This window comes from Salmo salar, chromosome 11 (assembly GCF_965601325.2).
Source record: "Salmo salar chromosome 11, fSalSal1, whole genome shotgun sequence".
NCBI classification, from domain to species: Eukaryota; Metazoa; Chordata; class Actinopteri; order Salmoniformes; family Salmonidae; genus Salmo; species Salmo salar.
In genome coordinates, this window is record NC_138301.1 from 105,093,992 (window position 1) to 105,218,814 (window position 124,823).

The following is a 124,823-nucleotide window of genomic DNA, read 5'->3' on the forward strand; positions in this document are numbered from 1 at the left end:
TGTGGTGTGTGATCCATTGAGATGCCAAACAACAAGCATCATGAAAACCTCCTGAAGCATATGTCCCAGGTTGATCAGAGCAGATGGAGGACGAGGAAATGAGGGCACAGAGACTACGCTTAATGATTATGTAATGTAAGAAAAGTTATTTAAGGAGACTTTTACACTGAACAAAAAGTAAACAGTGAGAGAGTAATGAATGTGCAGCGATGGGTCAGTTGTGGCAGTAACTGGATTACTGAATCACAGTAACCAGGATCTGTCAAGCACATTGTTTTACACTGACAAATGCAGTTCAGATTCAATAAAACAATGTTTACCCGTGTGAATCAATAAGAAACAGCATACTGATACAAACATGCTTTCTCGCTGCATGGGAAGAATTACATTTTTTATATATCCTGTCAAATCAGCCACCAGTTATGATTAAAAAGGGCTCCAAGTCCTGACTAAGGAATAAAAAAACTATATTTTGAACAATAATAAATGAACAACTTTTATTTCCACTGATCATACATTAAGCGTGCATATAAATCCAAATAAAAGCAGCAATGATCATGTAATTATAAATACATCTAGAAATAATAGGAATGGATCTGAGGATCCTACATTTCAAAAACAAAGTCTACACACTGTCCTTATGCAAATTATAGTAAGGTTTGGTAATCATTTGCTTTTGGTCTTTTTTTCATTACAGTACAGTATCGTCATAGTTTTGTTTATTTGTTGCCATTTCAAAAACTGTACACCGTACGTGCTATGTTTAGGAAATAAACTAACCATTAGGTTTTAAAACCTTTTTTCTCCTCTATGCAGTGCTTTGACATAGTCATCTAGGTGAAATATGTTAAAAGCCTGAATGTGACAGAGGATAATGCAAAAAGATTTGTGAGGACTCAGAAGTGTAGACATTTCATCATTAAAATCCATACCCCCATGTTGAGTAAACATTTAGGATGGAATAAAGCCATGCCTTTCATCAAACTCTGAGGACAAGGAGTACATATACAGTGAAGGAAAAAAGTATTTGATCCCCTGCTGATTTTGTACGTTTGCCCACTGACAAAGAAATGATCAGTCTATAATTTTAATGGTAGGTTTATTTGAACAGTGAGAGACAGAATAACAACCAAAAAATCCTGAAAAACGCATGTCAAAAATTTTATAAAATGATTTGCATTTTAATGAGGGAAATAAGTATTTGACCCCTCTGCAAAACATGACTTAGTACTTGGTGGCAAAACCCTTGTTGGCAATCACAGAGGTCAGACGTTTCTTGTAATTGGCCACCAGGTTTGCACACATCTCAGGAGGGATTTTGTCCCACTCCTCTTTGCAGATCTTCTCCAAGTCATTAAGGTTTCGAGGCAGACATTTGGCAACTCAAACCTTCAGCTCCCTCCACAGATTTTCTATGGGATTAAGGTCTGGAGACTGGCTAGGCCACTCCAGGACCTTAATGTGCTTCTTCTTGAGCCACTCCTTTGTTGCCTTGGCCGTGTGTTTTGGGTCATTGTCATGCTGGCATACCCATCCACGACCCATTTTCAATGCCCTGGCTGAGGGAAGGAGGTTCTCACCCAAGATTTGACGGTGCATGGCCCCATCCATTGTCCCTTTGATGCGGTGAAGTTGTCCTGTCCCCTTAGCAGAAAAACACCCCCAAAGCATAATGTTTCCACCTCCATGTTTGACGGTGGGGATGTTGTTCTTGGGGTCATAGGCAGCATTCCTCCTCCTCCAAACACGGCGAGTTGAGTTGATGCCAAAGAGCTCCATTTTGGTCTCATCTGACCCCAACACTTTCACCCAGTTGTCCTCTGAATCATTCAGATGTTCATTGGCAAACTTCAGACGGGCATGTATATGTGCTTTCTTGAGCAGGGGGACCTTGCGGGCGCTGCAGGATTTCAGTCCTTCACGGCGTAGTGTGTTTCCAATTGTTTTCTTGGTGACTATGGTCCCAGCTACCTTGAGATCATTGACAAGATCCTCCCGTGTAGTTCTGGGCTGATTCTTCACCGTTCTCATGATCATTGCAACTCCACAAGGTGAGATCTTGCATGGAGCCCCAGGCCAAGGGAGATTGACAGTTCTTTTGTGTTTCTTCCATTTGCGAATAATCGCACCAACTGTTGTCACCTTCTCACCAAGCTGCTTGGCGATGGTCTTGTAGCCCATTCCAGCCTTGTGTAGGTCTACAATCTTGTCCCTGACATCCTTGAAGAGCTCTTTGGTCTTGGCCATGGTGGAGAGTTTGGAATCTGATTGATTGATTGCTTCTGTGGACAGGTGTCTTTTATACAGGTAACAAGCTGAGATTAGGAGCACTCCCTTTAAGAGTGTGGTCCTAATCTCAGCTCGTTACCTGTATAAAAGACACATGGGAGCCAGAAATCTTTCTGATTGAGAGGGGGTCAAATACTTTTTTCCCTCATTAAAATGCAAATTAATTTATAACATTTTTGACATGCATTTTTTTGTTGTTATTCTGTCTCTCACTGTTCAAATAAACCTACCATTAAAATTATAGACTGATCATTTCTTTGTCAGTGGGCAAACGTACAAAATCAGCAGGGGATCAAATACTTTTTTCCCTCACTGTACCTTGAATTATGATTCACATCCACACACTCACACACTCATACGAAACCCTTGGAAAAAATGTGTTTCTACAGTACATCATCTCAAATTAAAATTGTAAAGCTGGAATTCTCTGGCAGAGATTGTCTCACATAGATTAGTGTCCTGTATAAAAAGTATCTTGGAAGAAGTCCTTATGAGTCTGAGGTTGTCCTCAGACAGAGTGTGGATCAGGGAACCAGGCAGTGATATATTCACATGTTACTGTGTTCAGCTTGGATTCACATCTAGACTTTCACTCATGAGGATAGCCGTATTAAAATGTTACATACAATACTTCAAAATGTTTCTATCATACAATTCTTCACTCAATACAACAAAACACACTCACGCTCCCACATGTACACACCTAGTAGTAATATTATTCTTTGACATGATATACAACAAATTGTTTGAGATAAATATTAATATTAATCTTATTAACAAACACCAACAGCTTTTTCAACTGATCACCATTTCCTGAATAACATGTGACATTATGTTTTGGCCTCAGTGGCTACTAATTCTAATGCAGTACCATGCCAACTCTAGTTATCCCATTAACTCCTATCACAAGTTCTTTTTAGACCCTGTTCAAAGAGAATATGGCACTGTTTTATCTACAAACACTTACATTGTTCAAACATCTTGACTATCTTGACTTTTCAAAAACGAAAATCCTTTTCTAAAATGTCCACAACACAAGCGCACAACGTTGTTGAAAAAGAAGAGGGTTAGGATGGGCTGAGGGTAGTAGTCAATGTTCAGGGCAGAGGCTGAGAACCTTCATGGGAATGACTGTGCTTGGTGGGCATCAGGGGTTACATAGTTGGTCAACCAGGAACCATGTTCAGACATGGGGAGAAGGAGGATCTGAGTCAGCTCTTCTGAGTCAATGTGCATCATCTCCAAGAAATTGACTGATTGATTAGGGTCATCCTCTATCTGAACAGAGAGATGCAGGAGACGATCAGTGGGGCTAAAAGAGCTAAGTGTTCAGGATAGACTATAAACAAAATAGGAGCATTCTCAGAGTCAAAGGTTATTTAATTTCCCTCGTTTTGTGCAGACAGCCTATTTAGATAAAGCTATGCCTCAAGGCATAAGTCCTCTGAAAACATACACCAAGTCATTAGCTGGTACCAGTACGCTTCCAACAGAATGGCTAAGGCTGCCATCCATGTCATTGTAAATGGGGTAAAATTCTTCAGAGTCAAGCATCCACGGTAGCAATAATAATAAACAATATAAATACTTTAAAAGACTCAGAAAAGTACACAAAAAGGAGAGGGATAGACATGTAAACAATAGGAGACAAGCTTTCTCCTCTCTCTCTCTTGCTCTCTCGCTTTCTCTCGCTCTCTCGCTCTCAGAAGCCTGGCACGTGGCAGTAGGCCTCTAGGGAGGCCAGCATGATGTAGAGGAACCAGAGGGAGAAAAAGAAGAGAGAGGTGAGGAGTTTCGTGTTCCGCGGGCCCCCCAGTTCTCCCCCTGCCACGCCGGCCCGGCGGCGGTACATCAGCACCAGGACACACACAAACGCCATGATGGTGAAGAGGGTGACGGAGAATGCCAGCGAACCAGGCTCTACAAGAAACTTCTTGCCCTTGGTTTTCCAGTAGACGGCCGCAATGGTCCATGCCACGCCGATGCCCAGGAACACGTTCACTGCATTACTGCCCGTCACGTTGCCGATGGAGGCGTCAGCGTACTGGTCCTGGATGGCCGCCACTTTACTGGCAAAGGTGTCTTTGTGAACATAAAGTAAGCAGAAATAGATGGTTAGAAATAGGTAACTGATTCTGACACAGACAAGAGACGGATACAGCCCAGAGAAAGAGTGACAGACAGAGAGAGTAGGCTACATACAGACAGGCACCCACCTGGAACGGAAGTCCCCAGGGCCACAAATACTACAGCAGTGACAGAGTCCTTAAGCCCCACTGTGCAGCCGAAATGAGAGGCCAGGTCCCCGGTCACAGCCGTCAGAACACCAATCAGGGAGATGGACACAAAGAAGCAGGCCCAGCCATTCCAGTACTCTGTGGGCGGGACAAAGGCGAACAGAACCTTCCAGAACACTGTGAGGAAGTGCATGATGTAGTCAAAACAGGATGGGAGGCGCTCCTCCCCACTCTCCTCCTCATCATCATCCCCTGGGGGAGAGAACGAGAGGTGTTTACACATATAGTACAAATCATTCTGATGAGATGCAGCGTTTTATTCAACTTTTACGTGGTACAAAATTACAGTTACATTTTACATTTGAGTAATTTAGCAAGCAGACGCTCTTATCCAGAGCGACTTACAGTTAGTGCATTTATCTTAAGATAGCTAGGTGAGACAACCACAAATCACATATTGAGGACATTTTTCCTCAATAAGGTACAGCAGTTGTCAACAAAGTCAGCGCAAGTAGGGAAATAAAAGTGTGACTGTTAATTGTGAATGTTGGTGCAATGATATAGTTTCAAAATTCATTACACCTTTATTGCTTTGCTTGGGATAAAGTTGAACTTGACACTGCTTCTTGCATCTATACATTTTCAAACAGCAACTTTGCGTGTCTGTGATTTCATTACTGCTACCTCCCAAAGTAGAGAGTGTGATTTCTCTGCCCTGAACACCACTCCTCTGACTCTCCGTTAATGCAAGAGCATGCAGTGTTAGTGAGTCTGTCCCAGAGATTTAGGAGTGAAGGAGAAAGAGGCACTCACCTGCACTGACAGTGACAGCATTGACAAACTGCTCTCTCCAGCTACTGCTGCCCACCACCAGAGCAAGGTTCGTCTTCTTAATCAGCTTATCTACTGTGTTCTGAACAAACAAACAAAAATAACACAATCAGATTTCAGCCTAGACTAGAGTTATCAATACATAGAATGGATAGAAGTGTCATATTTTGAGTGGAAGGGGTAAGGGTTGGTCTGATGTTTCCAATTTGTGTGGTAAACAATGTAATCTCGCCCAGTTTGTTCTTCATTTGTTAGAGGGTAATGACCCATCCATCTTTTTCAGTTGCTCCACTGAGCGGGTGACCTGGCTGGCCTCTCTGTCCAGACAGTCTCCTCACAGGAAGAGGGAGGGCAGATATCGACAGGAGTAACAAGACAGTGACCTCTATCACTGGCGAAAGACATGCTTTTAATAAATGTGACCCATTTCAGGAACTAGGCATATGTTAAGATGGCGCCGACAGATATGGAAGCTCTGCTTCTAGCTCCTAAGCAACTTTGCAGTATTTAATTTTTTGGTGTCTTATATTATTAGCCCAGAAAGTTTTTTGCGTTATTACATACAGCCGGAAATAACTTTTGGATATCAGAGCGGCGGTAACTCACCAGCATTACGACCAGGAATATGACTTTCCCAAATTGGATCCTTTGTTCTTACCCAAAGGGCAATTGAACTTATCCCAGAGGCTGCTCCAAGATACCGCCGGCGGAGAAAAGGTTTACGGAGTGGACTTCTAGTCCGACTCAGGAGGCATGCACACCATTCACCGCTTCCGAGTATATTACTTGCTAATGTTCAGTCTCTGGACAATAAAGTAGATGAGCTCAGGGCGAGGATCTCCTTCCAGAGAGACATCAGGGACTGTAACATATTGTTTCATGGAAACATGGCTCTCTCCAGATATACTGTCCCTGTTCATACAGCCAGCTGGGTTCTCAGTACATCACACAGACAGGAATAAAGAACTCTCTGGGAAGAAGAAAGGCGGTGGAGTATGTTTCATGATTAACTACTCATGGTGTGACTGTGATAATGTACAGAAACGAATTGGTTTAGCTACGGAAACGACAGGAACCTTCCCGCTAGCCATTGACTGAGATAATGGATGGACTGGACATGCCAAGAGATACGTTTGGATTGATCTGCCATGTAGCATGTGAATAATCCTTGATACTCAGCTTTTTCGAAAGATATAATGTGAGCCATGGAGAACTGCAAAAGTGTTGCTACTGCTCTCAACAACATTGCTGCCCTGAATTTAGCAGACACTATCGACAAAGATCAGAGGGAAAAAGTTGTTTTCTGAACACGGTCAATACAAACCGGAGTGACTTGACACAATGTGGGGCAAACAAGCTTTACAAACAAAACAGAGTTAAAGGGGTTCCAGTCTGCTGTGAAGCGTTCGTCCATGTATATGGGTAAGAGTCTAGCTACATTTTCAGATATTATATGTTTATAATTTAGTCAGAAAGTCATTTTCATTCAAAATTAAATTACCTTCTGTATCCTGTGCATGTGACAAATACATTATTTAATTTGATATATTGTTTGTTCACAGTAATGTGAAGAACAACAGGACCTGCACCAAAGTCAGATTAGGATATAAACCAAGGACTATATAACGTGTATTTATATCTGGAGATTTTCCTTATTATAGGCTACTACTTTCACCACTTTTGTCTTATTCTTTGGTTGTTTACAACACTACCTTACTCACTCTGTTTACCACATGGCCTCACATGTGAATCCTTAAAGAGATGGGTGAGGTTAAGGCTAAAGAGGGTGTGGAGAAAAAAAAAACTATTTCAAATTTTGCAACATAAGACCAAATCTAGGTGGTCGGTCACAAATATGATGCTGCAGGGACAGAGGGAGACAGAGGAGACAGTGGGGGACAGAGAAGAGAGGGGCACATATGAGAGAGGGGTGTGTCTGTGGGGGTGTGTCTGTGTGTTTGTTTGTTTTTGTGGGTTACCTTAAACTCGTAGGATTCCTCTATCACCACCTCTAGCTTGGTGTGTTCTCCCAGGCTGGGACAGCCCATCTTGGACACCTCCTCCTCATCGTTGGCTGGCTTGTTCTCATTGGAGTCTCCTGTGAAGCAGAGAACATTTCAATGTCAAATATCATACCCCCCCAAAAAATGCTAATCTCCCCTGTTATTGTAATCTTGAGAGGTTAGCATGTCTTGGGGGTATGATATTTGTGCATCTGTATTTACGATTCATTCAGGATTATCCGTAATCATGGTAGCATCCACATTAATGTAGAAGTGTTTCTTATTTACAATAAAAGTGACTCCAAAATTACACAATACATTATCTACCACTCATTTCTATTGGGCACAAAATAATCTGAAACACAACCAAAGCAAACAGCAAATGCATCCAACGAATTTGTAGAGTCACAAGCTTGATGTAGTCTTTGCTTGCTATAAATATGAGACCAAATACTAAACTTTCTACTACTTTAATAGACATATAAGTGAATTTGTCCCAATACTTTTGGTCCCCTAAAATGGAGGGACTATGTACAAAAAGTGCTGTAATTTCTAAACAGTTAACCCGATATAGATGAAAATACCCTCAAATTAAAGCTGACAGTCTGCACTTGAACCTCATAGTTATTGTGTCATTTTAAATCCAACATGCTGGATTACAGAGCCAAAACAACCAAAAATGTATCACTGTCCCAATACTTTTGGAGCTCACTGTATACAAAAACGCAATGTCATTTATTTATCAAATTAATTATCTGTGAATAAACTGTATACCAATGTATCAATATACAGAGTTTTGTGAGGAGGTAAATTCAAATATTTTTCTCATGCGTATCAGCAATGCAGGAAAAATGTAAATGCACCAAAAACATTACATTAGTGTAAAATACCATAATGAATGTGCAGTGAGAAGAATAGCCTGGAGAAACAGCTCTAACATGGACCAACTACTCTCAGTCTTGATGAAATCCCCCGCAAGTCACTAATGCCGATTAATGTGCAACTACAGTATAACCATTGGTACACTCAGGGACATATCCTGGCCATAAAATACATTTTGGTGATGTGTTTGTTTTTCAATATATATTTCTTATTGTTACCAATCCCCACTAATGGGTTTATGAAAGCAACATAACACCTATATTTGGAATAAAATAAATTACAGGTTAAGGATATAATGTGTTGTAATTCTATGTGCCGCAACCTCATCACTTACAACATGGATCTGCCAGGGGCAACAACAAAAAAACTACAGCACTTCCAGAATTACCATTCCATCCTTCATATACAGCTGTTGTGTTTTTCCGATAACTGATCGTGTGAAATACAACATTTAAGACTGTTAAATATGACAGCGATAACATGAGGCTGCTACAGTAAATGGCAGCTTTGCACCCGCAGGGCTCTGCACTGACCATGTTTCCGTCCAATCTCCAGCAGCACAGGCTCCCCCAGCTGGATGATGAAGGTCTTGTTCTTCTCATACTCCTCATCATCAATGACCTTCACCTCCAACAGCTTCCTGCAGATGGGGAAAAACATACATGTTGGGTCAGAGACAGAACCAGATAGCTCTTTAGAAGGATACAGAGATGGAGACAAAGAGAGAAGCTCTTCAAAAGGAGAGCGAGATGGGGACAGAGAAGAGAGAAGCTCTTCAGAAGAAGAGAGATGGGACAGAGAAGAGAGAAGGTCTTCAGAAGAAGAGCGAGATGGGGACAGAGAAGAGAGAAGCTCTTCAGAAGGAGAGAGCGATGGAGACAGAGAAGAGAGAAGCTCTTCAGAAGGATAGAGCGATGGGGACAGAGAAGAGAGAAGCTCTTCAGAGGAAGAGAGATGGGACAGAGAAGAGAGAAGCTCTTCAGAAGAAGAGAGAGATGGAGACAGAGAAGAGAGAAGCTCTTCAGAAGGAGAGAGAGATGGAGACAGAGAAGAGAGAAGCTCTTTAGAAGGAGAGAGCGATGGAGACAGAGAAGAGAGAAGCTCTTCAGAAGGAGAGAGCGATGGAGACAGAGAAGAGAGAAGCTCTTCAGAAGAAGAGAGAGATTGGGATAGAGAAGAGAGAAGCTCTTCAGAAGAAGAGAGAGATGGAGACAGAGAAGAGAGAAGCTCTTCAGAAGGAGAGAGCGATGGAGACAGAGAAGAGAGAAGCTCTTCAGAAGAAGAGAGAGATTGGGATAGAGAAGAGAGAAGCTCTTCAGAAGAAGAGAGAGATGGAGACAGAGAAGAGAGAAGCTCTTCAGAAGGAGAGAGCGATGAGGACAGAGAAGGGTGAAGAGACAGAGGTGAGGATAAGGGGTGATGAATATCAGCATGGAAAGATGGAGAGAAAACAGCTTGCTATCTCTTTTTACTTTCTTCCATTGGCTGGATGAGACAGTGAGAGTGATAGAAAGAGGAAGGCAGGGTGGGAGGCACAGATCGCAGGTAATTAGGGTTCATGAATAATGAAGAAAGGCACTAAGGCAGGCAGGGACAGAGACGCTTCTGGGAACAAACAATTAAGCGGTTAAGCCATACACATTACGGCCACGATACACAAACACACGCACACGCACACACACGCACACACACACACAGCTCCTCATTTTCCTCCAACCTCATCTCTAGATTCCTTTTTAATTCATGTGTCGTGTCTATGAGTTATAACTTAAATGTAATTCACTATCTTATGGTCCTTTCCATCTTGCCCTGCAACCCAAATGTGCTGCTTAAGCCCTCACAGAGTTAGGAAATCTTCTGTATTGGATGGCACAGTGTTAATCACATGATTTCTCCCTATGCCACACCACATCTCTCTGTCCTCTTGACTAGATTCCAGTGACCCAGAAAGCCTGTCCAAGTGGTGCCGCATATCAGTGTAAATGTGACTAAAGCAGCGTTGTCGTTCGATGGACTATTCCCATGGGTGGCTGAACTCTAAGCTCCACAGCAGCCAAACACTTCCGAGCCAAACAGGCCTATCTGATAGCTGTCCACAGCTGTCTATCAGCATATGTTAAGGCTGCAGGGCTGGCTCCAGCAGATGGGCCAAGCCAGACAGTGTACAGATAAGAATAGTCCCGGATCCATCGTGCTCCTATGCCCAGCAAACCTCTGCCTCACAAAAACAGACACCCTCTGGCAGACAGGCTTTGGTACACACAGATGAGTGGAGAGGTCCCAGGTGTCAACTCCCTGTCTACACATTCCCCACGCAGACTGACAGGCCATCCCGGAAGACAGGAAGAGGTGCACACGGCCTGATGGAGACGGATGATGACAACAGGAGGAAGGAGGAGGAAAACCGAGCAAGCAGGAAAACTGCATTTGTGCACTTATCTCTTTAAGCACGAGGCCTTAATTCCACACTGTGGCCTTCAGGTATTGAATGGCACTTTTACTCACTGGAGCAAAACCTCAAAACAAACACACATCACACACACATCACACACACATCACACACACACACACACACACACACACACACACACACACACACACACACACACACACACACACACACACACACACACACACACACACACACACACACACACACAGTAAGTAGGTCTAAAATAACCACTCCACACAGATAAAAATTGACTTACTCCCCTGGGTACACCCCAACAGCACGCTTGCGTCGAGCAGTGCAGTGAATGAATGAGACTTTGCATAGTGTTTAACGAACCTACTCACATCTGGCATGTTTTGAATGTTGACAGCTACATAATATTATTCCATTAACTGGGAGTGTGAAATATATGTTGATTTGAATTTTCATGTGCATGCAGATAATATCCCAGGTTAGACTGTGTGAAAAAGTGCAGCTACAGATTGAATTATGTTCTATTTCTTCAGCAGAGACGCTATTTGTTTTTATAAAACTAAAAGTACATTTATGTTGATTTAGAGTCTGGCCTCTTCCCGGATCTGTATGCCTGCGATAAATCAACCAATTAGAGAACAAACTCTCCCACTGCATTTGATTGCAGCAGTCATGATTAAGGTACAGTACCAGTCAAAGGTTTGGACACACCTACTCATTCAAGGATTTGTCTTTATTTTTTACTATTTTCTACATTGTAGAATAACAGTGAAGATATCAAAATTATGAAATAACACATATTGTATGGAATCATGTAGTAACCAAAAAAGTGTTAAACAAATATATATTTTATATTTGAGATTCTTTAAAGTAGCCACCCTTTGCCTTGAGGACAATTTTGCACACTCTTAGCATTTTCTCAACCAGATTCATGAGGTAGTCACTTGGAATACTTTTCCAACAGTCTTGAAGGAGTTCCCACATATGCTGAGCACTTGTTGGCTGCTTTTCCTTCACTCTGCGGTCCAACTCATCCCAAACCATCTCAATTGGGTTGAGGTCGGGTGATTGTGGAGGCCAGGTCATCTAATGCAGCACTCCATCACTCTCCTTCTTGGTCAAATAGCCCTTACACAGCCTGGAGGTGTGTTTTGGGTCATTGTCCTGTTGAAAAACAAATCATAGTCCCACTAAGCCCAAACCAGATCGGATGGCGTATCGCTGCAGAAATCTGTGGTAGCCATGCTGGTTAAGTGTGCCTTGAATTGTAAATAAATTACTGACAGTGTCACCAGCAAAGCACCCCCACACCATCACACCTCCTCCTCCATGTTTCACGGTGGGAACCACACATGTGGAGATCATCCATTCACCTACTCTGCGTCTCACAAAGAAATGTCGGATGGAATCAAAAATCTCAAATTTGGACTCACCAGACTAAAGGACAGATTTCCACCAGTCTAATGTCCATTGGTCATGTTTCTTGGCCCAAGCAAGTCTCTTCTTCTTATTGGCGTCGTTTAGTAGTGGTTTCTTTGCATCAATTCGACCATGAAGGCCTGATTCACACAGTCTCCTCTGAACAGTTGATGTTGAGATGTGTCTGTTCCTTTAACTCTGTGAAGCATTTATTTGGGCTGCAATCTGAGGTGCAATTAAATGCTGATTTCTGAGGCTGGTAACTCTAATGAACTTATCCTGGGAAACTCTGGGTCTTCCAATCCTGTGGCGGTCCTCATGACAGTCAGTTTCATCATAGCGCTTGATAGTTTTTGTGACTGCTCTTGAAGAAACTTTAAATGTTCTTGAAATTTTCCGGATTGACTGACCTTCATGCCTTAAAGTACTGATGGACTGTTGTTTCTCTATGCTTATTTGAGCTGTTCTTGCCATAATATGGACTTGTTCTTTTACCAAATAGGGCTATCTTCTGTATACCACCCCTACCTTTTCACAACATAAGTGATTGGTTCAAGAAGGAAAGAAATTCCAGAAATGTAGTTTTAACAAGGCACACCTGTTCATTGAAATGCATTCCAGGTGACTACCTCATGAAGCTGGTTGAGAGAATGCCAAGAGTGTGTCATCAAGGCAAAGGGTGGCTACTTTGAAGAATCTCAAATATGAAATATATTTTGATTTGTTTAACACTTGTTTGGTTACTACATGATTTCATGTGTTATTTCACAGTTTCAATGTCTTCACTATTTTTCTACAATGTAGAAAGTAAAAATAAAGAAAAACCCTTGAATGAGTAGGTGTGTCCAAACTTTTGACTGGTACTGTAGTTACAAGATAATGTGACGAATAAACAGAAATGCACTACTCAGAATATTAAAACACCAGAGCAATAAGGCAGGCATTTTCCAAATGTCCAATGCATTACAGATGAGCGTGTGGGTCGGGGCCCTGAATTTCCTGGAGCCCTCCAGCTTTGCGTGGGTTGCAGTGTGCCTCTGGTACACCAGTATATGGAAGGGGAACACTGAAAATGAATTACAGACTGACCAGGATGCCTTTCTCTCTGGTGAGAGAACATGGACAGATAAAACATAAGGCAAAACATAAATGAGTTAAGTTATATTGGCTACGGTCCCACAGGTGAGTGTGTAGAATATTAACGTCAACACTAACACAATAGCACTGTCAAATGATGGTTTTGCACATGCAGCTGTGGGTGAGGTGTATGAAACACAAATTCATGTGGTTGGCATGGCAACAGGTAGCAATAGTGTATGTTCTGTTAAAAAGTCATGGCCTTCGGCAAGATATCTGTAGTCAGAGCGTGGAAGAGGAAGCAGGAGAGACTAGTAAAAGAAAAAAAGGCCTCTTGTATTTCACTCTTTATGTTTCTGTTGTAATCCATCTCATATCTTTTAATTGGTATATGAGACAAGTGCTTCAATTTCAATTTCACTGCACAAGTACAGTGAAATGCCTTTTTTGCAAGCTCTAAACCCAACAATGCAGTAATCAGTGTCAATATAGTTAAACACAACATAAGGTAGTACAAAAATTAGAAATAACAATAACACAAGAAGTAAGTAAGCTACAGTACATACAGGGTCAGTTCCAAAACCATATTATGGCTATTAATACCAGTCTATGGCTTGGGTAGCTGGAGTCTTTAACGATTTTCCAGGCCTTCCTTTCACACCACCTGATATAGAGGTCCTGGATGGCAGGGAGCTTGGCCCCAGTGATGTACTGGGCTGTTGCCATACCAAGCAGTGATGCAGCCAGTCAAAAGCTCTCAATGTTCAAGTTGTATAACTTTTTGAGGATTTGAGTACGCATGCTAAACCTTTTCAACCTCCTTAGTGATTTGGACACTGAGGAACTTGAAGCTCTTGACCTGCTCCACTGCAGCCTTGCCTATGTGGATGGGGACGTGCTCGTCCCCCTGTTTTCTGTAGCCCAGTGGTCACCAACAAGTCAATCGTGATCCTAGTCAATCACCAAACATTTCTGGAGAAAAGCCAACAAAGTTTTGCGCTCCTTTTTTTATTGGTGTTTCGCTGTTGGTGTTGCGCACCATGAGCACCGTGTAGGCAGAGTGTTACCATTTTTAACCATTTGATTTGTCTGAAAAGACTCTGCCTACCTGGTAGACCCTGTGGCTAAATCGTGTGCGCCTACTGCTCTGTCCAATCGGATAGCTCAAATCACGGTGCCTACAGCTTCCACGATGAGTAACTTTTAAAACCATGACCAGAGAGAGACTGTCAAAGAATACAGCAAAGAGCTGCTGTTTTTATGAAGCACTGTCAACACTGTTTTTATTCAACACTATTACAAAACATAAAACGTGCTTCTCCCTACTTCCACTCGCGCTACAGCTGCAATGAATGAGTAGCCTAGTGTATCGATAGCCCTGCATTTTTATTATTATTAGCAGCTCGTCGTTTCTATTTTAATATCAAGGAATATTTCACTTTCTCTGGTAATAGGAACAACATGAATTTGTGCATGAGGCAGATGCGGTGCGACTCGAGTTTCGCCATCAGGTGGAAGACAGTGTTCCCTCTCTCTGGTCAGTCTCACCGGATGAAAGGAAGGAGAGAGCAGGGACTGTGAGAGGCGGACCCACTGCTGCTCTCTCCCTCCCTCCCTTCGCTGAGACTAATGCCTTGTTCAAAACAACTGGGAACTCTGAAATCTGACTTCCGACTTCAGTGCATTCAAGACAACTGGGAATTCGGAAAAAAACGAGATCCGACTGTGAAAAATTGTTTTAAACTGTCATCCAACTCGGAATTCCAAGTCGGAAACTTGGGCATCTTTCTAGAGCTCCGACCTGAAGATCACTGACGTCATGACTTGACCATGTCTTGAAAGCACCATGACCATCAAATGCAGGTACCATCAGTCCAGTAAAATAAAAAAGCAAATTATTTCAATTTATGCTCAGCTGTGCCTTGCAAGTGCTACATAAACTGATCTACTTTGTAATCAAAGCTCGAGTTTTGAAATATAATATGGTCTGATAAGAACAATATTGCTAGGCCAAGGATATAGCCAATCTGCTGTGATAATGTATTAAGCCTACTGCACAAACCTCATTCCTGCAGAACTGTTTTTATTAGGTTAATGTAAAAAAAATGTAAGTCATGTTGCTTTTTGTCTGCCAAAGTGATCTTGACTCAGAAAAGGTTATTGACCACTGCTGTTGTCCATGATCAGCTCCTTGGTCTTACTGATGTTGACGGAGAGGTTGTTGTCCTGGGCACCACACTGCCAGTTCACTAGTCTCATTGTCGCCGGTGATCAGGCCTACCACCGTCGCATCATCAGCAAACTTGATGATGGTGTTGGAGTAGTGCGTGGCCATGCAGTCGTGGGTGCCTGGGACTGAACACCTCCCTCTGCAACTGGATCCTGGACTTCCTGACGAGCCACCTCCAGGTGGGGACACATCTGCCATGCTGACCTTCAACACGGGTGTCCCTCAGTATTGCGTGCTCAGTCCCCTCCTGTACACCCTGTTCACCCACCACTGCGTGGCCGCACATGACTTCAACACCATCATTAAGTTTTCCCAACAACACGACGGTGGTAGGCCTGATCATCAGTGCTTAATTTGTAAATCTGGAGGTGCCAGAACAAAAAGTGAGCCGAGAGGGGGGTGACCTCGGGAGTTATGAGGTACCAAAACGCATGAAAAAAAAAAAACGTTTGAAATAAAGCATTGCATGTATATCCTCGCATTTGCGTAGTGGCATAGAGCAGTAGAGTAGAGGTGCTTACAGAAGTTGCAGACATGGGTCATTTTTTTGTAGCCTAGGGTCTGGGAAAAATGTGACCTTTTATTAATGCATTTCATGCAATTCTACGTCACTTTGCATGACTGGAGACTTTGGCAGAATGTTTTTTAATACCGCATTAATGATCGAAATGGCAGGCTACTTTGACACTGACAAACTGATAAAAACAACCTTGTCTTGAATCCATCAATAGCCTAGGCCTATGTGTGTGGAGACATATTGTAGGCTACAATATCAGGAGGAAATTATAGTCCGAAAAATATTTTCCAGTTTCACTAACTCACCCAATGATGCACAACTCACTCGCTAGTGATGGCCGCTGTGCTTGGGCCAAAAGCATATCTCTCTCTCTCTCTCTTGTAAAACAATATTTGGAAGTTGATCAAATATTTTGGTAGCCTACAGCATAGACTTTTCAGCAGGAGACATTTGCGTTCCAACCTGTGTTTTCCCTTGATTTTATTTTAAATATTGTGAAGGCCTGTTTTGCCTGCGTGCTGTTTTTTCATCGACAGATTTGCGGCACGTTCCCGACTGTAGGCTATTCCTTGTTATTGGGCTACAATCCACAGCTAGGCTTTTTTTAAAGAAGCTATTGATCCTCTGTGGATAAATTATAGGCCTTCTCATGGTGTAGTAGGCTATTCTGAATTATTTCATTTATTTCTGAACATACAGCAATAATTCTATAAATGTGGCAAATGTATTTCAATTCATCAGGGGTGCTGCAGTTCCTTCAGAACCCTTCGCGAGGCTATTGATTCTATAAGGAAATAAATGATGAAGTGCAACGCTGGAGAGATGAGAGTTGCAGGCTCATGTCTATCAGAGCAGAGAGATGGAGAGAGGTCATAGAAAGTGTATCTCATTCTAATTATGTGAGAGATACTGGCGCGTTCTCACACAGCCACGGCCATGCGTTGGTCTCAAACATAGGTTACAATGTTGGCAAACGATAAACCCGGGCCGGCCCAACCCAAATCAATGTTAGGCCCGGGCTGAAAATCAAGTTTTTCACATACATTTGTTTTGTAGGGGCAGGAGAATTAACGAAGATGCAAGTTGAATGAACTTTGATCGCTTTTATAATAATTTTCCATGCCACGAGAGGTACCTGATCTGGCCAAATAGGTTCCGGAACAAAACATTCCAAAACGGAGAGGTGCCAGATAGTGTTCCGGCAGGATCCGGCTCAAATGAAGCACCGATGATAATGAGACAGCCTATAGGGAGGAGGTCAGAGATCTGGCAGTGTTGTGCCAAGACAACAACCTCAACAAGAGAAAGGAGCTTATCGCGGATTACAGGAAAGAAAGAGCCGATCACGCCCCCATTCACATCGACAGGGCTGCAGTGGAGCGGGTCGAGAGCTTCAAGTTTCTCGGTGTCCACATCACTAAGGACCTATCATGGTCCAAACACACCAACACAGTTGTGAAGTGGGCAAGATAACGCCTCTTCCCCCTCAGGCAACTGCTCGGCATTCGACCGCAAGGCGCTATAGAGGGTAGTCAGTATGGTCCAGTACATCACTGGGGCCGAACTCCCTGCCATGCAGGACCGCTATACCAGGCGGTGTCAGGGGAGGCCCTAAAAATGGTCAAATACTCCAGCCACTCAAGTCATAGATTGTTCTCTCTGCTACCGCACGGCAAGCCGTACTGGAGCACCAAAGTCTGGGACCAAAAGGCTCCTTCCTGAACAGTTATTAACATTGACCCCTTTTGTTATTTATTTTTATCTTTATTGTATCTCTTGCACCGGCTCGATGCACACTCACTAGACTCTACCCACACACTGACAGTCCATCACACACCACACACACACACACACACACACACACACACACACACACACACACACACACACACACACACACACACACACACACACACACACACACACACACACACACACACACACACACACACACACTCTCTTCACCATCTTCACACTCTTCACATTCGCTGCTGCTACTCTGTTAATTATACAGTGCATTCGGAAAGTATTCAGACCCCTTGACTTTTTCCACATTTTGTTACGTTACAGCCTTATTCTAAAATGTATTATATTGTTTTTTCCCTCATCAATTTACACACAATAGCCCATAATCACAAAGCAAAAACAGGTTTTTAGACGTTTTTGCAAATGTATTAAAAACAGATCACTGCTGGGTCTTCCTTTGTAATCTGTAATGGACTGTAGCCCCTGACACATGTGGCACCATGTTAAAGACTGATGACAAACAGCAACCATTTTGGTGTGAGACAGATCAAAAAGGACCTTATTTTTATTTTTTTACAGTTAACTGAAGTTGGCTTGCTAAGAACGTTATCCAGCCTGCATACCAAACCATTTTGTTTATAACGGACGAGTCCGTTTGCATAGCAACTATGCAAAAATAATTAGCGTCTTGGTCACATCTGTAGCAACATGGCCAAAAGAACTAACAACAAGATTTTTGTCCGGACTATATCTTCTGGTGGAAGAATGAAATTGTATGAATTTACTTATCCAAGTAAGGTTAATGAAAATATGTAATTCATTGTTATTTTAATATGTTGGTAACAGTTTGTTTGATGAATTATTGTCTCATCAAACCAGAGCCATTGTGTCTGTGGATTTGTGTCCCTGAGGAATGGTTGTGAGTGACGAGCTGCAGTATGGCATCTGAATCCCTTTCTCAAAGTGCTTCTGGATGGCTGATGAAAAGGAGCTCCAGAATCCCAGAGGAGTGATGATTAGAGAACACAAAAGGAAAGCTGGCCCCCTTTTCCTGTACATAGGTACAAGTACTCTGGTGAGTCTGACTGGGAACCCTTTAAGTCCCATTACCCAAACGCCTTTTTATGTGAGCTTGCTGTGGGGAGACCAGTCTAAGTCTCTCCGGGTGCTTACTGACTCTGGGGCAGATGAGAGTTTCATGGACGCTACCCTGGTATCAGAACTCAGTATCCCTACTCAACTACTCTCTGTTCCCATGGATGCCAGGGCACTAGACGGCCGCTCCATTGGTAGAGTCACACACAGCACAGTTCTCATTAATATGCGGGTATCTGGAAATCACAGTGAGTCAATTCAGCTCCTCATTGAGTCCCCTCACATACCTGTTGTTCTGGGTTTTTCTTGGCTCCAGAAGCACAACCCAGATATTGACTGGACTATGGGTTCCATCCTGGGTTGGAGCTCGTTCTGCCATTCACACTGCCTAAAGGCGGCACAGCCTTCTCCCAAACGTCTGCTTCCAGGGTTAAGTACGGTCTCGGATCTCTCTGCCGTGCCCGCAGAGTATCATGACCTCCTGGAGGTTTTTCAGCAAGGCTCGTGCTACCTTCCTTCCTCCACATCATCCTTACGATTGTGCTATTGACCTCCTTCCAGGCACCACACCGCCTCGAGACCCCTATATTCTCTGTCTGGTCCGGAGACCAAGGCCATGGAGGAGTACATCGAGGACTCACTGGCTGTTGGGAGCATTCGCCCTTCGGCCTCTCCTGCCGGCACAGGATTCTTCTTTGTGGGGACGAAGGACAAGACCCTGCGTCCATGTATTGATTAACCTGTCTGGGCTAGGGGGCAGTATTTTCACGGCCGGATTAAAAACGTACCCGATTTAAACTGGTTACTACTCTTTCCCAGAAATGAGAATATGCATATTATTAGTAGATTTGGATAGAAAACACTCTGAAGTTTCTAAAACTGTTTGAATGGTGTCTGTGAGTATAACAGAAATCATATGGCAGGCAAAAACCTGAGAAAATTCCAAGCAGGAAGTGGCCTGTCTTAGATATTGTAGTTCTTCTTTCTAGTCCCTTTCGAAACTACAGTATCTCTGGGGTTACGTTGCACTTTCTAAGGCTTCCATTGGCTCTCTAAAGCCTTCAGAAAGCGGATTGAGGCGTCTCCTGTCTCTGGGCAGAGTATACTAGCACAGTTTGTCAGTGGTCTGCCTAGTGACAAAGAGATTGGAGATGCGCGGTCCCACGACCATGCTGTTTTTTATTTTTCTCTTTGAATGAATACACTATTGTCCGGTTGGAATATTATCGCTATTTTACGAGATAAATACCATAAAAATTGATTTTAAACAGCGTTTGACATGCTTCTAAGTACGGTAAAGGAACATTTCGAATTTTTTTGTCTCGAAATGCACTCGCGCGTTACCCTTTGGATAGTGACCTGAACGCACGAACAAAACAGAGGTATTTGGACATAACTATGGATTATTTGGAACAAAAACAACATTTCTTGTGGAAGTAGCAGTCCTGGGAGTGCATTCTGACGAAGATCAGCAAAGGTAATACCATTTTTCTAATAGTAATTCTCAGTTTAGTGAGCCCCGAAGTTGGCGGGTGTCAAAATAGCTAGCCGTGATGGCTGAGCTATGTACTCAGAATATTGCAAAATGTGCTTTCGCCGAAAAGCTATTTTAAAATCTGACATAGCGATTGCATAAAGGAGTTCTGTATCTATAATTCTTAAAATAATTGTTATGTATATTGTCAACGTTTATGGTGAGTAATTTAGTAAATTCACTGGAAGTTTTGGGTGGGAATTCATGTTCTGAACATCACATGCCAATGTAAAAAGCTGTTTTTGGATATAAATATGAACTTGATTGAACAAAACATGCATGTATTGTATATCATAATGTCCTAGGAGTGTCATCTGATGAAAATAATCAAAGGTTAGTGCTTCATTTAGCTGTGTTTTGGGTTTATGTGACATATATACTTGCTTGGAAAATGGCTGTGTGATTATTTGTGGCTATGTACTCTCCTAACATAATCTAATGTTTTGCTTTCGCTGTAAAGCCTTTTTGAAATCGGACAATGTGGTTAGATTAACGAGAGTCTTGTCTTTAAAATGGTGTAAAATAGTCGTATGTTTGAAAAATTGTAATTATTGCATTTTTGAGGTTTTTTATTTCGTGCCACGCTCTTCCACTGGCTGTTGAATAGAGTGGGACGGTGACGTGCCACCTAGCCCATAGAGGTTAACCGGGCCTCAATGACATTACGATTAAAAATCGGTACCCTCTACCACTCCTCTCTTCAGCTTTCAAACCTCTCCAGGGTGCTACTATCTTTTCCAAACTGGACCTTCAAAATACTTACCACCTTGTGCGGATAAGCGAAGGAGACGAGTGTAAGACAGCTTTCAACAATGCCAGTGGACACTATGAGTACCTGGTTATGCCGTTTGGACTCAACAATGCGCCTGCTGTCTTCCAGGCCCTGGTCAACGATGTGCTCCAGGACATCTTGAATATTTTTGTTTTTGTCTACCTCGATGACATCCTGGTTTTCTCTCGTTCTGCCCAGGAACACATTCTCCATGTTCGAGAGGGCATTCAGCGCCTCCTGGAGAATCAGTTGTTTGTAAAGGCTGAGAAGTGTGAGTTCCACTGCTCCACTATCTCCTTTCTGGGATACATTATTGCTGAGGGGAATGTTCAGATGGATCCGGAGAAGGTGTGAGCGGTGGTGGATTGGCCCCAGCCCATGTCCAGGGTGCAGCTACAATGGTTTCTGGGATTTGCACATTTCTACCGCCGTTTCATTCGGGGCTACAGCAACCTGGTGGCCCCCCTCTCTGCACTCACCTCTCCCAAGGTACCATTCACATGGTCTCCAGCAGCGGACAAGGCTTTTGGGGATCTAAAGCAGCGATTTACGACTGCTCCCATCCTCATCTATCCGGACCCGACTCGTCAGTTTGTGGTTGAGGTTAATGCTTCCGACGTGGAAGTAGGGACCGTTCTTTCCCAGCGATCTGTCCAGGACCAAAACTTTAATCCCTGTGCCTTCATGTCCCATTGTCTTAAGTCTGCGGAGATAAACTATGATGCCAAGCACCTCAACCCAAGGCAAGCTCGTTGGGCTCTGTTATTTACCTGGTCCAATTTCACTATCTCCTACCGCCCAGGGTCAAAAAACAAGAAGTCGGCCACTCTATCCCATCTGTACACTTCCACTGCCACTCCCTCTGAATCTGAGACCATCCTCTCTGCCTCTTGTTTGGCAGCTTCTGTTGTTTGGGGAATTGCGGCTCTGGTCCGTAAGGCACAGCGTTCCCAGTCGAACCCTGGGGGGCCCGGCTAACCGGCTGTTTGTTCCTGATTCCTGACTCATCGAACCCTGGCTTTCCTCCGTCAACGCTTCTGGTGGCCCACCATGGTTCCTGATGTCTCGGACTTTGTCGCCTCATGCATGGTGTGCTCGCAAATCAAGACTCCACGGTAAGCTCTGTCTGGCCTCCTACAGCCACTCCCTGTCCCTCATCCTGATGGTGGTTGACAGATTCTCCAGATTCTCCAAGGCCACCCATTTCATTCCTCTTTCAAACTTACCTTCAGCCAAGGAGACGGCCCAGCTTATGGTGCAGCACGTCTTCCGAATCCATGGACTCCCGGTTGACATTGTCTCGGACCGGGGTCCTCAGTTCCAATCCCATTTCTGGAAGGCATTCTGTGCTCTTATCGGGTGATCAGCCAGCCTGTCCTCTGGGTTTCATCCCCAATCTAATGGCCAGTCAGAGTGAGCCAATCAATATATGGGGATGGCACTCCAGTGTCTTGTTGCCAGTAACCCCACCACCTGGAGTCAGCAACTGGTCTGGTTGGAATATGCCAGGAACACTCTCCCCTGCTCGGCTACTGAACTTTCCCCCTTCGAATGCTCCATGGGGTATCAGCCCCCGCTCTCCCCAGAGCAAGAAGTGGAGGTCAACATACCTTCAGCCCAGTTCGTCCTCCGTTGTCGGCATACCTGGAAAAGAGCTCGGGTGGCTTTTCTCAAGACCACCTCCAGGTATCGTCGACAGGCGGACCGCCACTGGACTCTGGCTCCTCGCTATCGGGTCAGGCAGAGGGTATGATTGTGCAATCGGGACCTACCCCTCCGGGTACAATCCCGTAAACTTTCCCCCCGTTTCCCCCCATTTCTAGAGTCATTAGTCCCACTGCTGTCCATCTGCTGTTGCCCCGTACCTTCCATGTTCACCCTGCTTTTCATGTGTCCAGGATTAAGCCCTTGTCTCACAGTCCTCTGTTTTCTGTTTCTAGGCCCATCCCTTCCCCCCGTGTCATCGATGGCCAGCCAGCATATACGGTGAGACGCCTCCTGAGGGTTTGACCACGGAGCAGGGGTTTACAGTACCTGGTTGACTGGGAGGGTTATGGCCTGGAGGAGAGGTGCTGGGTTCCTGCTAAAGACATCCTGGACCCGCCCTTCATCGCCGATTTTCACCACTGACACCCGGTCAGCCAGGTATGTGCCAGGTGGCGTCCCTAGAGGGGGGGATACTGTCACGCTTGATCTGTTTCACCTGTCCTTGTGATTGTCTCCACCCCCTCCAGGTATCGCTTATTTTCCACGGTGTATTTATTCCTGTGTTTCCTGTCTCTCTGTGCCAGTTCGTCTTGTATGTTTCAAGTCAACCAGCGTGTTTTTCCCGTGCTCCTGTTTTTTCTATTCTCTTTTGCTAATCCTCCTGGTTTTGACCCTTGCCCGTTTCTGGACTCTGTACCCGCCTGCCTAAACATTCTGCCTGCCTGCCACTCTGTACCTCCTGGACTCTGAACTGGTTTTGACATTTTGTCTGTCCATGACCATTCTCTTGCCTACCTTTTTGGATTATAATAAATATCAAAGACTAAAACCATCTGCCTCCAGTGTCTGCATCTGGGTCTCGCCTTGTGCCCTTATACTTCTCATGAACCATGAAGTCCAAATACTGTAACACCAGATTCGGTATGTAGGCCCATGATACATCTCTTAACTTAGTTTGAGAAAAGATGGTTAAGAGATGGCTGAGTTATTGATAAATCCGAAAAACTGATTTTAGTTAACAAATGTAATTAAATCCTTTGTAAATCCGCTCCACAAGGGTCTATCAACTTGGAACTTCTGCAATCTTCTTCTCCTCTGTCACGTTGGTAACAATGATTTGGGAGACAGGCGCAGGAATGCGAATAGGGTTTTTTATTACGCCCCAAATTACGGCGTGCCGTGTAAGGGCACGGGGATGAAGACCAAACAAACATGTACACAAAACACAGGGTTGAAACCCAAACAAAAGAGCGAGGAGTACCTCAAATAAATACACACGCGCACAATGATTAACACACGGGACGAGACCCGTAATCATCTGTACAATCCACAATGGCACAAAAGCCCAAAACACACAGCACAGGTACTCACACGCACCAACGGACATTGTAACAATAAGGGCACATATATACAAATACAATCAGTGGGAATAGGGGCCAGGTGTGCGTAATGAAAGTTCCAGAGGGATCCATGACATCCTCATGAATCTTATGTCAGATTCCCTTCATATTTTGTATTTAGACTCATTTAATGGCTTTGAGAGATATATTTTTTTACTTAATTCAAATAAGTCTACACTGTACCCATAGACGCATGTTAGCACATATGCTAATGCTAAAAATACTTTACAAATATTCTTCACATGAACCATAAGTCAAATTGACTACAGATTTGGTATATAGACTCAATGAATAAGCCTCTAATGAATTTGAGAATGATTAGTTGCTGCATTCAAAGTAATGCTGAAAATATTTCACAAACCATTTGTAAAATGTGTCCCATAATCGGTATACACTGAATGTACAAAGCATTAAGCATTAAGGACACCTGCTCTTTCCATGACATAGACTGACCAGGTGAATCCAGGTGAACGCTATGATCCCTTATTGATGTCACTTGTTAAATCCACTTCAATCAGTGTAGATGAAGGGGAGGAGACAGATTAAAGGAGGATTAAGAACTGCAACACTGTTTTTCACGCTCAACAGTTTCCTGTGTGTATTAAGAATGGTCCACCACCCAAAAGACATCCAGCCAACTTCATCCAGTCAAAATGGGCCAGCATCTCTGTGGAACGCTTTCGACATAAACTCAATACATTAAATAATGACTTTAGGAATGATTACCTGCTGCATTCAGAGGTAACCAACCTACAGCACTAGACTAAACTTCATTTGCGTCATTCTTGTGGTATTGAAAGATAATCACGGTATACTGTAACTGACTGCACATAAAGATAGATCCTACATGATAGAGTGCTTACTTTGTTATCTAACAGATCTTGTGTCCTTTCTGTCATCCTGTGAACACCTGTTCATTGCTGCTCGCAGCAATATTTATTACTGTTATTATTATTTATTTATTTTATTATTGCTATTATTATTAATGTAAAGGAGCACAACTGATGCTTATCTTGGTCCTCTGTGAAATGTTCCACCTAACTGGGCTCTTTTCAAATCAAAGCTTATATTTATATCTATTTCATTAATGCAGAGTTAGTGAAGCATCACATCTGGGTTTATAGTATTAATGTGGCTTTAGCATTGAAAGGTTGAGATAGTGCTGAGGCCATTCTACTGTTCTGTGGGCATGAGGCTAGGGCATTGTAGTGGCAGGGCTGGAAAACATTATACCTTTCCAAGGAGGAGGCTGCTCTGGCACTGGGAGCAAGGAGAAAGTGTATATTAGGAGAAAGTGTATATTAGGCAATAAATTCTACTTTTTATCTCTGTACTTCTCCATTTAAAAATGAATGTAAATCTCTTGCGTAGTCCTATGAGCGCTGCTTGTTCCCAATAGGCTGTCTGTGTCAGCCATACTCAATGGCCAAGATCGATGATAAATCTCCCACTAGCTCCTCATTTCTCTGTCCCTGTTCTCTTCCCACACTTTCTTTAGAAAGCGCTCTCCTTTTCTTTAGCGTTTATATTCTCTCCCACATTGTCTGCCCTGTTTGCCTGATGCTAACAGTGTAAAAGCCATACCTTTATTAAGGGTAGATGAAACTGCTTTTCTTTCAACAATTAACTGTTTCTATACACCAAAAACCACATTAAAATGTCAAAAGCCCTGTTTTATGAATACTTCTTTATTTTTCATAGATGAAGACAGAATGATAGAGCAAGTGAGGAGCTGCTGAGGCAAAGAGGAAGACCCTCATGGAAGAGATGAGAGGAGGGATTTAGGGAACAACTCTGAAACAGAGCCACCTCATAATTACTGTGAGAGAGAGCGAAAGACCGAGAGAGAAAGCGATCTGAGGTATGATATAAGATGAAGAATGTAATTAATCTTCATCCAGTTCTCTTCCCTGGCGTAGGAATTATAACCCTCTGTAGTCCCTAATTGTTTAACGTATACTGTGGGGGCGAGTGGCTGGGGGAGACTGAGAGATGAGGAGAGAGAGAGAGGACGGCTAGGGAAAAGGTGATCATGTTAAGGGAGCTATCTCTCCATCTATCAGCAGCCTGTCTTCTCTCTTTCTGCAGTGAAATAGAAAATACACCTCTCATCACATACATCTGATGCTGAGATATAAACTATAAATTCTCAACTCAGTGAATCTGAGGGGGTGGTAAAGACAAAAGTATAGAGAGATAGAGACAGATGTAATCTGTCTAAACATTTTTGATGTTGAGTTTTGATGTTGGGGTGGCAGGTACTGTAGCCTAGTGGTTAAGAGTGTTGGGACAGTAACCAAAAGGTCGCTGGTTTGAATCCACGAGCTGACTAGGTGACAAATCTGTCAATGTGCCCATGAGAAAGGCAATTAATGCTAATTTCTCCTGTAAGTTCCTCTGGATAAGAGTGTCTGCTAAGAGACAAAGAAAAGTTGAAGTAAGCTCAGTGAAATTGATATGTGACATTTCCCTTCTAACATTGCCGCTCACTGCAAACTGACTTCAAAGCAACAACACACAGAACTCTCTTTTACCACCATTAAAATATATATACAATTATGTAAATGCTGTTGTGTTTATGAGTCCTAACAGCAGACAGCAGATACTGCTGATAGTATTGTGGTAGCAGTATTAACATGGTACAGTAGCTGCAGTGGTAGCAACAATCTCCATGGTAAAGTAGCATAGTAACGGTAGCTTTGGCAGCACAATCCTGTGACGGAGATGAAGTCCCTAGTACCTAATTACAAGCTCTCGTGAACTGCGACAGAGCGTCCAACGTTGTGTTTGAGTTCCATGCCACATGTTTGTGTACGCAGTGTTAATGGCCAAGGGGGAAACCTAAATAAACCAGAAAAAAATAACTGCATTAGGGTGTGAAATGGACTGTACTCGAGGGCTGTTCAGTTTCATGCAGAAAAACAGTTGTGGTGTAGAACTGTAGAACCAATACACTGCTGCATTGGCAATATTCCCATTAGTGTGTGGTAAGAGTTTTGTGGGTACATGTGTGTTGTTAAAGTGACACTACGTATGTGTGTTTTGTGTAGCATATTACACTCACTGACGTACAAAAGGCATGGAAGCACCCAGTCAGTCAGACACACACAGTAAATGTAGTCTGGCAGTGAAAATGTTCGGCTGCTGTGGTGCTCTCTTTAGTAGGTCTCAGTGGGAGCCCATGTGTTTGCATCAGCCTTCCACACTCAAATGAAGTCTGTTTCTATCGCTCTCCCTCCATCTCCCTAACGATATGTGGGCGGCTGTCTATTTTTGTCCACATACACACAAACACAAGCTGGGACACGCACAGGCTGTGGTTTGGCTTGAAAAAAAGAGAAGCTTTTACAGAAGAGTCTGTGAGACGTCACACACACCCTGTGTGTAATGACTGAATAGAGCATGCCAATAAGAGAACACTAAACTGCTGCACTAAGGAGGGGTAATGAGAGATAAGCTACAGACTGTGACGTTACTCCACACAGATATTATTTGGATCCTCTCCTAAAATACACGGGCGAGAAAAACAGCAGGACAGAGACAGGAAAGATACAGAGACACAGTCAACAGATCCACATCAGATCTCTGTGCACGGTCCTGAAGGCTGGAGTGAGTGAGTGAGTGAGTGAGTGAGTGAGTGAGTGAGTGAGTGAGTGAGTGAGTGAGTGAGTGAGTGAGTGAGTGAGTGAGTGAGTGAGTGAGTGAGTGAGTGAGTGAGTGAGTGAGTGAGTGAGTGAGTGAGTGATGGAGGGAGGCAAGGAGCAGCTGCTATGGTGTGTCAGAGGACCCTGGTGGGTAGCGGGTGAGGAGCTGGGGGTGCAGGTCACCCAACACTGCCTGCTGAGCATGGCCAGGTCCTCAATAACCACAGAGACACAGGGCAGGGGTGCAGGGGAGACTTGAGAACATGACCCAGTTTTCGATAAACAGTGATTGACTACATGGTAACTCAGAATACTGTATTTTTATTTTTATTTATTTGTTTAATTGTATTTGTTTCCTGCTCTACTTATGCAGGAGTCGTGTGATATAGGATACACCCTTTAAAATCTCGCCATGGCCCAAAACATTCACAATGGAAATAAAATGAAAATGCAACAAATAAATAAAATAATCTGACTCCTCTTCTCCTGATTTGTGACATCTGATACATCTCCAATGTAATGATGCTTTTGGTTTTGGCAGAGATATAGATTTGTTCATCACTGCAGCTGCACCTTATGGCGTAAGGATTAGAGGCGATTATGTTTCTGTGCTTTGGCAAAAGACAGCGTGTGTTTGTGATCTGAGCGGCCATTTGATCAAACGGATGAAAAAAATGATCACACCAAAAAAGACAATACACTATAAATACTCATCAAAGCTGCCACCATCATGGGGAAACATTTCCCCAGTCAATCTGTAAATCCCTTCATAATGAAAAATAATACAAGACTTTTGTCTTCATTAGAGATGCCAGAAAAATACTTGTTTCATGTGAGATATCCCCTCCCACTGGTGAGGTAATATCATCTGTCAATTAACACAATACGGTGTGTGTATGTGTCTGTACGTACATTACTGAATGTGTGTGTGTGTGTGTGTGTGTGTGTGTGTGTGTGTGTGTGTGTGTGTGTGTGTGTGTGTGTGTGTGTGTGTGTGTGTGTGTGTGTGTGTGTGTGTGTGTGTGTGTGTATTTCAGTCTTTTGGATGAATCCAGGGTAGAGGATTTGGTTACACATCAAAAAGACCAGCTAAAATGAGGCAAGATGATTATGTGGATAAGAACTCTGAATGTATTAAACACTATAGCTGCAGTATCTACAGTATGTTATTCCCCATACAGTGAGTGTCCTAACTCATTTAAGTAGCTGGGTAACAGAGTGTAATTGCTATTGCAAATGACTGACAGATGAGAGGCATGGGGGAAATATATGAGTTAGTACAGAATAACAAATAAGGACAGTGAGCAGAGGAACAGAGGAACAGAGAGAGATGAAAAGGGAGAAGACAGAAAGAAACCTTTAAGGCATCTACTGTAAAAATTCTGTGCTTTTCACCTCTCCCAAAGATATGGATTACTTAACAAACCGGTGTGTTATTTTGCTCTTTTCAATAACATCTTCAAAGTTCAGAGCTTTTTGTAACCTGTTTAAAAAATCCCTCCTCTGGTGAAATTCAAACAGACTCATTTGTGTTCAAATATCTATTATAAACCGGGCAATTTGGTTGTTTACCAATCTGATTGGGTAAACAGCATTCCAACTGTGTGTATATCAGACATATACCATGGGTTATTTTTTATGTTGATAACCAGTTTATAATAGCAATAAGGCACCTTGTGGGTTTGTGGTATATGCCCAATATACCACTGCTAAGGGCTGTATCCAGGCACTCCGCTTCTCTTAAAAAAGAGAAATAATAGAAAAATAACAACACGAGGAATAAACGCACAATGAGTAAATGATATCTTGTCTATATACACAGGGTACCAGTACTCAGGCCCTATTGCTTAACTAACCCCTGACCCTGCAACCCTGCAACTCTGGAGTGTGTGTGTGTGTGTGTGTGTGTGTGTGTGTGTGTGTGTGTGTGTGTGTGTGTGTGTGTGTGTGTGTGTGTGTGTGTGTGTGTGTGTGTGTGTGTGTGTGTGTGTGTGTAAGCGTGCGTGCGTGTGTGTGTGTGTGTGTGTGTGTGTGTGTGTGTGTGTGTGTGTGTGTGTGTGTGTGTGTGTGTGTGTGTGTGTGTGTGTGTGTAAGCGTGCGTGCGTGTGTGCGTTTGTGTCAGAATGCTCAGGTGGTTATTGATCCAGTAGTCAGTGAAGTCATAGACCCAGGGTAGTGAGGAATATGCCTGTATTGATTCCCCCTGTAGAGCTTGTCTCTCTCCCAGCTCATCTGGTTATATAACTGGCCCCTTTCCCCGTTTCCTTTTCTGTTTCATTGTATTGTTTTATGCTTGTTTTTCCCTCTCGGGCCTCGAATAGCAGAATAAGCAACACAAGAGTGCAGTCAGTGCTCTACACACTCTGAAGAGCAGACAGAAACAAACAGACACACACAAACAAACACAGAAAAATAGAAAGGGGGTTTATGGAAACACTAATCCACAAATCTAGATTATTTTTAGGATGGGAGGTTTGTCTGCAAATCCCAGTGTATTTAATGGAGCTCAGAACTGGAAGGGAAACACGGAAAACTGCATGCTTCAATTTTAAGCTCATTAGTTTGCCTGTTAAAGTTGGCTGCCTCCTTTCCTACTCCTCTACTCCCACCGTCAAGCAAGCAAGCACGCACGCACGCGCACGCACACACACGCACGCACACACACACACACACCTCAGATGAAGACAACACATGCACCTGTCCCTCCACCCACTCATCTAACATGTATAGACACCACTCTTTTCCCAGGCATTATTACCAGCGCTTTTCCCAGGCATTATTACCAGCGCTTTTCCCAGGCATTATTACCAGCGCTTTTCCCAGGCATTATTACGAGCGCTTTTCCCAGGCATTATTACCAGCGCTTTTCCCTGGCATTATTACCAGTGCTTTTCCCAGGCATTATTACCAGCGCTTTTCCCAGGCATTATTACCAGCGCTTTTCCCAGGCATGATTACCAGCGCTTTTCCCAGGCATTATTACGAGCGCTTTTCCCAGGCATTATTACCAGCGCTTTTCCCTGGCATTATTACCAGCGCTTTTCCCTGGCATTATTACCAGTGCTTTTCCCAGGCATTATTACCAGCGCTTTTCCCAGGCATGATTACCAGTGCTTTTCCCAGGCATGATTACCAGCGCTTTTCCCAGGCATTATTACCAGGGCTTTTCCCAGGCATGATTACCAGCGCTTTTCCCAGGCATGATTACCAGCGCTTTTCCCAGGCATGATTACCAGCGCTTTTCCCAGGCATGATTACCAGCGCTTTTCCCAGGCATTATTACCAGTGCTTTTCACAGGCATTATTACCAGCGCTTTTCACAGGCATTATTACCAGCGCTTTTCCCAGGCATGATTACCAGCGCTTTTCCCAGGCACGATTACCAGTGCTTTTCCCAGGCATTATTACCAGTGCTTTTCCCAGGCATGATTACCAGCGCTTTTCCCAGGCATGATTACCAGTGCTTTTCAAATGGAATTTTTACCAGCGCTTTCACAGGCATTATTACCAGTGCTTTTCCCAGGCATGATTACCAGTGCTTTTCCCAGGCATTATTACCAGCGCTTTTCCCAGGCATGATTACCAGTGCTTTTCACAGGCATTATTACCAGCGCTTTTCCAGGCATTATTACCAGCACTTTTCTCGTCACACATTTCAGGGTCGTTCCATGTCATTTTAGCAAACAATGACACCCACCATCTCACATTGTTCTGAAATATTGTCTGCAGTTAGAAACAGATAAGATAAGCATTTTCCTAGGTGAAAAAAAGTGTCAATTCCCCCCCAAATTACAAAATTACATGTTGGTTTCCTTACCCTGTAAGCAGTCTATTGACAGCAATCATGCTTTGGTTTTGTTTACCTGGTGACTGTTGTAACATTTACGGTACAAATCCAATGCAAGTCAATAACCATGTTTCCATCCACAGTTTTTATTTGAGGAAAGTCATACAGTATAAAAAAAATTTACCACGACAAATGTGATGGAAACAGGAAGTGACGGTACAATTTGTTCATTCGATATGGTGGGATCTTTTTGTGTCTGTAAAACTAATTACGTGACAAATTGCAGCTGAAACAATTTCTTGCGAAATTGTTGATAGAATAACCATCGTGTCGAGGTAAATTTGCAGTCAGGCGATGCTATGTTGTGTGGTCCTCCCACTACAACTTGACTGCCCTTGACCAGCACAAAAACATCCAGCTGATGTTCTGAAAGAGCTGCAAAATCTGGATCATTTTTTACATTTTTTTTTTTTTACATTTTAGTCATTTAGCAGACGCTCTTATCCAGAGCGACTTACAGTAGAGTGCATACATTCTATTACATTTTTAAATACTGGCCCCCCGTGGGAATCGAACCCACAACCCTGGCGTTGCAAGCGCCATGCTCTACCAGAGCCCTACAAATCAGCTGGGCTAGACAATCTGGACCCTCTCTTCCTGAAATTATCTGCCAAAATTGTTGCAACCCCTATTGCTAGCATATTCAACCTCTCTTTCGTATCATCTGAGATCCCCAAAGATTGGAAAGCTGCTGCGGTTATCCCCCTCTTCAAAGGGGGAGACACTCTAGACCCAAAGTGTTATAGATCTATATCCATCCTGCCCTACCTTTCTAAAGTCTTAGAAAGCCAAATTAACAAACAGATCACCGACCATTTCGAATCCCACCATACCTTCTCCACTATGCAATCTGGTTTCTGAGCTGGTCATGGGTGCACCTCAGCCACGCTCAAGGTACTAAACGATATCATAACCGCCATCGATAAAAGACTACTGTGCAGCCGTCTTCATCAACTGGCCAAGGCTTTCGACTCTGTCAATCACTGCATTCTTATCGGCAGACTCAATAGCCTTGGTTTCTCAAATGACTGCCTCGCCTGGTTTACCAACTACTTCTCAGATAGAGTTCAGTGTGTCAAATCGGAGGGCCAGTTTTCCGGACCTCTGGCAGTCTCTATGGGGGTGCCACAGGGTTCAATTCTCGGGCCGACTCTTTTCTCTGTATATATCAATGATGTCACTCTTGCTGCTGGTGATTCTCTGATCCACCTCTACGCAGACGACACCAAACTGGATGTAGTCTATCACAGTGCCATCCGTTTTGTCACCAAAGCCCCATATACTACCCACCACTGCGACCTGTATGCTCTCGTTGGTTGGCCCTCGCTACATATTCGTCGCCAAACCCACTAGCTCCAGGTCATCTATAAGTCTTTGCTAGGTAAAACAATGCCTAATCTCAGCTCACTGGTCACCATAGCAACACCCACCCATAGCACGCGCTCCAGTAGGTATATTTCACTGGTCATCCCCAAAGCCAACACCTCCTTTGGCCGCCTTTCCTTCCAGTTCTCTGCTGCCAACGACTGGAATGAATTGCAAAAATAACTGAAGCTGGAGACTTATATCTCCCTCTCTACCTTTAAGCATCAGCTGTCAGAGCAGCTTACCGATCACTGTACCTGTACACAGCCAATCTGTAAATAGCACACCCAACTACCTCATCCCCATATTGTTATTTATCTTTTTGCACCCCAGTATCTCCACTTGCACATCATCATCTGCACATCTATCACTCCAGTGTTAATGCTAAATTGTAATTATTTCACCTCTATGGCCTATTTATTGCCTTACCTCCCTAATCTTCTACATTTTTCGATTGTTATTGACTGTACGTTTGTTTATGTGTAACTCTGTGTTGTTGTTTTTGTCGCGCTGCTTTGCTTTATCATGGCCAGGTCACAGTTGTAAATGAGAACTTGGTTAAATAAAGGTGAAAAAAGAAAAGAAAAATGCAGTTTTTTTGGCTGCCGATGAAATAAGTTATAATGAACTTCACAGGGTGGTGAAAGTGCACGGGCGAGGAGCTTGATGCCCTTTTCCAATATATGAAGCATGAAAATTCTCATATAGGTACCATTGACTTGCATTGGATTTGTGCCACAAATATATCAGGATGTAGGATAAGACAAACTGACCAAATTCAATTACTAATTTCTCGGAACAGGGGAAAATAACCATCACCAAATTCACTCAGAATATATTACATAGTAGGAAGAAACAATACTTCAAGCCACAGCGCCATACTACTTCTCAGACATAGAGAACTGATACTGTATACTGGTTATTAGGGTGGGATTGGTGTGGGGTGTGGGGGGTCCGTGGGTGGCTTTAGAATTTGTTTTAATTTAGGTGCAATCAATTAGTTTAATTTCTCAGAGATCAAATCATATTTCAACAAAATAATGATGCAGCAGGAATGCTAATCGTAGATGGTGGATGCCAAAATCCTCTTTCTTGTGCTTTTTAAGGTGGAACAACCTTCCATGAAGCACAAACACACACGCCCACACACCACTCTCTAAGCTCTCTTCCTCAACCGTCAGCCAACCCTGCCTACAATGAGAGACGAATGTTAAAACACACTGCTTTACACTCTCATCCCCTCTCTACCTCTCCTTACGCCCTCTTACCTCCTCTCTCCCTCGAAATCTATCACATTTTTCTCTAGTCTAAATCATCACTCAAATCATCATGATCAGACAAACCGGTTCCATTTTCTAAACCCACTGCTTTTCCCTTTTCTCTCTCAGTCCCCTATTCTTTATTTCTCAACCTTTACATACTTGGCCACTATCTTTTTCTAGCAATATTAATTTAGTTTCATCCTCTCTCTTTTACTAGTCTCTTCTTCATGTCTCTATATTACCTTCTCTCTATGAAAATTGTGAAATCCCAAATGCCAACCCATTACAATTAATGAACTCCCATAGAAAATATAGTGTTCTAATATAGCTACATGTATTTATCCCTTTCATCACTACCAATTCCTCTATCTCTGTCCTCCACACTGCATCCCCACTGTTAGATCTCCTGCTGTTTATCTCCTCTCCAATCCTGCTTATAATATATGCCATCTATGCCATAAAAATGGCCCATAGAATACTATGCTGAAATGTAACACACAAGCCATCAACAGCAGCAGAGCAGTGGACAGGACAGGAAGTGGTGTTACTCACATGGTCTCGTCGTTCTGGAACTCCAGTTTCCCCGCCACCTCCTCGTAGTCCTCCTCAGCTTTGGCGGTGCCCTCCAGGGTGTGGTAAGGGATGGCCACTTTACCCCTGGCCCCGGACATCCGGTGCACCTTCACCTGCATGGTGCCCACGCTCTCGCTCACCCTCATCGAATCTACTTCAAACGTGAAGATGCCTGCGTGGTCATCGTCATAGATGGTTACCGTGGCGGTGTGGTCATTGCCGAGGGCGGCTTTGGGGGACAAGTGGGGGGAGAGGTCGCGCATGCTGCTGGTGGTGGTGATGGTGCTGGGCTCCAGGATAACCACCTCGGCACGGTGCACAATGCGAGGGTTGCTGAGGTGCACGTAGAAGTGCTCATCCTCTTCAAAGATGTCGTCATCAATAACCCCCACGGTCAGCTCCTTCAGCGTCTCACCGGGTTTGAAGACCAGGGTGCCCTCGGCAAACTCATAGTCTGAACCGGCATTGGCTGTGCCGTCCTCGGTCCGGTAGTCCACCTGAGGTGACCCAGGAACAAAACCAACTCAATGCCGATTTAATTTATTAATTAGACAGAAATAATTAAAATGTCCCCCTGGCTCGATCCTTATCTCATCTAAAACCTTTCCCATTATTACATGTGGCTTGAGTGATTGATTTTTAACATAATAAACCTTCCATTATACAGTATAATTAGTAACAAAGACAAATACGAGTTGCTTGTCCCCACTGACCTTGACTGTGCAGCCGCTTTCACCCCCATGGCGCCCAACAGACAGCTTGAGCGAGCCACAGTTCTCGAAGCACTGGTAGTGGGAGGATTCAAACTGCAGGTAGATGGTGTGAGGGTCCTCCTCCTGTCCACTGGCCTCATGGCAGTTCACTACCTTCCTGGCCTGGTCGGCAGCATGCTTCTTCAGGATGTTCCCAGCACCGATCATCATGCGTGTGGCCTGGATGCGGTAGAAGGCCCTGCTCTTCTGCTGCTGGACCAGAACCTGGTAGTTGGCCATCTCAATCAGCTGCTCCGTGTCCTTGTCTGGGTGCCTCTGTTTCAGCTCCTTCAGAGTGCGGGCCATGTCCCTCCGAGCTTCATCCTCCTCTGAGCCCATCCCCCCGCCCTCCACCACCCCCTCCAGCATGCCGTCCAGCACCTCCTTGGGGTGGGGGTGGGAGTTGCCCCCCTGGCCATCCATCTCCATGTCCATCTTGGTGAACATGCCGTCTCCCTCCGTCTCGATGATGATGCCGCGGGCCTTGTCGACACGGTAACGCTTGTGGATGTACTTGTAGAAGAGCAGGCGTCGGTCTGCGGCCCAGGCCTGAACCACACAAATGGGGAAGAACATGAATGTGAGCACAGCCTCCCACACCTCCACCTCCCCCGGGGAGATGACAGCCAGGATCAGGTAGAGCCAGATGTAGGCAAAGATGCTCCAGGTTGCCGTGACAAAGAATACCCTCAGGTGCTTGATCCTGCGTGTCTCGTTCTCTGGCACCACGTACACACAGAGGGCGATGATGACGAACATGTTGAAGGCTGCACTACCCACAATGGTGCTGGGGCCCAGGGAGCCTGCCTCAAATGAGTGGCCACACACCTCGATGACAGACAGCAGGATCTCTGGGGCAGATGAGCCTAGGGCCATCAGGGTCAGGTTGGATACTGTCTCGTTCCAGATGCGTACGGTGGCTGTGGTGGTCTCTCCGTTGGGCTTCTTGATGGTGATCTCTTTCTCCTGAGAGGTGATGACCTCAATAGAAGACATGAAGCGGTCGGCGATAATGGACATGCCCAAGAACATGTAGATGAGAGCCACAAAGTAGACGATGGCCCGCGCCACCTTGTCGCCCACTGACGGGTTCTGAGGGTTCCACATGGGCAGGACCACACCCTCAGAGCAGGGGTCTCCATCAGAGCAGTTGCTGGGCGGGCTGCTGGGTGCTGCTTGGTCTGAGCCGGCCTGGGAGAGGTGGGTGAGCCCCAGGAGGAAGAGGAGGAAGAGGGACGTGGAGGGGCAGGAGGCGGCGAAGGGGTGGACAAGGCTCAGAATGCGGGTGTGTAACATGCCGGCGTCCGGACATTCGAGTCAGCTGGCTCCAGAGATCAGCCCACTTCACATCCAACGTATCAACAGACACCCCTGGAAGACATAAGGGAAGAAGTGTAATGAGTTACAAGAAGGACTAGCACAAGCAGAATATTGATTGTTAGCTGCTGCAGATAGATCATTGTAAGGTCCGCAAGTCCTCGTCTTTCCTAAGGCAAAGGTGCTCTAGTGGTCGATCACAATGTGATGGGAGAGTTAGTTACAGTGATAGTTTATTCCATCCCACATATCTGGTTCATTAATTGAGGCCTGGATTACAGTGAAAACCAGCAGACCAAGTAAGTAGATCTCCAGAACCTGAATTATCGACTGCTGTTTTAGATGTTTTTTTTTTATTTAACCTTTATTTAACCAGGAAAAGCCCATTGAGACCCAGAGTCTCTTTTTCAAGGCAGACCTGGCCAAGAAGGCAGCAACAATCAATACATTACAGAATTAAAACATACAACAACATGTTCCAGCCTAAAAAAAAGCATTTACACTCCTCTGTAACAGAGTCTCCCATCAATATTTTAAGTTCATTCAGTGGCACTAACGTATCTAGATGAAGCATGGATTGTAGATTATTCCATGCCTCTGGTGCACAAGAAGAGAAGTCAGTTTTGCCTAATACTGTGAAAGTCCAGCGGACTTTATGTAGCAAACACCTAGCAGACTGGGTATGGTAACTGCTGGTGGTGAAGGAGACCAGACTACAGAGGTAAAGAGGAAGTTTACCCAAAAGGGCTTTGTAGATGAACACATACAAAGGTATCTTTCTGCGCATATAAAGTGAGGCCAGCACAGTGCAGATGACACCACTGTTGTTTACCCACCTGAGTAAATTTCCTCTTTGGCAAATAAAGCGACACAGCCAAATGCACTTATCGTTACCCTGTTTCTGTTGTTATTGGTGTTACAATAGCCATTGCTGCTGCTGTAGCTGATGCTGTAAACCAGTACTTTAATACTTTAATTCTCTGAATATCACATTCAACAGCTCCTGTTTCACCCCTTCTCTGTTGTGTGACTGACTTCCTATTGTGCTGCCGTGTCAATGTTAACTCTGTAATAGATCAAGCACAGTGAGTGTTCACTTTGTAATACACTTTTTTGAAAACACTAACCCTCACTCTTCTAAATGTTTCTGTCTAAGGAGCTTAACAAATGTGTTAAACCGTGGCCCAGAGTCAGTGGTAACAATAACAGTGTAATGCGTCATATTCACAAAAAGAGAACGTGTTTTTGCTCCTTCTCATCCCTGAAACGTCCTGGCTGAGGCGTGTTTTATAAGAGCCTGTATCACGCACAGAGGACCAATGATGCCTCTGCTTCCTTAGCCTCTCTTTCTCCACAAACAGCACAGTACAGTCACATCAGCCGCTCCTGTCCCTCCAAGCCCTACAATGGTCCACAATCTCTCACCTCCTAGTGCCAGACTCCCCTCCCCTCTCCATGTGAACACCTCACCAATCGCCCACCTCTTTGGTTTATCATAACCCTATAAGCAACACTTCAGGACTGCTTTGTTTCCAAACAATGATCACCGGCAGCTATTGTACCACCAATAACATCAGAAACAGCCTCTCTGGGTAAGTGAGTAAGTGCATTTGGCCATAGTGGCTTACTAGCTAAAGAAGAGATTGCTCAGAGGTGGGTGAACAGAACAGCATCCCTGATCTGTGGAGGGGATCTAGTCCTCTATTCACAGTTCACATTTTCATCAGCCTGCCTGTACGCTCCAATGGCTCTCCCTGGAACTTCAACTACTTGGAGGGGAATTACGGTGTTTTTGCTTGCCTTCCATTTTCCCAAGGAAAAATCCTGCAGCCACTATAAGCAGTTCAACACACTGCTGTGTGGCATATGATGCATGGTTGGCCCTATACAGATGTTGGACCTTAATTTGACCAGTATTGTCGCAACAAAATAATACTGCAGCAACAGGATTTTAATGTTAACTCCATAATGTTGCTTGATCGGTGGTTCGGCTATTAGCTGGCCAAAATTAGGCTACATGAAAGTGCAATACTGTTAATATAACCGTGAGTTATTGCAGGTTTTCAGTGAATTTATGTAAATCATGATTCCCATCTGCATTTCCTGAGTTGAAGGACAATTCTGTATATACTACCATAAGGAGAAGCTTCCGGCAGCGACGGGCAGAGATGTTGCCAGTCAACGGTCAGAGTTGCTATCTCGCCTTGTCAGGCCGACACTTTATTAGTCCTGGGTGATGTAGCCAGCTAGCAAATTAACTTCACTTACCATGCAACATAGCCCAACGTAGTGAGACTGGAGAGTAGCTTTAGTTCCCCAATGGTCGACAGGCTAAACACTCTGTGGACATGGCACGCACATGTATGCACCCTGACTATTAACTTAATAATAAGGAACAGAGATCTGGAAAACAGTGAGCAACCATGTACGGTCAGTTAGAGACAACGTGTCTGCGTCACATCGAAAGGACATAGAAGCCTCTGAGCACCTTTACATTGGTTTGGTTCACTGATTTGCACCCTTAAAAAGACAAGCGTCTTCAAACATGTAAACCTTTAACAAATGAGGCACACTGTTGAGGGGTCAAAGAGGAAATTGTTGCATCTCAAAAACATTGTCATTTAGAGCCAGGAGGATTATATAACATTACAAGATGCCAAGAAGAAGAAGACGGCATGAATATTGAGAAGAAGATGTGTTATGGATTAAGATAGGATTATAGTTGGATTAAATGAGAGGAGTAAAAATACAGATTTTCTGTAGGGAGCTCCCTTCGTTCTCTTGGAGGTGAGTCAGGTGCTAAAATAGACTGACAGACACACTTGGCCTTAGAAACACAGAATCATCTCAACCAGAGGGGAAGTCAGGACCGAATCTCAGGAGACCAAGACCAGGCATACAGTATAGAGACTATGACAAGACCATCAGCAGAGACATCAGGTGCAAAGATCCAGATTCCAGACAAAACCAATACGTTAGGTTCAGAGACACAGACCAGAACCAGAACTGGACATCAGCTGTGTGTGCGGTAAAGAATTAATCAGTGGTCCAATCAGCTAGTCGTCGTCTCTCTCTCTCTCCACTGAGAATTCTGCCATCAGTGACCAAATCCAACAGGCCAGAAACAACAAGTAGAGTTTGAAACAACATGAGCAAACCCTACCCACCATACATTTGGTGCCATTTCTGATATTTCTTGAGCAGAATATGCTTGTACAAATTGATTCAATTTCCCTTCAAGTTTCACTGTGTCTAGACTGGGTACCGCACTCCATCAATTTCTATTTGACATTTGTAGTTTTATTGTTACCCACATAGACTTGATGGTATACATACCCATGGATTTCAGTTAGCATTAATGCAAAGGGATGTAGAAATAACACAAGGGCCATACACATTCTATATATTTCTTTATCATTGTTGTTTTGTATGAGTCTACGAACACTGCACAACTATACCAAACCATCTATATATATCAGACCTGTTTTACTTGTGCAGATTCCATGTGGTAGGAGGTTTGGTTTGGGGACCAAAAGCAGTCAATACTGTATTTACACCATATCTGCCTCACTCTGCCTCTTCAGTCCAGCCTAGTCAATATTGCGCACACCTCCCCTCTATCTTCATCTACCTCCTGACAGCAACCCCCTCCACTCTGCTGAGCAATGCTACACAGATCATGTAAATCCTATAATACAGTAACTGATTATTGATATGCCTATACTCTTTTAACAGTTTTCATTGTGGCCCAGAAACCGTAAAATCAATTCAGTGCTAATACTGAATATATGTTCTAATACTGAGACTAACCATGAAGGCAATCTCTTCGAGGCCATGTAACGTAACTGCCTCATTAAGGTCAGCTGATGATGTAATATACAAACATCGTTCTTTCTCCAGGTTAGACCACAGGGCTGCTCACCGCTAGTGCACAGCAAGGGGAATGAGAGCGGAGCAGCACACTAATGAAGGCACCAATAGAGAGGAGCTAGAGAACACCTGCAGGTCACCCCTGCTGTTCTCACACTACTGAAGCATGTGTTCCCTATCGTTAACGACACACAGTCAGACACCCTGTCAGGGTTTGACCACACGGCTCTCCTTTTGCTCTCTGTCTGGTGCCTGATGTGCAATGGGAGGGCCTATTTAACATATATACGCGGGGAGTCAGGAAGAAGGTGCAGAAGGTACGCGTAATGATAACAAAAGGCAGATAAACAAAACAGGAGAAGTGTACTGAATGTGAACAAAGCCATTACTGCCTGATGACTGAGGCTACTGAGGGCTAAATAAAGAGAGAGTAATCAAGGTGATGATGAGGTCCAGGTATGCATAATGATGATTGCCAGGACCTGTGGTTTGTAGACCGGCAACGTTGAGTGCCGGAGCCAGGGAGCGGGAGTAGGTGGAGAGCCAGACGCAATCACCAGGATGGAACACGGGAGCCTCACTGTGGTGGCGGTCCACCTACTCCTTCTGGAGGCAGATGGCGTGCTGGAGCCGCACGGTGGGCAGCGTTCCAAACCTCCTCTGCGCACCAGAACCATTCATCCACCGCAGGGGCTTTGGTCTGGCAAGGGGTCCATGGGGCCAGGGCCGGCTGATATCCCAGGACGCACTGGAAGGGAGCACAGTGGAGGAATGACAAAATTAGTTCTGGGCGTACTCTCCAGGGAAGGAAACGGGCCCACTCCCCCTGTCGGGCCTGGCAGTGACTCCTAAGGAACCTCCCCAGCCCCTGGTTGGGCCTCTCCACCAGCTCGTTTGACTAAGGCCGGCACCCCAATGTGAGGCTGGCCGTGGCATCCAGCTTCTCCATGAAGGCTCTCCATTCCCGCGATGTGAATTGGGGGCCACGGTCGGAGACGATGTTCTCCGGAAGGCCATAGTGCCTGAAGACCTGCTGGAATAGTGCATCAGCAGCCTGGAGAGCAGTAGAGAGACCAGAGAGAGGGATAAAACAGGAGGATTTGGAGAATCTGTCCACCACAACCATAACAGTGGTGAAACCATCAGAAGGGGGAAGATCAGTAACGCAATCTATGGACAGATGAGACGAAGGCCGCAGAGGCACGGGAAGGAGAAGGAGTTTCCCCACTGAAGCGTGCCGGGGTGATTTGGTTTGGGCACATATGGAGCAGGAGTTGATGTAGCGGGCGAGATCCTACACCAAGGTGTGCCTTAAGTACTTTACGGACATGGATTTAATGGTGCGAGCGATACGTAGGTGTCCAGCGGCAAAGGGATGTATGCGCCCAGGTCAACAGCCAATCCCTTACCTCCGTGGGGACGCAGGTGTGCTCCGGAAGGGAGGCAGCAAGCGCGGGTTCCCTCTCCAGAGCCTGGTGGATGTCCACGTCTACGTCCAAAAGCACGGGGTTAATGATTCGAGAGGGCTGAATGATGGGCGCACTCAGAACAGGAAAGGGCCCACCTTGCTTGGCACGGATTCAGCCACCTCGCTGTCTGTATGTAGGTTCCGATGGTCGGTGAGGATGAGAAATGGGTCCTTGGCGCCCTCCTGCCAGTGTCTCCACTCTTTTAATGTCAACTTCACCACCAGGAGCTCCCGGTGGCCGACATCATAGTTCCTCTATGCAGGAGAGTAGTATGCACATGGATACAATTTCTGTGGGTTACCTTGACGTTGGGACAGGACAGCCCCCATGCCCACTTATGAGGCATCCACCTCCACCACAAAGGGCAGGGCAGGATCTGGGTGTTTCAGCAACGGGGCTGAGGTGAAACGGCCCTTCAGTAGGCGGAAGGCCTCATCGGCTGCAAGACTCCACACCAACTTACTGGGACTGCCCTTGAGGAGAGAGTTGAGAGGAGAGGCAATGGAGCTGAAGTTTTTAATGAAGCGGTGGTAGAAGTTGGAAAATCCCCCAAAAACGTTGTAGTCCCTTTACGGTGGTTGGGACTGCCTCAACCTTCCTCTCAACCATCACCACTCCCGAGGTCTGATCCGGTATCCCAAGAAGGAGACAGCCACCTGATAGAACTGGCACTCCTCCTCCGCTACCCGGACGTGGGCAATGTAATCCTCCAAGGTGGCCGATTAGACCTGGATTTTGTCGATATACACGACCACCTGGCGCCCAAGCATGTTCCGCAACACCTCATTCACAAATGCCTGCAAAACCGACGGAGCATTAGCTAACCCATAAGGCATTACCAAGTACTCGTAGTGCCCAGACATCGTGCTGAAGGCCGTTTTCCATTCATCCCCCTCCCGGATGCGGATCAGATTGTAGGCACTCCACAAGTGCAGTTTAGTAAAAAAAACGGGCCCCGTGGAGTTGTTCCATGGGGGCTGGGAGAGGGTAGCGGTACTTGGTGGTGATGGAATTGAGGCCTCTGTAATCAATGCACGGACGTAGACCTCTGTCCTTGGCCACAAATAAGAAGACTGCCAATGCAGGGGAGGTGGATGAGCAGAAAAAACCCTGCTGCAGAGCCTCCTGGATGTACTCCTCCATGGCCTCGGTTTCAGCCACCGACTGAGGGTAGACGCGACCGCACGGAGGTGCAGAGTCTGAAAGCAGGTCGATAGCACAGTCCCAGGGGCGATGAGGAGGGAGACAGGTGGCGCGGGTCTTGGACAAAACCTCCCAGAGATCCTGGTAAACATCCGAGATGTCGGCCTGGAGGGCAACCACAGGACTCTCAACCGACGTGGAACCATAGGGTAATGGAAAGCAGGTCTTCCGACATCCGGGAGCCCAGGCGGTGAATTTTTATCCTCGACCAAGAGATGGTGGGGTCATGACGTTGGAGCCACGGGAGGCTGAGGATGACTGTGTACGGGTGCATTGATGATGAGGAAGGGAAGGATTTCTTGGTGCAGGAGTCCCACGGTCAGGGTGAGTGGTGCTGTGATGTGCATGACTCAGGTCTGGACCTCCTTGCTCAGTCCTCCATGGAATAGGGTGCAGAGTGCCGGGTCATTCCATCTGCTGGAGGCTACCACGGTCCGGAAGGTGAAGGCGTACTCAGCAGCGGTCTGGGCACCTTGCCGGAGTTGGAGTAGTCACTCTCCTCCGTCTCTGCTCTCTGGTGGATGGTCGAAGACTGCCCTGAACAGAGCCATAAACCTCTCGTAGGAACCTAGCTCCTCCTCTCCTCTCTCCCTGACGGCCGTAGCCCACTCCAACGCCTCTCTGGTCAGCAGGGAAATGACCGTGGCAACCTTGGACCTCTCGGTGGTGGGGGCTCCTGTGTGATGGGCAAAATAGAGGGAGCACTGGGGAAAGAAGCCACGGCATTGGTATGGAGTCCCGTCATACTTGTCCGTGAGGGACAGTCGGTCATCGCTGACCTGGGCGGTCTGCTGGGTAGGCTGGGGGGCTGGCTCGCTGGGACGACTCGTGCTAGGAGGCCAACCGCTAGTTGGAGGTGAATCCTCTTGGGTGGTTTCGAGGCAGTGGAGGACATGGAGGACCCCTTCCACAGCCACACACAGTTGCACTAGCTGATCGTGGTGTTGGCAGAGTAGGTGTCCTTGTTTCCACGACCTTCTGGGAGATGTCTTCCTTTTCAGCTGCTTCCATAATACAGTGCCTTCGGAAAGTATTCAGACCCCTTGACTTTTTCCACATTTTGTTACGTTACAGCCTTATTCTAAAATTGATTAAACAGTTTTTTTCCCCTCATCGATCTACTCACAATACCCCATAATGACAAAGCAAAAACAGGTTTTTAGACATTTTTGCTAATTTATAAAAAATAAAAACTGAAATAAAACATTTACATAAGTATTCAGACCCTGTACTCAGTACTTTGTTGAAGCACCTTTGGCAGCGATTACAGCCTCGCGTCTCCTTGGGTACGACGCTACAAGCTTGGCACACCTGTATTTGGAGAGTTTCTCCCATTCTTCTCTGCAGATCCCCTCAAACTCTGTCAGGTTGGATGGGGAGTGTCGCTGCACAGCTATTTCAAGTCTCTCCAGAGATGTTCGACAAAGGCCCTTCTCCCCCGATTGCTCAGTTTGGTCGGGCGGGCAAGCTCTAGGAAGAGTATTTGTAGTTCCAAACTTCTCCATTTAAGAATGATGGAGGCCACTGTGTTCTTGGGGACCTTCAATGCTGCAGAAATATTTTGTTACCCTTCCCCAGATCTGTGCCTCAACACAATCCTGTCTCGGAGCTCTACGCAGAATTCCTTCCACCTCATGGCTTGGTTTTTTCTCTGACATGCACTGTCAACTGTGGGACCTTACATAGACAGGTGTGTGCCTTTCCAAATCATGTCCAATCAATTGAATTTACCACAGATGGACTCCAATCAAGTTGTAGAAACATCTCATGGATGATCAATGGAAACAGAATGCACCTGAGCTCAATTTAGAGTTTCATAGGAAAGGGTCTGAATACTTATGTAATTAAGGTTTTTCTGTTTTTGCAAAAATGTCTAAAAACTTGTTTTCTGTTTTCACTTTGTCATTATGGGGTATTCTGTGTAGATTGCTGGCGATGTAATTTAAAAAAAATCTATTTTAGAATAAAGCTGTAACGTAACAAAATGTGGAAAAAGTCAAGGGGTCTGAATACTTTCTGAAGGCACTGTAGATTCAGTGGTTGTAAAGATGGGGAGAGGTCTGTCCATAATAAAGAGATGCTCTGCTTTTTTGACACCACACTCCACAAAGCTAGTCCTGCAGGCTCTAGTTTTATCTTATCTTGATTATTGTCCAGTCATACGGTCAAGTGCTGCAAAGAAAGACCTAGTTAAGCTGCAGCTGGCCCAGAAAATAGCCTCACATCTTGCTCTTCATTGTAATCAAAGGGCTAATATTAATACTATGCTTGGCCAAGAGTTGAGGAAAGACTGACTGAGTCACTTCCTGTTTTTATAAAAAACTATGTGTTGGAATTTCCAAATTGTTTGCATAGTCAACTTACACATAGCACTGACACACTTACCACAGCAGACATGCCACCAGGGGTCTTTTCAGTCCCAGGTCCAGAACAAATTCAAGGAAACGTACAGTACTATACAGAGCCATAAGTGCATGGAACTTCCTTCCATCCTATATAGCACAAGTGAAAAGCAAACCTGGTTTAAAAAACGAATAAAGCAAAACCTCACGGCACAACGCCTCTCCCCCATGTGACCTACTTGTTGTGAGTATGTACTGACATGTTTGTGTAACTGATAGATGCACACACACACACTACATGTTAATGTTTTTAATTGTATGTCAATTGTAAATGTCTTTTGTCTGTAATGTCTTTTTCGTTATGTGTCGGACCCCAGTAAGACTAGCTGTCGTCATAGGCGTCGGATAATGGGGATCCTATGAAATCAAATCAAATCCCCAGCTGAGTCTACAAGTGTCAAGAAGTTCATGGATGCTCCTTCTGTTTCTCACCTTTTAAGCGTTTGCTTCCTTTATTTTCTGTCTCTCCTTTTCCCCCTTTCACACTCTACTAAAATATAAAATAATCACTATTATAACAAAAGCCCAAAGATAATTCCTCATACAGAATGAGAACCGTGCGCAAGGGATTGTTTCCTTTCACTGTTTGGCATAATTTCTGTTAATACAATCCCCACCACCACACACAATGAGATAACAACAGGCAGGCAAGATTGTTTACTTCAAATATATGAGGATTTTCCTTTATGGAAGTGACAGAGCTGAGATTAAAATCTTCTCTTCTTCAAATATATGAGGATTTTCCTTTATGGAAGTGACAGTGCTGAGATTAAAATCTTCTCTTCTTCAAATATATGAGGATTTTCCTTTATGGAAGTGACAGTGCTGAGATTAAAATCTTCTCTTCTTCAAATATATGAGGATTTTCCTTTATGGAAGTGACAGTGCTGAGATTAAAATCTTCTCTTCTTCAAATATATGAGGATTTTCCTTTATGGAAGTGACAGTGCTGAGATTAAAATCTTCTCTTCTTCAAATATATGAGGATTTTCCTTTATGGAAGTGACAGTGCTGAGATTAAAATCTTCTCTTCTTCAAATATATGAGGATTTTCCTTTATGGAAGTGACAGAGCTGAGATTAAAATCTTCTCTTCTTCATCGGCTAATTTAAAATTGTTCTCTATTGTCTACAACAAGCACATTCGAATAACACAGAGGGACAAAGGAAGAAAGAGATGACACTGCAATGAGAGAGAATATTTTTAAATCCCATTCCTGAGTGGAGTTAGGGGTTGAAGACTTGGCTTTGATGTCATGGATGGGGAAAGGTATGGTACAGGGAACTGAAATCACATGTATGGCAGCAGTAATGTGGAGAATTGCACACATGCCTAAACACACACGTTGCTCACACACAAAATGAAATAAAAAAATCTTCTGTTTTTTGCATACCGGTAGGTACACATGTGAGGTATTCAACTGACAGACAGACACAGAGATGCCAACTCATAAATAAATACTACTTCACTGGGATATTTTTCTCAACACTGATACAATATTCAAGGAATTCCAATTTTAAAACTGCCATGACAGTCACATTACACAATCAAATAGGCATAAGATCCCAATTCTATGATATAAGAGCAATGGTTTGGATTGACATTTAATTGAGTTGATACACATAGTAGAGTACCTAATGTGTATGGCATCAAACGTGTGGGGAAAAAAATCAGATTTTAAATGGGTCAACAGCATTCCCCTTGAGCTGTAAAAACATGAAGGCTATCCCAGCCCAGCTTCCTGCATATTCAGAGCTGTCATTTTCCCTTTTTCAATATGCTGCACACATGTCCACACACACATTGATATTCACGGCATATGCAACACATTACCATTCAGAACGTCCTAATCCCAAACAGGAGCCGAATGAAATTGTTTCATGCTGATCTCTCCTGATGTGAACATGCTTTTCATTTCATGGCCTGGTCCACTAGAAGACTCCACAATTTGAACAAGCACAATCAATCACACATAGAATTGTTGTGCCTCTAAAGAACTAATCTAGACCTTAACCTCAGAGATTTTCAAAAGTTATCTATTCGGATTTCACCTATCGGATAGGATTAAAATTAGAATGAATAGAATGAATTGGAATGAATAGAACGGGAGTCCCCATTCAAGTCAATGAATTGTCAGTTCTATTCATGATATTGCCATGTATTTAATCCTATCCAATAAGTGAAATCTAGATAACTGGGCCCAGGGAAGTAAATGTGTAACAAGCAACCAGGCCAATGCAAATGAACTACGCTCTTCTAACTCCATCCTCTTATCTAAGACCGTGTTCAATCAACCGGTTATCAGGGGTCCAGGATAATTCATGCATTCTTGCAGCAAGAAAGAAAATCATGTTTCTGACACTGACCTCACAGGATCACCAATATAAGTTGTTAATGAAGCAAGCCAGTAAGATTCATACAAATTCACAACTGTTGATGTGCACCTGCCAGCACTGCATGTCTTTTGTTGCAGATGAACCACATGTGCTGTCCTGACTCTGGTGAAATAAGAATATAAGGTAAAGTCAGGCCACCCTGTAAAAGGCCTTGGAACGTTACCTAGCTGGGAGAGACAGCATCTGGAGTATATGGCATGTGCCAGACAAAAATAACACTACCTCTTCTTTTTACTTTCTTCTTTCAATTGGTGATATTTGCCCAGGGGCAGGCACAGCTACATTCTCCATTCGTCTCCTCTCTATGTCTCAAGTATCTGCTGGAAATCTTGTACCCCCCCCCTCCCCTACTCCTCCCCAACCCCACTTCAAGTTTTCTGTGCCACTAGTTGTGTTGCCACATAACCCCCATATGTCATATTCTTGGTCTTAAAACTTGCCTTGCCAACTCTTTCGCTGTACTTTGCCAACCTATATCCACACGTCTTACACATTTCCATTCAAGAGTCGTTGACATTCACTCAGTAATGACTGCAATATTACACAGAGATGGAGCCAGTGTGGGCACATGCCCAAATAACTGAGCAAAACCCGATATCACAGAAAAGCATTTATAGGAAGGGAAGTATTGACATTGGGCACTATGCCTTCTCAATATGGCTAAAGCACATTCTCATTTCAATTATCATGAAGCAAAAACACATGGAATTTCTAACAGCAGAAATAGATTTACTTGTTATCAATGTCATGCACAACTGGCTGGTATATCCGTTGAGTGACCTCAACGTGTGACTTCTTGTTGGCATTTTGACTCTGTCTGGTGTGTAGCCTGGCATTATGCTGGGCAGAGCCATTCAGACTGCCCAGACAGACAGACTTCCCAGACAGACAGACTGCCCAGACAGACAGACAGACAGCCCAGACAGACAGCCCAGACAGACAGACAGACAGACAGACAGACAGACAGACAGACAGACAGACAGACAGACAGACAGACAGACAGACAGACAGACAGACAGACAGACAGACAGACAGACAGACAGACAGACAGACAGACAGAAAGAGACCTACAGAAAGTGAGAGGGGTGGAGGGAGAGAAAGCAAAAGGGATGGAGGGAGAAAGAGGGAGAACATATTGATTTGAATATCTAAAAAACCCATGTCTGCATCATGAGCATTTTATAATAAAAATGGTATGTCCAATTCAAATCCTGAAATGACTCAATTCAAAATGGAATTCACTCTAAAACATTAATTTAAATACAGGGAGTAGAGAAAAAAGCAGAGCTTGACATTTAATAGGGCTCCAGACAGATGGAGGTAGTGTGTGTGTGTGTGTGTGTGTGTGTGTGTGTGTGTGTGTGTGTGTGTGTGTGTGTGTGTGTGTGTGTGTGTGACAGACCTGGGTTCAAATTCTATTTCAGGTATTTAAATTACTTTTAAACACATATTCAGATTATTTTATTTGAAAAAACAATTAGTTGAATACTGGAATAAAGTAACAGTAAGGCCTGAGAACCCAATGATTATTGTGTGATAACTCCTTCCGAAGGGCTGGTCGCTTTGGGCTGGGAACAGCCCTTAGGAAGGAGTTATCACACAATAATCCCCAGGTTTGAGGGCCTTATTGCTTTTATAAAACAGTTGCCAACATATTTATACAAATTTGAATTACATTTTTTCATTAAAAACATTATTTAAACAAGTAAATTTGTGTTTGCATTCTGAAGTTGCTCCACAAGCGGCTGGTCATTAGTTATTTTCTCATGTCATGTCACGTTAATTCGAATCATTCTATTCATTCGACATTGCTATGCTAAACAAATAATTGGCACGTAGCTTGCTAGCAGAGATTCAATGGTGATGATAGACAAGATCTTCAATAAATAATGGTTCAATAAATATCCAATAATCACACAGGCAACAACTACTAAGGTTGGCGCAAGTTTTCTCAAATGTAAAAGTCAAATTTCAAAGTGTTTTGTTTCATCCCTGTATCATTCCAAGATTAAGTTTAGGCATTAACTCCAAATGGTTAAGATAAGGGTTAAGGTTTAGGAGAGGCTTAAAACAAAAAATATCAAAAACAACTTTTTATAGCTGGATTCAAACATGCAACCTTTGGAACCAGCGGCAGATGCTTACACCCATATGCCACGCTCGTCCACAACACCTTTGCAAAACCAAAGCCAGGTCATCTGATGCAGCACTCCATCACTCTCCTTCTTGGTCAAATAGCCCTTACACAGCATGGAGGTGTGTTGGGACATTGTCCTGTTGAAAAACAAATGATAGTCCCACTAAGCGGATAGGATGGCGTATCACTGCAGAATGCTGTGGTAGCCATGCTGGTTAAGTGTGCCTTGAATTCTAAATAAATCACAGACAGTGTCAACAGCAAAGCACCCCCACACCATAACACCTCCTCCTCCATGCTTTATGGTGGGAAATACGCACGCGGAGATCATCCAATCACCCACACCGCATCTCACAAAGACACGGCGGTTGGAACCAATAATCTCCAATTTGGACTCCAGACCAAAGGACAGATTTCCACCGGTCTAATGTCTATTGCTCGTGTTTCTTGGCCCGAGCAAGTCTCTTCTTATTATTGGTGTCCTTTAGTAGTGGTTTCTTTTCCAGCAATTCGACCACGTAGGCCTGATTCACAGTCTCCTCTGAACAGTTGATGTTGAGATGTTCCTTTAACTCTGTGAAGCATTTATGAGGCTGGTAACTCTAATGAACTTATCCTCTGCAGCAGAGGTAACTCTGGGTCTTCTTTTCCTGTGGTGGTCCTCATGAGAGTCAGTTTCATCATAGCGCATGATGTTTTTTGCAACTGCACTCAAAGAAACTTTCAAAGTTCTTGAAATGTTCCATATTGACTGACCTTCATGTCTTAAAGTAATGATAGACTGTCTTTTCTCTTTGCTCATTTGAGCTGTTCTTGCCATAATATGGACTTGGTCTTTTACCAAATTGGGCTATCTTCTGTATACCCCCCTACCTTGTCACAACACAAGTGATTGGCTCAAATGCATAAAGAAGGAAAGACATTCCACAAATGAACTTTTAAGAAGGCACACCTGTTAATTGAAATGCATTCCAGGTGACTACCTCATGAAGCTGGTTGAGAGAATGCCAAGAGTGTGCAAAGCTGTCATCAACGCAAGGGGTGGCAATTTGAAGAATCTCAAATATAAAATATTGTAACGACCCTGGGTTTATAAGCGCGGATATCGACTCCGCCGCTCGAGCATGCTTTTGCGGCAGTCGATAGCGCACTGGATTTCGCGCTAGAAGGTCGAGGGTTCGAGACCTGCTCCCTGCCTGTTTCATTACATTGGTGTCAGAAGTAGGATTGGACCTTGCATCCACGACAGTGCGTGTGCTTGGCCAGTGAGCGCGTTCCTGTAAGACGTAGAGTCGCAAGCTAGCGCGAGGACGAGCTCTTTGAAAGGAGGGAGTAGTGTAACGACCCGGGGTTTATAAGCGCGGACATCACAGTCGATAGCGCTTTGGACTTCGGGCTAGAAGGTCAAGGGTTCGAGACCTGCTCCCTGCCTGTTTCATTACAATATATTTTGATTTGTTTAACACTTTTTTGGTTACTACATGATTCCATATGAGTTATTTCATAATTTTGATGTCTTCACTATTATTCTACAATGTAGAAAATAGTCAAAATAAAGAAAAACCCTTGAATGAGTAGGTGTTCTAAAACTTTGGACCGGTAGTGTAGCTAGCTATCAGAGATGCAATGATGATGAGAGACAAGAACTTCAATAAATTATTATTTAATAAATATCCAATAGGTTTCCATGGTGAATTGTTATTTTCACATTCATTCTTAGGCTAGCTAGCCCTAGGAACATATCTGTATCTGACTACTAACACGGGAGAGATCGCATTTGTAAAATGATACATTGTTGCACAGGTTATAGAGGTAGACAGGTAGGTGTATAAAACCTCCAACTGTTGCAAACCAAATAGTAGCATGGAAAAATTATGTTTAGACGCTTTATTCCTCCAGGGAGATGATATGTATACATTTCCTGCCTGGGGCGCGGGATAGTGGAATAATGAGATTACCACGTCATGGTATTTTGCGGGATATCAAACAATCAGCATCCAGGATCCAAACAACCCGTTTTGTAATTGGAAATACACTTGGAAAGTACAGTATTTGAAAATACAAAAATACACTGAATCATGAATTTAAACCAGGTATTTGAAAATAGTACTTGAAATAAAATCTTTTTTTATTTTTTTTTACAAATAACCATTCAAGTATTCAAATAAAAGTATATATTTTGGACTTAGTATTTGAAAATACCCAAATACAGAAAATAGTATTTAAATAACAAATATTGAAATACACACATATTTGAACCCATGTCTGGTTGTGTGTGTGCGTGTGTGTGAGAGAGACAGAGAGAGAGAGAGAAAGAGAATGCGAGAGAGAGAATGACAGCGAGTGAGAAAGGGTTTTTAAGAGATTGTGGGATTTAACATTCTCTTCACCATGGTGGAGCCCAAAGACATACAACTTAAATTGTGCTTTTAATTTCCAGGAAAAAAATTGATAGCTCTGCCACTTCTCCAGTCTTCAGTGTTCTCAATGGTTGGTGTTGATTAGCAAGATTTCATCTAACTATTGTAGCTGTTTCTAACATGCAGAATCAGGACCATGGACAGCACCTGGAACCATTGCTGCTCTGCTGCTTTACAACGCTCTATATGTGTACAGTGAAAATACTTGGCAGTACATAATGGCATGTTTGAGTGGACACTGTACAATCAATGTTTGCCAGATTTGATTTGTCAAGCACCCTTATATTTTTTTAGGAGGGAATGAGACCGTAATGTGCCGTTGGTAGCTTGGTTCCAATTAATCACTTCTAGATCTTTGGTGGTAATTAGGGGCTGTGTCAACATATAAAAAAAACAATTGCATAAACACAGCAAAATACATTAGATTTTCTCAGTCACTGCAACACGCACAGACAGAAGTGTCAACAACATTTTTATAATTAACCGAGACCCTGAGACTGTTCATCAGTTTCTGTTGAGAGATTACAACGCCTCTGCAAATTCATTTAGTGCGTCACAAAGCCAAACACCAAACAGGAAACAGACATTAAATCTGAAATTAACATTCCTACAGGTCTAAAGAAAAAAGGATCCACAATCATGTTTGTGCATTCATTAGAGCATCACAGAATTCACTGTGCACACCAGAGACATTTGCCATGTTAAATTGCTATGGTCTAGAGCATTGTTTGCAACTCCAGTCCTCAAGTATCCCCAACAGTACTCATTTGTATTGTAACCCTGGACAAGCACACCTGATTCAACTTGTCAACTAATCATCAAGCCCTGAATGAGTTGAATGAGTGGGTATTCGTCCCGGGCTACAACAAAAAAATGTGTGCTGTTGGGGGTAATCGAGGACTGGACTTAGGAAACACTGGTCCAGAGACTGGGGCACAAGTTCTCCTGAGGTCGCCTGATTGGGGTCCATGTAGGTCCTGGAAAGCTCAACACGGTAAAGAATGACTTTGGTATTCGATGGTCACAAAGGTCTCTGAGCACACAAAATAAAACACTTAGACCTGTTCCTTTTAGTAATTGTAAGACTGGGAAGACGTTTGAGAGACATCGAACAAAATGTGGCTCAACACCAAATGAGGTTGAAGGTGTAAATCTGACTAAAGCACGCAAAAAGCCTCTTCCACATAGCATATGTGTTTCTTTTGGCTTCCCCATATCCAGAGTATGGATCACAAAATAAACCATTTCTTGAATTTAGCTGATGACAAGAAACAGATTCATGTTATCTATCCACAACATGCATTAAGATGAACTTCAACTGTAGGTGATTTAATCAGCAGTAGCATACCACCCTGCATCCCACTCATACCACCCTGCATCCCACTCATACCACCCTGCATCCCACTCATACCACCCAGCATCCCACTCATACCACCCTGCATTCCACTGCTGGCTTGCCTCTGAACTGCATCCCACTCATACCACCCTGCATCCCACTCATACCACCCAGCATCCCACTCATACCACCCTGCATCCCACTCATACCACCCTGCATCCCACTCATACCACCCTGCATCCCACTCATACCACCCTGCATCCCACTCATACCACCCAGCATCCCACTCATACCACCCAGCATCCCACTCATACCACCCTGCATTCCACCGCTGGCTTGCCTCTGAACTGCATCCCACTCATACCACCCTGCATCCCACTCATACCACCCTGCATCCCACCTCCACCCTGCACCCACCGCGGCGCCCGCTGCATCCCACCGCTGGCTTGCCTCTGAACTGCATCCCACCGCTGGCTTGCCTCTGAACTGCATCCCACCGCTGGCTTGCCTCTGAACTGCATCCCACCGCTGGCTTGCCTCTGAACTGCATCCCACCGCTGGCTTGCCTCTGAACTGCATCCCACCGCTGGCTTGCCTCTGAACTGCATCCCACCGCTGGCTTGCCTCTGAACTGCATCCCACCGCTGGCTTGCCTCTGAACTGCATCCCACCGCTGGCTTGCCTCTGAACTGCATCCCACCGCTGGCTTGCCTCTGAACTGCATCCCACTCATACCATCATGTGTTCCTAATCATCCCCAGCTTCCAATTGGCTCATTCATCCCTGTAACTACTCCTCAGGCCATTGTTGTAAATGAGAATGTGTTCTCAGTCTACTTCCCTGTTAAAATAAATACAAATAGATGACACAGGGATAGCTTTGCACGTGATCTTTTCAATGCAAACTCATGTAACTCTCTCTGAGAGGCATCCCTGAACCCTGGCAGTACTATTTCCCAGTCGAACCGGAAAATGATCTGTGGTCGTGACTTTGTGAACTGAGAAAAACAGCGAATCCACTACTCACTACCATTTAGATTGCAGGATTGCAGATGAAGAAAAAGCATTGGCGGAACAGGCTTGGAGTGAAAGTTCATGCCTCTAACTAAACCTCATCTCACAAAAAGATAAGAATGGAACTAGAGCTGATCCAGCTCAATGGGGATGTTTGGCATGAACAAAATGCCTCAACGTGAGAAAATAACCCTACTGTACATGCAGAAACAGACATATTGATACCTGTATCTTAAGAGAATAAACTATTTTAAATCTGATATAACATATAGGATAATAAAATAGGAATAATGAAATGAAGGTGTGTCCAAATGAAGATTGGACACACCTACTCACTCAAGGGTTTTGTCTTTATTTTTACTATTTTCTACATTGTAGAATATTAGTGAAGACATCAAAACTATGAAATAACACCTATGGAATCATGTAGTAACCAAAAAGGTGTTAAACAAATCAAAATATATTTTACATTTGATATTCTTCAAAGTAGCCACCCTTTGCCTTGATGACAGCTTTGCACATGGTTGGCATTCTCACAACCAGCTTGATGAGGTCGTGTGTCTTGTTAAAAGTTAATTTGTGGAATTTCTTTCCTTCTTAATGTGTTTGAGCCAATCAGTTGTATTGTGACAAGGTAGGGGTTGTATACAGAATATGGCAAGAACAGCTCAAATAAGCAAAGAGAAACGACCTCATTAGAGGTCACAAGAGAAACGATCTCAACCATCATTACGTTAAGACATGAAGGTCAGTCAATCAAGAAAATGTCAAGAATTTTGAACGTTTCTTCAAGTGCAGTCGCAAAAACCATCAAGCGCTATGGTGAAACTGGCTCTCATGAGGATTGCCACCAAAATTGAAGACCCAGAGTTACCTCTACTGCAGAGGATAAGTTAGAGTTACCAGCCTCAGAAATTGCAGCCCAAATAAATGCTTCACAGAGTTCAAGTAACAAACACATCAACATCAACTGTTCAGAGGAGACTGTGTGAATCAGGCCTTCATGGTCGAATTGCTGCAAAGAAACCACTACTGAAGGACACCAATAAGAAGAGACTTGCTCGGGCCAAGAAACACGAGCAATGGACATTAGACCGGTGAAAATCTGTCCTTTGGTCTGATGAGTCCAAATTTGAGATTTTTGGTTCCAACCACAGAGACGCAGAGTAGGTGAATGGATGATCTCTGCATGTGTGGTTCCCAATTTAGAATTCAAAGCACACTTAACCAGCATGGCTACCACAGCATTCTGCAGCGATACGATCTGGTTTCCACTTAGTGGGACTATCATTTGTTTTTCAACAGGACAATGACCCAACACACCTCCAGGCTGTGTAAGGGCTATTTTACTAAGAAGGAGAGTGATGGAGTGCTGCATCAGATGACCTGGACTCCACAATCACCTGACCTCAACCAAATTGAGATGGTTTGGGATGAGTTAGACCCAGGGCCCTGAGACCCAGGGCCTCCAGCTTGATGATGAGCTTGGAGGGTAGTATGGTCTTGAATGCTGAGCTGTAGTCAATGAACAGCATTCTTACATAGGTATTCCTTTTGTCCAGATGGGATAGGGCAGTATGCAGTGTGATTGCGATTGCATCGTCTGTGGACCTGTTGGGGCGGTATGCAAACTGAAGTGGGTCTAGGGTGGCCGGTAAGGTGGAGGTTCTTGGATCCTTGACTATTCTCTCAAAGCACTTCATGATGACAGAAGTGGGTACTATGGGGCGGTAGTCATATTGTTCAGTTATCTTTTCCTTCTTGGGTACAGGAACAATGGTGGCCATCTTGAAGCATGTGGGGACAGCAGACTGGGATAGGGAGCGATTGAATACGTCAGTAAACACACCAGCCAGCTGGTCTGCGCATGCTCTGAGGACGCGGCTAGGGATGCCGTCTGGGCCAGCAGCCTTGTGAGGGTTAACACGTTTAAATGTTTTACTCACGTTGGCCACAGAGAAGGTGCGGGTGGGAGCGCAGTCCTTGTTAGCTGGCAGCGACGGTGGCACTGTATTATCCTCAAAGCGGGCAAAGAAGGTGTTTAGTTTGTCTGGAAGCGTGACGTCGGTGTCCGAGACTTGGCTGGTTTTCTTTTTGTAATCCGTGATTTCCTCTAGACCCTGCCACATACGTCTCGTGTCTGAGCCATTGAATTGCAACTCTACTTTGTCCCTGTACCGGCATTTCACCTGTTTGATTGCCTTGCGGAGGGAATAATGACACTGTTTATATTCAGCCATATTCCCAGACCTCTTTCCATGGTTAAATGCAGTGGTTCACTCTTTCAGTTTTGCGCGGATGCCGCCATCCATCCACGGTTTCTGGTTAGGGTAGGTTTTAATAGTCACAGTGGGTACAACATCTCCAATGCACTTCCTTATAAACTCATAGGTCGATGTTGTTCTCTGAGGCTGACTGGAACATATCCCAGTCCGTGTGATCAAAACAATCTTGAAGCATGGATTCCGATTGGTCAGACCAGTGTTGAATGGTTCTAGTCACTGGTACATCCTGTTTGAGTTTCTGCCTATAAGACGGTAGGAGCAAGATGGCGTCATGGTCGGATTTGCCAAAAGGAGGGCGGGGGAGGGTTTGTATGCATCGCGGAAGAGAGTAGCAGTGATCGAGTGTATTACTCCCGCGAGTACTGCAATCAATATGCTGATAGAATTTAGGTAGCCTTGTTCTCAAATTTGTTTTGTTAAAATCCCCAGCTACAATAAATGCAGCCTCAGGATATAAACTCAGCAAAAAAAGAAACGTCCTCTCACTGTCCACTGCGTTTATTTTCAGCAAACTTAACATAAGTAAATATTTGTATGAACATAATAAGATTCAACAACTGAGACATAAACTGAACAAGTTCCACAGACATGTGACTAACAGAAATGTAATAATTGGTCCCTGAACAAATCAAAAGTAACAGTCAGTATCTGGTGTGGCCACCAGCTGCATTAAGTACTGCAGTGCATCTCCTCCTCATGGACTGCATCAGATTTGCCAGTTCTTGCTGTGAGATGTTACCCCACTCTTCCACTAAGGCACCTGCAAGTTCCTGGACATTTCTGGGGGGAATGGCCCTAGTACTCACCCTCCGATCCAACAGGTCCCAGACGTGCTCAATGGGATTGAGATCCAGGCTCTTCGCTGGCCATGGCAGAACACTGACATTCCTGTCTTGCAGGAAATCACGCACAGAACGAGCAGTATGGCTGGTGGCATTGTCATGCTGGAGGGTCATGTCAGGATGAACCTGCAGAAAGGGTACCACATGAGGGAGGAGGATGTCTTCCCTGTAACGCACAGCGTTGAGATTGCCTGCAATGACAACAAGCTCAGTCCGATGACGCTGTGACACACCGCCCCAGACCATGACGGACCCTCCACCTCCAAATCAATCCCACTCCAGAGTACAGGCCTTGGTGTAACGCTCATTCCTTCGACGATAAACGCGAATCTGACCATCACCCCTGGTGAGACACAACCGTAACTCGTCAGTGAAGAGCACTTTTTGCCAGTCCCGTCTGGTCCAACGACGGTGGATTTGTGCCCAAAGGCGACGTTGTTAACGGTGATGTCTGGTAAGGACCTGCCTTACAACAGGCCTACAAGCCCTCAGTCCAGCATCTCTCAGCCTATTACAGACAGTCTAAGCACTGATGGAGGGATTGTGCGTTCCTGATGTAACTCGGGCAGTTGTTGCCATCCTGTACCTGTCCCGCAGGTGTGATGTTCGGATGTACTGATCCTGTGCAGGTGTTGTTACATGTGGTCTGCCACTGCGAGGACGATCAGCTGTCCATCCTGTCTCCCTGTAGCGCTGTCTTAGGCGTCTCACAGTACTGACATTGCAATTTATTTCCCTGGCCACAGTCGCTCTGGATAAGAGCGTCTGCTAAATGACTTAAATGTAATGTAAATGTAAAATGTAAATCTGCAGTCCTCATGCCTCCTTGCAGCATGCCTAAGGCATGTTCACGCAGATGAGCAGGTATCCTGGGCATCTTTCTTTTGGTGTTTTTCAGAGTCAGTAGAAAGGCCTCTTTAGTGTCCTAAGTTTTCATAACTGTGACCTTGCCTACCATCTGTAAGAATTCTCTTGGGAGGTAATATGGCCGGCATTTGATTGTAAGGAATTCTAGGTCGGGTGATCAGAAGGACTTGAGTTCCCGTATGTTGTTATGATTACACCATGAGTCATTAATCATGAAGCATACACCCCCGCCCTTCCTCTTCCAAGAGAGGTGTTTATCTCTGTCGGTGCGATGCATGGAGAAGCCCGGTGGCTGAACCGATTCCGACAACATATCCCGAGAGAGCCATGTTTCCATGAAACAGAGAATGTTACAATCTCTGATGTCTCTCTGGAAGGAAACTCTTGCTCGATTTTCGTCTACCTTGTTGTCAAGAGACTGGACATTAGCGAGTAGTATTCTCGGGAGCTGTGGGCAATGTGCACGTCTACGAAGCCTGACCAGGAGGGCGCTCTGTCTGCCCCTTCTGTGGTGCCGTTGTTTTGGGTCAGCTTCTGGGATTAGATCCATTGTCCTGGGTGGTGGTCCAAACAGAGGATCCTCTTTGGGAAAGTCGTATTCCTGGTCGTAATGTTGGTAAGTTGATGTTGCTCTTATATCCAATAGTTCTTCCCAGCTGTATGTAATAAGACTTAAGATTTCCTGGGGTAACAATGTAAGAAATAATACATAAAAAAACTAAATCCTGCATAGTTTCTAATGACTCGAAGCGAGGCGACCATCTCTGTCGGCGCCATTGTTAAGAAGGTTAGATTAGTATGGATGTGTTCACTGAGTTGCTGTCTGCAATTATTCTCTTTCACACCAGGCATCTAGGATGGGTAGTTAATAGATCACATCAAAACACAACACATCGCATTTACCACCCTCAACCCTTTAAAATGAGACCATAAATAGTCAAAATGCAAAAATAGAAATGGCTACATAACAAAGAAAGCGCCAAACATCTTTCTCTCAGAATTAAAATACATTCTTCAATCATAATTTCCAGTGCCAAGCCCTACAAGAAAGGATAGCAGTGGAACTGGATTCCCATAACAGGTGGTAATAAAAATAGAACCACTAACTCAACATCAGAATTTAACTCATACACAGGATTATGTATATGGTCTAAACATCTCAGGTCTCCTGCCGCTTTCAAGACAACTCGGCACCTCTGAAATTTCCCGACTTGGAAACTAGTTGTAGAAAAATGTGCGCCGAGTTTCCCACTTGGAAAATATCAGAATCGACCAATAGGAAGCTCTGTGCAAAAAACATTCAGAGTTTTCCGAATTGTCTTGAAAGCACCATCCATCCTCCATTATTTTTTCATTCTCCATAATACAGTATCACTAGGGAACCTACATCGAGTATGAGGCAAAACATACACACTAATACATTGCACTAATGAAACATGTTTCCTCATGGGAATATTAACAGCAACTCACACTGTTGTCATTTAACGTAATTTAAATTTGTATTTTCTCCTGCTTTTTGTGTCTGAAGCTGGGCACCCTTACAAAATAGGCATGGTCTCAATGGTTCTTCCCTGTGCAAGGTTTAATAAAATAAATCCAAATAAAATACATTTGCTCTGGGCAAAGACACACTACTTTGGATAGGCAACTTGCAGGTACAGTGTTGTTGCGGTACAATAACACTCAGGTCTCAGGTATATCCTAATCTCAATGTCTTACGCAAACCATGTTCATATAGTCACATCTTAATAAGACAGATCTGTTGGTCCTGTAAACCTTATATCATTACCATGACAACACTATCATAAAGACAATTTAGAACATAAGACTTACACACAGGTTGACATTAAACGGGTGTGTTATCGACGGCATCAACAACTGAACACAACACTGTTGTTATATACCACAAACATTAACAAGTAAACATGTAGCTAGAACCACTATAGACTCAGGATATAATCAAAGTCAGTGGCTGAGGTCATGACTAATTAGTTATTTGCCAACATTACTTTTTCCATGGTTTTGACAAAACATACACTACCCCATAATATGTACAACTTTCTCAGTAGACAGAATATTATTATCACTCACCTGAGTGCTGCTGTCAGCAGTGAGCAACAAACTGGTCTTAACAGATCATCACCCTTCGCTCTTGGGAATGGCAGGCAGGTTTTCTTCCTAAATGGAACTGGTGCAAGACAAGACAATTCCATCAATTCTAACAACTTATTTGATAGAGATACATAAAATGCCACTACTAACCATTCATAACGGAGTACACAAAAATACCCTATATGAAGTTGACTATCGTTCTCCAAATCAACTATTGAAGTATAATGTATTGATTTATCAAAGGAATTGCACCATTTATACAATCCAACTGACCTCACAATGAGACAAATATTATTGGTTAGCTTATTTGTTAAACATCCTCGTTTATCATTAGAGTGATAGCTTATTTGCAGAATGAATATGGTCAAGGCATAAAGTAATGCTTCATCCATATCCATAATACTCACTTGCTGCCCAATATCATCTGCCTCCTATCCTTCTTCGACTCCTCCGTATACAATGTGGCACGGCAAAACACTGTAGCCTGTCACTTCCAAAGAACACTATCAATGGTGTTCCGTAGGCTACGCTGATGCGCTGGATTTTGGATACGTCGCTCTGTTTTCCTAGGCGTTTTTCAGGAATAGGCTTCTCAGGCAGGTTTCGTTGCTAACTTGGAATTAATAGATAGGCTATGATCGGTCCTTGTTCTTTTATTCGTACTAAACAATGTCTTGTATCCAGAATATCTGTTTTGATTTTTCTAAAATCGAAATTGGTATTAGTTGCCTATCTGTGAACAAGGCAATGAGAGGTTGTTGAAGCGGAATTAATTAGTCTAATTATTGACACAGTGTTGGATCGTTTAAGGATCCTCGCTCCTCTTTGATCAGCCATTTACTCTCCAGAAGAACCAAATGCTGTTTGTCTACACTAAATTAAACTAAGAACAAACCGCTTTGGCAGAATGTTTCGCAATCAACCAAAAAATCTATTTCAAAATGCTGTTTCTCAGAGCCTATTCGAAGAGGCGGGAATGAGTGATGAAGATGTACTAAAAAGACGCAAACCCAACACTCACATCAGCATCAGTAGAGCATGGAAGCGAAAGCGATGCGAATGGGGAAGAAAGTGTTGGATAGGCAGACATAAGGATATATGCAAATGCAGCCCTGTCTTATTTCGTCTATCGGTTGACAGGTTTTGGCACAAGGTAGAAAACAATGCGCGAGAAGGAACAGCAGCTTCTAGCAGCTTGGACTGCAGGGCAAGGGGAGGGGACGTTTGGAACATCTATACAGAACAAAAATAGAAACGCAACATGCAATAATTTCAACGATTTTACTGAGTTACACTTCATAAGGAAATCAGTGAATTGAAATAAATTCATTAGGCCCTAAACTGAGTATTCACATGGGTAGGGGCGCAGCCATGGGTGGGCTTGGGAGGGCACAGGCCCACCCACTTGGGAGCCCGGCTCACCCACTGGGAAGCCAGGCCCAGCCAATCAGAATGAGTTTTTCCACACAAAAGGGCTTTATTACAGACACAAATATTGCTCCGTTTCATCAGCTGTCCGGGTGGCTGGTCTCAGACGATCCTGCAGGTGAAGAAGCCGGATGTGAGGTCCTGGGCTGGCGTGGTAACACGTGGTCTGCGGTTGTGAGACCAGTTGGACGTACTTCCAAATTCTCTAAAACGATGTTGGAGACGGCATATGGTAGAGAAATTAACATTAAATTCTCTGGCAACAGTTCTGGTGGACATTCCATTAGTCAGCATGCCAATTGCACGCTCCTTCAAAACTTGAGACATCTGTGGCATTGTGTTGTGTGACTAAACTACACATTTTAGAGTGGCCTTTTATTGTCCCCAGCACAACGTGCACCTGTGTAGTGATCATGCTGTTTAATCAGTTTCTTGATATGCCACACCTGTCAGGTGGATGTATTATCTTGGCAAAGAACAAACAGGGATGTAAACAAACTTGTGCAAAAAATTTGATTGAAATTTTTGTGCATATGAAACATTTCTGTGATCTTTCATTTAAGCTCATGAAACATGAGACCAACACTTTACATGTTGCATTTATACATGTGTTCAGTATAGAAACGCACAGCTCGCCATCAACAGTCTCTGCGTATGAAGGGCCGACAGAAATGATGGGAATTATAGGATTGTCTCAATAAAAAAAAAACATAACGCGTAGTTACGGATGTTAACATAATACTGCTTATTTGCTTCATGCATAGCCTACGATGTAGGCAATTAACAACACCAATTAAGACTAATCCAGTCCATTAAAACATTGTAACCTCCTATCCATTCATCTTACTTACTGTTATAACCAGATGTTACATTGGGGAACGTAAAGTGGAGTGCCACTGTATACCAATGGGCAATTAAATAGATGTACACTACCAGTCAAAAGTTTTAGAACACCTACTCATTCAAGGGTTTTTCTTTATTTTTACTATTTTCTACATTGTACAACAATAATAAAGACATCAAAACTACAAAATAACACATATGGAACCATGTAGTAACCAAAATAAAATTGTATATTTGAGATTCTTCAAATAGCCACCCTTTGCCTTGATGACAGCTTTGCACACTCTTGGCATTCTCTCAACCAGCTTCATGAGGTAGTCACCTGGAATGCATTTCAATTAACAGGTGTGCCTTGTTAATAGTTAATTTGTGGAATGTCTTTCCTTCTTAATGCGTTTGAGCCAATCAGTTGTGTTGTGACAAGGTAGGGGGGTATACAGAAGATAGCCCTATTTGGTAAAATACCAAGTCCATATTATGGCTAGAACAGCTCAAATAAGCAAAGAGAAACGATAGTCCATCATTACTTTAAGACATGAAGATCAGTCAATACGGACAATTTCAAGAACTTTGAAAGTTTCTTCATGCGCAGTCGCAAAAACCATCACGTGTTATGATGAAACTGGCTCTCATGAGGACCGCCACAGGAATGGAAGACCCAGAGTTACCTCTGCTGCAGAGGATAAGTTCATTAGAGTTACCAGCCTCAGAAATTGCAGCCCAAATAAATGCGTCACAGAGTTCAAGTAACAGACACATCTCAACATCAACTGTTCAGAGGAGACTGTGTGAATCAGGCCTTCATGGTTGAATTGCTGAAAAGAAACCACTACTAAAGGACACCAATAATAAGAAGAGACTTGCTCAGGCCAACAAACACAAGCAATAGACATTAGACCGGTGGAAATCTGTCCTTTGGTCTGGAGTCCAAAGTGGAGATTTTTGGTTCCAACTGCTGTGTCTTTGTGAGATGCAGAGTAGGTGAACGGATGATCTCTGCATGTATATTTCCCACTGTAAAGCATGGAGGAGGAGGTGTTGTGCTGTGGGGGTGCTTTGCTGGTGACACTGTCTGTGATTTATTTAGAATTCAAGGCACACTTAACCAGCATGGCTACAATAGCATTCTGCAGCGATACGCCATCCCATCTGGTTTGGGCTTAGTGTGACTATCATTTGTTTTTCAACAGGACAATGACCCAACACACCTCTAGGCTGTGTAAGGGCTATTTGACCAAGAAGGAGAGTGATGGATTGCTGCATCAGATGACCTGGCCTTCACAATCCCCCAACTTCAACCAAATTGAGATGGTTTGGGATGAGTCGGACCTCAGAGTGAAGGAAAAGCAATCAACAAGTGCTCAGCATATGTGGGAACTCCTTCAAGACTGTTGGAAAAGCATTCCAGGTGAAGCTGGTTGAGAGAATGCCAAGAGTGTACCAAGCTGTCATGAAGGAAAATGGTGGCTAATTGAAGAATCTCAAATGTTAAATATATTTTGATTTGTTGTAACGATTGTCGTGTGTGGAGGACCAAGACGCAACAGGGAAGTGTATACTCATCTTCTCTTTTTAATATATAAGAAGGAGAAACAAAATAAACAGGTATACAATTAACAGAAACGACACTAACAGTTCTGTCAGGTGACAAGCACAAAACAGAATACAACTACCCACAAACCACAATACAAACACACCCCTAATTATAGGACCTTCAATCAGAGGCAACGATAGACAGCTGCCTCCAACTGAAGTCCCCAACACCAATTAACTAAACATAGAAATACAAATGACTAGACAGAACATAGAAATAAACTAACATAGAACAATAACCAAAACCCTGGACTAATAAATCAAATACCCCTCTCTACATGGACACATACACACAACCACCCTGAACCACATAAAACAAATACCCCCTGCCACGTCCTGACCAAACTAAACACTAACAAATCATACCTTTACAGGTCAGAACGTGACATTTGTTTAACACTTTTTTGGTTACTACATGATTCCATGTGTGTTATTTCATAGTTGCAATGTCTTCAATATTATTCTACAATGTAGAAAATAGTTTTTTTTTAAATAAGAAAAACCCTTGAATGAGTAGGTGTTCTAAAATGTTTGACCGGTAGTGTATTTTGTTGAAAATAGATCATAATGGAAAAGCAACTAATTTGGGGAATTATGCCACCACCTTCAAAAACTAAATGTAACCAAATAACCTTTGGATGGAACCCTTGGTTGTAACTCCTACCTTCACAGGCAGCCTCAGGGCCGGAAAGGGCTCAGCTGCAAGTTGGGGGCTTAGTATCAGGGTTTGGCTCTGGAGTTGGCACTGCTTCTGCCTAAAGGCGTGGTGTCCAGGGCATCCAGGCCAGGGAGGGAGGAGGTGGCAGCAAAGGGGGCTGCTGCTTCGCGGCCTCCACATGGACCTGACCGTCAGGCATTCGAGTCCTGTAAGAGACAGGTCCAGTGGCTTCTTCCACGACTGCAGGGACCCACTTAGGGCCTCCAAAGTAGCTCCTCATGTCAAACCAAATCAAAATCAAATCAAATTGTATTTGTCACATGCGACAAATACAACAGGTGTAGACCTTACCGTGAAATGCTTACTTAAAAGCCCTTAACCAACAATGTAGTTAAGAAAATAAAGTTTATTAAATAAACTAAAGTAAAAAATATATTTTTTTAATGTAACACAATAAAAGACCAATAACGAGGCTATATACAGGGGTACCAGTGCCACTTCAATGTGCGGGGGTACAGGTTAGTTGAGGTAATTTGTCCATGTAGTTAGGGGTAATGTGACTATGGATAGATAAGAAACAGCGAGTAGCAGCACTGTAAAAATAAAGCGAGGGGGGGGGTATTTGATTAATTGTTCAGCAGTCTTATGGCTTAGGAGTAGAAGCTGTTGAGGAGCCTTTTGGACCTAGAATTGGCGCTCTGGTACTGTTTGCCATGCGGTAACAGAGAGAACAGTCAATGACTTGGGTGACTGGATTTTTTGGGCCTTCCTCTGACACAGACTAGTCGGGTACAAAATGCCTTAAATGACCATGGCTCCTGTCTGCAACATCCTCCTGCTTTGCGAAGTCCGGGTGCAGCCAGTCTAATGCAGATGTCAATCACCTGTTCATTAACAGCCTGGCCGGGCTCTTCCCAGTAGAGGCCGTGGGCGTAACATGCTGAGACAGCAAGAACCTTGACAGTCAGGTCTGCCAGTCACCCACCGAGATCCTAGACAGAGCCTCCTTGGTTGTCTGAACCATGCATTCAGCTTGGCCATTGGAGGATGGATGACATGGGGCTGTGGTGATGGGTCTGATTCCGTTCCGTCCGTATCTTTAAACTCAGCAGAAGTTAAGGCAGATCCATTGTCTGACAACCCATGCTTATCACAGCAGCAGAGGATATGAAGCTAACCATGGCTACTTCCAGCGGGAATCGACTACAATATCATAAGTCTTTCCTTTGAATAGCCCAGCAAAGTCTATATGAAGACAAGACCATTTCTTTGTTGTCGACTCCCATGGGTGCAAGGCAGCCTTTGCTTGGAGCATTGCCTGACAGCTGCGCACCACAGCCTCAATTTCCATGTCAATCCCAGGCCACCACACATAGTTCCATGCTAGTGCCCTTATCCTCACTATTCCAGGATGTATATCATTCAGCATGGAAAGGACCCCCTCCCTCGCCAGGCCAGGAACCACCATCTGGCTGTCCCACAACACGCAGTTCTTGTGAACCAACAGGTCATTTCGACGAGACCAGTAGGGCCCAAACTGGCAGCCAGGAACCTCGGAGGCCCATCCATGCAGCACCCAGCGAAGCACCCGTAACATGACTTGATCCCTAAAGGCCAGTGCGGCTATCCTAGAACCTTGGAGAAGAGCATCAAGCACCACCTGCAAACTGCATCACTTCTCAGGGAGGTGGTGGCTCAGACAAAGAGGTAGTGAGTGGTGCAGCAAAATCCACTTCTCTCTCTGCAGTCGTAGCCCTGCTTCTACAAAGTGCCTCAGCACTTCCCTCAGCCGAAAGTTCTGCTCTTTCAGAGTCCGGCCTGTAATCAGTATGTCATCAAGGTACATCTGGACCCCTGTGATGCCTGATAGCAAGGTGTCCATGTAGCGCTGAAAAATGGCCACTGCTGTGGACACTCCAAATTGGAGGCTTGTTGCCCTGAAAAGCCTCCGCTGTGTGTTGATAGTCAGGGGCTCCCCTGTGTCTTCATCCAAAGCTAGCTGCTGGTAAGCTTGTCTCATGTCCAGCTTTGTAAACAGCACCCCCCCTGCCAGGGTCGCAAACAGATCAGCTACCGAAGGCAAGGGGTAAACATCAGGGACATACTGTAGCTAGCTAGCAGACGACGATAGCTACTGTCATAACTTAACCTATTCAGTCATGCACATGCTGTCTACTGTCTCTCTCTCTGGATGCATTGCTGCTCATGTGTTTCCGTGTGTCCACTTTACTCACTCCTGTTTTTCTGTTTGTCTTTCTTTCTTTTTGTTTGTCTTGCAGGGACATGAATCAGAGGAAGGCAGAACCAGTCTGATGAAAGCAGCCAGAGCGGGACACCTGTGTAATGTACAGTTCCTAATCAGCAAAGGTGTGCATCTGCTCCCTCCCTGTAAAACACCACACAAAACCGCACAGGAGACATCTGACACATTGCATTAGTGATCTAATGTTTACACTCCTGTTGACAAACAGTGATGGTAAACAGGAAATGTAATTGTAGGGAAAAAGCAGCCAGAGCATTGTTTTTTAATGTCCTCTTCTCCACCCACGGGTGGACATGGTATGCTTCCTGTTAGAGGCTGGGGCTGACGAGATGCACACAACCCTCATGGAGGATTGTATGGTGAGTACTCACATAGACACACACTGGCTGCTGTTGGACAGTGGCGCAAAGGTCAACATACCTGCTGACTCTTTTGTGTCACTGGCGGCCTGTGGGGAGCACGTAAAGCTGGCTGCCCTGTTGGGGACACGTAGAGCTGGCTGCCCTGTTGGGGACACGTAGAGCTGGCTGCCCTGTGGGGGACACGTAGAGATGTGGCTGAAAACAAGTACACAAGCCTGCAAATTGTAAGCATTGTGCGTCCTACTTTTGTGTTGTATAATTATTAGGAAATTCTGGTCAGTTTACAAATATTATCTTGTTTTATTTTTTGCCCTGTCACAGGTTATATGCATGTATTTTTGCTAATACAGTCTTCAAACAATTGGTAAAAAAAAAAAATTGCTGAATGCACATGCATTTAGATATTTTTTGTTTTCATATATTTTTTTACATTGTGGCAAGAAATGAGATCCATGAAATGAACAGCATCTCTAAGCTGGAGTTCTGGTGAAGTAATGGTAAGAATGGCTCATGGGACAGTGCATTTCCTTACAATCAAAGGGTGTCCCTGACAGTTGGAAGATGGACATGAGCAAGATCTTAGAATCGTCCTGCAGCGACGACGACGACACAGAAGCAAAGTGGGAAGAGGAGAAGGAAGTGCTCATGGTGGTTACACCATTGTGGTTTCCTACCTCCTCGACTACCTCAACAACATCCTGTCAGTCCCCGCGACAGACCTATCTCAGCTCACACCCCCTCCCATGACACCTCTCAGATAGGGACCGCTGGTTTACTAACAGACAAACATCTACTGTACTTCTACAAACATGTTTGTTTATTTGTCTGGGTGGAATTGTATTGACACCAAGTTGAAAGAAAATATTAATAGCAAATATACTTTTGTAATATCTCCTTACATCTTACCTAACCCAAACAGGCTCCATGAGATCCATTCCAACCCCTGGCCATCACAGGATGCTGCTGAGGGGAGAACGTATCATAATAATGACCGGAACCCAGCAAATGGACCGGCATCAAACACCTGGAAACCATGTGTCTGATGTATTTGATACCATTCTACAGATTCCACTCCAGTCATTACCACTAGCCCGTTCTCCCCAATTAAGGTGCACCAACCTCCTGTGCTGGCATGGTGGAGCATCCCCAAGAGCCAGACAGAGTACCCTCCAACATCACAACACCTCCACCCGTCATCACATAAGGTCAGTCCAACAGTAAATATTGGTCTAACTTTGTTAATTCCCTAACCAAGAAGACAACTAGACACCAGTTGACTGCACAAGGCATCTGCACAAGGCACAAAGCATTACAGGTAATGATTACTGTAATATTGTATGGTTCAACCTGGTAGCTAATTGGTTGTGTTGTCCTGTGTGGCTGTCTCCGGCGGCTCCAATCAGAGGCTGATCCCCCTACAGGGTAACCCTGTAACTGCAGACAGTCCAGACAGACCTGCTGTCCCCCTTAAAACCGTACCAGACCCTGGAGTGCATTGTGAAAGAGACGGAGGGCAAGCTGAACGAGCTGGGCCAGAGGATCTCAGCCAAAGAGAAGGACCAGCTGCAGAATAAGATGATGATCCTCAAAGAGCAGTTCACCAAAGAGTACATGAAGGCCAAAGAGTACATGAAGATCAAAGAGTACATGAAGATCAAAGAGTACATGAAGAGAATACATGAAGGCCAAAGAGTACATGAAGGCCAAAGAGTACATGAAAATCAAAGAGTACATGAAGAGAATACATGAAGGCCAAAGAGTACATGAAGGCCAAAGAGTACATGAAAATCAAAGAGTACATTAAGAGAATACATGAAGGCCAAAGAGTACATGAAGGCCAAAGAGTACATGAAGGCCAAAGAGTACATGAAGAGAATACATGAAGGCCAAAGAGTACATGAAGATCAAAGAGTACATTAAGAGAATACATGAAGTCCAAAGAGTACATGAAGATCAAATAGTACATGAAGATCAAAGAGTACATGAAGAGAATACATGAAGGCCAAAGAGTACATGAAGGCCAAAGAGTACATGAAGATCAAAGGTCTGAAGGATGACTCAGTTCAGCCCCAGCAGACCAGCTTTGTTACAGCAGACCACCCTGACAGCTCCAGTCTTGACCTGCTAAGGCTGATGGTGAGCCAGCTACAGATGTTGTGGTAGCAGTTGACAGGCCTAGGACCGGGCATTCCCACCCAGGCCCCCGACGGACTCACAGTGGCCTTCCATGCTCAGGACGACATCATGGAAGCTATGTGAGCAGTTACAGTAGAAGCTGGTTCTTCACTTTTCTTAATTATTCTAATAACTAACAATAGGAACAGTGTTCCTTCCCCCATCCTTTTCCTTAATGCTGAACCTGGTTTCAATACATTTTCAACATAATTCACAGCTGGTTTTAAATTCAATCTTTAATTGTAATGTAATATGACGTAGTTATAATTTGAAGGTTGACTCTTATTAACAGCTCCTCGCTCTCCCCCTGTGACAGTAGTGGTGAACAGCAGAGTGCCTATGTTAAACACAACAACCTCACTCATACCCACAGCACAAATTTGTTGGATACATTTGCTTGTTGTTTTGGTTGTGTTTCAGATTATTTTGTGCCCAGTATAAATGAATGGTAAATAACGTAATTGTGTCATTTTGGAGTCACTTGTATTGTAAATAAGAATATAATATGTTTCAAAACACTTCTACATGAATTTTGATGCTACCATGATAACGGATAATCCTGAAGGAATTGTGAATAATGAGAAAGTTAGATGTACAAATATCATACCCCCAAGACATGCTAACCTCTCAACATTACAATAACAGGGGAGGTTAGCATTTTATATCATACCCCCAAGACATGCTAACCTCTCAACATTACAATAACAGGGGAGGTTAGCATGTTGGGGGGTATGATATTTGTGTGCCTGTAACTTTCTCATTTATCATTATTTACAATTCATTCAGGATTATCCGTAATCATGGTAGCATCCACTTTCATGTAGAAGTGTTTAGAAACGTATTCTATTCTTATTTACAATAAAAGTTACAATACATTATTTACCATTACAAAACAAAGCGCAAAAGCATCCAACAAATGTGGAGTCACAAACTTGATGTAGTCATTGTGTGCTATGAATATGGGATCTGTCACGACTTCCACCGAAGTGTTTCCTCTCCTTGTTCGGGCAGTGTTCGGCGGTCGGCGTCACTGGTCTTCTAGCCATCGTCGATCCACTTTTCATTTTCCATTTGTTTTGTCTTGTCTTGTTTTCCCACACACCTGGTTTCCATTTCCCTCATTAATTGTTGTGTATTTAACCCTCTGTTCCCCCCATGTCCTTGTGTGGAATTGTTTGTTTGTAAGTGCTTGTACGCTATGTTACCGGTGCGCGTCGGGTTTTGTACCCATGTAGGTTCTTTTTGTATTGCCGTGGGTGTTGTAATTAAACTGCTCCGGCTATTACCTATCTCTGCTCTCCTGCGTCTGACTTCACTGCCACCAGTTCCGCAACCCTTACAGGATCAAATAATTCACTTTTTAATACTTTAATACCATAGGAGGTTGGTGGCACCTTAATTGGGGAGGATGGGCTCATGGTAATGGCTGGAGCGAAATGGTATCAAATACATCAAACACGTGGTTTCCAGGTGTTTGATGCCATACCATTTACTCCGTTCCAGCCATTATTATGAGCGGTCAACCCCTCAGCAGCCTCCACTGTTTAATACACATAAGTTAATTTGTAACAATACGTCTGCTCCCATAAAACTGTGGGAGCAGACGTATGTACAAAAAGTGCTGTAATTTCTAAACGATTCACCCGATATGGATGAAAATACCCTCAAATTAAAGCTGACAGTCCTGACTTCAAATCCAACATTTTGGAGTATACAGCCAAAAGAAGAAAAAATGCTTCACTGTCCCAATAATTACAGTGGGCACTGTATGTATAGGGGTAAGGTGACTAGGTAACCGGATATGTGATAAACAGAGTAGCAGCAATGTATATAAGGATTGTATGTGAATAGGTGTGCATGTGTGTCAGTAAAAAAGTGTGTGTGTGTGTGTGTGTGTGTGTGTGTGTGTGTGTGTGTGTGTGTGTGTGTGTGCAAATGTTGTAATAAGTGTTTGTGTGTGTGTTGGAGTGTCAGTGTGCGTGAGTGTGTAAGGCCCTGTGAGTGTGCATAGAGACAAAAAATAGATGGAATAAAGCTAAGCACAGACAAAATTCTAGAAGAAAACCTGGTTCTGTCTGCTTTCCAACAGACATTGGTTGACAAATTCACCTTTCAACAGGACAATAACTTAAACACAAGGCCAAATATACACTGGAGTTGTTTATTAAGACGAAATTAAATGTTCCTGAGTAGCCGAGTTACAGTTTTGACTTGAACTGGCTTGAAATTGTAATGGCAAGACCTGAACATGTCTTTCTAGCAATGACCAACTTGACAGAGGTTGAAGAATAATGTGCAAATATTGTACCATCCAGGTTTGCAAAGCTCTTAGAGACAAACGCAGAAGACTGATTCTAACATGTATTCACAAAGGTGATTCTAACATGTACTGACTCAGGGGGTTGAACACTTTTCTTAAATGTTTTTTATTTTTTGGGCCCATTGGAGGACACTAAATACAGTGCTGGAAAAAGTAGAAGTGAAAAGTAAAAGTCAGCCAGTAAAATACTTAAGTCAAAGTCTAACAGTATTTGTTTTTACATTTACTTAAGTATCAAAAGTAAAAGTAAAAATTACAAAATTCCTTATATTAATCTAAATGTATGTGTCACATGCACCAAATAAAACAGGTGCCGATCTTACCGTGAAATGCTTACTTACAAACCCTTAACCACCAATACAGTTAAGAAAAATTGAGTTAAGAAAATATTTACTAAATAAACTATAGTAACACAATAAAATAACAGTAACGAGGCTACAGTATATACAGGAGGTACAGGTACCGAGTCAATGTGCTGGGGAACAGGTTAGTTGAGGTAATTTGTACATGTAGGTAGGGGTAAAGAGGCAAAGCAGACGGCACCATTTTCCTGTTCTTAAAATGTTTGGATAGCCAGGGGCACACTCGAACACTCAGACATTATTTACAAAAGATCAATTTTCATTTAGGGAGTCCGCCAGAGGCAGTAGGGATGACCACGTTTCTCTTGATAAGTGTGTGAATTTGACAATTTTCCTGTCCTGCTAAGCATACTTTTGGTTGTCAATGTATGGAGTAAAAAGTACAATATTTTCTTTAGAAATGTAGTGGAGTAAAAGTAAAAGTTGTCAAAAATATAAATAGTAAAATAAAGTACAGATACCCCCAAAAACTACTTAAGTAGTACTTTAAAGTATTTTTACTAAATTAATTAAAACAGTTTTTTTGGACATTCTACACACACTTTTACATAGGAAGAATAAATAATTAGATATTTTGGTATACATTACATCTAGATAGATAGTAGGTATGCATTATGCATTTTATTTTCAGTCATAACTATTATAGAACATGAGCTTTTAAGAGGGTTGAATTCTTATCTAATCAAGATAGTGTTTTCTTTTTAATCATTGTTTTTACAAATGTTTCTTCCACTTTGACATAAGAGTATTTTGTGGAGATCGTTGACAAAATATGACAGTTAAATGTGTCGGAGGAAACACCGTTCAACTGTCGACCGGGGTCATCCTGCAGGCACCTGACCCGCCACAGGGAGTCGCTAGAGCGCGATGAGCCAAGTAAAGCCCCACCGGCCAAACCCACCCCTAACCCGGATGATGCCGGGCCAATTATGCGGCATCCTATGTGACTCCCGGCCACGGCCGATTGTGGTACAGCCTGGGAATGAACCCAGGTCTGTAGTAACGCCTCTATCACTGCGATGCAGTGCCTTAGACAGCTGCCCCACTTGGGAGGCCCCAATTAAATAAATTTTAATCTCACTTTGTAACACAACAAAATGGGGAAAAAGTCAAGGGGTGTGAATACTTTCTGAAGGCAAAGTCTTATGGTTTGGGGATAGAAGCTGTTCAGGAGCCTGTTGATGTCAGACTTGATGCACCGGCACCGCTTGCTGTGCGGAAGCAGAAAGAACAGTCTATGGCTTGGATGGCTGGGGTCTAAGGATTTTACAGGCCATCCTTTAACACCACCTGATATAGAGGTCCTGGATAGCATGGAGATAGGCCCCAGTGAGGTACTAGGCTGTCCACACCACCTTATGTAGCGCAATGTGCTCGAGGGCAGTGCTTTTGCCATACCAAGCATCGATGCAGCCAGTCAAGATGCTCTCAATGGTACAGCTGTTGAACTCTTTGAGGATTTGAGGGCCCATGTTAAACCTTTTCACCTCCTGACTATGAGTGCGTGTGGAAATTTTAAGTCCTTAGTGATTTGGACACCGGGGAACTTACAGCTCTTGACCCGCTCCACTGCAGCCCCGTCGATGTGCTTGTCGCCGGTGACCAGTTCTACCACCGTCCTGTTGTCTGCAAACTTGATGATGGTGTTGGAGTCGTGCGTGGCCACGCGGTCATGGGTGAATAGGGAGTACAGGAGGGCACTAAGCACACACCCCTGTGAATCCCCCGTGTTGAGGGTCAGCGTGGCGGAAGTGATGTTGCCTATCCTCACCACCTGGGGTCGGCTGGTCAGGAAGTCCAGGATCCAGTTGCAGATGAAGGTGTTCAGCCCCAGGGTCCTAAGCTTGGTGACAAGCTTGGAGGGGACAATGGTGTTGAACGCTGAGCTGTAGTCAATTAAGAGAATTCTCACATCGTTATTCCTCTTATCTAGGTGGGTGAGGGCAGCGTGGAGTGCAATTAAGATTGTGTCGTCTATGGATCTGTTGCGGCAGTATGCAAAATTTGCCTTGTAAGAATTTGCAGACGAGTATGTAAACTGCCACTTCCCTCCGTATTATTGGCCAACGCGCAATCATTGGAAAACAAACTGGACGATCTACGATTAAGACTATCCTACCAAAGGGACATTAAAAACGGCAATATCCTATGTTTCACAGAGACCACTGCTTCTTGACACAATGCGCACTTCACCCTGAAGCCAGCCGCACCAATGTGTTGGAGGAAACACCGTACACCTGGCGACCGTGTCAGCGTGCACTGCACCTGGCCTGCCACAGGAGTCGCTAGTGCACGATGGGACAAGGACATCCCTGCCGGCCAAACACTCCCCTAACCCGGACGACGCTGGGCCAATGGGACCCATGGGTCTCCCGGTTGCAGCCGGCTGTGGCAGAGCCTGGACTCGTACCCAGAATCTCTAGTGGCACTGCACCACTCGGGAGGCCTACGATGTCTAATATTAAAGAAGTCTCAAGGTATTGCTCGCCTGTGGTAGAATACCTCAGGATAAGCTGTAGACCACACTATCTACCAAGAGAGTTATCATCTATATTATTCATAGCCGTCTATCACCACCACAAACCGATGCTGGCACTAAGACCTCACTCAACGAGCTGTATAAGTCCATTAGCAAACAAGAAAATGCTCATCCAGAAGCGGTGCTCCTAGTGGCCGGGGACTTTAATGCAGGGAAACTTAAATACGTTTGACCCAATTTCTACCAGCATGTCACATGTGCAACCAGAGGGAGAAAAACAAACTCCACCTTTATTCCACACACAGAGACGCATACAAAGCTCTCCCTCGCTATCCATTTGGCAAAGTCTGACCATAATGCTATCCTCCCGATTCCTGATTACAAGCAAAAACTAAAACAGGAAGTACCAGGGACTCCCTCAATACGGAAGTGGTCAGATGACGCGGATGCTACGCTACAGGACTGTTTTGATAGCACAGACTGGAATATGTTCCGGGATTCATCCAACGGCATTGAGGAGTATACCACCTCAGTCACCGGCTTCATTAATAAGTGGATCGACGATGTTGTCCCCACAGTGACCGCACGTACATTTCCCAACCAGAAGCCATGGATTACAGGAAACATCTGCACCGAGCTAAAGGCTAGAGCTGCCGTTTTCAAGGAGCGGGACACTAATCCGGACCCTAATAAGAAATCCTGCTATGCCCTTAGCAGGAACCATCAAACACGCATAGCGTTCATACAGGACTAAGATTGAACCCGACTACATTGGCTCTGACGCTCGTCGGATGTGGAAGGGATTGAAAGATATTACGGACTACAAAGGCAAACCCAGATGCGAGCTGCCCGTTGCCGTGAGCCTACCAGACAAGCTAAATGCCTTTTATGCTCGCTTTGAGGCAAGCAACACTGAAGCATGCATGAGAAAACCAGCTGTTCCGGACAACTGTGTGATCATGCTCTCTGTAGCCGATGTGAGCAAGACCTTTAAACAGGTCAAGATTCACCAGACCGATTACCAGGACGTATACTCAAAGCATGCGCACACCAACTGGCAAGTGTCGTCAGACATTTTCAACCTCTCCCTGACCAAGTCTGTAATTCCTACATGTTTCAAACAGACCACCATAGTCCCAAGAAAGTTAAGGTAACCTGCCTATGATTACCACCCCGTAGCAATGACGTCGGTAGCCATGAAGTGCTTTGAAAGGCTGGTCATGCCTCACATCAACACCATCATGCCGGAAAACCAAACCCACTCCAAATCGCCCCAACAGATCCACAGATGATGCAATCTGAATTGCACTCCACACTGCCCTTTCCCACCTGGACCAAAGGAACACCTATGTGAGAATTTTGTTCATTGACTACAGCTTAGCGTTCAACACCATAGTGCCCACAAAGCTCATGACTAAGCTAAGAACCCTGGGACTAAACACCTTCCTCTACAACTGGATCCTGGACTTCCTGATGGGACGCTCCCAGGTGGTAAGGGTAGGCAACAACACATCTGCCACCCTGACCCTCAACACTGGGACCCCTCAGGGGTGCTTGCTTAGTCCCCTCCTGTACTCCCTGTTCACCCACAATTGCATGGCCAAGCACGACTCCAACACCATCATTAATTTTGCTGACGACAACAGTGGTAGGCCTGATCATCAACAACAATGAGACAGCCTATAGAGAGGAGGTCAGAGACCTTGCAGTTTGGTGCCAGGAAAACAACCTCTCCCTCAATGTGAGCAAGACAAAGGAGTTGATCGTGGACTACAGGAAAAGGAGGGCCGAACAGGCCCCCATTAACATCGGCGGGGCAGAAGTGGAGCGGGTCGAGAGCTTCAAGTTCCTTGGTGTCCACATCACCAACAAACTATCATGGTCCAAACACACCAAGACAGTTGTGAAGAGGGCACGACAACACATTTTCCCCCTCAGGAGACTGAAAAGATTTGGCATGGGTCCCCAGATCCTCAAAAAGTTCTACAGCTGCACCATCGAGAGCATCCTGACCGGTTGCATCACCGCCTGGTATGGCAACTGCTCGGCATCTGACCGTAAGGCGCTACAGAGGGTAGTGCGTACGGCCCAGTACATCCCTGGGGCCAAGCTTCCTGACATCCAGGACCTATATACTAGGCGGTGTCAGGACCTATATACTAGGCAGTTCTCTCTGCTACAGCACGGCAAGCGGTACCAAGTCTAGGACCAAAAGGCTCCTACCCCCCAAGCCATAAGACATAAGACTGCTGAACAATTAATCAAATGGCCACCCGGACTATTTACTTTGACACCCCCCCCACTTTTGTTTTTACACTGCTGCTACTCGCTGTTTGTTTATTATGTATTCATTGTCACTTTACAAATTACCTCGACTAACCTGTACCCCCACACATTGACTATGTACTGGTACCCCCTGTATATAGCCTCGTTATTGTTATGTAATTTTCTTGTGTTACTTTATTTGATTTTTTAAACAATTGGACTTCAGTTTATTTAGTAAATATTTTAACTATATTTATTGAACTGCATTGTTGGTTAAGAGCTTGTAAGTAAGCATTTCACAGTAAGGTGAAGGTGAATACCTGTTGTATTCGGCGCATGTGACAAATACATTTTGATTTGATAACCAGCCTTTCAAACCACTTCATGGATTACAGATGTGAGTGCTACAGGGTGGTAGTCATTGATCTTGGGAACATGAATGATGGTGGTCATCTTAAAACGTGGGGATTATAGACTGGGACAAGGAGTTTGAAATTTACAGTGAATATGCCTGCAAGCTGTTCTGTGCAAGCTCTGAGAACGCCCCCTCGAATACCGCCGGGTCCCGTGGCCTTGCGGGTGTTGATCTGATTAAAGACTTACTCACGTCGGCCTCAGAGAGAGATCACCCAATCCTCTGGGTCGGTGGCGGCCCTCTCATCCAGCATTCAGCTCAGAGTTACAGCCCCTACTGGAGATGTTTCAGACATTTTGAAGAGGGTTAAGTCATCCTGGACAGGGTAACTGATGAATTTTTTTTATAATTGTCCCTCTGCTGGTTTTGGAGTAATGGGCTGCCCACAGACTGGCCTTGGTTACTTAATCGAACATCAAAAGACACTTTGTACCACAGAATTCTGGATGAGCTCCAGGCAGCAATGAGCCACAGCAGACCTGGCCTCCACAATTCCCCCAGCCACAGGGGCTCTGTTCCCTGCACAACCATGATCTACCAAACAATGGATAAATTATGAATGTAATATAACGTAATCATGTTGTCTTTGTTTTTCCCTCTCACAGAAAGCACCATTAGCCTACTTGCTCGCAGCTACAGATTGAGCCACAGAGGCATCTACAGTAATGAAGCAATTCAGGTTATGTGCTCAGGGGCTGGGGAGCAATCCAATTTCCCTAGCTAACATCGACTCAATTTAAACGTAGGATCACCCCATACTAATGTGCACAAAGGGTCCAGTAATCTGGTCTGTGTCCAGAAACTAAATCAGTAATTCAGGATGAGAAACAGCAGCAGCAGTAAGATTTACTGTACAATAAGACGTAAATAAAGCATCCAAGCTCAAGAAAAGATAAAAAGAAAAGCAGCCCTGAAGGACTGAGGTTGACACCAGCAGAAACACTGACTGTAGACAGCCTTGACACTGCTCACTTTCTAAGACACCTGAAAACAGAAAATATCTTCCAAACACCGTGTGCGCACGCTCGTGTGTGTGTGTACGCTCGTGCGTGTGTGTATTCATCCCTAATACTACTGAAAATGGTGAGACCTTCAGCGAGCACCTAGGCACTTGGTTTATCTAACTATCCCATGAAACACATGGAATTGTCTCTCCAAATAATATTTTAATTTCTTCCCTATCGTTTTATGTTGCCTTGATATCTTGCCCTGCCAGGCATCATCTGGTAGAAGCTCTGATCTGAACGAAGACCAATAAGGTGCTAATTAAAGTAAAACACTAGAATGACACCAAGCCTACTACCTGGATTTCCAATAATGTTAGCTTAAATTACCCTCCCTTAACATAAATGTATATAAATTCACTTATAGAGATTGAAAAGGACGCACTAGGTCAACATATTTAATTACAATCATGGATTTTGATTGGACGTTTTAATCAAATTCATATAAAGTTTAAATAGCATGCTACAGTCAAATAATTAAGATAACAGCTTTGCTGTATAAGAGTTTCCCGCCATCTAGTGGCCATAAAACAAAACTACAACTATAATAATAAAGAAACCCTAGCCAACACAGGCTGCACCCCCTCACAGTCAGCCCAATTCTGGTCTTTTTTCCCACTAATTGGTATTTTGACCAATCACAGATCTTTTCACATCCGACCTTTTTCAGAACTGATATAATTGGACAAAAGACCAATTATTGGAAGAAAAAAAAATCAAGAATTAGGCTGTCTAAACACAGCCTATGGTGGCTGTATGTATCTCAATGGACTCCTTTTATTTATTTTTGTTATTTAACTAGGCGAGTCAGTTAAGAACAAAATCTTATTTACAATGACGGCCTACCCCGGCCAAACCCTAACCCGGACGACGTTGGCCAATTATGTGCCTCCCTATGGGACTCCCATGTCACCGCTGGTTGTGATACAGCCTGGAATCAAACCAGGGTCTGCAGTGATGCCTCTAGCACTGAGATGCAGTGCCTTAGACCACTGCACCACTCGGGAGCCCAAACTTTACTCATCTCCTTTCCTACATACCTTCTGACCTCAGAAGACTTGATGAATTACAGCGCCTTCAGAAAGTATTCACACCCCCTTGACTTTTTCCACATTTTGTTGTTTTACAGCCTGAATTTAAAATGGATTAAATTGAGATTTGTCATCATGGAACTGTTTTCCGACATTTTAAGAAATTAATTGAAAATGAAAAGCTGAAATGTCGAGTCATTACATATTTAAATCCTGTGTTATGGTAATAGGTTCAGGAGTAAAATTTTGGTTTAACAAGTCACATAAGTCACATGGACTCACTCTGTGTGCAATATTAGTTTTTAACATGATTTTTTAATGACTACCTCATCGCTGTACCCCACACATGTAATTATATGTAAGATCCCTCAGTCGAGCAGTGAATTTCAAACACATAGACCAGGGAGGTTTTCCAATGGCTCCCAAAGAATTGGTAGATCGGTAAAATTAGGAAAAAAAGCTGATATTGAATATCCCTTTGAGCATGGTGAAGTTATTAAGTACACTTTGGATGGTGTATTACTATCAATACACCAGGTCACTACAAAGATACAGGTGTCCTTCCTAACTCAGTTGCTGGAGAGGAAGGAAACCGTTCAGGGATTTTACCATGAGGCCAACGGTGACTTTAAAACAGTTTGTTTTTTCCTATCACAGCCATTAAACTCTAAGGATGGATCAACAACATTGTAGTTACTCCACAATACTAATCTAATTGACAGAGTGAAAGCAAGGAAACCTGTACAGAATAAAATGTTTCCAAAACATGCATCATGTTTACAAGGCACTGAAGTAACACTGCAAAAAATGTGGTAAAGCAATTCACTTTTTGCCATGAATACAAAGCGTTAAAACGGAATGGAGCTAAGCACAGGCAAAATCCTAGAGGAAAACCTGGTTCAGTCTGCTTTCCACCAGACACCGGGAGATTAATTCACCTTTCAGCAGGACAATAACCTAAAACACAAGGCCAAATCTACACCGGAGTTGTTTACCAAGAAGACAGTGAATGTTCCTGATTGGCCAAGTTACAGTTTTGACTTAAATCTGTTTGAAAATATGTCAGGACTTGAAAATGGTTGTCCAGCAATGATCAACAACCAATTTGACAGAACATTTAAAAAAATAATGGCCAAATACTGTACAATCTAGGTGTCCAAAGCTCTTAGAGATTTCCCCAGAAAGATTCACAGCTGTAATTGCTCCAAAGCTGATTCTGGGGTGTAAATCAGATATTGTAAATCAGATATTTCTGTATTTCATTTTCAAAACATTTGCTAAAATTTCTGAAACATGTGTTCACTTTGTTATTATGGGGTAATGTGTATAGATGGGTGAGAGATAATTTTTATTTTTTTATTAATGTTGAATTCAGGCTGTAACAACAAAATATGGAATAAATCAAGCGGTGTGAAGTTTCTGAAGGCACCGTGTACATAATTTCTGTGGCGACATAAACAAAAAAAAGCATAGGCTACCTCATGTTGATGTGATGTCCCTCATTATGGTCAGAATATTGTACTGCTTCCAACAAATGAAAAATCATTTGGGGTGACATCTCAGATAAAGTACACATTATCTCAAATTAAAGTGTGACTAAATTACAGAAGAACAAATATACAGGGCATTGGCAAATTTCTCTACCTAATGTAATAGTTTGGTTATTTATGAACTAATCTAAATGTCCGTCACTACCCAATATCAATAATAAGCTTTTAGTAAATTGTGCGCGCGGAGATGGGCGAAACGGTAAACAAGTCACGAGACCGCATGAACCATTCGACTTTCCATACTTTATACAACCGTTCCATACCCATTTATACAACTGTGTTCCATATCCGTTTCGCAACAGTGACGTTTTGACAAGATAGCCATTGAAAAAACCCTAGCAGCGCGCTTATTGGCTTGTTCTGCTTGCCAGTGTCAGCCTATTGGGCGAAGAGGTGCTACTGTACAACACGACGGAAGACAACAACAGCATTGGGTACTCGAGACCGCCTTCCATATGTCAAGACATTTCAGTAAGAATTTGATAAACTGATTGAAATTGAGTGAAGACAATCTTTAAGAACAGAAGATGTGAGCTAACTACGAAAGTTTGTTTTGAACATTTGATCATAAAAGGCTCCCGGTGGCACACAAAGCAATAACGTTACTAGATAGACCGTTACTGTTTCTATTTGGGTGTGCCACTTGCAATGAGAGGAAATCAACACCGACTGGGTCTTGGAGAAACAGAAATAGCACCACTTCCAAGGTCCAGTTTAACATTGACAGAAGAGGATAGCCAAAATAGAGTCAACCTATAACCACCCTCTTGCAAGTCGTCAGGACACCTTGGGTAAGTTCTAGCTAAATATACTGAAAATATTGAATTCCTATAAATAAATAAAATACATGTATATTGATTTTACCAACAGCCTGCTGTGGTGAGAGTAACGTTCTCCTTACAGTAAGTAGATGGTTATGAGCCACACTATTCCTTACAGTAGATACATATGGTTATGAGCAACACTATGCCAGTCTCTCTTGGCTAAGAGTTGAGGAAAGACTGACTGCATCACTTCTTGTTTTTATAAGAAACATTAATGTGTTGGAAATTCCAAATTATTTGCATAGTCAACTGACACACACACACTGACACACACACCCACCCACCAGACATGCCACCAGGGGTCTTTTCAGGTCCAGAACAAATTCAAGGAAATGTACAGTATTACACAGAGCCATGAGTGCATGGAACTCCCTTCCATCTAATATAGCACAAGTGAACTGCAAACCTAGTTTCAAAAAACAAATGAAACTAATGGCGTCAGCTAATGGGGTTCATAATAAATGAAAATAATTCACTGTGGATGGCCCATTTCTCTTCAGGTATTTACAATGGACTACACACATGATTGTGTGGATGAATGTGAGTCTGATCACTCAGGAACCACACGCAACTCAGAATTCCAGCTCCATGTCTCAACTACAATGAGCAACAGACCAAGACCAGGTCAGAATCAAACTTGCATTTACCCTCAAACCTATAAAGCCTGGATATTGAATATCATGTGAAAATACATTCATACTCAGTTTGGATACATGTGTGAATCTCTTCAGGTATAAATACATCTAACCATTTCTTAATTCCCCCCTTCCCTTTCCACTCACTGACACAGGTGAGCGAGTCCGGCTCTACTCAGAGTCCCAGGTGTGCTCCCAGGTTGGCAAAAGGGAAGACACAGAGTTTCAGGATGTGATGACTCCTACTGAGGAGGGTGGGGGTGATGGGGCTTCATTCCGAGGTCGATCACAGTCTGCTCCTCCTGCACTATGGGCTGCAAAGAAATATGGCTGCCAGCTGAGGAGGATGAGTGATGAATTTGACACCTGGCTCGACAAAGGGGTAAGATATGTGGGCTGGCAGAGGAGTGTACAATTGAAAGATTGGGAACAAAGCACTCTCATTCCCATTTACTATATACATGTATAGTAAATGTGTAATATGCGACTTTATCCTTAGCTACATGAATGGACTCCACAGGTCTAAGCATAGTGCATATACCGTAGGATAATGATTTACCCGAGTATCACTAATTGACAGTGATTGCAGTAAAGACTGCTTTACATAAAAATGTATAGAGTTGACCTTTCAATCTATTTCCCTGCCTAGGTGCCCAAGAGAGGGATTATCCCAAGAGGAGGCAAGCAGAAAGTCTCCCGAGGATGGTTCTCTTTCCTCTGGAGTCCAAAGGAGGCGGAAGGCAGGGAGTGAGAAACCAATACAGTACGCACCTCTTTCAGAGACCAAGGCAAGAAGGAGCTCATACACATTTCCATAATGACTGGACCACACCTGAAATATTCACGTCTCATAGGCATACTTTTGCTTAAATTACAGTGTCTATGGAGAATATCAATTCAAATGTGACCTTTTTGTACAATCAAATCAAACGTTATGCAAAAATGCATTGCATATTGAAAACATGTTGCAATATTACCAAAAAGTGATTCAGTGCATAATAAATGCATTTTCAAAGAAATGCAGTCATTAAAAAGCGACAATCTCTTGTGCCAATTACATATTTATAAACATATTTGCAGAGAAATGTCAAATTGTTCTATGAAATGTTTCTACATTTGTAAGTATGAATTTCAAAGCGTAGGCTAATAACTAATGGTTTGAAATAAACAAAATGTAAATATACTTTAATGATTCTTAAAATATGAAACCTCTGAAAAGGACAACTGATCTGTGATGACAATAATTATAAGACGGGTATGTTGTACAAAACGTTTTATTATAGATGCTAGCCTATTAAATGCCTTTATCTGCAAAAACATTAGTGCATTCTGACTTGACATAGGCACATGTAACTCCAGTGTGCGATAGAATGAGTAGATTTACGTAGACTTAGATGGACAGGCACCTATTTCAAGTCAGGGTATTGCCAAAAACGTAAAAGTAGATGTTCAATTATCTTCATACATACTTAACTGATACACTAAGTTTATTTTGGTATTGTTCTTAAACTTAGATGCATTACATTTCATTATCTTCTTTCATTTGCAATAGTATTTAATTTATTCAGTATATTTTTTCAATTGTATAGTGTGCATACTGGTATGTAAATATTTACAATCCAGGCCATACGCAGCCTTCTCAACCACCTTATATGCAAATATTCGGGAATACTGTTAAGCAAGAAATATGGCAATCTGATGTATAAACAATAGTAGGAGTCATCCACTGCCATCAGTTAAAACTGATATTCTACTTGAAAATTTGTGTGGTTTAACATTTTTATATTTATTTTTTTCATAAAAAAACTATAACTATTTGTAAATATTTGTTATGTTATGTAACAGATTAAATGTTTGAACATTGCTTATTAAAACGTGACTTGTTTTTTGCAAATCTTTGTTGAAGTAATTCATATTAAGCATTTTAACATGCATTAGGATAGGTCTTTATTTAAACTAACCGATTGGCCTAACATTTGTTCAAGAATCAAGGAACTATGACTTAAACATAAATATGGTAAATGAAACGTTACATTTCATTATAGGTTCGTTTGTAGTTCAGAATTACATTTAACACAATGTTCTATGACTGATCAAGTATATTGTTGTGGGGCTCTCTCCTCTAGACCACATTAGTGGGATCTCTTTTGCAGAACCTTTTTCCACTGTCCATGTCAGACAGTCTCGCCATTCCCCCTTCATCCAGGTCAAAGTCAAACACCTGCCCATTTTCTCTCACCCTCTTGGGCCGTGTGGACCTGGGTAACACAGCCACACCCTGCTGAATGGCCCACCTCAAAAGCACCTGGGAGGCAGTTCTGCCATGCCCCTCCGCCATAGCAACAACTTCTGGTTCCGACAACAGGGCACCTTTCCCCAGGGATGAATACGCCTGGAAGCAGACTCCCGAGTCCCTGCAAATGACCCTCAGCTCCTTCTGTGCCAGTCTAGGATGGAACTCCACCTGCAGAATGGTAAAAAAATATAATAAATGAGAGTTAAAATCGCAGGCCAGGTACAAACAGCAGCTTGGCTAAGCTAAATCCGAATAGATTTAAACTATGGTCTGTATGTGTCAAATTTGAAAAATAAAACCACTTCAACAAATCATGAGGACATGAATGTACCTGCAGCACGGCAGGGCGCACCCTGCAGGTCTCCAGCAGCTCTATCAGGTGCCTAGGAGAATAGTTTGAGACCCCAATTGCTCTGAGCATACCATTGGTATGGAGCTCCTCCATGACAGTCCAGCTGTGGGCTCGATGCTGTGCATTCCTCTCATCTTCTGGTTCCAGACCCTCAGTTCCAGGCCAGTGGATGAGGTACAAGTCAATGTATCCCCCTAGCCCCAGCCTCTCCAGGCTACGAGCACAGCCCTCTCTGGCCTTCGAGCCCATGTCCGCTGGGGACAGCTTACTGATGAGAAAGATGTCTGCTCTGGTCAGGTTGTGTTTGGGCATCAGGTCCAACAGGGCGTGGCCCAAGTCTGCTTCATTGCCGTACACCGCAGCAGTGTCAAAGGCACGATACCCTTCCCCGAGTGCAGCGTCAACACTCAGGTGCATTTGCTTACCTTGCAGCCTGTATGTTCCTAGTCCCAGGAGGGGCATCTGAGCCCCAGTATTCAGTCTAAACGAGGGCAGGGGGGAAGACATCAACGCCAGATGGAAGGGTTGGGGAGTACTGTGCTGTAAAAAAAATATGGACATTGTGGTTTAACCATTAGCCACATACCCACCTATACAATCATGCTACATACACACACACACGTCACAACTGCTACTACCAGACTCGTATGATTGCTCGCTAAATACTGCACAATTTAAAACACTTCCTCACAAATCCCCTTCCCCAAAATACGTGTAAATATCGGACTATAAATTGTGCTTTCCTGTGCAATACTGATGCTAAAAAATATTATATTCTACTGAGCATTTTACTTTATGCCGTATACTTATCTTTGTTATTTTGTATTGCATTGTCGAGAAGACACCTGCAAGCATTTCGTTGGACATTATGTAACGTTATACTATGTGTATCCCGTACATACGACTAATAACTACAACTTAAAACTATTGGTATAGTACTTCAAGACAAGTCTACATGGCCAAGCTTTTAATGTATTTTTTTGAGCAGAAGAGGACTCGTTTCATTTAACTGGCTGGGGTACCACAATATTCGCGCCATGATGGAACACTGAATTTGACAGGAAATTGCTAGCTATTAAACCAACTTCAGACCATTTCAGTGGCTGCAAAATACTATCATATTTCTGACATAGTGTCATGTTTTCGCTTCTCATACGTTTACTTTTCTTTAGAGACAGACAACTTACTTGAAGGATGACCACGTGTTGTTATGTTTAGATGGTACGGTACACGAACATACGTTGTAGGATTTGAGCGAAGTTGGTGATGTCCGAAGGTATTTTATGGGTTCCCTACTGTCTTCGCGCACATCACCAGATGAACTGTGGACGCATTTTAATAGATCGTCTAAAGTGGCTTCCTTCTTCTTCTTCAACTACTTCTGTATAAAAATAACACACAGGCTAAGTAAGACCATATGAATGACACTTTTTTCACTTTAGAGCAGATTATTTATCTGCTACCGCATGGCAAACGGTACTTGGAACGCCAAGTCTAGGACCAAAAAGCTCCTCTACAGCTTCTACCCCCAAGCCATAAGACTGCTGAACAATTTATACAATCGCCACCGGACTATTTACATTGACACCCCCCCCCCCAATTACCTCAACTAACCTCTACCCCCTGTATATAGCCTCGTTATTGTTAGTGTTACTTTGTATTATTATTTTTTACTTTAGTCTATTTGGTAAATATTGTCTTAACTCTTCTTGAACTGCACTGTTGGTTAAGGGCTTGTAAGTAAGCATTTCACGGTAAGGTCTACACTTGTATTCGGTGCATGTGACAAATAAAGTTTGATTTGATTTGAATAAAGACAAGTCATACCCAACATTGGAACTCAATAGACGTATTTCATTGTCACCTGCAATAACATGACAAAGTCAACTTTTGCTTTAAAATGGCAGCTGTTAAAATTAACTTCAATAATGCTAAATGGCTAATCGTTTTCTTTAAATACTCACAAACCCTTAAATATGCCATCAGGAACAGTCCCCAGTGACGTGCTGTAGACTGGAAGAGGCTGAATAGATGTTGAAACATGTAGGGGTGAAAAAGAGGACAGTATAAAACAATCTTATTATCCTCCATGTGCTTGAAAAGGGTTAACATGGACCAAATCCTAATTACTGTTCATCTTCCTTTTTCCTCACTTATCAAGTAATTAAAGACCAGATAGGCAAGGACAGAGAAATGGGACATTTCAGACTTCAGATTTTGCCTTGGCATGAAATTCTCTAAAGAGATTTCCTTCCAAGCATCCAGTGAAATTATTGAAAATATGCAACATTGTGGTACCATGGAATGTATTAGATTGGGGAAGTGCACCATGGAGAACTTGAAATGTTGCACACCATCAAAAGCAATCAATGCCAAAACATTATTGTCAAAAGACCATGCCGGAGGCCCTGTGCATTCTTGCCTTCAATTTCAGTACCTTCAGTTTTACCTGCCAAGCTGTTACACAAGTTTTCACTTACCTTTTTCAGGTGGAGGAAAGTTTTCATAGGACAACTTGTAAAAGAGAAATTAAAACGTTAGCAGTTAAGGGTTACAGTATGCCAGGCCCTATTTCTCTATTTGGAGAAAGGAATTGTCCAACAAAAGGAAGAGGCCATGTCAGGTCTTACACAAAAGTTTAGTCTGAGTTTAGCCCCTTGTGGGGGTAGTTTGTGGAGGTAGGTTGTATGAAAGATCCTGTATACACCAGACACCTTACCTTTCGACTGACATTTGACATCCAAACTCCTCAACACCATTGACATTGTTCAGAGCTACTTACTTGACCTCTGGCAAGGGTGCTTTTTTTTGTCTGAAGAGACTTCAAGTCATTTAGTTGTGGTAGGACACAAACCATTTCAATTACACTATTGGTAACCGTCAATCACGTATTTGAGCAATCATTATTTCATAATCAGTTCGTAAAGATAGTCAACAAAAAATGTGAAAAAGCGGCTGATCAAGACATTTCTTCATGTATTTCTTATCAAAACAAGTCAAATTTGTCCGTTTCAACAACTGTAATGATGAATTCGAAATAAGTCATAAAAAATGTTCCCATTCCAATTAACAGCATTTTAACCGAGAAGCGTACAATCAGGAAAGTCTATAGGCGTAGATGTCTATTTTATTTTGGATTACATCAACGTCACGTTATACAAAAACAAAAAGGTCTCACAACGCAACAGAAAGCTAGTGATTAGTTCGTATATGCATAATGTGAAATAGTAATACAAGCTGTGTGACTATGGCGGTGCAACGGTTTTTCGGTGGTTATCTTTTTATTTCGTCGCTGAAGTCGATGAACCGGTCGTATCGGGTTTTGTTTCGAAGGCGATGCTTTATCCTATGATGCTGCGTCGAACGTGGCAAGGCCTTCAGAGGAGATGAGCTCAGTCAGCTGTTGCGGTGTGTTTGGTTAGTCGGTCAGTCAGGTTGCACACAACACCCCCAACCTTTGAATTGGGGTGAATGACAAAAACCTGAGGGAGAGGGGTTATTTTTAGGGGACAAATAAAACTGTCTTAGAGAGTAGTATTTCAGGACTTTTAGGCAGAGCCATCCACTCAATGTAGGGCCTACTACACAAAACATAATTCCTATACTACACCAGAAAATCCTAAACTCCAAAATATAATATTAACAACAGACATTGAGACACTAGCCTACCACCTCGTCTACAAATCTGTTAACAATCAAACACGCATACAATTATTCATAGACTGCTGTTATGGCTGGCGTTTCTTCCATCATAAATAAACAAAAACGAGTCAAAATCAATTAAGTGTGATGTTTGACTAAGTAAGATTTATGTATGTACAGTATTGTCCCTATTACCCATTCTCCTATATAATATACGATTAAGACCAGCTTCAAAAAACCTCTCAAGGCACTCATAGCAAACACACTCATACAGTAAATCTTCCATTTCAAAAAGAGCCCTTAGTAACCTCTACCAAAACCATTAGAGTAATTCTCCTCAAAGTAATCATGATTATCAAAGCCTGAGCCCAGAGCATTGATGGAGGGGGCACAGAGCTGCCACCAACGAAATCTCGCCAAGCACCACTTCGCACATAGCTGGCAGAGGAAGGTGAGTGCAACAGAGTGTGGCGGCTAGCCAGGGGCCTGCGCTCCCAGTAATAACAGGAAGTAAGTGGGGGAGAAAGTGGCCACTGAGGGAGTGGGGGAAGCCGTCGCTCATAAGAATCCTGCTCAAAGTAAGAGGAAGAGTATGGGTCATGGCAGACACTCCTCTCATATAGGTCACGATCGTAATAGGCCCTAGTAGGGGGTGGAGGAGGTGGAAGGGGACCACGAGATGGGTAGTAGTCACTGTGTGGCGCTCGAGCAGGGAGGTAGTGAGGAGCGTGGTGTGGGTGAAGTGGATAGTGGTGAGGTGGGGGAGGGTAGTCATCCCCTCTGCCATTTCTGGATTGATTGTTGCAGGAGATGGACACGAAGATCTTTTGGCCCTCCAGTTTAGAGTGATTTAACTGAGAAATGGCCCCATGGGCCTCATTTTCGTTCTGCATGTGCACAAAGGCCAAGTTCTTCACAATGTCACACTACCACCTTACCAAACGGCTGGAAGAGCGCTCGTCTTATCAGCTGTAGTCCCCTCAGGGACATTCCCTACGTAGATCTTTGTGGCATTGCGGACCTTCGTAGTGGCAAACCCCACTGTGATTTGCGCTCAATTGAGCTCATGGAGTTCGACCACTGCCTTCTGAGCCGCCTCCTCATTCATGTGCACAAAGCCATTGTTTTTCAGAATGTCACAGTCCAATACCGGACTATATTTCTCAAATAGGGTATGCAGTTCTGGCTCTGTGGTTGGGGAGTTCACATTTCCAACAAATATGTTTACCATTTTAGTATGGTAGCTAACAAGACAGTATTGACTTAGCTGTTGCACATAAGGGGTGCATCAAGTTTACAGGATTCCTGGAGGACACTTCTTCAGCACTCAACCGGTCTAAAACCAAAAATATGACAAGTTAGACATTAACACCCCATTGGAATCGTGGGAATTCTGGGGTTCTCAGGCACAGTGTGGGCTTTTTGGGGTTAACATTAGTTAACTAGCTTCTTAACTAGCTTGTTACAGCCAGGCTATTTAACGTTAACTGGCGAGTATATTTGCTAGTAGCTAACGTTAGTGACTGATAAGTTACAAAAATACACTCACTTGAAATATCTAGCGAGCTAGTTACATTCCACAAAATAAAGTGTGCCTTTCTGACCAAATAGAAATACCTTAGTAGATGTAGCCTAGTTAGATAATGTTGTTAGTGTATGTGGAGGTTAGCTAGCTACTAGTCACAACTAGCGTGATAGCTAACAAAAGCTGCCAGCAGCAGGCTAACTAGCAAGCTAAAAACGTCAACTGATAACTGGCTGCCTTTTTGAGGTTGTAAGACATGTCGCTTTCGTCTATTTCTGTACAAATTAACTTAAATATCACCGTGTAGGTTGGGTTACGTAGGTATGTACTTTAATGGCTTCACCACAGCCCTACTTCCCACTGACAACAAATTGCAGCAAGCTAACGGCAGCTGGCACTAAAGCTAGCTGGATAACTAGGAAGAGCAAAGTTTGTTGTCTACGGCTGCGTATTTTATTTAACCCTTAATTAACTAGGCAAGTCAGTTATTAACAAATTCTTATTTACAATGACGGCCAGACCCGGACGACGCTGGGCCAATTGTGCGCCACCCTATGAGACAATCACGGCCGGATGTGATTCGGCCTGGATTCAAACCAGGAACTGTAGTGAAACCTCTTGCACTGAAAAACAGTGCCTTCGACCGCTGCGCCACTCGGGAGCCCCATCAATATTCTAAAGTGACTTCCTTTCCCTAGTCTGCCGTTATTTTATAAAATTGTACAGGTGGAATGTACAGTCGTGGGCAAACGTTTTGAGAATGAAGCAAATATTCATTTCCACAAAGTTTGCTGCTTCAGTGTTGTCTTGTTTTGTACGCTTTGTACAAAATAATAAAACGCAGTACTACAGGATATTTCTTAACGTAGCTCTTTATTAGCTAGCTACAACTGGCATGTTCACCCATCTCCAACCATGATCAACTGACCATGACCTAACCATCTGGGTGGTCTTAACCAATCATAGCACAGTATGATACGGCGGTAAAATATACTGCTCAAAAAAATAAAGGGAACACTTAAACAACACATCCTAGATCTGAATGAAAGAAATCATCTTATTAAATACTTTTTTCTTTACATAGTTGAATGTGCTGACAACAAAATCACACAAAAATAATCAATGGAAATCCAATTTATCAACCCATGGAGGTCTGGATTTGGAGTCACTCAAAATTAAAGTGGAAAACCACACTACAGGCTGATCCAACTTTGATGTAATGTCCTTAAAACAAGTCAAAATGAGGCTCAGTAGTGTGTGTGGCCTCCACGTGCCTGTATGACCTCCCTACAACGCCTGGGCATGCTCCTGATGAGGTGGCGGATGGTCTCCTGAGGGATCTCCTCCCAGACCTGGACTAAAGCATCCGCCAACTCCTGGAAAGTCTGTGGTGCAACGTGGCATTGGTGGATGGAGCGAGACATGATGTCCCAGATGTGCTCAATTGGATTCAGGTCTGGGGAACGGGTGGGCCAGTCCATAGCATCAATGCCTTCCTCTTGCAGGAACTGCTGACACACTCCAGCCACATGAGGTCTAGCATTGTCTTGCATTAGGAGGAACCCAGGGCCAACCGCACCAGCATATGGTCTCACAAGGTGTCTGAGGATCTCATCTCGGTACCTAATGGCAGTCAGGCTACCTCTGGCGAGCACATGGAGGGCTGTGCGGCCCCCCAAAGAAATGCCACCCCACACCATGACTGACCCACCGCCAAACCGGTCATGCTGGAGGATGTTGCAGGCAGCAGAACGTTCTCCACGGCGTCTCCAGACTCTGTCACATCTGTCATGTGCTCAGTGTGAACCTGCTTTCATCTGTGAAGAGCACAGGGCGCCAGTGGCGAATTTGCCAATCTTGGTGTTCTCTGGCAAATGCCAAACGTCCTGCACGGTGTTGGGCTGTAAACACAACCCCCACCTGTGGACGTCGGGCCCTCATACCACCCACATGGAGTCTGTTTCTGACCGTTTGAGCAGACACATGCACATTTGTGGCCTGCTGGATGTCATTTTGCAGGGCTCCTCCTGCTCCTCCTTGCACAAAGGCGGAGGTAGCGGTCCTGCTGCTGGGTTGTTGCCCTCCTACGGCCTCCTCCACGTCTCCTGATGTACTGGCCTGTCTCCTGGTAGCGCCTCCATGCTCTGGACACTACGCTGACAGACACAGCAAACCTTCTTGCCACAGCTCGCATTGATGTGCCATCCTGGATGAGCTGCACTACCTGAGCCACACTAGAGTGAAAGCACTGCCAGCATTCAAAAGTGACCAAAACATCAGCCAGGAAGCATAGGAACTGAGAAGTGGTCTGTGGTCCCCACCTGCAGAACCACTCCTTTATTGGGGGTGTCTTGCTAATTGCCTATAATTTCCACCTGTTGTCTATTCCATTTGCACAACAACATGTGAAATGTATTGTCAATCAGTCTTGCTTCCTAAGTGGACAGTTTGATTTCACAGAAGTGTGATTGACTTGGAGTTACATTGTGTTTAAGTGTTCCCTTCATTTTTTTGAGCAGTGTATAATTCAGTATGTTTACACATATGAATATTACAAGTGTCTTTAGATATTTTTGTCAGATGTTACTATGGAACACTGAAGTATAATTACAAGCATTTCATAAGTCTCAAAGGCTTTTATTGACAATTACATGAAGTTGATGCAAAGAGTCAATATTTGCAGTGTTGACCCTTCTTTTTCAAGACCTCTGCAATCCGCCCTGGCATGCTGTCAATTAACTTCTGGGCCACATCCTGACTGATGGCAGCCCATTCTTGCATTATCAATGCTTGGAGTTTGTCAGAATTTATGGGTTTTTGTTTGTCCACCCGCCTCTTGAGGATTGACCACAAGTTCTCAATGGGATTAAGGTCTGGGGAGTTTCCTAGCCATGGACCCAAAATATCGATGTTTTGTTCCCCGAGCCACTTAGTTATCACTTTTGCCTTATGGCAAGGTGCTCCATCATGCTGGGAAAGGCATTGTTCGTCACCAAACTGTTCCTGGATGGTTGGGAGATGTTGCTCTCGGAGGATGTGTTGGTACTATTCTTTATTCATGGCTGTGATCTTAGGAAAAATTGTGAGTGAGCCCACTCCCTTGGCTGAGAAGCAACCCAACACATGAATGGTCTCAGGATGTTTTACTGTTGGCATGACACAGGACTGATGGTAGCGCTCACCTTGTCTTCTCCGGACAAGCTTTTTTCCAGATGCCCCAAACAATCGGAAAGGGGATTCATCAGAGAAAATGACTTTACCCCAGTCCTCAGCAGTCCAATCCCTGTACCTTTTGCAGAATATCAGTCTGTCCCTGAGAAAAGTGGTTTCTTTGCTGCCCTTCTTGACACCAGGCATCCTCCAAAAGTCTTCGCCTCACTGTGCGTGCAGATGCACTCACACCTGCCTGCTGCCATTCCTGAGCAAGCTCTGTACTGGTGGTGCCCCGATCCCGCAGCTGAATCAACTTTAGGAGACGGTTATGGCGCTTGCTGGACTTTCTTGAGCGCCCGGAATCCTTCTTCACAACAATTGAACCGCTCTCCTTGAAGTTCTTGATGATCCGATAAATGGTTGATTTAGGTGCAATCTTACTGGCAGCAATATCCTTGCCTGTGAAGCCCTTTTTGTGCAAAGCAATGATGACTGCACGTGTTTCCTTGCAGGCAACCATGGTTGACAGAGGAAGAACAATGATTCCAAGAACCACCCTCCTTTTGAAACTTCCAGTCTGTTATTCGAACTCAATCAGCATGACAGCGTGATCTCCAGCCTTGTCCTCATCAACACTCACACCTGTGTTAACGAGAGAATCACTGACATGTCAGCTGGTCCTTTTGTGGTAGGGCTGAAATGCAGTGGAAATGTTTTTTGGGGATTCAGTTCATTTGCATGGCAAAGGGGGACTTTGCAATTAATTGCTTCAATATATCCACAGAATTTTCCTCCCTCATGATGCCATCTATTTTGTGAAGTGCACAAGTCCCTCCTGCAGCAAAGCACCCCCACAACATGATGCTGCCACCCCCGTGCTTCACGGTTTGGATGGTGTTCTTCGGCTTGCAAGCCTCCCCTTTTCCTCCAAACATAATGGTCATTATGGCTATTTTTGTTTTATCAGACCAGAGGACATTTCTCTAAAAAAGATGATCTTTGTCTCCATGTGCAGTTGCAAACCGGTCTGGCTTTTTTAATGGCGGTTTTGGAACAGTGGCTTCTTCCTTGCTGAGCGGCCTTTCAGGTTATGTTGATATAGGACTCCTTTTACTGTGGATATAGACACTTTAGTACCTGTTTCCTCCAGCATCTTCATGTTCTGGGATTGATTTACACTTTTCGCACCAAAGTACGTTCGTCTCTAGGAGACGGAACGCATCTCCTTCCTGAGCGGTATGACGGCTGTGGTCCCATGGTGTTTATACTTGCGTACTAATGTTTGAACAGATGAATGTGGTACCTTCAGGCGTTTGGAAATTGCTCCCAATGATGAACAAGACTTGTGGAGGTCTACCATTTTCTTTTTCTGAGGTCTTGGCTGATTTCTTTTGATTTTCCCATGATGTCAAGCAAAGAGGGACTGAGGTTGAAGGTGGGCCTTGAAATACGTCCACAGGTACACCTCCAATTGACTGAAATGTCAATTAGCCTATCAGAAGCTTCTAAAGCCATAACATAATTTTCTGTAATTTTCCAAGCTGTTTAAAAGGCACAGTCAACTTAGTGAATGTAACCTTCTGACCCACTGGAATTGTGATACAGTGAATTATAAGTGAAATAATCTGTCTGTAAACAATTGTTGGAAAAATTACTTGTGTCATGCACAAAGCAGATGTCCTAACCGACTTGCCAAAACTATAGTTTGTTCACAAGAAATGTGTGGAGTGGTTGAAAAATTAGTTTTAATGACTCTAACCTAAGTGTATGTAAACTTCCGACTTCAACCGAATGTAAAACAGATTAAACAACTGAAGAGCACAAGCGAATAAATCATCCAACTTTGTTTATTCTTAATAACAATATTAATAATTATTTTCTCCAGAGAAAGGCAAGGGAACTCAGACATTCCAGTGCAGCACATTGAAACCAACCAGCCACTCTTAATTACATTACAATCCACCAATAATTATCAATTGGCCCTTAATTAGTTCATCAGATAAATTACTCCTGCTGTAGAAAAACAAAAACTAATTGAAGGGGCTTGGGGTAAAGGGTGGTGAAGGCTCGCAATCAGAGCAAAGAGGTAAATCCAGTCTGCACTTCCACTTTACGATCAAGTAAGACATTGTGCTGTGATGTAAAAATGGCTTTCTGAACCACCACACTGAAGCAGGAACCTTGTGCAGCCTTCATTAGCTGATCAGAATCAAAACATGTGAAAACCAATTTACATTGTAGTGAATATGCGTTGTACCTAAGATACATCCGTCTAATCATGTTGTACATTCAGAGTGTCAAACTGCAGGTCTCTTCATCTGTTCAAAACGGACAGCTGAAAATAGGGGCAAGATGCAGTAACATGGTGCTTAGACCGTTTGTCCTTGGTGCAGGATAATGGAGAGAGAAGGGCCTGAGGGTTACAGCTGGCTGAGTCCAGGGCTATTTTGGGCAACAACAAAAAAATATAATTAAACCCACAATCAGTTCATTGCTTTATAACTAATTTCCTTTCATATTTTCCATCAATGAATTCCTTTTGGAAAAAGAGGATCGTGAGGTTTAAGAGAAACAAAACTGTCTTAGAAGACAACAGAAAAGTCAGAGGGAGAGAGGATAGAAAACCCAAACGAAAAGAACACCCCTTCAAGAAAATTAACAATCCCCTTAAAAGGTCTATAAACGCAACCTCCCCTAGCCTCTTTGCCTGCCCCCCCCACCCAAAAAGTCTCTCCATGCTCCTTTGTCGCCCTCTCAACTCAGTTCTGTGTCAAAGTTTAGCCTCTCTGCCTGCGTGCTCCAGTCTGTCTCCTTCCACCAGCCGACTCCTTGTTATCATCATCATCATCATCATCACTACTCTTCCACAAGCTCACAGTTTGAGCTCATTGGCAACCTTGGAAGCGATGTTCTTGAAGGCGATGGACGTGCCAGAAATGCGCTTAAAGCGAACCCCGTTGAGGGAGAGGCGGGGCAGCTTGCAAACCTCCATCTCCCACTGGACAAAGTCGTCACAGACAGGATTCCCAGACACGCACAGCAGCATGTAGCGCTCCCGCAGCTCATACTCGCAGCTGTTCGAGTCCAAAACCTTCCGGATCTCCTTCATCATCTCATTGGGCTCCATGGAGGAGGTGGTCTTCATGCTCCAGGTGAAGCGCAGCGAGCGGGGCTTGTGGTCCTTAGAGGTCAGGCTTGAAGTCGGGGTGCTGGGTACCGTAGAGGTGGAGGACAGGAAGTCCTTGTTCTCATCTCCTGCAGAGCCCAGAGTGACCTTCTCCAGCTTCTCAGCAGTGGTCAACATGGGTCTGAGTTGGCAAAGAAAGTAGGAAAGGATAGTAATATAATAAAAAGGCAAGGAGAGAAACAGAATGGGGAGACAGACAAAACAGGAATCTTACGGGCTGGTTAACAATGCATTCAATCACAGGGGAAGCCAAAGATACAGCATGAGCATGAAAAGCTTCACTAAGCTACAGAATACAGCTGTTATTAAAATATAAAATGCTTGCATTGTCAAAATTGAATGAGCTATATGATCAATCATGCTATTCTTATACCACCTTAATGAATGTAATGATTATTTGATTTAAAAAATATAATAATAAAAAAAATGTAATCACTGAATCAGATTGATCAAATTTTCACTATTGTATTCCTCACCTGCTGGCCTCATCTCGACCCTCTCCCTCATACGGGCTCCGCAAAAAAAATTGGCACAAGTTTAGTCTCCCAAAATTCCAATTAGGCTATTACCAGGTTAGAACAAACACTACCAACTCCCATGGCAACCCCTGGACCTTCCACTTCCAGATTCTATAGTATTTTTCTTAGAAACATACTGCACATATCCATAGATTTACTTCATGTGAGCGCCACGACATTTTGGGGGGGGGGGCTATGAGAGAATAACTAGGTAGCTCTACGAATTCAAATGTGTTTTTGGTCACCCCCCCACTGCAAAGTGGACTCACACAATCCATGGAAACTGTTGTTTTTTGTTTAGCATACAACTGGAATGAAAGGTCAGAGATCACATCTTTGTTGTTAATAAGTCCCATCACCACCATATAATAACCCTCTCCTCAAACTCCCACAGCAAGGCATCAGAAACAACAAAGGAACTGTCAGATGCATATGCGGGCATTCTGCAGACCTCTTCTCAGTTTCTCAAGGTGCCCAACATCCTTAAGTCTGCACCCACAACAATAAGACAAAAATACATGCACCCCTTGATGCACATTTTTGTTAACGTCAAAACTTTCAATCTTCACTTATTTTCTGATTGAATGGACATCTTTGTCGCTGAGAATATAATATTAGAGGCAAGAAATACACTTCTCTGATGACTCTTCAGTCAACTCATTCAAAATAGAAAAACGAAATCTAAAAAGACTAAGTATTAGCGGATAAGCCATGGTTAAAAAAAGATGAAAAAGAAACTGCTGAACGTTGCTGAAAATAAGGTTGTTAAGCACAAACTGCAGTGCAGCCTGGACCGTAGTCTGGTATCAGACCAGAGAAAGAAAGGCAGGAGATATCCCCCCCAAAAATATGACAGCGATGCTACATTGCCAACAAACACTTCACTGCCCCCCCTCTTCCACAAGGCTTGGGCAGTATACCACAGTCCGGGGTGTTTGGAAATAGCCACAGGAAGGTTTTTCAATACCATTGAAACTATTTATTTGAATTTTTTTAGATAAAATGTCTGTCCTGCAAATAGTTCAGGACTGAGACCAAGTCACTATTATTAGAGTCACAAGCAAGTCTCAAGGTCCAAGTCTCAAGTCGAGTCCCAGGTAGAACGGGTTGAGTCTCGAGTCAAGTCCAAGTCGTAAGTTCAGTGAAGTTTTTAAAAAATACACACAGGCAATAACTTGTCTATTAAGACTACAACACATTTTGATTATGTAATAATATATTTTAACAAAACATTTCAAATGCAAGCTTCATAAGTAAATTGTCAAAATGAAATGCTAGGGCGTGCCACCTAAGCGGTTTTTTTCAGGTTACCAAAATGTATTTTCGGGATAGAAAAACGCTTTAAGTGTAAACGTAAACTAAAATCAGATAACATTTTTGAAAAGATAAATAGACCTAAATATTTTTTTTATAATATAATCTTTGAGAACTAACGATCCCCAAAATAAAAGCTAGACAGTTGGGGAGAATTGAAAATTAGTAATATAGATTATTATCTTTGTGCAAAATAAAGGCATTAGCCATGGCAAAAGGTATAGAATTACAGGAAAATAGCTTTAAAACTGCTCCTTTTTCTCAGCTCCATGGGAGAAAATGTAGAATTGGAGGAAATGTCCTTAAAAAATAAAATAGCTCTACAACGCCAAGATGGGGCGGGCCATTAAAAATTCTGCCGCGCCGACGGTCAGACCGCGCCCCCTGCCACGCCCCGTCACCCCAAGCCCCTTTTTCATCCAGAAAAAAAATCCTGCTATGAATCCACTCCTTGTCATGCTTTGGCATATGACACGGAGTACAAGGAGTGGAATGTTGGCGAAACAGACTGGCCAGCACGGCCACAGACTGGCCAGCACGGCCACAGACTGGCCAGCACGGCCACAGACTGGGCAGCACAGAGTGTTTTCTATTGACTTGGCCAAGGACCCACAGGACGACATTTGACAACACTAACGGAGTCAAAAAGGAAACAGGGATGAGAGAAAGAAGGGAGGAGTATCATTCACTGAGGGATGAAGAGAGCCGAGCAGCAGACGAGGGTGAATCAGGCGATGGCGAGAGCAGGGCGCGTTAGTATAAATGGCAAATGGTTAAAAAATACGTATAAAAAAATTCATGAAAAGGGTCATGACACATAAAATGACAGCCTTAGAGGATAGATAGGACACAAGGCAATAGTTGACAGAATCAAGTGTGTGGTTATTTTTGCCTACCTTCTGGGGAATCTGAATGTGAGATTTCTACAACAAAGGGGAGGGGGAAGAAAAGAAAAAAAACAGTATGTACACAAACGTGCGCAAAACAAACCACAGCCAATCTGTTATACATGTCATGTGCATGTCAGTCAACTCAAATACATGAATACTCCCCCGGTGTCCCTCAGGAGGTGAGCTGCTTGGGCCAAACAGGTTGTCACTAAATGGCTGTTATTGTAGCCTGACATTACCATAGTATTCAGGATGTTCGGGGCAGAGCAGTTACATGAACAATGGACTCAGATTAGGATTGACATTAGCACTGGATAGGAAACATGCATGCCAATTAAGATGTTATATTTACTCAGTTTTAATTCCTGGTGTTGTACAATTTATCATTAAACAATTAAACTATAGCAGGATATTCCAAATTGTATTTGAAGGTATACTCACACAGTAACTTCCCTATCTGCTTCAACTATGTGCTAACTGACCATAGCCACAGAAATATGACCTGCTTCAAACCAACTTAACCTGAAAGAGGGGAGTACTTGTAGTCAAGCGCATTGCGTGCACAATAACTTTATGGCCAGACAAAAAATAAAATAAAAAACATAACAGGGACACACAAATGCTAATAACAAACAGTCCAAAGGTCACGCTGCACAAACATGAATACTTAACTGTAATTCACTAATGACAAGCCGTTCAACACCAGGATGTGATCAGCATATCATTGGATTCTACACTAATCATCTTCCCCATCACACATGTCAGATCCCCATTCCCTCATTCACTCACCTGCGCACAAATTTAGAAGTGAACTTTCTGAAGATACCAGTGCCGCCGGCTCTTCGGGCTTGGCTGTTCCCGTAGGAGAGGGAAGGAGATGATGGGGGACCATTATAAGTGGAAGTATGTTGGTCCCGTGCCGCCCTCTGCTGGCCGGCACTGAAAGTGCTTCGGCTGGTCACATTTCTGGGGAAGTTGGAACGGTCTGTCGCCGTGGAACTGCCGATGTTGTGGGCAGAAGGAGACGCCACCGGTACTCTCTGAGGGGCGGTGCTGTTTTGATAGTTTTGCGAATAGGAAGAGGAGAGACAATTATATATTTCATTATGATTATGCATATCAAAAGTTTCAACTGCTTTAGCCATTTCCCACAAAGAATTTATGATAAAAGCCTAACTGCGCTTCAGAGTAAACTAAAGTTAAGTGAATGAAATGCATACCATTTCTATACAAATGCCACAGTTGTAAGGAAGCCTGATTAAGCAGTTTGCAAAAGGCATATTTCTATTGGTCTACAACATGCACCCCAACTGTGGTGCCATCCACTCAGCAAAATTCACCATGACTGAAGTCAGTAAAATAAGATCTTACAGCCTTGTGACCCACCACGGACAGCAGGTATAAACCAGACTTAGAATTTGAGGCCAGTGAAGCCTTGTTGAATGTTAAATCATAGGCACACGGCATGAATCACACAATTAGCATGGCACATTAGGACCAGCCAACAGGACAACGATGGCTGCAGCATCACAACAAAGAGGGAAGTATGGAGAAGGGTCAGGGAGCTGTGATAGTGTTGATTTATGTCATGGACCTGATCATATTGGCAGAGGTTATAACACCCTCTCAATTGAGAAAATAGCTTCCACAGTATGAACCAATTGACATGTGAAGGACATCCCAGCATTATAGCTAGTTCATGAGGAAACGATCCCAAAAAAATAAATAATTGTGAACAATGTGCATGGCCCACGAGATGTCAAATTGTGTTTGGGGACACGGAGTTGCAGAACATATTAAAAGGGATTACATGACATGCACAGCAGTGCACACCAGTCAGGAGCTGAAAGGGTTCAGGCTCACTGCAGCCAAAAACATAATGGCACCGGATGGGCCAAGATAAAATTGTGATGGTGTGTGATGTGTCACTGAGGGTTTGCAGGTACACAGGAGCCACGGATTGGCAGGATCTTGCTTTCTAGTGGACGATTAGTGGTAGGACAAGGACAGTGGTGGTGGTGGGGAGAAAGAGATTTCACAAAGAGGCAGGGTGCTTGTGTTTCAGGGGGTGGGGGAAAGTGACAGAAAAGTGGGTTGCCTTTTCAACAGCAATATTGCTACCCTTTTAATCCCTACAGCTGATCTTTTAATACCAATTTGTTCCCGATGTTGGACACACAATGCTGAGAACTGCAACCAGGAACCATCTAACCCAAAGCCTTGAATATCCACTCTACTCTCCCTCCTGCAGAGTGGCTGTCCTTGTGTTCCCCTCCCTGTTGCCACTTGCCTGGGCCGGTGTGCATGGATGTCTGGGGGGCTGGGGTGAGCAGAGGTGGACAAGGACTTGTGATGTCGGGGGTGGGAGGAGGAGAGTACGGCAGCTGCCGAGGCTGTGGAAGCACGGTACCCTGGGTTGGTCAGGCTGAGGGAGAGAAATGAATAAACCCAATGCCGACCGTCCCCCGTGAGGGGTGGAAGAGAGCCACGGGGTAACAAGGTTAGAACTGGGGAGTAAGCAGGGACACTGAGGGTGGAAGAGAGCCACGGGGTAACAAGGTTAGAACTGGGGAGAAAGCAGGGACACTGAGGGCGGATGAAACCACACATTATCACAGACATCTCAAATAATGCCGATTTGTATTGGATGACTAAAACATAACAGCCTCAGTGTTTCCCCTAAGATTTGTTTTTCAGCCGCGGTTGTAGATGTAGTTTTAAAGCTAGTTTCCTGTAATTCAACACATTTTGCAATGACTTAGGCCGCATTCTAATGCTATCTGAGTGACTCAAACATAAAATCAATGGAGGCCCCCATGCCATGACATTTCTGGAATTCTCCCCGACTGTCTAGTTTTTATTTTGGTGGGTGTTACTTCTCAAACATGATCTTATTTAAAAATATATAGCTGCATTATCTTTTCTATACTGAACAACAATAAACTCAATATTCCACAGCTTTAAAGATTTGACTGAGTTATAGTTCATATAGGGAAATCAGTCAATTTAAATAAATTAATTAGGCACTAATCTATGGATTTCACATGACTGGGAATACACAGATATGCATTGGTCACAGATACTTAAAAAAATATATATATTAATAGGTAGGGGCGGGGATCCAAAAACCAGTCAGTATCTGGTGACCACCTCACGCAGAGCGACATCTCCTTCGCATAGAGTTGATCAGGCTGTTGATTGTGGCCTGTGGAATGTTGTCCCACTCCTCTTCAATGGCTGTGTGAAGTTGCTGGCTATTGGCGGGACCTGGAACATACTGTACACATTAATCCAGAGCAACCCAAACATGGGCAATGGGTGACATGTCTGCTGAGTATGCAGACCAACTGGGACATTGTCAGCTTCCAGGAATTGTGTACAGATCCTTGCAACATGGGGCAGTGCATTAGCATTCGGAACCGTGATGGCGGCGAATGAATGGCACGACAATGGGCCTCGGGATTGCGTAACGCATCTCTGTGCATTCAAATTGCCATCGAAAAAATTTCATTGTTTTCATTGTCCGTAGCTTATGCCTGCTCATAACATAACCAACCATGGGGAAATCTGTTCACAACGTTGACAAACAGCTCGCCCACACGATGCCATACACGTGGTCTGCGGTTACGAGGCTGGTTGGGCATACTGCCAAATTCTCTAAAATGACTTTGAGGTGGCTTATGGTAGAGAAAATTCAATTCTCTGGCAGCAGCTCTGGTGGACATTCCTGCCGTCAGCATGCCAATTGCATGCTCCCTCAAAACATGAGACATCTGTTGTTTGACAAAATTGCACATTTTAGAGTAGCCTTATTGTCCCCAGCACAAGGTGGACCTGTGTAATGATCATGCTGTTTAACCAGCTTCTTGATATGCCACACCTGTCAGGTGGATAGATTATCTTGGCAAAGGAGAAATGCTCACTAACAGGGATGTAAACATTTGTGCACCGAATGAGAAAAATAATCTATTTGAGCGTATGAAACATTTCTGCCATCTTTTATTTCAGCTCATGAAACATGCAACCAATACTTTATATGTTGCCTTTATATTTCTGTTCAGTACTTTCTGGTTTTAGTCGTTTTATGTTTAGACTGAAAACGTTTTACCCCCCCCCCTTTTTTTTTTTGCAAGGCGGCAACGATTTAGAAGCAGAGGCCTGCAGCTGCTAAATGAATATAGGGGAAACACTGAGCTTTCATTAGGGGAGTTTAATGACAGACTGCATTATTTCTGGGAAGCATCACACCCCAAAAAAATCGTGCAGCAAAGGAAGCGTTGGAAATGGAGGGAGAAACTGTCTGGACAGAACAAGTTTGGGGAAAGGAAAAACTGTTTAAAATTGCAACAAGAAAATGGTCAAATGGCTGTTGTGTCAGGAGAATGTGTACTAGTGACTTGTTCTACCAGTAGTGCTAGAGCTGACCACTGTCCGTTTGCCCTCTAATCATCTCTTTATAGCAAAGATGTCTGAGTCACTGCTGCTCCCCCTCTCTCCCCCACAGAACGTGTTCTTTAAACACTTCCCCTCTGCATTTCTCCCTTTTTGTGCCTGGAAGTAACCGGCATACAAGAGCAGCCAGCGTCACAAATCCCAGATTAAGGATTGGGATCTGATTATCAGGGTCAATGTGTTTAATACTGTTAAGTGTCTGAGGCTCCTGATTCTGCACCTAAACCTGTCTTTCTACTCTGCTGTACATTTCACAGTGAAGGATATGGTAATAAAATGGTAAAATATCAAATAATTGTCAGCGTTAGCAAACTAATCTTGCCATGATTGTGTGAGCTAGAGTTCAAAGATATTATTATTGTTTGAGTTGATTACGGATGCAGTGTATTACTGTGTGAGTGACTAAGCTGGCCTTGAGTACATTCTAAGTCCTTCATAAAATTTTGCAAGTGTCACTAATACATTCTAGAAAAATGTCAAATCTCTGCTCTCGTGTGAGGGACTACGTACACCGGGACTCCATCTTATGCTGGTGGGGAAGCTGCTAGCTGCTGTATTCAATTGATTGTCAGCTGACCACTGCTTGTAAACACTGCCATCTAGACACATGACTAGCTCCAAAAAGAGAGCTCCACAGCCATGTGAGCGTGTCTGTGTATGTCTGTGGCTGCAAGGGTGCTTGTGTGTACCTGTCCTTTCCATTCTGGACCCCAAGTGTGGCCCTCTCAGGGACTGGCGAGTTTCGACTGCGACTCGTACCAGTGGACAGGATGCTGTTCTGTATGACCCATTGAGATTATGTTAGGTACAGTATTGTACATGCCATCAATCCTAGAGTGGCAGGCATGCAGAACAATAAGTCTACTCACGGTGGAGGGGGTCGGGGTGCTCCTCTTACGATCTGCTGAAGCTAAAGGACTGGGAGGGACTTTAGTGAAGCTGCCAGTGCCAGAACCTTTCCTCCCATAATCCTCTGCTGTGTGCTTGTTGTCGCCCTGGGAACGCTTGGAAGCAGAAGAACCTGGGAAGAAGAACAAGAGCGAAAACAGAAAGAAAGGGTGGGACAGAGACGCAAAGAATGAGAATCAAATAAGACTATATATCAAAAACAGTTGAACATTTTCAGTACCCTCATCAACCCAAACAGCTTCCTACCTGCATCCGTTGCTCTACGGGGCTTCAGATTGGATGAGGTACTGCGCTGTACCTTGTGAGAAGGAGATTGGGCATTGCTGTTTGTGAGGTCACTTCCTGGGCGGGATTTCATTGACAGACTGATACATTCGTCCATCTGAGAGGGAACAGGGATGGTCATCAATATTACCATGGCAGGAGTAGGACACAGTTCGCTCCTACAGATGTGAGTGTATACACTTTGTACCTCCGTGTTCCTGTAATCCAGTAATAGATATGTGGCCATGACTTCATTGTATTTTTGGTTGACGAGCGAGTCCTGGATCTCCTCTGCAGAGTAGCCCATCTGCAACATGATATCTGGACAGAATGGAGCAAATGTCAACCTTACAACCACATCAAGGACAGAAGTACATTACACACACATGCATTGTAGACAAGGGCATATCAGAGACTACTTAGCACAAGTCTAACATACTAGAAAGCAACAGGTCAATAGTTCTCTAACAAACACAGACAGGCGCATCGTTATATGGACAAAACAGTTCTATCGTACAGGCATATCATTTAATAAAACGGAAGGCAGCAAACAAGGACCGAAATTAACAAAAAGTCTAGCATTTAGTTTGACTTAACATGTAGGCACATGCCAACACAGCAAAGGGCACGTTACGTAACAGAGACTAACACTCAATTCCATTTTTAAGTGCATGATCACGCGTGGTCACGCTGGAAATAGAATGCATATGAGTGAATGAGAGAAAACAGACGGGACGCAAGCGTCAAATTAGAAAGCAAGTCTTTTTTTCTAATGTCTACGTTGAGCAATGCTGGTAAAATGAGTGGGTCGTTTGTAGAAAAAGAATTAGAGGAATTGTTATGATCTTCCATATGCTAAGTAGACTAAAGATGTAGTTTAAAATGTACTGGGATGTAAGCTAAGGTTTGCCAGTCAAATAGGCTACATATATGTGAATCGACCATTCACTACTCTCACACGCTGTCTCTGTGTGTAATTTCAGCTTAAGACAGCATGTAAAATAAGACTGAAAAGATTCTGCACCTTCAGATAGAGGAGACCTCCCCCAATTAGTGTGACCTCTAAACCCCACCCCAGTAACCCATCTGCTGCAACCAGCTCATCCTCCAGACACCTGCCCCACCTCTCTTCCACCCCCCCGCTCGGTCGGGGTTCTGACCTGTCCTCTTGGGGTCCTTATAGTCTGGCTGGGGCTCGATGAAGGGCTTCAGCTCCTCCTCCTCATGGCCTACATTCATCCAGCGGTCCTTCATGATCTGCTGCTGGACACAAGCAGAGAGAAGAGGGAGGACAGATGTAGGGTTGATGGAAGACGGGAAACAAAGCACCAACAGTAGCGTTTTAGTCGTCTACACAGTGTATCCAGTGGAGGAAATAGCAGTGGCTAGATGAGGTACTATTAACCTCCAGGCTGCCCCTCTTGGTTGGGTTGAGAATGAGGAACTTCTTGAGCAGGTTCTCGCAGTCTGTGGACATGTAGAAGGGAATCCTATACTTCCCCCGCAAAACCCGTTCACGCAGCTCCTAAAGGGAAGACGAGCACAAAAGACCAGGATAAAGGTAGCTAGGTATTCAAGAACATTACTTGTTTTCCATGTATCCCTTCCTCTTTCACAGTTCCCTGCTCACCTTGAGGTTCTGCCCGTCAAAGGGCAGAGAGCCGCTGACCAGTGTGTAGAGGATGACCCCCAGGCTCCAGACGTCCACCTCGGGCCCGTCATACTTCTTCCCTTGGAACAGCTCCGGAGCGGCGTAGGGCGGGGAGCCACAAAAAGTGTCCAGCTTGTTCCCCATGGTGAACTCATTGCTGAAACCAAAGTCTGCGATCTTGATGTTCATGTCAGCATCTAGGAGTAGGTTCTCTGCCTGCAGAAAGAGTGTGTTAATTATTGATACAAGTTTCTGTAACATTCTTTTAAAACCGTATCCAACATCATACCTCATAATGTAATGATCTTGATCTGTCACTTTGAATTGGATCCATAAATCTCTCTCTCCATCTGCACACAAAAAAACACCTGCCACATTTGTCTATCCTCACCTTTAGGTCTCTGTGTACAATGCACTTCTGGTGGCAGTACTGTACCGCTGAAACTATCTGTAGCAAGAGAAGGAGCAACAGCTAGGATGACAATTCCCTTTTAAACAGTATTGTCAATAACATTGTCAAAACGGTGTCAAAAACAGAAAAGAAACCAGCAGACTAAAGGGTCTCACCTGTCTAAATTTGGCTCTGGCCTCTTTCTCCTTCATTCTCCCGTGAGCAACAAGGTAATCAAACACCTCACCTGAGGGGGTATAGGGGGGGTGAGACAGAACGTAGGGGAGTGTTGAAGGAACAAAAAAGCAGTGGCGACACAAAAGAGGATGAAAGGACAAGTGTGGAACAGAGTGCATGTGAATAGAGTGAGACAGAACTGGGCCTTAGCATTGATGTTATTACAGAAGCTGAGAACAGAATTTCAGGTTGAGTGGTGTGTTGAAAGGAGTGTCTTGTGCCTTTACTCACCTCCACTGGCATACTCCATGATCAAGTACAGTGTCTTCTCCGTCTCAATAACTTCAAATAACTTCACTACAGAGGAAAAATTAAAAAGATGAGAAGGAAAAGAGCGGAAAGTTCAATCCAATCAAGACAACACCAAGGCTGGGCGATATGGTCAAAACATATCATGGTACTTGTTAAAAAAAATGTACAGTATTTTATGTTTTATGGAGAGAGAGGAGAGCGATGACTCAAGTAGCGAAGAAAACTATAAAAATGGAAGTTACACACAACATATCACATTTAACAAACATTCAAATAACATTATAGAAGGTAAAGTAAAAACCCAAACCGGTCCGTGCATCAATACTGTTAAAATACGGTACACCGCCCAGCCCTGGACAACACCCATCACAACATAGCTGTCAATTTCTTAGTATATGTTCAATATTCTCAGAAAGGCATCTGCACAAGAATAAGCAGGCAGAACACAAACATGTTTCTGTCATTTGGTTGGGGATTGATGAGAATCTTAAAAAGGAGGGCAGCACAAAGCTCACCGATATTTGGATGATTCAGCAACTTCATGATCCTCACTTCACGAAACAGCTATGGACAGGAGAACAAATAGACAAGACATTAACAGAGGATCAATCAGTTTATATCAAACAAAGTCAGTTTATTCTATATACATTTTTACTCGTATACTCCAAAACTATATCTATGCGCAAATCACTGTGTGGGAGTCTTCATGCATATACTGTATTTCTGAGGACAGTACTGGCACCACACCCAAACCATCACTACAGGAAGTACTTGGGTCTAATTTCCTGTAATTACCGCCATATCCTGCCCTAAGCCCTTCGGAAGGAACTGCCATCTTCATTGATTTCAGTGTTATTTTTTCTATTTCAGAAATAAAAACACACTATCCGAACACAAATCAAAACAGCCGCATGGCATTACACAGAGCATCTGCATGCACTCACCTTTTGGAGACTGGAAGAGTTAAGCTGCGTTTTGTCAATGATTTTCACAGCCACCTTTAGGAGAAAAAAAACAATGACGTTAGACATGAGTAGAACCGCAAACTTAGGATAAACCACCCATCAGTGGAAAGAGTTGGATGAAGACTTTCCCCCACTCTACTACGCTCTGTTATGTTTCTCCATGTGCTGCCCCACTCCCAGTAACCACATCACATGGCACGTTATTAGCATATTAAAGAACTGGCAGTTACATGTTCATAATCCACTGATCCACACTCAAGAGATCAGAATGTTAGGGATATGGGTCAAGTGAAGTAGGATCCTGCACTGCCAACATTGGGTACACAATGATAAAACCACATCCAACAGAGGATCAAAACATCACAGTCAGTAAATCCAATGCTTGGACTTGTTTTGATCTCATGGTTTATCCTCACCTCTTTCCCTGTGAGGACATGCCGAGCCAGTTTGACCTTGGCAAAGTTGCCCTTGCCAATGGTCTTTAGCAGCCGGTAGTTGCCAATGTGTGGCTGCTCGTCTGCCGTCGTGGGGACAGAATTCCGGCACCGTGGCATATTGGGACGCCCGCCTGCCTTGGACTCAGAGGGAGACTGAAAGAGGGGAACAAAGCATTCTTAGGCATACGCAACACCTCACTCACAAACACTGAATTGTACCCCATTTGCACATTCCCTCCCTTTCCCTCTCCCTCCCCCTCTGTATGACTGACGTGTGTGATAAGATTGTCACTTTGTGAGCATACGTAAGAGGACAGAAAAGCTATTGTTGACATGGCACAGTTCTATGTTGTGTGTGGTTTGTGCCACATGAGCATGGAAACTAAGGTCCAAGTCTGGGCCCGAGGCGTCCCTACTATTCTGCAATCTTACAATTAGAAAATAGGACAGATTCTTCTAAAGACCACAGGATTATTAATAAATTGACAAACAGCATTGTTGTGAAATAGAAGTCCAGTTCTGCTCCTCTCTAGTGGTCATATTCCAAGAGAAAACAAAAAGCAGGGGCTATGAGACAAATACAGTACGTCACATTTCCCAACAAGTCATGCTCTTACCTCCCTGTAAGAAAGAAAACAGCACTCCACATAAAAGTAAATGGAAAACAAATGCACCAATATCCACTTAGTAACTGTTATATTATGTAACACCTGTGTGTCTCTCTCTGTGTCGAGTCCCTCCCCAGCCAGTTTTCATAGAGGGATAAAGCAGAAGCTTGTTGAAAGTCTGCCGGTAGAACCAGCAGAGCCTAACGAGCCAGAAGACAGCTGTCACCTAAATGCTCCCTCCCTCCCACACACACACACACACACACACACACACACACACACACAAAAAAAGCAGACTCTGGCATAAACACATGAGGAAGTGCCTCATCACCTCAATGGCTACATACAGAGCAGAACAGGGTAAACCAGACTACCATACAACAACTGGCAGTGTGGTGACCTCGTTTTCATTTTGTATTTGTCTTGGCACTGGCAGACATGGTTTAGCCATCCCTCTACAGTGGGCTTGTTGTGTGAGGGACAGGGACCGAGTGTCTACTGTACAATGTTTATGTCAAAGAGGTGTCTTGCACCCAGCTGATCTGTGAAGGAGCTCTGCAGTTACTGAGAGAGTGTCAGCAATGCAGTCTGCAGTCCTCACAAACACAGCTTTGACCTTCAGCACAGTAGCCAGCACTTCAATCACACTCGCCGAGGTTGGCACACACTGGGACACAGATAGAAGCACATTCAAAAACAGGCACATTGACAAAGATCAAACAAACATGCATAAATAAAAACACGTGTTCACAAATGCAACATATCATACAGACAAAACCGACAAGACCGAACAGAGACATACCGTCAGTCATGGGAAGCTCAGCTCCAGGGCTGACTGACAGCGAGAGACAGGCTGAGGAGAGAGCAGCCAGGAGGAGCCTGAGAGACTGGAGGGTCTCATCACATATACATTATAGCCCCATGTCTCGCTGTTCAGATCATGATCAGCCTCAGGTAGAGAGAGGGGCATGACAAGAACCACAAACACTTGAAGATGACACATTTGAAATTCATGCCTCTACAGAGCCGGTAGTATTAGAGCAAAACCTCACTGATCAGTGGGCTACCATTCTGTCAAAAGACTCATTCAGCGATATGCACAAAACATCTACACATGCAAATGTAGTTGACCTTTTATTTTTATGCTTGAATTGGGACTTGTGGACTTGATCAAGTGCTAACAGTAGCATAAGTACTAACCAGAGAGCTGGGTCGTTCCACCTCAAAAAGCACAAGAAAGTATTGACACCCACCATCTCTGTTCTCAAATAGTTTCTATAGAAACCCATAAGATTAGCATTCCTGCAACATTATTTTGTTGAAATATAATTTAATCTAAGAAATTAGCGTAATTGATTGCACCCCAATCAGCTATTTTAATTTATAGGATTCTTATAATATTAAATAAATATAGTACCCAACATCCAATTTGGACCAAACTTTTCTTCTAACAATGAGTTAGACATGAGGAATCCAAATAAATGTCCAAAAGCCACCCACAGACCCCCATGCCAATCCCACCCCAACAATGAGTTTATAGTGTCAGTTGTCTGTTTGATAAGTAGTATAGAGCTTTGTTTCTTCATCCTATGTAATGTATTCTCAGTGAATTGTGATTTTTTTCTGTTCAGAGAAAGTCATTGAAGTTGTTGGATTTACATCCCATTGTACATCCTGATATTACTAAGTTCTCACCACTAGATGGTGCTGTTCCTGCTATTAGTTCAGAATTTTAAGAATCTCCCACCTTCATTGTTAAAGGGATAGTTCACCCAAATGACTTTTTTTATTCTGTAAGCCATCTATGGACCAGAAGGGTATCCTACGGAACAGTTTTGAGGAGTTAACTAGATAACTTTGGTCAACTGAGCTCCACTTGGGATATCCGGTCATTCGAAAGTTGCTCACCTTTTAGCCCGGTAAATTTCTATGGCAACGAATTCTTCAGAACTAACCTGCTCCAGGGCAGGCTAACTCACAGTTAACTCCACTTACCCTAAATTAAATTAGAGCCACAAGTTGAGGACCAATTAAATCAGATTCCCTCCCTCTTGCAAATACTGAGTCATCATCCTCTTCATTTGAGGAAGACTGATTAAATATTTTATTGATGAATTTTGTTGTGTGTTAAAAAAAATGACATTACACATTTAGTAATGACAGAATGCATTTTAAACTTCACGCACAGCAACACTTTTGTATGATTTAAATAAATCACCAAAGTCAGCATTAACAACAAGTAATAAAATAAACACCGCACTTTTAAAAGCCTATTTCACACCATAGCCAGCTGAATTAGCAAGTTAACTTCTCTTTTATTTTTGATTTCGGCACAAATGAAAACGTGGCATTGGCTCACCCATGGATGAATGTTTCAGCATTGTCTCAATGACTAGCCACGTAGGACATGCAGTTACAAGCCTGCTAGAGTTGGCGGCAGGCGGACGAGCAATATCCAGTCGTAGTACAGATGAAGCCTGAGCTAGAATGTGAAGCTAACTAAAGCTGGTTAGCTTTAGAAAACCCAGAGTAGATCTGGCTTGATTCGTAGGATATCCCTCTGGCAGGGATTCCATTACAAAAATGCGGTGCCGGACATTTGACCAGCAGGCCTTTTACATTTACCGGACGCATATGCATTGGGTGCATAACCTGATCAGTGATTCCACCCACAGTGCTCAGAATGACAGAAATCACATTTAGATTATGGTAATTAATCTTTAAAAAAACATGCAATGGCGTGTGTCCTTACCGAATTCTAAAGGGTAATTTAAAGATGTTATAATAACTGTCCACATTCAGTTTCTCAGCCAACAGGACGAGTACCAAACAGCAAAATCACTAGCCTAACTTCATCTACTATCCCCCATAGTAGAAAAGTTTACCTATTCTATCGGTCAGCTTGACGTTCTGAGCGAGATATAAAGTCACCCATTCCAAACAGACTCTGGGACAGCTGTGGAACGATAGATCCCAAATTAATTCAACCAGTTGGCCTAGGCTTCATCCAAAAAACAAACCACAACGTTTAGCTTAAAAAGTTAACATTTCTTCACATTAAAAACACAGCATGGAACACAAGGCAGTAAACTACGCACAAATGTTCATTCCATAATGCAATTAATGGGAAAACACTTGTCAAAAGCACACCGCACATGCGAGTGGTTTCATGAGACAGATGAAAATATCCATTAGAAATTGAGAAAGAGAGGAGATCTAAAGATGCACCAATTAACATTGGTTGCTAATATGATTAGGACTGTGCTTTTGGCTACTGGACAATGAAAGAATGTTGATTTGAAAACCAATAGAATGAATGAAATCGACTACTGGTTTCAATGGCATATAGAAGACTATAAAAAAAATAATTGTCTGCACGTTTGGTTGGATTTTGGCTAAGCTACTTTGAAGCAAGTTAAGACATGCCTCAATATGTAGTAAAACGATAAAGTTTCAATCAGTTAAGTACACGTTTAACAAAATGCATACTGGCTTCAGTGTGAGACACACTGAAGCCTGCCTACTTACCTAGGCAATTGAATTGCAAATGGGAAGCATACTTTAAAAGGTTGATAAAATAAATGTAAAAAATGCTAATCTTAATCTTGGCAATCGAAACTGTTTAACATGCAATTGCATTTAGAATTGTTGCACAATGACTGGGCTTATAAAAGCACGGTTCACTCCAGCTGCAATGAACGAGCTGTGTGATGAGCTGTAACAGCAGTTCGGGTGCTACGTCGACGACTTGTTCCGGACAAAAGCCGGCTACTACCGGCTAATGGAAACCCTGCCCTCTGGAATGACAGCAACCAATGCTTTGGTTTTGTTTACTGTTTCAAATGCTAACTTTTTAACATGCATGTCAAATATCCAATGCAAGTCAAACAGTGGCTAGGTAAACAAAACCAAAACATGGGCTGCTGTCATTCCTGGTTACAAGGTAAGAAACCAATATATAAATTGTGAAAAATATCCCTTTAACAATGGGCGGGGTTCTTAAAAATAATCACCATCTAGTGGACAGAACCTGGTAATATCAGGATGGGACATAAACCTAACTTCAATGAAAAAAAAAACTATTAGATAAGATGAAGAAACAATACTTGCCAAACATAGATAACTGTTACTATATACTCATTTTTGGGGTGGGATTGGCATGGGGTGTGAGGGGTCTGTGGATGGCTTTTGACCAGTTATTTGGATTCCTCATGTCTTACTCATTGTTTGAAAAAAAGTTTGTTCCAAATGGAATGTTAGGTACGCTACTATAATTATTGGATATTATATGAATCCTATAAATTAAAATGGCCAATTTGGGTGCAACCAATTAGCTTAATTTCTCAGATCAAATTATATTTCAACAAAACAATGCTTTCAGAATGCTTATCTTATGTTTCTAACTACAGGAAAAAAAAAGAGAACAATCTGAGATGGTGGGTGTCATGGCTTGCTGAAATGAATGACCCAGCTACCATTCAGCTTTAGGAACCTTGTCAGTTCCTCAATGAAGAGACACTTCAGCCATGCTCTATGACACTGGTGTGGACAAAGTTGAGATTCACCCTGATCAGTCAGGCTACAATTCTGTCAAAAGAATCATCCACAAATTGAAAAAAAACATCCACATATGCAAAAACGTTGACCTTCTACTCTACATGAATACTTGCAGTGGGACTTGTGTACTCTATGGTTGACAGTAGCATTAGCACTGACCAGCCCGCTACCATTCAGTAGCATTAGCACTGACCAGCCCGCTACCATTCAGTAGCATTAGCACTGACCAGCCCGCTACCATTCAGTAGCATTAGCACTGACCAGCCCGCTACCATTCAGTAGCATTAGCACTGACCAGCCCGCTACCATTCAGTAGCATTAGCACTGACCAGCCCGCTACCATTCAGTAGCATTAGGAACATTGTCACTTCCTCTATAAAGAAAGACTTCAGCCATGCTCTGATGAAAATGTACACAGAGTTCAGAGTTAAAAATGTCAAATCACATTTTATTGGTCACATACACATATTTAGCAGATGTAGTGAAATGCTTGTGTTCCTAGCTCCAACAGTGCAGTAGTATCTAAAAACGATTCACAACAATACAGGTCTGTGTCCCCCTTGTTACAGATTTCAAAGCATAAAGGGGTGTTGAGTTGATGGCTTGGATAGATGACCAAGAACAGGGACACAGGGGGCCATGAGGTCTCAGGCTAAAATAGGACACAGACACATGCAGCACGCACAGACAGGCTCTTCAGAGAGCCAGACAGACCTGTTCGTCCCAATGCTGAAGACATGTTTGGTTAATTTGAGGAAATATTGCAATTACACCCCCCAAAAGAAGAAAAAAAAAAGAGTCTGAAATGGCCGACAAAGACAAGGTCAGGCTCCTAGTGCAGATGAGACATGTCTGGGTTTGTCTGATGGCGGGAGCAGTAGCCCTGGTGAGAAAAGGCAGGGGAGGGAGCAGCCCGATGGACAAGAGCTGACATGCTCAGACAGCTGTGCCAGAGAATTGAAAGGAAAAGGGGATGAAATGAGAGAGGGAAAGAGATAAGAGAAAAAAATAAACAGGGAAGGTCAAGGATTCCCCATGACTAAAGAGAAAACAACAGGAAGTATAACTTGGTGTTGAGTTTTAAGGAGAGGTTGGTTGTAGTTGCGCAACAAATGATCAAATCAGTGTAGTAGTCTCTGTACCACACCCTTTATAAAACCACCCAAAACCTTTACCGTGTGTCAAATCACCTAATGCACTTCCTTCTCCCTCTTACTCACACACAAACAAGATGAATGTGCTCAGTAACTAGTACTGTAGTAACTCCTACCAGAATTTAACCTGAAAACCTTGACAGGATGGACACAAGTGTGTGCTCTGGTCCCTCCACACATCAAATCAAAGTTTGTTGGTCGTGTACACATATGTTACAGCGTGCGTGTTACTAGCTCGTAACAGTGCAGTAAAATGTAAAACAAGTACACAAATAATAAAGAATCAAACTCGAAACAAGTACATCAGAATTAATCCAACACTATCAGTAATCCAAATGCAATCTGTGTGAAATCACAGACCCATGAACTGGCTCTACCCATCTCCCTTGGCAACCAATCTCCATAGCCCAGCTTAACCCATCATTAACCCATGTATTGCCTTAGCCTTGCAGTCACTTTACATATAGAGTTGACTGTACAATTCAATCACTAAGACCGCACTCAACAAGCTGTATAAGGTCATAAGCAAACAAGAGAATGCTCACTCAGAAGCGGTGCTCCTATTGGCCGGGGACTTTAATGCAGGAAAACTTAAATCCGTTTTAACTAATTCTACCAGCATGCCACATGTGCAACCGGAGGGGGGAAAAAAAAGAATATATATATATATATATATATATATATATATATATATATATATATATATATATATATATATATATATATATATATATATATATATATATATATATATATATATATATATAAAAATAAAACTCTACCACCTTTACTCCACACAGAGACAATTACAAAGCTCTCCCTCCATTCGGCTTCATCAATAAGTGCGGCAAAGACGTCGTCCCCACAGTGACGGTATGTACATATCCCAACCAGAAGCCATGGATTACAGGCAACATCTGCACTGAGCTAAAGGCTAGAGCTGCTGCTTTCAAGGAATGGGACAGTAATCCGGACGCTTACAGGAAATCCCGCCCTGCACTCCGACGAACCATCAAACAGGCAAAGCGTCAATACAGGATTAAGCTTGAATCCTACTACACCGGTTCTGATGCGCCGGATGTACCAGAGCTTGCAAACTATTACGGATTACAAAGGAAAAACTTTTTACGCTGCTGCTACTCACTGTTTATTATCTATGTCTATGCAGTTACCTTTAACCCTACCTACATGTACATATTACCTCGACTAACTTGTACACCTGCACATTGACTCACTACCACCTGTATATAGCCCCGTTATTATTTTATTGTGTTACTTTTCTTATTACTTTAGTTTATTAGCAAATATTTTCTTACTTAAAAAAAAAATCTGCATTGTTGCCTAAGAGCTTGTAAGTAAGCACTTCACGGTAAGGTGAATACCTGTTGTATTCGGCACATGACAAATAAAATGTGATCCTCTAAAACTTGGCCTGTTGCCACAACTGCACTCATGTTCTTTTACACTTTATTACGTTCAACAATTGAGAACATAAAATGAGTTGGAGAAATGTGCAAGTTTGCTATGAGAGGTTGATGAAATACTTTAGTGTTCCTAAGATCAGATGGAATAGCGCTTCTCTGACAAAGTACTTGTGCTGTGGTATTGTTTCCATGGCAACCTACTGCCTAAAGTACCCAAATAATGTTGACTCATCCTATACTCGTATGTGTCCAAATCATAAAATTGGAGGAGAAAAAAAAAAACACTTCAAAAACCAAACCTCAAACAGACCGTTTAAAAAATACTTGCTTTCCTCAGCGGATGATGTCATCCTCCTGAGGAGGATGAGCTGGCCAATCAACAGCATACTCGCATTAATATTTATTATGACCAGTATACGCCCACACCATCCTGTTGTTGGGGTACACACATACTATTCAAACACAGAAAAGCTGTTTAACATACTTGGCCTAATTACCATTTTTTGGAAGGAAAACTATTTAGCTCATATTGTAATTAATTATAGGTCATATTTCCACACAAAAAAAATCTGTAAACACTGGACAGTTACTTTAAACCTATCCCTTTCTCTGCCTCCCCAACCTTCTCATATACACAGAAACACACTCACTTCAGCCTGGCTGTCCCCTCAAGTCTCTCACTCTAGTCAAAATACTCAGAGCAAAGCATTCAATTCAGACTGAGCAATGCACAGTGAAACAAGCACACAAACACACTCTTGGAGCATCAGGAACCCTAGTTCTTTAACACATTTCACAGCAACTATCCGGTGTATGCGACAATACAAATGTAGGCCTAAACAAGTGAACATTTCATAATAAGCCGAATAGATAATTAGAAAGTGGGTGTCCACGCTGTATCCTGGTTTAAACTCTGAATTGTTTTAGCAAATGTTATGCTACCCTTCAAAAGGAAAACTATTTCTTGCCTGCTCCAAGAAAGAAGAAGAGAGGGTAAACAAAGTAAGACTGGCAGGGAGAGGGAGAAGAACTGGTAAATAAAGGAGGTGTGTGAGCCAGCTTGTCATTTATCTGGGTATTAATATCACACCATGGCTATTTCCAGTCAGGGTAGAGGCAGCAAGAACCACAAATAGACACCAACTGAGCTCTCCCTCCAGTCACCTCATCCTCTCCATACTCTACACTTCTGTCAGAAGCATTTAACTCAAAAACATGACAGTAAAAACATCCTGAAATCAAAACACATGGCATAGTGGAACTATGGGGGAGAGAAATGTGAATTTTATACCCACTGGGGCCCTGGTTTTGTAAATTCTAGGACAATACATTAAAAGGGATACATTTGGGATTTTGGCAATGAAGCCCTTTAATCTACATCCCCAGAGTCAAATTAACTTGTGGATACCATTTGTATGTCTCTGCGTGCAGTTTTAAAGAATGATGCTAACTAGCATTAGTGCAATTACTGGTAACTGCTAGCATGCTAGTAGATAACAGACTTCCAGGCATTGCGCTAATGCTAGTTAGCGTTGGCTCACAAAACTACCTCTAACTTCCTTTATACTGGATGCAGAGACATAACAGTTGTATCCATAAGCTCATCTGACTGTGGGGAAGTAGATAAAGGGCAAAATCCCAAAAGTATCCTTTTAACAAGGAATCCTAAATGTAAATATACTTAGCTACTTAACTAAAACCTGTCAACTTTTTCCTCAGAAAACAGCACAAGCTACAAAGCTGAGAAATAAAAGAAATACTGATGAATCCTTTCAGACAAGAAACCGAATCTACATTTCAAACAAAGCAGGAACAGTGTTGACAAGCTTTTAAAAATCAGCCCACCACCCTCATCCAACACCATCCCACCCCCTCCTATGTGAGCTATTAATACCTACAAGTATATGAGAGTGGGTTAGAACATGACAAAGACCAGAGAGAAACCAAGATCACTAGGGGAATGGCTGGTAAAAACAAAGACACTGTTACATAAACCAGATAGGCCTATTGAATAGAATTTGTAAAAGCCTACAACCAAATGGAGAACTATTCTCTTCAGCTTTCATTGATGATCAATCATGAACATGATATGACATATCCAGAACGAGAGAAACACAAGGAAACGTGTGCATACAAATAATGCTAATACGGACAAAATGAAGAAAAGGAGCACTCCCCTCGGCCTCCACACAACTCCTACACACCCAGCTCAACTGGAAATGCTGGTTTGAACTACCCGAGAAACTGGGGTAGGAAGAACATAGAGTCGCCAGCTGGGCCCAGTTCAACAGCAGTCTGTAGTCAAACAAGCTGGGCAGGGCATGGCAAAACCTCACCAACTCCTTGCTTCAGACAAATTCATTGGCTAACAAAACCTTGGAATTAGTAGCCTGTGCAAGTTAGGGAATTTTCACCACAATGACCATTTTGGGATGCGTCAGCATCTCTGCTACCCATGTATAAGTATCAGCAATTTGTGATTTGTACAGACAATTGTCAGAATTTCATTAATGACTAAAACACTAATCTCACTAGAGAACCAGTCTTCACTGCAAGCAAATGTGTTCAGGACTGAGTGGCTCCTCAAATGCGCTGAAGTCCAGTGTCCTTTACTTACACCTGATGTGAGTTATTCCTACTAAAGTATATTTAGAATGCCGTCAGACAATTTGTATGATGAAATGCCCATCATACAAGTGGCAATAGCTAGTTGGGCCTACAACTTTGCGTACTGACAGTGGATGATCTGTTGAAGACAATCAGTCAAACAATGTGGGGAATAGAGCATTAAGATTTGAGATAACATCTATTAAAATGTTTGAGATTACATCAGCTTAGTTCCTGTTGACAAAACGACAAGATTTGAAGAAGACATGGAAAAGTGAGTTTGAAAAGCATTGGCATTTCCTGAGATGTGTTATCCAATTCCATAAAACTTACAGCAACTAAAATGTGTCTATGGTTACAATTTGTCCTAGCCCTCCAAGTTACATGCCTAAAAGTTAGAGGGCTCTGATCAGAGTTAGCTATCTAGTTATAAAAAGCCTTAGATTCTACTGCATGGCCTATCCACATGACTACAATGTGTAATTAGCTACCTATAAATATAACGTCAGATAGCTGGGGCCTAGGAAAAATAAATGTTTTTGTGGTTTAGGTTGGCTATAGTTTGGATGCCAACCGCTGTTAAACCCCATCGAAGAAGAATAAGTTGGCTATAGTATTTCTGGCTAAGGTTGGATAAATTGGCTATTTGGACCTCTGAACTGGCCTACCGCCATTACATTAGCTGCCATCTAGCTTCTGCAGTTGGCTTACCTGGTTTGAAGAATGTTCAATTGTTAATAATGCCGTCCTGGTTACTGTCCGGGTTGACATCTTACATTTCCGGGGGGGTAACAACTTTACAGAATCTCAAAACTCGATGTTCATCTGTCCTCTGTTTGTTTTTGGGGGCTATCTTGTTTATTTAACTAACGTTAGCTAGCTAACTTATCAAAACGTTTCTCATAAGTACCCTTGTCTAGCGGCTAGCTAGCTACGTGTCGAATGCGTAAACTAGCTAGCTAGTTAGCAAGCTAAAGTTCTAGCTAGCTAACTAGCTAGCTAACCTACTAGCTGAAGTAGTTAATCGTCAGTAAAAAAAAATTGTTACCTATCAATAATATGTAAGTAGAGTTAAAAGCAAAGTTCTCGATTCACACGTATCTGAATAAAGTAACGTTAACCCTGCATTCACAAGCTAGCTACAGTACCTAGCTAAGTTAACGTTACATTGGTGCGCCTATTCCACTCTCTGGATGTACAAAAGTGCTTCGCCAATAACACTGAGCTGTGCAGTGGGTACGATGAGCTGTCAAGTTATAGGGCTCTGTTAGTTAACGTTAAAGCGTTACCCAAAGCGAGGTCTGTTCCTACAAGTACGTTATACGGTAAAATCTAGTCCGGGGATTAGAAAACTTCTTCGGCCACGCCGATAGTATAGCAACCCGAACGTCCTCTTTGGATGAAGGAAAGTCAAACGCTAGTTACATAGCATGAACTATAATAAAGAGTCAAACCTCAGCTGTAATGAGAATGAAAACAACATAATAGTTGACAATGCAGCTTGCTGATGTTAGCTAGCGTAGGCTAGTTTCTCTTCACTGCACAGGTAAGAATCTGCGAGTTTAAAGAGCAAAACAACCAGCGCAACGTCCTGTATTTTTCCTGACCAGTTAGCAACTAACGTTAGCTTTCTAGCTCTTCCGTCCGTCTTTAGCATTGCTAATAAAATGTGAAATAGGTTGAAGCTAGCTATCTACACTAACATGTTTCAAGATGAAAATAGCTAGATACAGCGACAAGTAATCAAGTTGATTCAGAGTTTGTCCCCCACGCTCTAGTTGAGTATGATTGCTGCTGGGTCGCCGAATCTCGGGCGGACAAGAATTGGAGCTTAGCCCAGGTTTCGACGGCGTCTGCGCTGATTATTTTACAGCCGGCCACCTAAAAACAAACAATCCTGCGTTAATAAATCAAATACTATAGCTAGCCTACACATTTCCGCAAGATCAGATAGGTGTAAGCAATATGGTGGCGCCCACCAGATGACTAGGTGGAGTTTCTTTTTTACACACATCCGATGATTCTTTCAGCTCTACTATAAGGTCTGGATGTAACGTTAGAGATGCCTGGTTTGACTTCATGTCGGACTAGCCACAAGTTTTATGTTCATCTATTTCTACACTAGAAGTAGTGGGTTCATCTCAATAGTCTTAAGTGAAACCCTTTCCTCGTTTCCTCAGTCATTTCTTCTGTCACCGCCTTTACTACTTGTATAAAAAAATACATTGTCTTACACATTTTTCCACCATTATTTTCGCATCAGTGCGGATGAAGAAAATGAGAGGAGAAAAATAAACGAACAAGAAAACATTAGCCTGGGTACCAGTCTGTTTATGCTAACATTCTACCCTTTACTCCATGTGTTATATGCCAAACTAGTCCAATATGTACTGTGTAGGGGTAGGCTAACCTACTCCTTTAATGTCCAAGGCCTTTATATGTTATGTTCAGAGGTAAACTGGCTCTGGGAGCCAAAACAGTCAATCTAAACGTGAATCAATTCTCAATTGTGATACGTTTCAAGAAACAAAAAGCCCTCTACTTTCATATCACATCAAAATAATTTTACAAATGCAAAATATACACTAACTGTTTTAACAGTTGCGGCCATAAGTATTTTTCAGTTACAACACTTTTCAGGCGTCCCTTCCCACATACAGTTGTTTGGAGATGCTAATTAGAACAGGTGGGTGCCTCACTCTTCTGTAAACAAGCCGCAACAAGGAAGAATGGCCGTGTGGAAATTGTGTTAAAAAGGTGTATTGTAATTGTACATTTTGTTTTTGAAAATGATCTCTCGATTATAAATAAGAATGTAAAGTTCCCAAGATTTCCAAACCATATTGCATGCCGTCAAACTTGTTTATAAATTATTTTCACACATCTCTCTCTCTCATACACTCTCTCACACACACAGAGGTAGAGAGGGAGAGGCATAAACAGTGTTATTCATAATGAGGGACAACATTTTTTATTTATTTCACCTTTATTTAACCAGGTAGGCCAGTTGAGAACAAGTTCTCATTTACAACTGCGACCTGGCCAAGATAAAGCAAAGCAGTGTGACACAAACAACAACACAGAGTTACACATGGAATAAACAAACGTACAGTCAATAACACAATAGAAAAGTCTATATACAGTGTGTGCAAATGAAGTAAGATTAGGTAGGTAAGGCAATAAATAGGCCGTAGTGGCGAAATAATTACAATTTAGCAAATCAACACTGGAGTGATAGATGTGCAGAAGATGAATGTGCAAGTAGAGATACTGGGTGCAAAGGAGCAAAACAAAAATATAAATAAAATAAATAACAATATGGGGATGGGGTAGTTGGATGGGCTATTTACAGATGGGCTATGTACAGGTGCAATGATCTGTAAGCTGCCCTGATAGCTGATGCTTAAAGTCAATATTACGTCAGCACTCATGATCTTGTAAAGGGGTAGACAGAGCGTCGGTACTGTTGTATACATTGGGCGTGCCGTCGTCCATGCTTCAATTGAGAACCCAAGATGCCCCCCTCTTGGGTGAACAAGACCTATGACAAGGAGTGGAAATATCGCACATACAGATCTGGGACCAGGCTAAGGAATCATGGCTGAAAAATATATTGGGACTGACAGTTCCTTTTCTATCTGCAACACCTTGAATCTTCTGTCCCATTAAATCCCTCCAGAAACAGCCCCTAACCCACTTATGGCAAATGTTTATCCTAGCTCATTGTTTAAATAACAGTGGAGCTAGAGGGGACTTGGGCATCCCAATATCAAATCAAGGCTCCTCCTCAATGTGAGCCCCACCAAAAAAGTCTAACATTTATACGCAGAGTAGCCTCCAAGAGACATTGGGCTCCCCAGGAATCGATGTGTAAATCGAACAAATCACATTCCGGAAACAACACAAGTGTAGGGCCAAATATGTTTTTATAGAAACTCTGTGGCAGGGCCCCAATCAACTTGAAACCCCAACACAGGCATTTACTAGTTTTTGCTGTCACCTGTTGGTTGTTGTTTAAAATAACAGCATTTCAAGCTTTTATCCTAGGCCTATGCCATTCTGAAGCTCTGGGCTGGGGAAATGATTATGTTAGAGAGTGGTAGGGATGGTGCTCTTTGGTTGAAAGGGTCCTGGCAAAAAAAAAGCAAGGCACTCTTCTACAAGCCTTCATTATTCACATTATTATCTTCCCGAGACAGTGTAAACATTCTATAAACATTCTGCTGTGTGTGTGTATGTGTGGCAAGGTTGCATTTAGAAGGCAGCCCAATGTCTGACCTTTTTTCCCCCACTAATTGGTCTTTTGACCAATCAGATCAGCTTTGAAAAAGATCTAACGTGAAAAGATCAATTAGTGGAAAGAAATATCAGAATTGGGATACCTGTGTAAATGCAGCCTTATAGATACAGGCCTAATGTGTAGGTTATGTAGGCAATAGGATAGGTGAAGAGGTTGAACAATGGCTGAAACAACATTTTGTAGTTGTACAACTACAATGAAACAATCGATTTGTATTCAAGCTTTCACTGTTCCATAATTTCACATCCAGTACAA

General features: G+C 43.3%; 4 protein-coding genes and 1 pseudogene across 18 annotated transcripts; 1 reads left to right on the forward strand and 4 right to left on the reverse strand.

Moving 5' to 3' along the window:
* Positions 1–482: 482 nt before the first annotated feature.
* Positions 483–62,416, reverse strand: LOC106563494 (sodium/calcium exchanger 1). Its single transcript, XM_014129143.3, has 9 exons — positions 61,684–62,416; positions 61,256–61,352; positions 35,569–36,978; positions 34,835–35,352; positions 8,776–8,882; positions 7,337–7,455; positions 5,340–5,439; positions 4,506–4,778; positions 483–4,371 (listed from the first exon to the last, which is right to left on the reverse strand). Exons 3-9 carry the CDS (start codon positions 36,901–36,903, stop codon positions 3,992–3,994), a joined length of 2,832 nt encoding a protein of 943 aa, XP_013984618.3. The 5' UTR covers positions 36,904–36,978; positions 61,256–61,352; positions 61,684–62,416; the 3' UTR covers positions 483–3,991.
* A 20,004-nt stretch (positions 62,417–82,420) lies between these two features.
* On the forward strand, positions 82,421–85,377 carry LOC106563493 (bcl2-associated agonist of cell death). 2 transcript variants are annotated; one of them, XM_014129141.3, is made up of 5 exons: positions 82,421–82,815; positions 82,895–82,926; positions 83,349–83,472; positions 83,639–83,865; positions 84,133–85,377. In XM_014129141.3, exons 3-5 carry the CDS (start codon positions 83,358–83,360, stop codon positions 84,232–84,234), a joined length of 444 nt encoding a protein of 147 aa, XP_013984616.1. In that variant the 5' UTR covers positions 82,421–82,815; positions 82,895–82,926; positions 83,349–83,357; the 3' UTR covers positions 84,235–85,377. The 2 variants fall into 2 exon arrangements, with proteins under 2 accessions (XP_013984616.1, XP_013984617.1); XM_014129142.3 differs by lacking the exon at positions 82,895–82,926 and having other exon boundaries at positions 82,422–82,815.
* LOC106563491 (aldo-keto reductase Mvan_2161) lies at positions 84,742–88,204 on the reverse strand. Of its 3 annotated transcripts, XM_082958224.1 has the most exons (4): positions 88,096–88,204; positions 87,959–87,995; positions 86,111–86,671; positions 84,742–85,947 (listed from the first exon to the last, which is right to left on the reverse strand). In XM_082958224.1, the coding sequence occupies exons 3-4, from the start codon at positions 86,636–86,638 to the stop codon at positions 85,606–85,608; spliced, it is 870 nt and encodes a 289-aa protein (XP_082814350.1). In that variant the 5' UTR covers positions 86,639–86,671; positions 87,959–87,995; positions 88,096–88,204; the 3' UTR covers positions 84,742–85,605. The 3 variants fall into 3 exon arrangements, with proteins under 3 accessions (XP_082814350.1, XP_082814349.1, XP_013984614.2); XM_082958223.1 differs by lacking the exons at positions 87,959–87,995; positions 88,096–88,204 and adding an exon at positions 87,319–87,951; XM_014129139.3 differs by lacking the exons at positions 87,959–87,995; positions 88,096–88,204 and having other exon boundaries at positions 86,111–87,312.
* Positions 88,205–90,073: 1,869 nt separating this feature from the next.
* On the reverse strand, positions 90,074–91,004 carry LOC106563490 (uncharacterized; annotated as a pseudogene).
* A 5,276-nt stretch (positions 91,005–96,280) lies between these two features.
* Positions 96,281–122,315, reverse strand: LOC106563488 (serine/threonine-protein kinase MARK2). 12 transcript variants are annotated; one of them, XM_014129123.3, is made up of 20 exons: positions 122,248–122,315; positions 120,980–122,149; positions 109,898–110,071; positions 109,461–109,514; positions 109,032–109,080; positions 108,496–108,561; positions 108,204–108,274; positions 108,028–108,084; positions 107,616–107,852; positions 107,391–107,510; positions 107,110–107,248; positions 106,194–106,306; positions 105,968–106,103; positions 105,682–105,833; positions 105,502–105,590; positions 102,651–102,785; positions 101,150–101,413; positions 100,367–100,393; positions 98,115–98,150; positions 96,281–97,759 (listed from the first exon to the last, which is right to left on the reverse strand). In XM_014129123.3, the coding sequence occupies exons 2-20, from the start codon at positions 121,037–121,039 to the stop codon at positions 97,324–97,326; spliced, it is 2,415 nt and encodes an 804-aa protein (XP_013984598.1). In that variant the 5' UTR covers positions 121,040–122,149; positions 122,248–122,315; the 3' UTR covers positions 96,281–97,323. The 12 variants fall into 12 exon arrangements, with proteins under 12 accessions (XP_013984598.1, XP_013984605.1, XP_013984601.1 ...); XM_014129130.3 differs by adding an exon at positions 110,629–110,767 and having other exon boundaries at positions 120,980–122,313; XM_014129126.3 differs by having other exon boundaries at positions 107,146–107,248; positions 120,980–122,310.
* Positions 122,316–124,823: the final 2,508 nt, after the last annotated feature.

Bases quoted from the DNA above. Each gene is read 5' to 3' on its own strand.
- LOC106563494 (XM_014129143.3), bottom strand. From the start codon at position 36,903: ATGTTACACACCCGCATTCTGAGCCTTGTCCACCCCTTCGCCGCCTCC. The intron at 35,353-35,568 runs GTCAGTGGGGAC...GGGTCACCTCAG, and splicing joins AAAGCGGCTGCACAGTCAAG to GTGGACTACCGGACCGAGGA. The intron at 5,440-7,336 runs GTAACCCACAAA...TTGTTTGTTCAG, and splicing joins AGGAATCCTACGAGTTTAAG to AACACAGTAGATAAGCTGAT.
- LOC106563493 (XM_014129141.3), top strand. From the start codon at position 83,358: ATGGACTACACACATGATTGTGTGGATGAATGTGAGTCTGATCACTCA. The intron at 83,473-83,638 runs GTCAGAATCAAA...TCACTGACACAG, and splicing joins GAGCAACAGACCAAGACCAG to GTGAGCGAGTCCGGCTCTAC. The intron at 83,866-84,132 runs GTAAGATATGTG...TTCCCTGCCTAG, and splicing joins ACACCTGGCTCGACAAAGGG to GTGCCCAAGAGAGGGATTAT.
- LOC106563488 (XM_014129123.3), bottom strand. From the start codon at position 121,039: ATGTCAACCCGGACAGTAACCAGGACGGCATTATTAACAATTGAACAT. The intron at 107,511-107,615 runs GTGAGCAGGGAA...TCTTCCCTTTAG, and splicing joins TTGACGGGCAGAACCTCAAG to GAGCTGCGTGAACGGGTTTT. The intron at 100,394-101,149 runs GTGAGTGAATGA...CCTTTGTTGTAG, and splicing joins ACTTCTAAATTTGTGCGCAG to AAATCTCACATTCAGATTCC.
- LOC106563491 (XM_014129139.3), bottom strand. From the start codon at position 86,692: ATGTCCATATTTTTTTTACAGCACAGTACTCCCCAACCCTTCCATCTG. The intron at 85,948-86,110 runs GTACATTCATGT...ACCATTCTGCAG, and splicing joins TGCGCCCTGCCGTGCTGCAG to GTGGAGTTCCATCCTAGACT.